This window comes from Zootermopsis nevadensis, unplaced genomic scaffold (genome assembly GCF_977971745.1).
Source record: "Zootermopsis nevadensis isolate Lab colony 2312 unplaced genomic scaffold, Znev_1.0 Znev_ptg000029l, whole genome shotgun sequence".
Classification (NCBI taxonomy): Eukaryota; Metazoa; Arthropoda; class Insecta; order Blattodea; family Termopsidae; genus Zootermopsis; species Zootermopsis nevadensis.
Window position 1 is genome coordinate 15,345,244 of NW_028259161.1, and position 143,623 is coordinate 15,488,866.

A 143,623-nucleotide genomic window follows, 5' to 3' on the forward strand; every position below is an offset into this window, starting at 1 on the left:
TAAGAATTAGTGTGGCCACCGTTTTGTCGTGCTTTCTAAACATAGATGGCTGCGTTCGTGATGACTCGACAGCACAGATACTCTGTATTTTCACCACACATTTGAACAAAGCCCCAAACTGTTTTATTGAAAGTATTTTTTTCGTTTCCTTGCGACAATTTTGCACAAGGTAACCCTAAAGGAAAAATCCATAGGGACTTGTGGCCACATCCATAACGAGCAGGATATCAGTGGCTTTTATTTAAACTTTCAATCTGGTATCATTTTGTATGCCACTTTGTACATTTTTCCTCATTTACTTTTGACACAGTGACTTTACACTACTGTATCTTGTGAGCCAAAGGCACTATAAAACAAAGATATATTCTCATAGCTAATTTTTATTAATTCACCATCTTCATTTCTCAGTATTAATCGTAAAATATAATTTATTTACATTCCATAGATCCCTCTTAGACCTGACGCAAGACTGTAGAACATGTCACAGCACAAGTACAATACTTATTTCTAATACAAATTTAGGTATAAAGTTAATTTACAATTTACTACAGCATTACTGCAAATATAATTACACACGAAAGCATCTCCAATATTACTGGTGCCAACTTTAACTTTTTATATTATGATTCAGACTTTTGCTAATAAATGAAAGATTACTAAATAGCATAATTCAACCATAGTAAATGCAGTTTTCATATTTACTTAGGTTAGTTCTTGATATGAGTTTATTTGAAATTTCTCCATGTTACAAATAATAATAATGTGAAGGAGGCTGAAAAACGGACCAAGTATCAAGACCTTGTGTTTGAGCTAAGACAGCTGTACCCAGGATTCACTGTCAGATTAATCGTCCTTATAATTGGAGTTCTTGGAGGAGTCAAGTTGTCACTGCTGGCTAACATCAAGCTTATTCCGGCATGCCAGCGTAACGCTGAAGCATTACTCAGCCGGATGCAAAAGGCCGTGCTTCTTGGGTCACTCCGACTACTGCATGTGCACGACCCCAACTCACTGTAGCCGCCCATCTCGTGGTTCGAGCCGTGACTACAGTTTCATCTGGGCTGCAAGCATCCGAGTTATGACGGCAACACGCCTGAAGTTTTTGTCTGCTTGTGGACCAATTAAACAATTCATAATAATGAGAGTAAGAATTTGCTGGCTAGTGGAAGAACATTAGTTCTTAAGTAATTTCTTACAAGAACTCTCCATTTAATCCCTGCCATCATTCTAAAATATTTTCTTTTGAGTGTAAAATACCATTTTACTGTCCCCAGAAAATTCTTCCTTATTTCACGATGGATTTCATGAGTGATGTGACAGTCTGCATGCTGGTCTTAGTTTAGAAATAATGTATTGAATGTTTCCCATTTTAATTTATGTAAATTTGTAGGATAGGAAATTGTTCTTTCTACTTCTACAGTTGTTTTACCATCATATCCCTTACTTAGATAAACACAAAATTTTGTTATTAGTATAAAAATTTATAAAATGTTTTGTAAAACTTTAATATGAGTTTACTGGCTTACTCACCAGTCATCTAAATTTGGAAACAGTCAAATTCTGCATGTGAAAAATAGTATTAGTATTGTCTGAAAGAAAATATGGGTTTAGGTGTCAATGGTTGGGTGCAAATCATTGTTATATATGAAAAGGCAGAGGATGCAGTACTGAACCTTGAAAAACTCTGTATTTTTTAATGCCCCAGTTTGAATAGGTGCTAGTATTTCAGTCAGGTCAATTTACTTTTGACAGTAATCTGCACACTACATGAAATATCCATACTACATTGACACCTTGAATAAAGAGGCTTAAAAACCATAAATATGAACTAGAAGAGGTTATATCCAGAAAATTAGAAGCTGGAGTAACTTTGGTCAGAAAACCTCAATGGAAGACTACTAGCAAAATTTCATTGTAAATGACAGGACAATATTAAAGTAGGTCTTTAATAAATATGGATTATCTGGTTCAGGATTGGGTCCAATGACAAGTTTCTTGACCAACTGAGCCACCATAAACTTTCAACAAAAATACATGACATAGTGGTAGTAGTGCTGGTACACTCCACTTAATAATGAAAAATTCAAAGTGACTCTGTCTCTTAAATATCAGCCAGAGACAGTATCACTTAGATAATGAATTTGATATCTGCATCGAAGGAATAAGGAACACATATAGACACAAAAACACGGGCTTTTGAAAACTCATTTCATATGAAAAACTATCATATATTCATTTAAAAAATATATGACCAATGCCACAGTAATATGTACATATCAAAATTCCCAAGACATTTAAACTAAGCTAACCCTTACCATTTCCTCAGCAACTTAATCAACCTTCAGGAGTGTGGCAGATGCTAATGTTCAGACCTGGCCGAACATTTGCAAGAGCCACAAAATAAATCTTACTCATTCTGCTTCCATGACTGGCCAACTAGCATGGCAGCTAGCCAACCCTCATCCTGTTAAGTCTATGTTTAAAATTTCACTAAACATGCTTCATTTGTTGCCTACACTTGGGTCTGAACTAACCTGAAACCTCTCTTCCAATAAGTTTGTGCTTCTAATGAGGGACCAATCAGCAAACGCCCACTATAGAAGCTCAATCAAAACAGGTGGCTTCCACTCAGGGCAGCCATATCCGTTGAACTAATACTTCAGTGAAAAATACAACTCCCTTAATTCCCTTCACAGTAGTGTTTTAACAGTGTAATGTATTTTAAAAAGACTCCAGCATTTGCACTGGGGATTGAACCCAGGTCTTCTTATACAACTGCCATTACTCTAAAACCAAGTCAATACTTGTCATATTAAAGTGCTGCACTTTTCATTGCCTTCAAAGCTGTCCTAAAGAGCTAAGAAAAATCAGTGCAATTACCTCTTCTACATGAGAACTTTTATTAAATGACAACTTTTCACATCCACAGTATATTCTAGAAGTTATAGAACATATATGAAGAGTAATTCTTAAGGATTTATCGAGCAGCTTATGAATGCCCTACAGTGCTGTGAAATCAACACCTTCTATTTAAACTAGTGTAACAGTCAGTTGAATTTCAACAGTGATAAATTGTCAGTTAAATATATACACCATATTTATTGTGAATATATATTTTTTTGATAAATTTGCTTGAGCCTCACTACTGTGGAGTAATGCATTCAAATTATATGGCTACAGAAGTTAATTTATCAAGTACTGTTTATTTGCCATATTATTAATGATTTTATTTAGTTCATTTACTGCCATTATTTGTAGCTTGTCCTCAGATTTTGCTATTATAACTTGATCATCTGTGTACAGTATTGTTTGAATTATTTTTCCAGAGGTCAACTGAATGCCATTTCTAGCAGTTTGTTTCCAATCTTTTATAGCTTTATTAATGTGAATGTTAAAAGAAGTCTGGTGATAATCCAGATTCTTTTCTTACTCCTTTGTTAGTGTTGATTGGTTCTAAGATTTGCCCCTCATATTTTATGCATTTCTTTGAGTTTTTGTACAAACTCTGAATTGCTTTTGAGAATTATGTTGGTATATTATTCTCCCTTAATATCTGCCATAGATTTCCCCAGTTTACATTGTATGCTTTTTCATAATAAAGAAAAAGGATAGATGTTGGTAAATTCTCTTCATTTTCCCAAAATCTGCTGCAATGTGTGGTGTTCCTTGATCGTCTGAAGCCACATTGTTCATCCTCTAAAACAGATTCACTGTATCTGTTTAATTTGTGTTTCAATATATTTGTATATAGCTTTGATGCTGCAGTTATTACAGTTATGTAAGATTTGAGGTTTTCACAGCAGTGAGTATGAAGATTTCGGTCTTCTGGGCTGTTGCGCTGTGTAGTCTGGTCGATGTTTACCAACGTTTCAGAGGTCATACTGCCTCTGTCATCAGGGTGATGAATATGCCAATAGGGTGGGTGGGGCTAGGTTTATAGGAGCCGGACTGTGAATGGCATAGCCTGCCCCGAGCCAATGGGAGCAGGCCTGCTATAAACCTAGCTGCACCCACCCTATTGGCATATTCATCGCCCTGAAGACGGAGGCAGTATGACCTCTGAAACGTTGGTAAACATCGACCAGACTACACAGCACAACAACCCAAAAGACAGAATTCTTCTTATTACAGTTACTTTTAGGGACTCTTTTGTGTACACTAATTACGATTCCTGTTTCCCAGCCCATGGGTATTTGCAGGTTATGCCATACCATGAATAATTTTCATAGCTTCTTTTTTAGTAAAGCATTGTCATATTTAAAGAGTTCTACATTTAAGCTTTTTATGCCAGGGCTCTATTTTTTTAGCACACAATTAAGTTCTTCTATTCTTGTCCTCTTCATAGTCAAGAGTTTTGGTCATTTCTTCATTCTCCTCCTCACGGATGCGAGGATTAAACCACAGTTTACAGAGTAATGTGTCCTCCAATCTTCTTTTGGCATTAAGGTTTGTATATGGTCATTTACTTCCAACTGCAGTTTCTGTTATTTTGAAGCCTGTTGTTTGTGGTCACTCTAATGTTAATTGAACATTTTATTCCACACCACATTTTTGTAAATACTTTACTGTCTTTCAATAAATGTCCTTCAATATTGGTGCCATGGAGAAATATTTTCAAATTATTTTCACATCTTCTTGTTACGGCAACAAACAAGGTCCATGGGGAAGAAACTGGTTCTCCCTCATCATCTTTCTCTTTGATCTAATGTCTCTTCTGCTTTTGACATTTTCATTCAGTGAACATTGCCACCTGAATCATCCATTACCAGAGCATCCTAATGACCACTGCCCTTATCACCAGTGTATAATATGGGTACTTTTTTCCACCAGTAATTTGTCCAGATACAACAGTAAAGAGCATTATCTTCGCACTTCCCAAGAAAGCGACAGCAAACAAATGTGAGAACTACCGCACAATCAGTTTGATATCTCATGCATCAAAATGATTAACTAGAATAATATACAGAAGAATAGAAAGGAAAGTTGAAGAGGCATTAGATAATGATCGTTTTGGAAAAAGTATGGGTACTCGAGAAGCAATTTTGACCTTACGTTTCATAACGGGAGGACAGATTAGGAAAAATAAGGATACAATTATGGCATTTGTAGACTTGGAAAAGGCTTTTGACAACGTAAAGTGGAATAAGATGTTTGAAATCTTGAGGAAGGTAGGGCTGAAGTATAAAGATAGACGAGTTATTTACAGTATTTATAAGCATCAGGTGGCCATAATAAAAGTGGAGAATCAAGAAAGACAGGCATTTATTAAAAAGGGAGTCAGACAAAGATGCAGCCAATCACCCCTGCTGTTTAATTTGTATGTTGAGGAAGCAATGAAGGAAGTGAAAGAAAAGTTCGGGACAGGAATAAAAGTCCAAGGGGAGAGGATAACGATGTTAAGGTTCACTGACGATATTGCCCTTTTGGCTGAAAAGAAGGAATATTATTGAATGGTATGAATAGATTACTCAGTGAGTAGTTGCCTTAAGGATAAACAAAAGTAAGACAAAAGTTATGAGCAGCAGCAGAAATGAGAATAATGACCCACTAAATATCAAAATTAGGAAAGACACAGTAGAAGTGAAAGAATTTTGTTATTTAGGAAGCAAAATCACAAAAGATGGGTGAAGCAAGGAAGACATTAAAAGCAGATTAGCACAAGTGAAAAGAGCTTTCTTCAAAAAGAGAAGTCTACTACTGCCAAACATTGAGCTGGAATTAAGAAAGACTTTTCTGAAGTCATATATTTGGAGCACAGTGCTATATGGAAGTGAAACATGGACAGTGGGAAAGCCAGAAAGAAGAAGGATAGAAGCATTTGAAATGAGGTGCTATGGAAGGATGTTGAAAATTAAGTGGACTGATTAAGTACAAAATGAGCTGGTCTTAGACAGGATAGGCGAAGGAAGAAGTCTATGGAAAAATCTTACAAGAAGAAGAGATAGGATGGTGGGGGACATTCTGAGGCACCCAGGATTGGTTAATTTGGTAATGGAAGGAACAGTTGAAGGGAAGAATTGTAGGGGTAAACAAAGATTGGAACAAGTGATGCAGATTTTTGAGGATGTGTGCTGCAAAAAATATGTGGAAATGAAGAGATTGGTGCAAGATAGGCGAAAATGGAGGACCGCATCAAACCAGTCAAAAGACTGATGACAAAGAGAAAGACAACAGTAAGTGTGTCAGACCATTAATATATGATTACAGTCACTTTATATAACTCACAAAATGCCATTATTTCCACATGACTCTCATATGCCCCATCTTAGCCCATTGTTGACTTATAGCCACGTCTTGTGAATATTACAAATTCATTAAATTTATCCCAATTGTTACAGACATGCATAACAGTGTCTCTCATTGCATCATATTGGTGTTCATCATTTTCAAGTAACTAGAGCAGAACGCTCCTTTCGGAGCTCCTCGGGGGGGGGGGGGGGGTAAATTTTTTAAAACGCAACCAACCTTGTTTAAGAAATTAAATAACCCACCCCCGAATGGAGGCTTAAAACAATTGACCAACCCCCCTTCGGGGGGTTGGTCAGTTGTTTTAACTGTTGTTGTTTTAAACACTTGACAAATCCCCCGAAGGGAAGTTGGTCAAGTGTTTAAAATCTTAAGTAACACACTAAACTAACCCCTCCTTCGGGTTTAGTGTCTCATTCAAATGTTTTAACCCTTGAGTAAGAAACTAAACTAACCACCCCGAATGGGGGGTTAAAACACTTTTGAGTAAGAAACTAAACTACCCCTCCCGCCAACAGTTCTTTTACAGTCAACTTTTTACGTCCAGCCCCACCCTTGCAAATCTTCGTCTTAAAATCGATCATAAAGTCAGTTTTCATAATAGTTTTCGTAATCGTAATATATCGAATGAGTATCAGTTTACCTTGTTGGAGTTGGTACGTCAAATAGTTGATAACGTTTTCTTTCACTTTCCTTCATTTCTTAAATTGTCATATGTCGCTGTCGAAGGCAATGTGCTGCATCTGGAGCAGTGATAATGCGACTGGCTTGGTACTAAGCGTTATTTGTTGATGACGTCATTTGTTGACGACGAAATCACAAATTTTTATAGTAGAAAATTGGTTGACGACGATGAAATCACAAATTTTTATAGTAGATATAGCCAGGCTCTGGAATAAACAGTTCCTGCCACTTGTCACTTTTCTTACAGAAAATGCCTCCTTCTTTAATAAAGGTAATATAAAAAACAAAATTTGGAAGAAAATGTGAAGAAGAAACCTAACTAATAAACTTGAAATATTATTCAGATGTGAAGAAGAAACCCAACAACACAATACTTTTTGCCATCAAACTATTCCAATCCAGCTTATCACCACAAAGAAGCAAATAAAAAAAACACCTAATTTACAAACTGCACCCACTGGCACTCTCAGAATTAAAAAAAGGGAAGATCTAATGCCAGCTAGAACCCTCCAGATAATACTCAACCAAAAGTGACACTGTTATCCCTGAGTCAGTGGAGGTGGTACAGTCATCAGGATTATTGAGGCAAACAGAAAATAACGGCACGTTCAAAAATTACAAACTGTATTGAGTACAGAAATAATAAAGTACATACAGAAAATGACAGGAAACCTGAAACAACCAAACAAATACAAATCAAAACCCACATGGCTAAGGTATCAGCCGGAGTTCTGACTAGCAATCATTTCCAACCCACAACCAAACAGAATTTCAGCCTATCCCCACAGCAGACTTAAATTTAGTCTCTCTCTCTCTACCTAAACATCCACCCTGTACCGAAGGCATACACAGACTAACTGCTGCACTGCCTCTCCGCGGGAGCGAAGACTGCAGTCTGCAAAGACCAAACTGGATCAACGACAGTTGATGGTTCACAGTAAAACTGATTTCAAAGAAGATGATGCTGGTTTATTTCCTTGAGTATGAAGAAGTATCAATTTCGATAATTTATAATTTGATGTTCTAAAATGATCTTCACGTGAACATGACAAGCTGCTTCGACAAAACGAAGTGAGCGCTATGAATGAATCCCTGCCTGCAGATTCAGGAACAAGGATGCATTCATAATTGTAACTTATTCCTAATTGGATTACAAAGTTACAAATTCCAACCCAGGAATAAGTAACAAAGATTCCTATTGGTTTGGGGTCCAGGTTTCCCCCCCCCCCCCCCCCCCCCCAAATTGAGACCTTGTGAAAGTCCAGGACACACCATGATGGTTACAGACCAGAAGAGCAACATCCAACAAGTGTATAGAAAATATATGACTATCAATTGTACTGCACTTTGTAACAATTACTGCAGAAACCAGCTTATTAAAATGAAAACCTGATGAGTATTTTCAATGATTTTTGCAAATTCAAGATAGCACACTAATGCTGAATTTAAAGACAATACATTCCATAATAAGTATTACATGACAAACCTGTTTTACCAGGATTCCTCATAGTTCTTCTCACTCACTATAATGAAGAATATTCTTTGAAAAGTCTATGTTATACATGACTTGCCAAAGAATAACCCACTTTCATCACCATGTTTCACAAAAGCCTGCCACTGGGCTCTTTTCTAAGCTAGCTGCATCCACTTCACTCCATCAGTTCCTATCTCCCTAAGGTCCATATTAACATTACCCTCCCATCTATGCCTAGGCCAAGAGCCAGGGTCACTCAGTTAATATAGTGGCTGGCTATGGACTGGACGACAGGTTCAATTCCCAAAGGGAACAGAGGATTTTTCCTATAGCCTCAGCATCCAGACCAGCTCTGGGGCCCACCCAGCCTCCTACCCAATAGTTACTGGGGGTCCTTTCCCAGGGGTAAAGCACAGCCGGGGTGTGACACTGACCACTCACCCCCATCTTGTGCCAAGGTTGAGAATGAGTAGGAGCTATAAATCTGTTCCCCACCAAGCGCCCACATGGAGTATAGTGGGACAGCTTTAATTTTACCTATGCCTAGGTCTTCCCAATTGTCTCCTCCCTTCATGCCTCCTAACCAATATGTTGTAACATCCCTCCCCCATGTGTGTGGCATGTCCTACCCACCTCATCCTCTTTGATTTAGTCACTCTAACAATGTCAGGTGATGAGTACAGGCCATGAAGCTGATCATTATGCAGTTTTCTTCATGATCTGTCTCCTCCATTTTAGGTCAAAGTGTCTATCTCAACACTATTTTGAAAGACCCTCAAACTATGCTCCTCCCTCAAAGTGACAGACCAAATTTTGCACCAATACAGCACAATTGGCAAAATTACACTACTATATATTTTAATCTTTAGTTTCTTTTATGAGACAGGACAAAAGATTTTGGATGAAATGACAGCATGCATTCCCTAAATTTAATCTGCTCTTTATTTTGTCATGAATGTCATTCTGACTTGATAGTATTACTCACAAGTACTCAAATTCTGTCATATTTTAGGATGATTCATAGTTCTCCTTATATTCTGGTTCCATCATGAATTCTGATGTCGAGACATGATTATATACTTTGTCTTTTCTGCATTTATTTCTAGACCAACATCCCTGCTAGCCTCAAGAATGTTTCTGTGTTCACTTTTATAGTATTTATATTATTGCCCAACAGATTAATGTCATCAGCACAGACATGAAGTTGATGTGTCCCATTCAATTCCTAAAAGCTCTGATTTTCTTGGACTTTGCTGATGGCATATTTTAAGGCAAAACTGAGAAGCAGCAGCGATCGAGCATCTCCCTGTTTCAGACCAATCTGAATAGGAAATGTATCAGACAAATGTTTACATGAATTTTTATAGAGGTTTCACCTCACACACTTTAACTAGACTGACTAGCTTCTTAGGTACTTAAATTCAAGCAAAATATTGTAAAGAGCTTCCCTTTTAACTGAGTCATAGGGTTTCTTGAAGTCTATAAATAGTTGATGTACAGTCCCATTGTAATCCCACTTTTTCTCTAGTAGTTCTTCTAAGGGTCTAAATCCCTGGACACTTTTCTCAGTCTGAGGTCAATGAATCCTAACAAACAGCATGCATGAAGATAGCCTTCTGGATTATCCCCATTCAGTTTGGATAAAACTGTGGCCTTCATCAACCAGAACAGCCAACTCTTCACTGATGCCACCTTTTCCCAGACAAAGAGTTAACATGAAACCTTATACAATTATCAATTTTAATATACTGATTACAATTTGCAATTGTTTCTGGTATTTACCAGAAAACTCCTGTATCTTAAACCCATCATTGGAATGTATTACACCATAACTGTTTCTTCTACTTCCTATTTCCTCTTTATGTGGGTCATCTGACAACAAAGCCTCTCCACCAAACTGTCTTCCCACAGCTCCTACCTGTCACTTGCTTCTCATGTTATTACATCTATGCAACATTATTCCTAACCTGTTAATCCTATCTTTATTTCAGTCTCCCACTTGGGTGTTTCACTTTCATGTTCACAACATAATTTAGAATTTTCTCTTCATTTATTCTTAAAATATGTCCATACAATCCAATTGTTATCTTATAATTTTCATTCCTAAGTATTTAAACTCAGATTCTTTTAAGTTCTTATTGATTTCCTTCTATACTTCCTACAATCTCATCTCAGCTACTGTTAATCTGCTAACACAATACAGTACTGGAAAATCTAAATCCTGGGAACTAATGCTTTTTGTAAAATACTGTTGAGGTGTGTTCTATCTGCTAAATTATACAAAGTAAAGGATCTTCTGTTTTCACATGGTTACCAACATAGTATCATTCACACTTCAAAAAGTACCTCCTAACTTGATCTTGTAATTGTAGGTGATTACATCTTGCTTGAAGACTGGGGAGCATTAAGGATGTTAACACTGTGGGTCAGAATTTTCACTTTTCATAGAACAGTGGTCCACAATATCAACATATGTTGCAAATTTAAATGTTTCATATATTTAGGCTTTTCCTATTTCAAAACTAATGTATTTTATACACCCACTTATGTTACAGAGTTATGAACCTTTATTGTCCCAGTTGACAAATTAGTTTTTCAGTTTGGCTAATGCATTTATCAACTGAAATCTTTTCCCTTCATTTAACTTAATTGTCATAACTATTACTACCTCTATGACGAAGCATTACGATGTCAATTATTTCACTGTCTGTGAGTTAAAGGAAAAGTGGAGCATCATCTACTTCCATAAATTCATGAACAGCTTCTTTATTTAACAATTTTGTCAATTCTTTAGCATATTTCAACCAATCATTCCATCTGTTTTCATGAGAAACAGAAAAACCTCTAAAATCTCAGATAGTATGTGGTAGAACACAGCATCAAAGCATGACACAACTAACTAACTTGATGGCTTACAGAACCTGAATGTTCATCACCGAAATCATCAATGCCCTCTACTGGACTGTCCTGGGCCAACAAAATCCAGTCTCCTTCAACTCCTATCTCCCATAGATCCTGCCTGAGATTATCCTCCCATCTACGTCTAGGTCTCCCCAGCGGCCTCTTCCCCTCAGGCTTCCAAACCAATACCCGGTGCACACTTCTTGCCCCATCCATTCGCACCACCCATCTCATTCTTCTTGACTTAAACACCCTGACAATATTGGGGGAGAAGTACAAATTTTTAAGCTCATCATTATGCAGTTTTCTCCATACCTCATCGTCTTCTCTCCTAGGCCCAAATATCCTCCTTAACACCCTATTGCATGACACAACATTGACTTTATCATCATCACTATTCTAGGTAAAACAATAGGATATACGAGGTGCAATCAAAAGGTTTCCAGACCGTGTTTATAAAAACCCGTACACTTATCTCAGGTATTAAATTCATCCATCATCCTCGAAGTAGTTCCCCTCGGAGTGAACACAACGGTCCCAGCGCCGCTGCCAAGCCTGGAAGCATCCCTGGAAATCTTTCTTTGTCAGCCTGTCAAGCACCATCTGCGATTCTGCCTGAATCTCTTCTATCATCTCAAATCTCCTTCCCTTTAGCTGAATTTTCATCTTTGGGAAGAGGAAGAAGTCACACGGAGCTTAGAAAGGAAGTTGGGGTCGGTTCTTGCAAGATCTTTGAGCTCCTGACAAACGAGAAGTCGATTCTGCTTCTGGTCCTCAGACAGGATGCGTCGCATGTGGAGTTCTTCCTTTAGAATCAGCTGACAGGTCCCATAGCCTATCCCAACAATGTCACACAAGTCGTTGATGGTACGACGTCGATCTTCGTAACATTTTTGGGTGTTGTGCTCGAAGATGGTCGTCCAGAACGCTCGTCATCATCGACAGAGGTTCGGCCATTTTTAAAACGTGAATGCCACACAAAAGTTTGTGAACGACCCATTGCGGACTCCCCAAATGCTTGCTTTAGCATTTCATAGGTTTCCGTAGCCGTTTTGGCGAGTCTTTGGCAAAATTTGATTTGTTCATGAAAATCCGCCATTCCGAAATCGCAGGAGGGTCGGTGTAATGCACTACCAAAACGCCCGTAACTAAGAAACAAATGCTAATTCGATGATGCCGGCTGACACACTGTTTCACTATGAATGTAGGCCGCACCCCCTAGCGGCAGAAGCTCGTACTACATCCGGTTCGCCCTCTATTGACACAGTCTTGAAACTTTCCGATCGCACCTCGTATGGACCACCTGATAAAAGAAGGAATAGAAATCAACCTGCATTCCAATAATTGGGATAGGGATGGAGGCTACACTGTGAGTCAGACCTGGTATCCAGTGACAAAATGCTTAAACAATCTGGCCATAACACCAATAGAAAGCAGGGCCACACAGCACGAGCTCTTGACTCTGCCCACCAGCTGTTTTTGGCAGGTATATATGGAAGATGACCGCACCATCTAGTCACATCAGAACCCTGATGATGGGGACAGAGATGGTCCCTAAAACGTCAGTTTCGTCTTTTAACGATTTTATGTGGCTGATCACCCAAGATTTTATTAGGATGGTATCAACTTCATCACCTACAAAACATGTCAAAGCCCACATCTTATACAATTCACTAACTGAACAAGAACAAACAAGCAAGCTGCCTTCTGCTAGCAGCAAAAAAACCATGAACAGTGACACCTCTCGCAGATAGTGGTGAGTCAATGATCCACAAAGCGCTAGATTTAAACATAATAAGTATAAGTAACACTGATTTTTGGTCTTTACAAATTTTGGGGTGCACTGTGCCTGGCTTTGTCAATGTTCAAATTTCTGCTCAGTACATTAATATGAGCATGCACTAACTTTTTAAGCATTTATATAGTATTTCCATCACAAATTTCTAGAATATTCCTATTTGTTATTACATATTTTCTCCTTTAATACATCCATTACAACATAACTATACACATTTATTATACAAGTCTCAGATTGTTAACATCAAAACAGTGTTCTCCTGAATTGAACCTGTAGCATACAAGAGACATCCGTAATAGGGATCATCATCATGAAGTTGGATGAACAGTTTAATTCATCTTTCATCTGGCTGCATCTCCAGGAGAAGTAGGTTTTTTAGTGATGGTAGCATGTCAACAAATAGTATCAGCTTTAAGATTTTCAGCAACCAAACAAGAATGAAACAAGCCAAATACTGACTTTCAATTATGCTAAACTGTATGGAGACGATGGTCTTCAGAGTTTCTGTGCCAAGTGGTCTCACAGAATCTGACTAATGTTTTAGACGTGCTTGCTGTCTCTGGAATGTTAGTTAGATGAGATGGTGTAATATCCCAGACGACAGTAATCCCTACAAACTTCATCCCTGATACCACAAAGGAACTTATCTACTTTCAAAATGAATGAATGTGAACCAGTTGTAACATATATCACTACACTCTTCTTTCAGAAGTAAAAAATATTTATTTTAAATCAGTCAATCAATCCAGAATTCTCTTGCTGAATTGTATGGGTGATCTTATGAGTAAAGTATTAATATATGTAGTTAGTATCAATAAGCATTTTCAACAGTCGAGTTTGAGTAAACTTGAACATAAAATGTGTTTCCATTACAGACATTTGTATTCAACCTTATAAGTTTAGTTCACAATTTATGACTGAAAGTCACATAAACACTGTTGAAGACCACCACTGCATTTCACACATGCCACACATGAATCTGAAATGCTCACAATCTTCACAGCAAGAAAATCATTAGATGTCACCAACTGCCTCATATCATACACTGTATCAGAACAGTAATAAATGGGCTATCTTTATTCCCTTTCTACCAAACACTTAGTATCATTACCATCATTCACTGTGGATAAATTTCAAAGATATTCAAATACACATATTTTGATAGAATATGCACAATGGAATAAACAGAATATGCACAGACACTGCCACTTTATTCCTATTCTCTAACTTGAAGTAGGTAACCTCATCATTTCCAAAGTAATTTTTACCTATAACTAAACAAAAAATCACGTGTCAATCAAAAAAGTCATTAGTTTCTCACATAATATTCAACTGTAACACAATTTTTAAAGATGAAATTCTGAACACTACTAGACTTTTGACATGTGCATGTAGCTGCAAGACCATGGCTTTTCTGCTCCTGTCATCAAAGTCACTTTCTTCAAGTCATCAAATATCTAATATTGTTCACATGGATGGCTGCCACAGACATTCATCCAGTATTGCAATAACTGGTCTTCATTCTGTTTCGGGGGCCATTATAACAGCATGGTGTTGTCACATGACAGATAACAATTACTTATAGTTACAGTGGACTGCTACTTACTTACATACTTGCTTTAGTCCAGTAACCTACACTGCAACTGTTACCACTACATGGGCAACAAGATGTCTTCCCTAGGTCAATAAACATTCCAACACAAGGACTACTGAAGAGGTTATGAACGTCCTCAAGAAACAACCATTTACAGAAATTGGGAGGGCTTCTTCATATGTTGTATAGTCATACATATATTCTATTTAAAATATAACACCCTATTTTACATAGGGATTATTTTTACAGTATTTTGTACAAGTATCTACAGTCTTTCTTGGGGAAGTATTTGCCATAGAACATAAACCGGATGTAATCTTCTGATTTATGAATTCTATAATTTTAAATACACAGACATTATTTTTTTACACATCCTACATCATGTATGTTCCTCTACAGCAGGTTGGGCCAAGCCAAATGATCTTTCGGGCCACTTTGGAAATGCATCATAACTCCGCGGGCCACATATAAAATTATATATCCCCATATTAGATTTAGATACACTATAGACATTTTTTTGGAGTGAAAAAACATAGTGTAAACATAGATAATATAATAATAATGATACTAAGCGTACATTGTAAAGAAATATATAGCACTAAAAATTAAATATAAATATATTTTGTAAAAGTGTGATGAATCTCGCGGGCCGGAAAAATGTTCAAGGCGGGCCACATGCGGCCCGCGGGTTGGCCACCCCTGCTCTACAGGATTAACAAATAATAAACGATAATGTAATTTTGCTTATAACTTCATTCTGGGGGCACTGACTTGGGAAAATTTGCCTACCTTACTCTCATTAACCACTGCTTAACTGACTGAATCCAGCAAGTGCTTTTCTCATTACCTTTCCTCAGGCACGCTGTAAGAACACTTTCAAAAGGTGACTGCTGCACAAATACTTACTGTGCATCATTCTCCATGTCCATAACATGATATTGCCATAATAAAACATAATGTATTATGACTGAACAGAGTCAACAGTCAACAACAAAACAATCAATTTCAATGGCATCATTCCCTTCATGATGGGGCGGACAGGGTTCCTGTCCAAAGTTGTCATGGCTTGTTGCTTCATCTCTTCAATTACAAACTTGGGAGACGTGTGGAATTTTGAGGTTACGTCCAAGAAATGTAACATGGACAAAACTAAATTAAATTTCACTATACTTTTCAGTATCTAAATGCGATAGTAACAAGAGATTTGTAGAACTGCCAATTTGTAACATGAAAGCATGCTTTATTACGCACAAACCACAACAAATCACAAGTATTAAAAAAACAAACACCATGCATAAAAGTAGACCATCTACAAAACCAAAACTTACCTTCCTTTTAAATTTTTATGAATTACCAGAGTATAACAATATTTTGCACGCCACGGTGGTCTAGCGGTTAGGACGCTGGCCTTGTAATCCTGGGGTCTCGGGTTCGATTCCCGGCGGTGCCCGAATTTATAACTTGTGTTGGGCAAGGCCGTGGTCTAGGCAACACGGAGTTTTCCTCCGGGGCTTCCCTGGTTTCTCCGTGGCATCCCAACAATTACTCCATTCACACACAGAAGAAGGCAATGGCAAACCACTTCTGGATCATCTGCCAAGAACGTATATGAACAGGTCCCAGTCCGAGAAAAGGATGGAAGGATCCTGTTCATATGGACCTGTCGTCAGACAGAACACTAAATAAATAAATAAATAATAAATAACAATATTTTGATCATTTATAAATTAACCGTCTTTCTTCGGCATCACAGTCAATACCCACCTCATATTTAACACATGCAGTTGCTTCGTAATTAGTTCCGACAAATGAGAAAGTATAATGGTCGGAAGATTGACAAGGTCTACTCAACTGACTGTCGTTATAGACAGGATCTGCACAATGACGTCACCTTGTGCTCAACTGCGGGAGGGAAGTTTGAAGTTGTTTAATTATTCGTTTTTCCTTGGATTTGAAATAGTTATATGTTTATATTTTTTAGAAAAGATGAAGTTTAAACAAAATGGCAATGAAACATAAGCTTACGAACCCTTTTTAGCATACTTTTATTTCTTAAAGAGAAAGAAACGCAGATGGATAAGATCCCCATGTCATATTTGTGTTCCTTTTCAACTTTAGATTTTAACAAAATTTGGCATGAACTTTATGCTGTTAGAGGCCACCCCAATACCAAATCTTTTAATTTCTTATAATCAGTAACAACAACATGGCAGGTGTGCGAACTAATAGGGTGGGGCCAACACTAGCACTACTTAAAACAGAGTCATGCAAATGTATATGGTAATAGATCTTCAAACAATATGCAACTTTTTTGAGGCATTTTTCTGGAATGTAAAAACAACATGGCGGCCATGTGAAAATTTCTTTTGATTTTCCGTGTGACAACAGTAATGAACTACTGGAACTAGACATGTGAAATCTGGTATGGAGGAGAATCATAAACTCACTAATATAGCAGGGGCATAACACTTCCAAGTTATTCCTTCCTCCGTGGCTCTATGGTCCTGTGAGGACCTTCGCCTCCCTTATCAGAGTCTTCCAGTCATCCCTTGACTCTGCCTTCCTTCGCCATCTTCTTACTCCAATGGTTCTCAGATCTTCGCCCACATCATCTAGCCATCTCATACGTGGTCGTCCCATCCTCCTCCTTCCACCTGGTTGCCCATTTAGCGCCTTTTTTGGGTACCTTCCACCAGTCTTCCGTTGAACATGTCCCAGCCATCTCAGTCTGCCTATCTTAATAATAGCAACCAGACCTGGTTCTTTGTACATTCGTTCTTATTCTCCATTCGTCTCCTTCCTCCACTGGCCCAAATATCTTTCGCAACACTTTTCTCTCCCATACATTAATACTCCTTTCTGTAGTTTTCGTTAGGACCCATGCTTCACTTCCATACATTATTACAGGTCTCATAATAGTTTTGTACATTCTCAGTTTGGCCTTTCTACTTATATTTTTGCTTTTAAGGAGTGTAAATAGATCCTGTACCATCTATTGGCTGACTTAATTCTATTAGTTATGTCTGTTTCAACATTATTATTATCTGTCATTACTGAGGCCAGATAGTTAAAACTCTCAACTGCTTCAAAAAGTTATCTGCTATAAGGAGATGTTCTTATCCCTTTTGTTTCTTTCCGTTACCATATATTTGGATTTGGCTTGACTGATTTCTAGTCCCAACCTCCTGGCTGTTGTAACAAAGCAGATTTCAGTGCCCCCCTATTTCTGGCTGATATTACATCATCTGCATATGCTAACCACTGCACAAGTCTATCATAAATGTTTCCAGGTACACATATGACTCTCCTAACACTTGTAATGTGAGAAAAAATAAAATAAGTAACTATGTGTTGTCATACAATGAATCATGCAACCTCTCAAACAGGACAAAAAGCAAAAAAACAAACAAAATTACACCTTCACATCCTTCATACATTTACTGTAAACTTGAGAATAGCCTCTCTTTAGTTTTATTTAGTCTCACAGATAATGAAACGGTATTTAAATCTAATTCTACATTACGCCAATTAAGGCAGACATGCAGGTACATCTGCATCTGAAATCCTGTCACATAATATGAAGAGGAATAAACTGTTATATTCACTGTTGCAGAATCCAGAACAATAAATTCTTAAAATCAAGGTTCCCAAGACATTGGAGGATTACAGTTTAACAATTATTGTATGTCTGATGTACAAAGCTGAGGAACAAACTCCACATGTAAGAACATATGACTTACCATTAACCAAATCTCAGTTAGTAGCATGAAGTTCCCAAGACCAACCACTGAAGAGGTTATTTGTCTTGTCTCAATATGAAGCTCCATCACCAGTTCCAGGCCTCTCACTGTCATCTGCTGCAGACTTCTCTATTCTATAAAAAGAAAATTACATTATCAATATATTAACAATAAAACATATCAAACACTGTCAAGCAAATGGATTCTGCTTCCTATTCTCAAGACTGCTCATGGCTTCAACAGTTATTTATCCAAGAGAACATACAAATTGATTCCATTAGCAGTTATCACTCATCTAAGAGGTGCTCAAACAACAGTAGAAGAGAAAAATAATACATTAAATCACACCAGACTTTCACAATTGGGTACCTTAGTAAATATGCATGGGTAATTGCATATGACATGCTAGCAGTTGTCAACACAGTCTCAAAGTATAAATGCAGATGTATCAATTGAAATGAGTTTCATTTTTTAACCTAAATGCCATCAAAAAAGGCAATAGAAAATAAATGGCTGAAAAGTGGCAATCATGCAATCAATAAACAGTCACATATTCTTTATCCATAAAAAACATAGAGCAAATAAAAAAGAAATAAATAAAATACAAAATTATACCTATAAAACATGCATGGACAAATAAAAGGTATATTATATGTCTATATGTCCTTTATTCATGTAACTAAAAAGGTTTAACATTAGTGACAAGGAATCCCACAAACACAACCAATTCTGAGATAGATCAATATGATTCATGCATCAAACACTGCGTTAGTATTAACATAAATTGTATCGATTCGTTACCGGTTCAGATTAAGTATTAGGGACATGGTTCAAAGTAAGGCATGAAAAATACGTTATATTCAATACAGGAGCTGCGTTAGCTCTGTCGCAAAAGTGACTAGGCTACAAGCTGGTACAAATCCTTCAAATATACTATAAATAATGTTTTCTTTCATGTGACAAAGAATAAGTAAATGAAAAGTAAAATATTCCACTCCCATTCAGAAGTCTTTAAGCATTTCTGAAAATAATACGTAAAGGTACCATTAAATTAATACAAATAAAGGTAAATCACAAACAACTGGCAGCATATCCGTCGCTGCTGTCAGAACAGCCATAGCAATTTCAGCCTTATTACAACTAACTAACTAAATGGCTTACAAAATCCGAAGGTTCATCACCAAATTAAACAATGCCCTCCAACAAAATTAAGTTTCCTTCAACTCCTATCTCCGACAGATCCTGCCTAAGATTATCCTCCCATCTACATCTAGGTCTCCCCAGCGGCCTCTTCCCCTCAGGCTTCCCAACCAATACCCACACACATTTTGCCCCACACATGTACACCACATGATCCGCCCATTTCATTCTACTTGACTTAATCACCCTGACAATACTGGAGGAGTAGTACAATTTTTTAAGTCCAAATATCCTCAACACCCCATTCTCAAACACCTGCAATCTATGTTCCTACCTCAGAGTGAGAGATGGTGTTCCGCACCCATACAAAACAACAGGCAGAATTATTGGTTTGTATATTTAAGCTTTCTTACAACTGGTACTTTTAATGTTACAAGTGAAATAAGTTAGTATTCTGGCAATAAAATAATGTTATGGATGGGACTGATTAAATGAGACTATGGTTTAACTGAGTCTTTACTCCTTCAATACCGGATTTTATATACTCCTTTTCTTGGCACTTGGTTACTGTTGTTCAGGGGAAGGCTGAAGTCGTAATTCAGGTGACAGAGCCAGCTGGTGCATACAAAAGATGGTTGCAGTGATAACAAGGTTCTATCTCCCCCTCCCCCCATTCAAGCACAGGGTATATTATTAATAATGATTGGCAGAAGCTGGAAATCTATGGTCATACATGTAAATGAATTAGCCGTGTTTGCCGGACAACAACTTTAGAAGTATCCTACTGTGACACATGGTCAAAATAGTTTAAATTGCAATACAAAGTCAGACTTCATAAACTGCAACCTCTGCACAAAATTCCTATAATTCGATTCAGTTAAAACAAAATGTTTATCCTTACTTCAACATCCATCACATCCTCTATCTAGCAATATACTGTCTTTAACCTTTATCTTACTAGCGTTCCGTCTGGGACATAAGTTTTGTACTAAGCCCTACGAAAGTTCCTTGTGCGGAACGCAAAACTTCTTATGAATAGGAATCATTATGGATTGCTTCCATTGTTTGTGGCATCTCTTCCTTATCCCATATTAACTGAATAAGCTTATGGATCCCCATAAGCAACCCTTTGCCACCTGTTTTAATTAATTCTGCTGGAATCTGATCAATACCTGGAGATCCATGGTCACGCCAAAGAGTCCGTCCTGGTCCGAGGCTTAGTTAGTTTTTTCGTAATGATGTTTTTTTTTACGGTGAAAGGTTGTTGGCCTTACACCCAACCCCCAACCTGGAGGACCAGGGCACCACTTTTAGTCTGGCGCATCGCCTTAGACTTGTCCAGCTTGGGTGACCCTACCATGAGCCGAAGCTCTGGTCGGCATAGCCCTAAGGGTCATTTGAACATGCAAGCCTCCTCACCTGGCAAATTGCCTTTGACAAGGTGGTTATACCTTCGAGAAGGACAAAAATATCTATATATTTAATATATATAATAATTGGAACATATATAAAAATTGGATCATACAGTATATGTGGCCTACTGCCACACAAAATTTCACATGCAATTCCAGTGGTTATTCACTTACCACCATCACTAAGCAACCACAGCAATATGTTTCAAAATTTACATTTTCGTGTAAAATGCAACACCACACAAAATTTCAAGATCCTGTATTGAAGAAAACTAGTGTTTCTCCCACCTCAAAGTTTTCAGTGCCATGTTGTCTAGTGGTATGACAGTCATAAACCTGCTCTTGCTTATTTATGAAAAGTAGGAAAATAAAAGCACTGTAAACAACAGAGCAGATAAGAAAAGTGAACTTAATCTTGTAAATGAAGCAACAACAAATTACATGAATCATGTGACCTTATTCAGACACATTTATGGCATGGCTAACTACCTTATACTAAAAACAAAATTCATTAAAACTTACATCTCAGTCTTCTATAAATGAGAAATGGCCTGATTTGGTTTGTGATGACATAAGTATTGTCCATTGCACAAACGATGCAGTCTTTTTTCTTTGCCCAATCTGTAAAAGAACACAAAAGTTATTACATTACAACACAGAGAGACAACCAATAAACATGAATGTATGCTGCATCAACTGCAACCATACTAATTCCTCATAGCTACATACTTCTTGAGCAGCTAACAATGAGTCAAATGACTACAGTCCACTAAAATCCTATTTCTTTAAGAACCACATCATTGCTGTCCTATCTGCACATTTTTTCTCCCTCCTGCACAGTCTACACGTCCCACCAATATCATCGTCCTAATGGAGTCGAATACAGTCTGCAAATCCTAATCATGTCATTTTGTTGAGCCTTCTGTTATTCCCCTCTCTTAGGTCCAAATATTCTTCCAAGTGCCCAACTCTCAAGAAACCTCTATCTAAATTATTCCCTTGGAATAAGAGACCAAGTTTCATACCCATGAAAAACAGAACATAAAATATGTTTCACACGTTTTAATATTCATGTTTTAGACAGAATACATGAGGCCAAAGGTTTTGAAATCATTGGTAGGTAGCAAGCATTCCCTCAATATAATCCGCCCTTAAATTCTTCTTGCCTGTAATTGTAACTTGTTTCAGTCAATCCAGAGTCTAAATTTTTCCCCAATTCTGAAATTCTTATTAGCTATATTTATATTATAAATTTATCCGGCAATCTGATTACAAGACATGAACACATGCTAAGTTTTCTTTACGTTTTCTTCTATACCATCTATCCAAGTTCTGACCTTTGGAGTTAAGTTTTTTTTTCTCTACAGTATTTATGGTTTAGCCCAACAAATTCACGTCAGCACCATAGACCACACAATTCCATTTCCTCTTTCTTGTCTTAGACCATTGTAATGATGTATTCTAGAATAAACCTGGTAAGCAATGCTAATAAGGCAATTTCTCATTTTAAACCATTCTGAACAGGAAATATGTGAGACAAAATTTTACCTTTTTTGACATTACTACTAATTATATCTGCACACACTTTAATTGGCCTAATTAGTTTTACGAAAACACAAGTAAATCTTATCGCAATGACGTCAACCCACTGTATGGGATAGAATACTCACTGGTAGCTGTGCATGATTTTAGGTGCTGCTTTCACTCTGTAGCCAGTTAACAAATGATGGGACATGGAACAGGGCCTAAAATGAAGCAGAAACAGACAATGAGATAACTGCTAAGTTTGGAATTTAGAAAGCAAATAATTTAAACCAATCAAAAGGCTATATTATATTTTTAACTAATATATAGTGATTATGATGGACAGGTAACCATATCTGGATACACACTGTACTTACTGCACTTACTAGTAGATCACTGAGAAAATGTGACCCCAATCCCAGATGGAATGCACATTTTTATATGAAAGCTGTCATCAGTGAGCAGGAGAAGAGTACATTATTGGAAACCAGTGACTCAAATATTAATTGATGAGATTGACAGTTTATTTCAGTAATCATCAAAGTATTTGAATTTGTTTACAACATAGGTGGCTGCAGATCAATCTGAAAAATAGTGCATTTTTTATAACTTTGAGGTTATGTCTGAAATCAGAAATAATTATAAATAGCAGTTCAACATGAAAAAATTGTACAATTTTTATTTTAAGACTTACCTGCTTCTGTTATACTTGGCCCCCAGATATTTCACTAATTACAGTCTTTTCTAAACTAGATAAATATTTCATGCATTCATTAAGATCCATATTACTTTCAATTGAAGTTGAATTACTTAACCTACTGATTGAGGGGCTTAAACAGCAGTGTACAGACTAAATAAAAGTTCCATATAAAACATATTAACTGCACGCTGCACATGGCAAAAACTTTTATGTCTACGACATTAACAGCATCCATTACGTGCTACAAAATGAAGAAATAAACAATTCCTTAGCCTCATTTGTAGTTTTAAAACAGAATTTGATTTCTGCTTTTAGGTTATTAAACATACCTGCAGTGTTGAATTGATGTAACTAGTGTTTCCATCATTAATCATTCCTGATCCCACAGAATGGATTCCTCTCCAGCCCAATTGCACACATTCTGCTGGGAAAAGTGTCATTTTTGGTGTCAAGATGGAATCAGGTTCAGGTTTTGCACTAACATTCTCATTACTGCCAGTGTTACAAACTAAAATCAAATTACAAAATACATACATATATATATATATATATATATGCAGCAGAAACAAACTGAACATGAACAAGGACTGTGGACCAGTTGAAACTAGAAGGTAGTTTGAATGTTATAACTTTTATAATATGCAAATAGCAGATTTAAATTGGGCTAGTGGCCACATTTTAACTTTGGAGTTAACACTTTAACAGTATCCTAGTACAACTGGCAACTGTAAGCTGTAAAACATGGTCAATAATGGTTAAGAGGCAATGAACTATTATAAAAAATTTACAACTCCAATAAAGCAAAATCACATTTTAATAACAGAGTATTTTGCATGTCGGCAGGTACACTGAACACATAATTTCATTGTTCATTCATTTTCTGACAGTACCTTCTAACTTTTGCAACCACCAGACAGTGGTCAATATCACATTCAGATCCATTTTTTCTGAATGCTGCTTTACAAATACATCATACAAAAGATACATTCAAGTGCATTTTTAATAATGTAATCTCAAAACATTTTACTCGTGGCAACTTTTCTACATTTGCCAAGTTTATTACTCTAATCCCATACTCACATGTAGCTGCATGAAAGCTCACTCTCTACTTCTGAAATTAAACCTACTAATAAAAATTTCACGCAGTTCATGGTTTAAATTGATTGGATACATGCACTACTTCCTCATTAAAGCTCTCCTATGTGTAATCATCGTTCCTTCAATCGGGTATGTGCATTCAGAATATCACACCAGTGGTCTCCTTGTATGTGTTATCAATAATAAACTTTACCCTCTTAATGTCCAATATGATTATATTATGAACAAAACACTGAAACGTTAATACATTCAGAGAGCAAAAGGTGTACATAAAATTTACTTTCTAAAAAGAGTCGCCAGTACTCTTGCTGATATGTTTGAATCCGAAGATGGAGAAACTTTGCTGCACAGATAATACTTATTACAAGTTGTGAGGGCATGGCTTTAAAAATTCTCTGACCAAAGGCAAAATGCTCAGTGATTGTAGGGAGCTGCTTTAAATTCTCTGAACATGGATTCAGATACAAGATATACACAAAAGAATGGTGCGGTTTCAAAAGTTAATAAAAAAATTATTTCTCACCTTACACGGGCACAACATAAACCGTCAGCGGCGGCAACTGTCCACGTTTCTCATGTGTTAATTACAATCCTTCAATGTGTGCACCCTGGGTCACACGACACACATCCACACGGTAATCAAACACATCCCAGACCTGGTGTAGCATGTCCGTTGTAATGGCCTGTAGTGCATACGTTATCCGATCATGAAGTTCATGGATGGACGTGGGTAATAGTGGTATATAAACGCTGTCTTTAACGAACCCCCAAAGAAAGAAATCGCAAGGTGTAAGATCTGACGAACTGGGTGGCCAAGGGAGAAGGTTGTTGTCTTCATTTGCAGCAGCACGTCCGATCCAGTGCTGTGGAAAAACACGATTGAGAAGCACTCGTACATTCCTGTGAAAATGGGGAAGAGCTCCGTCCAGTTGTAGGTGTAAGGTGAGAAATAATTTTTTTATTAACTTTTGAAACCGCACCATTCTTTTGTGTATATTCTCTATATAGGGGACTTTTCATGACGTCATCAGATGCGCATACGCAGACCTGGTGTATTCTTTCGACCATGAGGTTTATACAGTACCTGGTGGTTTTTCGTTTAAGTAACTCTACTCGTCACCGATAGATACCGCGAGCATTGCGTCTGATTTCGAAAGAAACAGCTTGTGTCTCAACAATGGAATTCATGTTTGTTTCTCCAATATAACTGTTGTCAGTCAACAATTTCGTTTTCATAGAAACACTCCATCTACAAAATGGAGGGAGGCAAGAACAACATTCACAAAATAAATGGATTGATGAATCGAGCCAGCATTTATCAGTTTGCATCCAGGATGTGGAATTGTCTGTGTAAATGGTGCAGACGATATTTCTTCACTGGGGTAAATAATAATGGACTAACAGTTTTCCGCGGTACTAGCAAATTTAGAATTCCTAATTCATATAAAGTGCCTGCTACAATATAGCAAAAATCAGGAAAGACAGGTGGGACTTTGCCTACGAAAGCATCATATCCGTGCTGTAATTATTTACAGGGATATACTATTGCAGAATTTATTGGAATGATTATATTCTAAACTTACCATCACAACAAACTCACTCCGAACAGACTTTGTGCAGACACTATTTTTTCTTTAAAAATCTACAAAAGAACATTCCAAACGTTGCGTATTTTTCACAATTTTATCATTTCAGAACCCCATATTAAGTGGTTCTAACGTTTAGAATGAAGGCAGCTGACATAACATTCATACCATATTTCTTGCACATCGGTTGTAAGGGACACGAAGAGTGCTTAATGATCTTGCAGCCCTCAGTTTTCTTCGCAAAGGAAAAAATGTTAAAAACCGGTTTTTAAGATATGCAGCTTGATGTTGGGGTTTGTTAAATTTTGATACTTCCATTCATTTCGGTATACGTGAATTCCCGAGAAGTTGAAAGGTTCAGATTTTTATAACACGTTCGAATGTAATGGTTGATATTCTCTTTACGTCTGCAACAGCTTGCTCCTTAAGCAGGCTGTCCACCGACCAGGAAATAACAATATTGGAGGAATATGATTAACGATGATCTATATAAATTGGGCTGCTTAGCAAATATTGTTAGACTACAAAAATGGATGGAAAGTGTAGCAAATCTGGGAGACCTTGTTGTTCACAAAGGATTCAGAACCCTACTGAAATTACAGCTTAACTGGACTGAGTGTGCGAATGTGCACTGGTTTCTCCTGGTACATAATGGACACCAGTAGCGGGATATTTTAGATAGAACATAGCGTGGATTTAGTTTAGGTTCATATTTATAGTATAGCCTCAATTATGGTCCATCATAAATTGGAAAAAAATAATAAACACCTTATTTTGCACTCTCATAGAACGTTCGGGCAAAAGACGATCTAACAATTCGATATGTATTTATTTCAACTACTCTCTAACAGAGAATGTGTATACATCACAGCGATCCTATTTTCTCACGTTCTTTATACGCTCTGTGTCAGGCTTAAATATCTCTTTTTCGTGGTTTCGAATCCATGACATGTATTCTGGCCATAAAGTCTCTCATAAATTGTATACAACATCAATTGTGCAGTTTAAGTAAGAAACTTCCGAAATCAGTTGCATTAACGTTGTAGCAGTGCAGTGGGCTGTCCATAATTAAAGAGCTCGAGAGAAAAGTGAACGAAGCAGCATTCCCAGATTAACCAATGTTCAAAGAATGTGCTGAAACACGCATTTTCTAACCTGAAACAGCAACAGAAATGACATTAAACCGTGCCCAGTAACAACTTAACTCTCCGGTAGAATTCATAAGACTAAATTAAAAACGCGTCTAAGAACACATTAGTGAGGAGAATATTTGAAGTGCGTGGGGTTGGGGAGCTGAGAGAGTTGTATTATGAGGAGCTGTATCATTTTTACTCTTCGTCAGATAATATTAGAATTATGAATCAAGCAGAATAAGATGGATGGAAAATGTAGCACACATGAGGGAGTTTGGAAATTCTTAGGACAGTCGAGATTATTTGTGAGACGTGGTATATATGAGAGGGTAAGATTAACATAGATCTGACAGAACATGTGGATTTGCATGGGATTTATCTGACAGAAGACAGCAGTGCTGAACGTTTGTTAATGAACGTGCGGATTTAATAAAAGGAGTGGCATTTTTTGAGCTGAACGACTTCTAGCTTTCGAAGGAAGGCTGTAATCGATTGAGTTTGTTACTTCACATTTCTTGTGTACTTGCATTAGGATGTCTATGATGCCCTTGACATAGAAGGACTCAAAGATGGCGGTCGTAATTTGCCTCTTTTCCCTACACGAGAACTTTTACACTACAGCAATTTGGCATACGGTGGTACTTAACAAACCAGTGCTTCTCGCTTTGGTACGCTGTAATCATTCGGTGTTTACATAAATGTTACAGAATACTGGTTATACATGTTTTCTAATATTAGACACCGTAAAATGCTATATAAGAGTCTTCCAACATTGCGAGCGCGATGACTATACATTTCAGTGTCTCATGCGGCTATGATATTCTCTTTTTTGCAGAACTGCTCTTCATATGAGAAACAGAACGACGAAAATAGCGACCTCAGGTATGTGAACTACACTCTTCTAAATGCCAGAGTCATGGTTATAAACAAGAGGTGCATCAACTGATTAGGCTAATGGCTCACATGTACTGAATTTCACAATTACCTAATTGAGTTTTTCTACCAAATGGCAAATAAGAACAAAGTTTCTCTTGGAGACAGAACTCAAGAAAAAATCCATCTTTTTTGGAAGGTCGGTCATAGGTGTGTGTAAGACAATGGCGTGTCATAAAAAATAGTAAGCACTTGAGAGTTGTCCTGAAAAGAAAATCCATATGATATGTCTTAGAAATTTATACTCAGGGTTGTAAAACAAATGTATGTACATCAACTCTTCCCAGAACTCGAAAAAAACAACAACTAAATACGTCTTATATGGAAATACATCTCTAGGAAAATTATTTTCGTTTTAATATCCCGAAATATAGACAAATCGGTGTCCAGAAAGTTATTTGACCAGTAGTGGAAGTGATACATACGTAAAATGTTCTGCTTTTCTAAAGCCAGCACCGAAAAACACGTAGATTCTTCCCTATTTCATAAATTACGCACAGAGTTGTCCATAAAATTGGTACGTCGAAGACGAAAAATGTCGCCCTCGGTGGGCTAGTGGTAGCGTGTTTGCCACTGGATTCAAGGTTTGCGGGTTCAAACCCGGCCCAGTTCGATGGATGGTTAAAGGTGATAAAAATTAACACAACTTCCTTCGGAGGGGAAGTAAAGCCGGCGGTCCCTTGAAGTAGATTTACAGCATGTAGAAAAACCTTATGAGCATGAACGAGATGTTTTGTAGGCAAAATTCAGCGGCCATTTCTCTCCAAGAAGTCCCTATCAAATGTCTAAAAATAGTTCAATAATCTACGAAATGAGGCCGTTATACTCCACGTAGGAGAGAAATGTGTGAAGAAACGGCCTGGGAAGGACTGTTCATTGCCCCTATTTTCCATAGTATGTATTTATAACATACTCGACACTTTAAAATTTTCTTTCACTATATTGAATAATGCTCATGTGTAAAATACTTGACGTTTTAAATTCTGTATCAGTAGCTTATAACTGTTAGTTTAACGACGTCATAATATGTAATTAATTTTGTTATTTTGTTTTTAAATAAAAAACAAATAAAGTAAATGCCTTTTCATGGAATAACGAAATAATCAGTCCATACAAGATAACAGTTTTAGATTTGTAAATGTAAGCATAAATAAGAAATTATACTGGATATGTTTTTGATTCCCTGTTAAATTTCATTGAGTATCGATGCTATTGTAATATTAGAAATTAATGGGATAAAATTTGTTTTAATGCAGGGCTCTCATAACAAAAGCTTCTGTCTCGGAAACTTCGAGGGATATTGGCCCAGAAAAGAGTACCGACGAGTACGACCAAAAGGACCAGTACAGTTTCAGCTCATTATTTGAACAGCATACAACAAAGTTAAGTGACAAACTGGCCGAGGTATCAGCTGAGAGGGATGTCTTGTTAGAACAAATAAATCTTTTGAAAAAATCTATAGACTGGCTGTCAACTGAAAATGAGGGCCAAAAACAAGAGATTGAAAGACTTCATGACGCTAAAGAGGTAGCGGATGCATTAAGAATTAAATATGAAGCAATAACACGTATATTAAATAAATTGAGGATAGAAAATAGCAGATTGAAAGTCAGCTTACGCGATAAATCACGTGTTAGTGCAGAAAATGTGCTTGCGATGTGTAGTGAAATGGCTAAGTTATCAGCAGAGAGGGACGCCTCGAAGACAAGTTATGAAGCAATTGCTGAAGAAAATAGTAGACTGAAGCGACAGTCGTTGGAGACGCTCGAAGCAGATGGTGTGGAGAGCGAGTGAACGTTATGAGCAAAACCGTAGAATCGCTGTTGTCTGAGAACGAGGACTTAAAACGGGAAGTTCAAAGATTTTCTGTCAGAGAAGTTGAAGCTGATATATTAAGAATTGACTGCAATTCAGTAAGAGTTAAAATGTGTGAATTGATAACTGAACGTAACAGAATACAAGCTGAATTATGCGAGGATTTAACTATCGAAGAAAGTTTGCCTGCGATGCGCAAGCAGATAGAAATCTTGTCAGCAGAAAGGGTCGTCTTAAAGACAAAGTGTGCACAAGTTACTGATGTGGATAATAGCAAAGCCAGCCATGGTAAACGAAAATGGGAAGCTCATGGATTATGTAAAGAAGTTGAAACACGATGTTAATCATGCCAAAGAGAGGGAGCTGTAGAAAGATGACATTGTTAGCGACATGGAAAAGTAAATTAAAAAACTGACAGATTACATCACAGCCATACAAGAAGATCGTACTGAATGGATTCGGAACCGTCTCCTGATCAAAAAGTCACTCAAGAAAATAGAGTGCAGATACAATCCAATTCTAGCAATACCAGCATTGACAATATATGTAGCAACAATGGTGGAAGAAGGGCTCCAACAGCAATTTAGTTACCTACGTAGTCTATAAGGTAATTTTTTTAGTTTAGTTTGTCCCACTATACGCCATGTAGGCGTTTGGGGTGAGTGGAGGTATAGCTCCTCTCTTCCTTGACCTCGGCACTAGATGGGGGTGAGTGGTCAGCATCACGCCCCGGCCGGCTTTACCCCCGGGAAATGACCCTGGTACCCATCGTGTAGGAGGCTGGGTGGGCCCCAGAGCAGGTCTGGACGCAGAGGCTAGAGGAAAAAAAAAAATCCTCTGCCCCCGTCGGGGATCGAACCCCGGTCGTCCAGCCCGCAGCTAGTCACTATACTGACTGAGCTATCCCGGTTCATATATAAGGTAATTAATTTATTCTATTTATAGGCATATAGGCTCCAGATACTTCATATTTGTTGTAACTGTCAGTTTCACACATACATTTTTACCACCTCAAGTATATGCAGAGTAATGCATCGGGATGCTGAGTTACAGAATGTACAGGTTATATGCTTTATCCATCTTGACAGGTTATAAGATTTGTGATTATTTAATAAAGTACAACACATCTCTGCTCAGGACTGATAGTATTCTTTGTTCACGAATCGTATTTTAAGTAAATACATTTATGTTCACAATTATGTACATGATGGCTCATGAAATGTTTCCCTTTTGAACATTTCGATAAAAGTTTTGTATTCGTATAATGGTACGTATTTTGTAAACTTGGGTGAGATGCCCCACATTTCTGAAAAAAATATTATTGAAATCCAGAAGTTGAATTTTTATTTTACAACACAGAATTCTGATAACGACTACAATGGTAAAATCGAAAAAAATAATTAATCCGTCATTTGAGAACATCAACATTATTTTTACATTTTTTAGAAAGTCCTTTTTAGCTATCTCTCCCGATAGGAAGGTTGAGATGCCCCACTGAGAGAGGGTGAGTTGCCTCACTCATTTTTCCTTGTAATTTAGAATTGCAACGGTCACCATACATAGCGCACAGCTCGTGGAGCCATTTGTTACAGTCCACACACTTAATCCAGTCACAATTCTGCTTTGTTGTAGCATAGGGTTCTTCACGTTCGGTGTACATATCATTTTTGCTTTCTGATTCCGGCTCAGGTTATCTTGATTTCTTTTTATAAACACGTCCCCTTTGTTTTCCCCTATTATCCGGCTTTTCTTTTTTAATGAACTTCAGACGTTTTTTGGCAAAACAGTCCTCTGATGTTAAAACAGTAGCTGACTGCTTCCGCTTCGAATATTTTCTCTGAGGAATTTCAGATATTGGAGAAATCTTCAGAAGGATTTTACGTGAAGTGCTTACATTTTCATTCGCTTCGCATGAGCCTGATTCGTGTAAAAATGCACGCAGGATGTAGGAAGCGTCCTTCGGCCCTGCAACAGGCTAAAACAGAATTGGTTTCTCCCTTTTCTACAGACGTCAATAAATGAACATCTGTGGAACGATTTTTTTTAGCGAGAACGTATCCTAGCTTTTTTCACTAAATCATTTTCCATCAGCGTCTTTGTCAGGAGATCAAAATATTTGCCGGTTTATTCTTTTTGCATTCCTTGAGCTCTGCTGAGGGATATTCCTTCAGCTTCCCTCACACTTATTTCGAGATGTCGTCTCATAAATGACGCAAACCAGTCCTTCCCGGCCTGTCCTTTTGCATCACAGAATCCATGTTTGATGCCTAACTTTTGAGCTAGTTTAAAGGCCAGAATTTGAACTTCTTATCTGCTTACATCTGCTGAATATGTGACACCATTTTCATTTCTGCATAAGTGCCTAAACACGCAGCTGGACCTAGAGATTCGTCTTTTTAAGGTCCTTGAAGGAATTCCAAAGGCTCTACTGGCAGCATTGACACCCATTGTTTTTCGTTCAACGGTCCATACTGCTCTTTCCAAATCTTCTTACTTCCATCAACCACTTTCATTATTATTCTGCTTTTATGTTGTCGGCATTTCCTTAAAAAACAAAAACATTATTGAATCTTCCATTCACCCCCCCCCCCCTCGTTACTCAAAATGCAGAACACCTGTTCTCAAAATGAAGAAAATGAGGAAGGTACTATAGCCGCTCAGTAATAGGAGCTTCGCTCCTTGGTAATCACTTGACTCTTTTCAGGGGTGTTAACGGCATGTAACTCCCGACAACTAGAAGCTTTCTTTATCTCTGAATATAATACTTTATTTATACACCATTTAATTATTTAAGGATAAATACAGATGTGCAGATGATAATACTTGGCTTTAGCCACAAGACGATGATCTCAGCCTTGTATTGGGTTTGCGTGCGGCTACCTCGAAAGTTTGTTGAAGAGTCCTCTCTCAACCTATTTAATGCGTAAGGTCCAGCAACATTATCTGCTGAGTGACAATGAACCATAAAGTCTAACTAACTTTCTACATATTTCCGCCATAAATGTTGAAGTATGACACTTGGGACTACAACCAATTCACGCCAGTTTATTGCCCTGGTGTAAAATCACAAGACTCATGTGAACCGAAGGTCCTCGGACGTCTTTGTCCTAAACAGTTAGGTATATGCCATGAACTAGAAGTAAACATCCCAGTATTACCCTCCAAACACAACAACAAGTTAGAATTTTGAAACGAAAAGTAAAAAGAAATTCAGCCTAATAAAATAATAAAAGAACTAAATGGTAGGATCAGCAGAAGATGTAATTTGGACCGTTACAGTACGCCATTAAATACCAGAAACTTGAATTCTATCACATTAAATTTTGTTATCTAGAAAAGCATATGTGCTATGTGCGGAAAGTAGAATGTTTTGTCGCTTGTAAGAAAGTAATTACGCAAAAAACTTAGTAGCAGCAAAAGTTACGGTCTTTTATCCGTAAGTATGGAGAAAGAGACTCCATAGTAAAGAAGATGAATAGTGCTACTAGAATCTGCAGCTCTGAATGTAAGGTAATCACATGGTAACGAAGTAGACAGACGGAGGTTACCTCCAGGTAAGGCGTTAATCCTTTTTAACACAGAGGGAAGTTCGGGGCAACTGACCCGCAATAAAGTGGGGCATCTCACTCAAAGTGTCGGCTGAGAAGCCCCAGTTTATATCACGTGACTCGCCAAGAAAATAGTAAATTGTGAGAAAGAAACATGTAACTTATTCCCTTGCTTCCGCAAGAAACACATAACAACAGTTATTATTTCACTTGCCTTCGCTTTCACTAACTATGACTCCGCGAACGGAAAAATGTTCACCCTCGGCAATGGCAGATAACAAATATAAGTGTGTATTCTGCTTAAAGTGCGTAAAAGAAAAATCGGACAAGTAATTCCTTCTTACAAGAGCAAGTAATCCATAAAGGTTTGTCTCCATAATCTGTTCTTTATGTTCAAGGTAGATATGTACCGTTATAAATTTGTAGCGAAATTTGGGTTGATTTATAAAGCGAAACAATGTTGGTGGATGAAATGGAGACGAGAGAGACGTTCGGCTTGTTGAAACCCAGTAGAGATTGGAAGTGCAGAGTTTTAAATAGAATGACTACCTACTCTCTGTGAACAATCCAATACACTTTATGTGACGTTGACATTGTATACAATTCTGTTAAAATTTTGAATCTGCTTTTTTCAAGTTTATCATTTTGCAAAATGCTGTTGTTAGGTAAAGTCAGTCTTATTTACATTATTTTATAGTTCGGCAATGTCAGTTTTATTTCCGAATGATAAGCTATTCTGATTACATGTGTTATTTTTAGTCCTTGAATTTTCTCGGTTCTACACAGATCCATTTCTCACTGACAATTATTCTGTAGCAATGTTCGCCCCAGTATCATGTTTACAGTGTTGGATATCACTGTGGAGATAGTTCAAGATCTGGCAGCACTTGTTTGCCTGACAATAAACTATTCTCACTTGATAACTTCAATGTGATTTCTATTAACTTCCTAACCTCAAAGACTTTCACATTGAGGAAAAAACAGGATACCAGATATGCAACAATAGGACTGTTAGAAACTCATCGTATAGACAAACTAGTGCTGGATGGAAATCCGCTGTGTAGCAAATATAAAGACTTCTTTGTTAATGAATTGGGGAAGAGGCTTCTTTATAATCGTTGAAGCTGGGCGGATTTGACCTACCTCCACCGATCGTGCATGATGTCAAGACTTGCAGATTCTGGCAATTAAGTAGAACTGCTTGTGTTCAGAAGAAGGCTTAAGATTTGTCCGCCGCTTCCTGGAGGAGTAATGTCAACTCTATTACAGTAATAATAGGGAACAACTGGCCAATGCTTTCTTTGATAATTTCGTGTTTTTGTTTACATAAACCTGTCCACTGGGTGAAAGTTCAACTACTACTTCTGAGCTCGTAAAATGCATCACAGCCGGAATATTCTGTATGTGAAAGATGACGGAAGAAGACAGACGTTGTAAATTATTGATTATAATAAGGTAAAATGGATATTATATGGATAAGTAAAAAAATCACTTTTACTTGCGAAACGGTTTCGTTTCTCTATAATGCTCCTGCGTGTCTACTGAGGACGTCTAAGTGAGCGATTTTGGATCCGGGGATGTGCTCAACCCAAAACTAAAAATCTGCTAAGCGTAAACTCCATCGCATTAAGCGGCTGTTATTTTCTGCGAATTTGTGCAGAAATGCTAGGGTGCAAAGCGATCTGTTCTGACAAAAATTTCCTGCCATGTAAATAACAACGATAATACTTTGTCGCCCATACCAGAGCCAGCATTTCCATCTCTGAGGCTGAATACGACCTCACTGCCTTGTTTAGTTGTCGGCTTGCAAAATAAATATGTCTCTCTAATCCTGGGGTCCCGGGTTCGATTCACGGCGGTGCCCGAATTTATAACTTGTGTTGGGAAAGGCAACACGGAGTTTTCCTCCGGGGCTTCTCCGGTTTCTCCGTGGCATTCCAACAATTACTTCCTACTCCATACACACAGAAGAAGGCAATGGGAAACTACTTCTGTATCACGTGCCTAAAGAACACACATATGAACAGGTCCCAGTCCGAGAAAAGGATGAAAGGATCCCGTTCATAATATGTCGCCAACCTCCTGTAAAGGAGACGGCGTAATAAAGAAGAACCTTTCCTGTACTTTGGATAGAACCGAGGCAATGACCACTGATGATGCGTCCGTCGTTCCCGGTGCACTCGGTTTGCGCAAACACCTTGAATGGGTATCTGAGCTGGCTCCACCAACGCAAGACTTGGGGGAACATCACATTTTTTGCCCAGAAGTTGTCCCTTTATGACTTGTCTGGCTCTCGGAAATACAGTCACAGTCTGAAAATTCTTTACTATCAAGAAACTTGACACTTTCATTCGAAATTGTTTTCCCTCAGCAAAGATTTCATAAACGGTTTCCATCTTTAACTCTGAATCTTTTAATTCTGCTGTTTTAGAACACGCCGTATTATCATGACTGTCCTAATGAGAATTTGTGGTCCATTTCCTTCTGCGTGCACATGTTCCAACTGGTGTAAAACTGTTGATTCTTGGCAAAAACAAAACCTGGGATTTCAAATTTAAAATAGCGAGTCTAGGTACCAAAAAGCAATACCTAAAATTCCTGAAGCCGTGGTTTGTAACTGACAGAAGAAAAAGGTGTGACGAAAAATGATGTTATCCACCAGAAAATACATAGCTTGTTCGCCTTTTACATCTATTGCATTCTCTATGACTCCAGAATGTGCACAGTTTGTACTACTCAAGGGGTTGTAAGACTCGCCAGGCTGCAACAAACTCACTGATGAACCAGAATCCACTCTAAAGATCATCTGCACTCTCTGTAAATTTACCTGCGTTTTCAGGGTGTCTTGGTGTAAAAAGTAAAGCGTCCCACTACACGCCTATGGAGGCACTTGTGGGGAGCGGAGGTATAGCTCCTACTCTTTCTTGACCTCGGCACCAGATGGGGGTGAGTGGTCAGCATCACGCCCTGGCCGTTATTTACCCTCCGGGAAGGGATCCCGGTATCCATTGTAGAGGAGGCTGGGTGGGCCCCAGAGCCGGTCTGGAAGCAGCGCCTAGAGGAAAAATCTTCCTCTCCCCCCGTCGGGGATCGAATCCCGATCGCCCAGCCCGTAGCTAGTCACTATACTGACTAAGCTATCCCGTCTCATAGCGAGATATCTACCATGTGAAATTTGCGGACTGCATTTTCTGGAGTGTCAAGACGGAGGGAGCTGTCGTCAATTTCATTCTGTAAAGATTACCCAGAGTTCTACTTTGGCAGTTTTCGCAGTTATATAGCGCCTGTGGCAGATGACACAATGAATTTGTGTACTTATCGAAAACATTTTGACATAGAAATTAAGGGTAATGGTGTATTGACATTTCTATCTCATTGCGCAGGTTATGGTGGCTAAATTATGATGAGATCAGGGGTTGATGTTAGTTCCCCCTCCCTTTGCAGTTTTACTTTCTAAGCTCGGTGTTTGATGCGGAGCCAGTCGGGGGACATTTTCCACAACTTCTCTCGCGAGCAGTCACTGCGCCACTTTGGGCCGCAACCTTGCATCACCTCTCTGGGTCTTCTGATCCATACAAGTACTCATCATCTGTAGCTCTATTGTTATTCATTAAACTTACTCTTCGAAGATTGGTCTTGGGCTTTCATTCTTTAACGACGCCTTACCCACCATCAACTAGCAACATAAATAATATAGCAATGCGCTCGGCTATCTGCATCGTGTCATCTCAACTCCCGGGTCAAAGAGCCCACGGTCCTGGATAAGGGATACTTCAACAGAGTCCAGTTTACACCCTCAAGATGGAGGCAGTATAATCCTACGAAACTTTTGTATTAATCCACAAGTCATCACGGCTTCACAGCCCACAAAACAACCGTGGAAAGAATTCTTAGATATTTTTATTACAGGACAAAAGTTCCTTTCCTGTTTATTAAAATTATTGCATTTTCTTCTCAAATAAGACATTCATCAGTGACTGTTATCTGGGCTGTAACGCAGTGTAGTCCGGTAGAAGTTCACTAACGTTTCAGAGGTCATTACTGCCTCCATCATCAGGACGAGGATTAGAGTCCAAGGACAAAGGCAACAGAAAAGAAAAACTATGGGCAAGAATCATGTTAAAATCAAGACAGAACTTTTAGTGGACCAGGGAGGAATGATGCAAGGAACGGGTGATAGCAAGGAAGCCAATAGGAGAGAGGGGACGTTTCAAATCCTCGCCAAATGATGGAGAAAGGACATGCAAAGAGAAAGGAGTTTTGATAAGGGCCGGTTTCCGTACCGTCTCTCTCTGACCGCCAATTATTCTGGTAAAATTGTGGTAACTCATTAAGACATGAACCACGTATATTTTGTGCATGGGTGAAGATCAACAAGTGGGGGAGTTGTCGATGTTGGTCTTGTCATTAGTAACGTCGTGTGGACTTGTGGGTAGATGCTTCGATCCTGAAGATGGACACAGTATGTTTCTCCGAAACGTTGGTCGTTGCCAGTATGTCTGCTCCTCCTGAGACGCCATGCCCTTGACCTCAAGACACTGTAAAACACGTATAAAGAAGAACAACTGATGTCACTTTTCGACACCAGGCTGCGCTCGCTGCTCGCCAAAAAGAATAGGCGTGGGTGGTTGCGTTTGTTGCAGCTTCTGACGACGGCGACGACCTTCATAATGTTCTTTAGGGTTCTGTCGCCGTGTGGACTGGCCGGTAGATGCCAAAGTTTTGAAAAAGTGTATTTTCTCCGTCTTCAGGGCTTAATTAACAATGCTGGAAATCATTGTGGCAGGAACGGAGGTCCGGTTCAATATCTGCCTATTTCCATCATCACTGGCCCATTTATTCGGACATCACACGATATGTCGATGTGAAGTAGCAACACTGCGCCTTCATCAGTTCAATAAAAGTCAATATGTTACACGAGTAAAGGTCACTATGGTTAGTTTGAAGAATTTTTATTTTTGAAAGCCCAGTAGGAACTGTTTTTACTAACCGCTTAAAAAATCAGCAACTCTGAATTTCATCCTCAAAGTATATTTATGGGTTTCTACGATTCACAGAATAAACAGGGAGTACTTCCGTGAACATGATTAACCATATGGTCGTTGCTATGGAAACGCTTTGTGTTTTCCTTGAGGTTGGAATGTGCGAGCGTCAGCTTCAAAAGGTTTTACACACTGTTCGTACAGACCAATCGAGTTCATGTTCAAAATTCAGCATAATTCCTTCCTCTACAGACAGTCGTACACAATATTAGTTAATACAACTTTAAATATAACAAGAGTTTCGTCTGATGTCTTATCTACAGTATTATTTTCTTTTCTGTATAGAATTAAACCCGTTTAAAATAATATAGATACAGTAAGATGTAATGAACGTATAAAACTGAGGAGTAATATTTTATTCTTAGATTTATTATAGTCTTATACGGAGTAATTGTCGTCGAGATATTGGTTTTCCTGTTGCTCTTATTCTCAGTCGTCTTCATGGTTCCCTTCAACTTTCAGAGCAACAAACATTTTCAAAATTCTCTGCCGTTCTTCCTCCAGTAAACGATCCCCGTGTTTGTAGGTGTAGTCATCTGCATTCGGAAGTCCCTTGAATACACAGGCCGATAGCGCTGTTCTGTGTGAATTCATGTCTGCAGCCTCGTACCTGCAGATTGTAAAAAAATTAAGAGTGAAAACAAATAAACTTATACATCATTTAAAGTTAAAAACCATTATTATCACATATATCAGACAGAACCACAGAAAACTTATAAGCCCTTCATGACGACAAAAAACATATCAAGACCTTTATATTCTGGCTTATTTTTCTTTTAAATTTATGTTACCTGCGTTTAGCGATCGAATATTAATACCACTATGCAAAAAAATTTGACCATTTTTCTTTTCAAAAATGGGTTTTTGTGTTTCTAAGATGTTTGCGACTCTGGTGTGGAATAATTATGACGGTATTATCTTTGGGACTCGTCATCTGTGTTGACCTAAAACGTCTTCGGCGTTTGATGGGGTTGCTCTGTATTCCAGCAGAAGGAAAGTCAAAGCCTGCTACTTAAACATTCTAGTTTTTTCCCAGTCCACCTCCAACTGAAATTCCCACATCGGGACTCTAGTGCTTACTTCCCGTACCATACATCTTGCAGACCCTCCAATTCGTTCGAGAGATGAAACGAGCTGAAGGAACAATGCCCACGTGATTGTTAGTTCACACACACAAATATAGGGGCCGGACCAACAGGTTGTTGAATCGCAACGCATGTCAGTACATCATGATTGGAGGAGTAGGTTAAGACTGTGAAGTGTTGTGTTCTGCCTGGTCTAGTTACGTTCGATATACTTCATCAAGCCGTTACCCTCGGTCATAATAACACTTCTGTCGCTCACGTATTCTGCTGGGGCCAGACGTGGCTCTGCGCTAGATTAAATTCTGTTGCTGACTGACAATCTACTAGTCATGAAATTCCCCGACTTTTGTGGAACCTGAAGGTCTGTTACGGTGTCACAAGAGACCGCCACCGGTCCAGATTCTGATCCAGGCCGTATTTTATGATCTTTCAATAGTATCCTCCCATCCAAATATAGTTTACCACAAACTGTGTTGCTAAGATTTGAGTGCACGTATTTTCATAAACGTTCTTAAAACTTGCCCTCTTTCAACAATTTATTTTCAGAAATAGTTTTTCGTCCAAAAGTAAACTTTTCTGGAGAGGGCTGTCAGCGCAACAACAATAGAAAGAACAAACTAAAAAAATGAACTTTCGTCTGATTTCTGGTTCTTATGAAGACGGCAGTCTTCTGGGCTGCTGCGCCGCGTAGTGCGATAGGTACTGATCAAAGCTTCGGAGGTGCTTACTGCCTCCATCATCAGGTGGCACATTACAGCACGGCGAAACATCACAGAAGACAGCCATTTTCAAACGAACTCCCATCAAATATAAAGAACTCGAGGTGGATACGAAATGTCGTAAAATCGGAGACTGCAAGTGGCCTAATACCGTGATTAATATGGTGGTGTTGATGTGTTGAGCCCCAAGAGGGTATCCTTGATCAAAGAAACTTCGTCTGTGGGCTTCTTATTAGTGCAATTGTTGTTTAAGTCTGCTTAGCATTACTTGGCCATCTGCAGCTTGGATGTAATGACTGAACTGCCCTTTTCACTGTAACACACAACTCTAGCCCAATTTTAGTGTGCGGCTTACTTACAGCCGTGATGTTGGAAGCGACAAGCGCCTCTGAAACGTCGGACAATTTTCTAAGAGCCTACAAGGCCAAAGACTCAATGTGATTGGTCACCTTGATCGAAACGCACTTATTTATGCTTCACAAGTTATAGTTTGTAAAAATATTCTAAACTAACAATAACAAACAAACCATTCATTTGTACTGTCGTCGAAATATTTCACTTGGCAAATGCTGGTTTCGTTATTAAAACCACCGATGGAGAAGATGGTGTCGTCAATTACTTGAAGCGCCAAGTTGCCACGCGAATTAAGCATGTCGGAGACCTTGGTTCACGTGTCTGTTTCAGGGTTGTACCTCTCCCCACTGCTCGAACTGGGTAACATTCCGACAAATCCTCCTGCATATACAAATGCTCTGTGTTAGGTCACAGACTATAAACGTGGGCTGCCGAACGAAACGTTTTCCAAGATCATTTAGCAGGGTCCTTCTCGATAATTTATTACTCCCTCAATTGATCAAGGATTTTCTGGCGTTCAATGGAACCAGAATGTTCATTACCACGTTCACAAGATCCCATAATTCGACCCTTCTCACGTAAATTATTTTTCTAAAGTCACGCTTAATATTATCCTTCTATTTACGTGGTCTCGTACTTTCAGTGTTTAAGATTCAAACTTTGCATTTCTCGTATATTCCCTGCGTATTACATACTCCGCTCATCTAATTTTATGGTTTTATTCTCATAAAATATGCAATTCGGTTCACGTAAGGAATGAATTAAACAAAAAATGTCTTCAGCCAAATGAGAGAGACGAAACAAATTAATCCCTTTATGCAATGGAACAAAATTAATAATAAAATGGCTATGATGGAACACATTTTTTCTTTCTTATGGCCATTACAAAAAGACTGCCCTGAACCACCAGCTCTTCTTGCGCACAGCATCCCTCAAACTCGCTAAAACTTCCTGGTAGAACTGTTTGTTTACCATCTGACCACGTGGTACAAATTCATGATGGACAATGCCTTTCCAATCAAAAAACACAAACAACACCACCTTGACATTTGACCGACTTATCCGTGCTCTTTTTGGTCGAGGAGACCCTTTCCCCACCCACTGCGACGATTGCATCGTGGTTTCAACATCATAGTCATAAACCCACGTCTCATCTCTTGTTATGATGTTCTTAAGAAAGTTTTCATTACCATTTGCATTGGCAAGCAGTTCCTGGCTGATTTCAACACGGTTCTCTTTCTGAGCGTCAGTCAACAAACGCGGCACGAATTTTGCATCAGAAGTTTTTCAGTCAAAATTTGATGGCAAGATCCTATGCTGATGCCCACTTCGTCATTAAATTCTAGGATAGTTAAACGACGATTTCCACGAATCATAGCACGAACTCTGACGACATGGTCGTCGTCTGTTGATGTAGAAGGTCGTCCAGGCCTGAGATCATCACCGACCGATATATTGCCCACTTTAAAACGTTTGAACCACTCATAGCATTGCGTTCGGCTCATACAGTCCCCCTCGTATGCTTGGTTAAGCAATTGAAATGTCTCTGTAAAATGTTTACTAAGTTTGCAGCAAAATTTCACACACATACGCTGTTCTTCAAGCCCTTTCATTGTCACTTTGTCACTAATCCGACGAACAGCTTGTGTACGTGCTCAGTTCAGCTGATGTAGATCGACGACTAATGTTCATAGCGGAACTTGGCAAATGGCAGTTTGTCGTCAAAACCTGCCGCTAGGTGCGCTCAGCAGCCGCAGCACACCATCTGTCCCGGTTGGCACGCTATTTACAAAGTTCGGTCTTTTTTTGAACACACCTCGTAGGAGGCTTGGGTTCGAATTCATCTTATATTGTACCTGAAATTGGCATAACTACTTTCATCCACGCCATTTTCAATCCATAATTCATCGCCATCTATTATTTTCCTCTGTATATTGTAAGGCGGCGTTAGAGTAATGTCAGCTGTATAAATATTTATGCGAATCCTTGATGGATAAGATAGACAACCCTTGTATTTGTTTTGTAAGAGTACGTGCAGTTCATTGCTCATAAAGGACACTTTTTTTCGGTTGTATTTAGTGCTTGGCTTGCCTCGGTAATGCGTTGCATATTCATAATGGAGCTAATTTTCTCAGTAAAAACGTGTACTCAGGAGGTGAATAAAGTATGTGACACTACGGAATGTGTTGATTCCACGTGTATTCCCGCTATGATTAGACGCAGCTAATTATTACACACTACACCCACATTACCGAGATCTGTAATTACGTAATGCTACAACAGATCCAGATAATCACTAGTCACAGACACATAAAAGAAACATGGTCCAATAATCAGTTCACTGGCGATTACTCCAGCCCACATCATAACACAAGGTGGATACTGTGCTACTTAAAAAAACATAGATTTTGTTTAGTCTGTTCAAAATGTATCGGACCTTAATTTTTCCCACGGAATCGAATGAAACAATGGTGGTGTCCTCCGAGTGGGGGGGGGGGGGACCTTCATGCGCATGCGTGAAATTTTTCCGGCGCGCAGAGAGCGTCAGTCGTTGGCAGTCAGCCTGTGAGTGAATGAGTGTAGTGAACGTCCGTCGGATTTTCTCCGAGATGTACCACACATTCATAAGCGACAACATTGCAACATGATGCTAAGGCTGGGAAACTATGAGTGAGGTTGCACAAGCCTCTTGCTGTTCATTCATGTCATGATCGCTTATTTCACCGGTAAATATGGTCTGGTACTTAAGGTATTCTTCATAATCCAATTCACATGGACTTTCTTGAAATATGGAACTCTGCACATTATTTCTTTGTGGACTTTTCAGACAATCGAAGTACTTACTCCTCCAAATTAGCACAGTCATCCGCATTTAAATATCCCTGTGGTATTAAACATCATTTCATCTAATGCAGAACAGGTTAGAAACATTTTTCTCCTAACAGTAAAGTAACGTAAAGCTGTCCCACTATGCTCCGGTACCCATTCGATAGGAGACTGGATAGGCCCCAGAGCCAGTCTGGACGCAGAGTCTAGAGGAAAAAAATCCTCTGCCCTCGTCGGGGATCGAACCCTGGTCGTCCAGTCCGTAGCGAAGCAAATTTTTCTCATATTTTCTTATCCTTATTGTTGGATAATACATGTGTATGGTATCACAGTACTGAAGGAAAAGTCACCCGCAAACCTTGATATCCCAGCCATGCCACGTAACACGTCTCTTTCTTGTACTTCCAGCAATGTCTCACCCGCCCCTCATATTCACCAGAAACTGCACATGTACAATCACATTGGATGATGTCTGTTGTCTTCTTCACTTATGGGGATTCTCTTCTTGTGCCTTACAGACTATCTGATCATGACTTAGGCCTACATCTAACTTGCAACGTACAAGTAATAAAATGCTAAAGTGGAAGTGGTCGCACACCGTTCCCAGTAACTAAATAGCAAATAAATTACTTGCTTAATTTCTTTCTGGGGATCACCATTTAAATGACACAGTAATCATCTGTTACTTACAGAACCCAAAGGTGTATCTTAAAGAGTAGAGATTCCAGGCTCTCTCAACAGATTCAAAAGTATGACTGGTCGGCCATCAGACAGGAAGAGAGTTTCATCCCTCTTAACTCTCTGACGGACAAATCTAAATACAGTTGTTGTTCTTACACTGTACAGTACAGTACATCTAGATTCATATTTTTATGGTTTCTATCATCAAGAATGCTTCAGCTTACTCATTGTGACGTCAGCAGCGTGTGATTTCGACTCTTTTACTCTCGTGGGTTTTGTCATCAGGGGGGACGGAGGCAGTATGGCCTCTGATATGTTGGTGGAAATACACCAGACTACACGGCGCAATATCCCATAAGACAGAAATCTTCAAAAACGTTATTGTATTTATTTTTTCACTTGCTTCAGTTGGCGGATGAAGTAGATCGTTCATATTCATGTATACAACCGACGGTCTGGTGGAACGTAGAGGCCCATATATGTCACAGTTTTGAATGGTACATATTAAGTAATCCACAACCAAATCATGTAAGAATTCGTTCGTTATACCTCTGATGATCAATAGAGGATTTGCGTCAATAAAAGTTAAGTGACTTACGCTCTTCAAACCGCACATTTAAGGTACTACCTACGAAGTATTAAAGAGATCATTAAGAGCCCTTCTTTTGCTGAAGTCAGTTTTTCACATTGCGAGCTCAACACAAATGCAATCATTACAACAGCTGCGTTAATAAAACGCACAAGCATAAAACCAAACAAATCACACGCAATTACTTTCGGCACAAAATCACATAATAATCTATAGATCGCCATTCTTTCGAGTTACTTAACACGAGCAAAGCCACTGACGATACCAACTAAACTATGTTTCGTTCTGTTCAGTTCTTTGAAGTACTTACGATGTAATATAACACCATACAAAATGAATACGGACCTGGAAGACAATGTACAAAAATATAATTTGCTAAATGGATGCATTTACAGATACTTGTGTTTCTATTTATTTCCTCTTTTTTTTACAAGTATTAAGAAAAGAAGGTTCAAAAAGAATAGTAACACAATAATGAGATTTCTGAGATGCATGATGAGGGTTGCACTTCAATATAAAACGAGAAGTGAAGAAGATTGCTGTCTTCCGGGGTGTTACGCCGTGTAGTATAGTTGTTGTCCATCAACCTTTTCAGAGGTCATGCTGCCTCCATCATCAGGGCGATGACCTCTGAAAAGCTGGCGGAATCAACCATACTACACAGCGCAACACCCCCAGAAGAGAGAAATCTTCATACTCACCTCTGTGGAAACCTCAAACCAAACGAGATGTGACGACTTAAGAAAACAGATAGACAAAGAAGAAATTTTGGTATAAATACGAGAATATCAAAAGAAATGACATAATTGTGTAGAAAGGATGACTTGTAAACCCCTTCCGTGGCAAAGGTACTTCCATCAACCTACTGGAATATGTCCAAGAAGGAGAAGGAAACATCAATTCAAGAACATATTTTTTCATTCAAAAGAGAATCATTAGAATAATGGCAGGCACTAAAAGGAGAGAATCTTGCAGGAAATTATTTAAGAAGTTTAATATTCTTCCACTACCCACTGAATTCTTGCCCTTAATATTATCGTTTGTAGTCGATAACATGGAAAAATTTCAAACAAGTAACGGTGTTTGAAGTTTTCACAGTGGTGAGTCTGAAGATGGCTGTCTTCTGGGTTGTTGTGCCATGTAGTCTGGTAGATGTTTACAGCCATCTTCAACTGGATCTGCCCTTGTCTTCAGGTGTAGTGAAAGGGGCACCTCACTCACTGAACCAGTGACTGAGATTAGCTCATTCTAATGGGCCCCAGAGACTCAGAGTCCCCTTCATTACACCTGAAGATGGGGAAAGATCCAGTCCTGGAAATGTTGTGTTTATTACATCAGACATGGTCAAGGACCAAAAACCCAACAATCCAGGCCATATTATACCATCATTAGAATCCAAGAATTCACAGCGTTTCACATTTTTACATATATCTCAAATCACATAAGTTTACAAACATGTGCAACATGATGATGAAATGGAATAACAGAAAATATTTCTTCCCACGATCGTTTTCTTCCTCGTGTAACTGCTGTACAGACTATGGGACCCAGTCTAATGTCAGGGTGGCAGAGTCCCCCACAAAGTTTGTGTGTGCAACTGGCAAATTCCACTGTGTTAGGGTGAACCCTGGCACTAGAAACCAAGAAAGATACAATGAGTTTCATGCCCATCATTCTACCACCATTATAAAATAAAAACAAACCTTTGCATAAGAATTTGTGAACTATCGGTCAGATTGTCAGAAACTGCGAGAAAGTGTTATGTAATAACAACTTAATTCCAGTCATAATATGTTGAGAGACAAGCTGTTATTTCCAAATGTGAACAATGGAAGAAAATTAATTAAATGCAAAGACTTAAAATTAAATTACATTGTCTGGCCTCCATAGCCATGATATACAAGGGTTTAAAAAAACTACTTGAGGATGGATGTCAGTGTAGAAGTGCTGCACCTTATAATAGCATCAAGTACAAGTGAAGAAAGTAGAAAATAAAACTGCATTTTCCAAGGAAATGGTGTACAGTCTAGTCAGAGGAGGGTCCACTGCCATACTGCAAAACCGAAGCCAAATTGCAGTGACTATGATCTTAATGTAGATGGGGCAAAAATACATGCAACATGGTAGTGGTATTGGTGACCGTTTTATTGATTCCTCTGGTTTAAATCTTGGACGAGGAAAAAGAAAGTGTAAGAATTTACCTTACCTCTTCTTTTCAAGTCAGTTGACGTTCTTATTCCTTGCCTTGTTAATTCTCTTCGTCAGTGTCATAAATATCGCGCAATGCGTCATCCTCCACATCGATGACATTTTTCCTAAACACATGATTTTATTGCACATTTTTTAAGGCTAACAATATCATTGGACAAACATGCAAAATAAAGCTAAAGGCTAACATATCAAAAATAAGTTCATGTAAATTTAATTTTAGCAGTGTTCTATAGTGTAATAAAATTTTTAATCAAGAACATTTTTCCCCACTTTAAAATTCTGTCTGAAGAGATAAATAAATATAATTGTAGTAAGTTAATAAATAAACACATAAAATTCTGCACTACATCAGAATTCACTAGACAATAATATTTTCAAACTTACTTTAGTAAAAATTCTATTATTTCTTTGTATGTGTATTTGTCAGAATCTGGATCATTATCTTCCCCTCCATTCTTCCTTTCATATCCAAGTTTTGACATCAATTTTTCCAAATCATTCTTAAAGTGTGACTTTTTAAATGAATCCTTCATTGCTTCTTCACATCTCACGAATGCATATGCATCGGTAACGATTGCCAGGAACATGTTCTGAAAGAGAAATGTACATTTTAATTTAAAGATGTGTTCTAAAACAAATAAACAGTATTGTTACAATTGCCTGAATAAACTTAAGCAAACCATAAAAACTTTAATCAAGTGTGTCACCTCAGAATTGCATCAGAGTATCCACTAAAACAAATGCAGAGTATCAGTGAGTAAACAATTTTAGTATTAATACATCTTGCATATATATACAGGTAGCCCTAGATTTGCGCCGGTCCAATTTGCGCCGATTCAGATTAACGCCGATTTTTAAACCTGAAAGTCAAAAAGTGAAAAAAAATTATTACTATTTTAACGTTTTACAATGTTCCTCGTACTGCATCTTACACTACATCGTAATTCTTACATCGCTGATTTTGAATAAAAATTATAAATACAGTCATCTTTGCAATTACGTATGTTTCGTTAACGCCAATTTGCTCCATTGACGTAAGAAGACTAGCGCAAGAAATGGGCTTGGACGAAGTGACAGATGAAGATGTAACAGAAATTTTGGAAAGCCATGGGCAGCCTCTTTCCAATGAAGACTTAGAAGAATTGGCAGCACAACTGGACCAAAAGAAAGAGGAGGAAAGAGAGGAAGAACTTCCTCTACGAGAAATTAAGACAAGAGATCTTCAGCGCATACTCTCAGACATAGAAAATCTCACTGATAAGCTCTGCGAGGTAGACCACGACTGGGAACGGAGCGTTATCGCATCCATGATGCCTTATCGTGAAATTTCGAAAGGAAGAAAGAAGAAATCACGACATTCTACAATAAATGCCTTCTTTAAAAACATGAAGATCCTCAACCAGGGACTTCGTCAGGGAACTAACGCAGCTTCATCACGCCATCTCCGATTGTAAGTGTATAAAATATATTCTTTAAATTCCCTTTATTTTATTTACGTTATTTGAGAACTTTAAGTGTAATGCCATTATATTACTCGTCAATGTTTGGGTGTCGGGAACGCATGTCATTGACTTCCCATTGATTTACATTATAAAATCCTTCCAATTTAAGCCGATTCCGATTACGCCGGTTCGTACAGGACCACATCCCCGGCGTAAATCGAGGGCTACCTGTATATATGTATATGTATATATATATATATATATATATATATATATATACACATACATACACATATACATATACAGGGTTAGCCAGAAGTATGTTTACAAACTTCGTGTGCGTGTTCTGGGATCAAAAATAAGACAAAATTTTCCTATCAACATGGGGTCGCAAATGTTTCATTTTCTAAATAATAGCCAAAAATAAGTCTCAATCTATGCCTTTATTGCCAAGTATAAGGACAGGGATGTTTCTTTGTAACGGATGCTTAAAGCTTGGTCATCCATTCTCCACACATGCCTAAGCACGACGTACACAAGACTGGCGGATTTGTTCGTACATGCCAGGGTTTCCTCGAATCATCTGGCATTCACTCTGCACACGTTCCCACAGGTCGTCTTCATTGTTTATGGGTGTTGCATAAACGACAGACTTCAAGTGACCCCACAGATGAAAGTCTAAAGGAGTCAGGTCCGGTGACCTAAGTGGCCATGCTACTGGGCCACCACGCCCAATCCATCGCTGAGGGTACTGTTCATTGAGATGATATCTGACGCGATGGGAGAAGTGTGCTGGGGCTCCGTCGTGCATAAACAACATTTGTTTTCTTGTATTCAATAGTACATCTTCAAGGAGACGTGGCAAGTGTCTTCTTAAGAATCACCGATATGAAGGTCCTCTTAGATGCGAAGGAAGCATGTGCGGACCAATAAGCATGTCGCCAACAATTCCTGCCAAACGTTAATTGAAAATCTTTGCTGGAAGCTGGATTCACTTTGATATAAAGTCAATTCATTGAAACTTATTTTTGGCTAATATTGCGAAAAAGAAACTTTTGCGACCCCATTTTCTTAGGAACATTTCTTCTTATTTTTATTCTGGAACACACAAGTTCGTAAACATACTTCTGACTCACCCCGTATATATATATATATATATATATTGTTTTAATAAAAGCTGCAGGTGATATTTTCATTATTTCAAAATATATTGTGCACTGTACTGAAAACTGGAAAATATTATCATTATTATTCTTTACAGTTCTCTCCTCTCTTCCATCTGTAGAATGGCTCGCTGTAATTCTGAGGTCCTCATAACAGCAAGATAAGTAAAGGTCTTTTGATTTCAATTAACTCAATTTTGCACAACATTTAAAAACATGTTTACACTTACCATCATTATAAAGTATACCAAGTAGAGATATGAAATGTAAAATAATTGTGCAAGAATGGGATGGGCTACTACAACTGTGTCAAAGTCAAAATCTCCAATAGTAGCTCTTGCAAGTGTTGAGACAGTTGTCAGAAGCGTTCGGAAATCTTCAACCTGTGATTAAAGAAAAAATCAGTAAATTATTAAGGGTACTAGAATTGTCAATGTTTGTACTACTTGCTCACAACTACACCTCTCATATTTTCTTATTGTTTATTTATTTACTTTTGTTTTGTACAAGCACAAGCTGTTTGTTATTGTAAGAGGGAAATGCTGTGCTGTCAATGTTAAAACTTGGTTTAAATTTTATTTCATATTTTATCCTTGTCAGATACAATAATGAGAATCTGTAATCAACTTGTGCAGGAAGTTGGACTGCTGGTGAAAGTTCTTTGGAGTCGAACCCAAATAAGAAGTTAACAGAGCCTGTGAGATTCGAAGTCTCAAGGGTAAGTAGTCCTGATTACTATTGTCAGGATGTTGAAATCTAGGATGTTATTGTGACCTGAAGATGTAACTTGGAGGAGTCAAATGCATGAAGAATTTTCTTGGTGAAAACGTTAGGAAAGCAACAACTTTGAAGAACGGGAAGATGGAAGCATAACATCAGATTGATCTCAAAGAGATTAGATGTTGAGATGGGAGACCACAAGGAGTTGAATATTTGTAGTCATTTTTGAGAATTCTTCATACTAGTGTAAACTGTCAAAGTTGATCATTTCTGGATGCAATGTTTGTTTAATCAGATAAGTTAACGTCCAAACATTATACACATTTATATACACATGCACATATATGTACAAGCCCATGATTGCTCATATACATATACATACATAGTAACATACCTGTTTTCCAAACAGTAGGTATCCCAGCTGAGCGAATGTGGCAAAAACAATGAAGAACATAATTGAAAATGCAACAATCTGCTTGTAGCACTGTAAAATAAAAATGAAAGGCATAAAATACCATTATGTTTATGGATTTATATCTGTACCAACTTATTAGGATCTAGTAACAACTTTATAAATCAATATCAATTAGAAATCATACCAAAACTGCAGAATAGCAAAATTAGATATACACTTACCTTGGCAAACGTCATGCTGAATTGGGACATGGTTTTGTTGAAACGGGTGTATTTGAAAATTTTTAACCATGTTAGAGCTGCCAGAAAAGCAATTACATTGTTGTACATGAGTTGATAGGAAACAACGGAGTCAAAGTTTGCAGACTTCTCCTCAGCAATAAGCTGAACTATTTGTGGTTCAATAGCCACATAGCTATAGATTCTGAAGCATATAACAACATAGGCCAACTGAGGAAGAAAGAACACAAACACAGAATTACAATCACTGAAAGAATTAAGTGCGTTATACTTCATTCAACCAGAATTGCCCATTGAATAAAAAAATATTCAACACATAGTCCCTAGATTATTTAATTTTTATTTAACTTATTCAAATGCATGAGTTACTGAATAATGAAGAGGATGAGAAGACAATTATGTACAGGTACTGAGAAGAAACTAGAGAGGAAACAGTATATGCCTATTTATTCTAAGTTTAATAACTAACAAACTAACTAGATTGCTTATGGAACCCAAAAGTTCAACACTGAGTTAACCAATGCCCTCCACCTGTCCCTGTCTTAGGCCAACAAAATCCAGTATCCTTCAATTTCTACCTCCAATAGATTAAATTTTCCTCCCATTTACGTCTAGGTCTACCGAGCGGTCTCTTCCCCTCAGGCTTCCCAAACAATACCCGGTGCACATCTCTTGTCCATTCCACATGCACCACCCACCTCATTCCTCTTGACTTACACACACTGACAATATTGGGGGAGGAGTACAAATTTTTAAGCTCATCATTATGCAATTTTCTCCGTACCCCATCGTCTTCTCTCCTAGGCCCAAATATCCTCCTCAACACCCTATTCTCAAACACCTGCAATTTGTGTTCCTCACTCGGAATGAGAAACCGTGTTTTGCAACCATGCAAAAAAGCTGGCAAAAATATTGTTTTGTATATTTTAATTTTCAGGTTCTTAGAAATCAAACGGGAAGACAAAATATTTTGAACTGAGAAGTAGCAAGCATTTCTAGAATTTAGTCTCTGCCAAACTTCCTCATGAGCATCATTTTGATTTGTTATTGTTGTTCCCAATTATTTGAAATTTGTCACATTTTCAAAGGATTTATTGGCCACCCCAAGAAAATTCTGTCTGCCTGTTGGGATACCGACATGCGCTTAGTTTTTTCTGAATTTATTTCTAGCCCCACCTTTCTACTAGCTTCTAGTAAAACCTCTGTGTTCCTCTCTTGTATTTATATCATCACCCAATAAATTAACATCATCAGTAATTGCCAACAGCAGATGTGTCCCATATAACTGCAAACCCTCCTGCCTATCTTGGAATTTACTGATGGCTTATCCCCTCGTTTCAGATTGTTCTTGATGGAAAATGAGTCATTTAAATATTTACCTATTTTGCTACAGGTTTCATTTAAGCACATTTTTATTAGACTCACTAGCTTCTTTAATATAAGTTTGATGCAAAGTTTAATTTAATATTTAACAATAGAATCTACACTTCAAATTGAAGTAGACTGGTGGAAAGGAAGAAGAACTGGCAAGTGCCATTCTCTTTTATATTTTGTATTCAAACGTATAGCAATAAAATGTTTCTGTGAAGAGCATGCTTATTTATGTGTACGGAGATGAAATCATAGCAATTTCCATAGTCCATGAATGGATTCTTGATTCCTTATAAGAACTTAAATCTCTCCTTAAATGTATATCTTAAGCAATAGTATTACACTGCACTATTGTCTTTCCTTACAACACACAAACATTAAAAATCCCTTAGTTTTATTAATTTTACTGATATTTATTATTCACATTCATAAAAGGAATAAGCTGCTTCCAGTATTCTGAAGATGCTAATTTGTTGACTGAAGGATTTGAGAGTGTCTGAATACAAAGAGTTGTCTGTCTAGAATAGGAAAGCTCTACATATTATTTTTTGTTTGTAAAGGTCATATGTGAAAGTGGTGGAGCGATACAGATGAAGTAGTTAGTTAAATAAGTTTCAGTAAGTGCCAGTATGATGAGCCAGGATGGGGCAAAGAGTAAGATGTCCCTGCTTGTCAGTTAGATCACGATCAGCACAGTCCTGTTTCAGGGAGGGGTGTATATTTCTTCTTTACCAATACATTAAAAGTATTCTGGGGTCTACACAGTGTCCTGTCCAATGGTTTCTGGTGTAAAGTGGAGTGAGCATCAGACTAATCAATTACCTCAATTTGGTACTGAAGTTTAGTATGTGCATTATCTGCACCTTCCCTTTATGTTTTGACATGATATTCATGATTACATGCAAATGCCATAAGCATAAAGGGATAGTAAAATTGGAAAGAAAGTTACATTTATAATATCTGTACAGGTGTCTTATGCAGTTTGTAAATCACGTCTTTCAAACACCAATGAGCATCTTAGAAATTTACTTCTTATACCTTAACTATTAATGTCAATATGAAATGGTTTAAGGCAATACGACTTTTACTCAATCTAAACTATCTCAGGTCACAGTAGGGAATCTTACCACAAGAATGGCCAGATCAAAGAAATTCCATATTGAGTGTAGGTATTTGTGCTTTAAGATCACAATTTTCACTATCTCTGCTATGGTGTAGAAAAATATGAATGCTATGAATGTGCATTCAAAGAATGCGACAAAGGAGTCAAATTTGGTCACATAATGATGGAGCTTCAGTATTCTGTAGAAGGAAGATGTAATGATTCCTCCTATTGGTGGTTTCTCAAAAACAAGCCTGTTAAGAAGACATAAAAAAGATCAGTGTTCACCAAGTGATAAGCTGTACTCTAAATTGGCACTATAAAACAAGATATAGCAAGTATAACAAGATATGTTTTAATTATAATACTCATGCACATATTTAGGCCAATATATAATATGGGGCTTAAAATATATTAATGAATCAAAAATACACAGTGTTCCATATATGGCAGAAATTTTCTTCACTAGCTAAGCAAGTATTAGCTTATCAAGAAAGAATTTGCTTCATGGGGCTGATTATTCTTAGTAATACTGTAGTAAATTACTGGTCTTGATGTTCGTTCATTGGAGATTTATTGTACAAAATTTCACACCATCGATGTCACATTATGTAGTCATAATTTGTTTTACCTTGTACTTAATTAAATATTTACTGTATTGAAAAATGTTTCAAATTAAAACAGTAGATCTCAATGATATATATTTTATGTTGTGTACCAATATTTTTCTACAGTGAGCCATTTTTGGAAAACTGGTATAGCATTTTATATGTTTTTCATGTAAAGCAGAAGTTACATCATACTGATGTCAACTTAAATTAAATTATACCAGATATCTGGTGTTAATATGTGGATAGGCATGACCATCCTATTATGCAGTTCATTAAAAGGATGTATAAAATTGTTAATATATTTAAGATATTGAACATAATTAAGACTGTGTTGCACATTATTTATGTGCTCAATTTAAATATGTATTTATATTGACTTGTCCCTCGGTGGACTAGTGGTTAGCGTGCTCGCCACTGGATCCAAGGTTCACAGGTTCAATCCTGGCTGAGGCCGATGAAAATTTAAGGGTGATAGAAATCCATAGCACAACTTCTTTCAGAGGAGAAGAGAAGCCAGTGGTCCCATGTTGGAGATTTAACGCATGTAAACGAACCTTCTGAGCATGATATTAGATGTAAAATAAACAAAATTCAGCAGCCATTTCTCATCCATGTCTCTCCTGAATCACTGCTAGATGGCTCTGGCAGTTAAATCAGGATTGAGTAGAAATTGTGCAGAGGCAATGGGATTGTTACTCACTACTCAAATGCACCTCATAAGACTAATAAGGACAAGTTGCCTTGAGCAAGTGTCCCGGAATGGGCCAAAGCCCCAATTCTTGTAGCAGATAAAGATGATGATGGTGATGATATTGACTTCTAGACTAGTTTCTTTGTTAGCCTATAAACAGCCTATATGTGATTCTTCATGGTGTTTATATTCTCACTCAAATTAACAAAATTACCATTTGTACTGTCTGTGTCATTTAACTTGGATTGTAGCAGAAGTGGGTCCAGGAGGGAGTAAAGTTAGAATGACATGCTTTGTGCATATTCAGATCAGAGTTACTATCCAAAATGGCATTCTTCATTGATGTATGCAGTGTGAGTACCGCACATGGGTATCAATGGAGCAGACCCCAACTTACAAAATGCTTCTTGACTGGTATATTGTTGTCTGATTGCACAGACCAAGCCATATTATTAAGGTGAACCAAAATCACTACTATTAAGAGCTGATGCCAAGTAAAGTGATGCAGACAACATCTGATTTCAGACCATTCATTTCCAGACCTACTTGATTCTCCTGTACTCTCCTGATGGGAAATTACATTACATAGAAAATATAAATATCTATGATAAAGAGAAGAATTTGAAAGTGAGAACTTACTTCATAGTTAAGAATGCATCAATATTTGCATTATAGACAGTTAAGTCAAGGAAAATTGCACGAGTTCCTCTAGTAACCCAAACATTATTCTTCAGTGTAAGCAATTTCTCAATGGTTTTGCCTCGGTTGAGTGACAGTTCTTCATAATATCCTCCACCACCATATGTTGAGAATTTTCCCCAGTGACTGGAACCACGCAGTTCTTCTTCAGAGGAATAAGTCCAGCTGTAGTTAGAAATAGTAAATCAGTCTGCTTGTTTTAATACCAATATACAAACACAGACATATTAGTTCTGTTCCTGTACATCTGTGTTTAGAGGTATTCAAGAAGGTAAGGATGAAAAAAGAATGGTTCATCCTTGCAAATTGATGATCCTGGAATTAGTGTAAACTGTAACATCTGATAAATGCATATGAGGTGGCAGTAAGGCCGAAGGATATTTTTCTTCTGCATAACCAGTTTCCTACTTTAAATGTTTGTCTGCAAGCTTCAGACGTTTAATGTGAATTGACTAAATAATACACACACTATAGTACATTACTCTTTTGAAGAAGAGTCTTAAAGAAAACAGAAAATTTTGTTGTACTACATGGACATTGAAGGACCGTCTTGTAAAATAAACCAAATTTATCTGCTAAAAACAGTTCCAATTCTCCAAGCACTTTTATAGAGGCAACTCTGTGATATTTACCATATCCTTCATATGATTTCCTATAAACATAAAGGGAATATTTTGAATTACATCAATAAAGTGGTGTGCTGAAAATGTTGATTGAAAACTTACGCTGTTCCGATTCTTGGCCCAAATGGTTCTTTATCTTCTTTTGCAGGAGAATAGAAGTCATAACATGCTTGGAATAATTGCTGGAATTCTTTGTGTACTATGCATGAATCATTTCTCACTTTTACCTGTAGACAAGAAGTTTTAATTTCTTTCTAGTTACTACAACACATACAAAAGTCCTATGCTTTAGTAACATGACACCTATTCATTAGATACGATGTATGATGAAACAGTTCATATGAACCTATCTTGTCATTACTGACATTCTCTATTATGTTTTTAATATTCACAATTAGGAAATTCAAATTGACTTATAAATCATAAATCATGTATTATCACAAGTATGATAACTTTATTTAACTGAAAATGTTATGTTATAAAGCACTGCTTTCCAAACTTTTTCCTTCATTACCCAAAACTGCTGATCAGAAAGTCCTTTTTACCCAATGTAGGTAAAACTCTAACTGCACAGAAAACATATATGACAACTGAAGAGAGATCGGTAAAAAATAGGAAGCAATCAATAAGTTTGATGCAATGTCTTTATTTTAAACATCTCTAAGCATTTTAGCAGTCACAAAAAAATTGGTAATTATTTACCATGAATATTTCATCACCTAGGTCCCAGCTAATGAGTACAAAGCCACTGCTCCATCTTATTTACTATTTTCGGCAAAATTGGGAGCAATTGGAGACACAGCACACCTCACATAGTATTCGGGTTTCAGCAAACAATTTCGTTTTGTGCTCTTTATAATAACAATAATAATAATAATAATAATAATAATAATAAAAATAATATGATGATAATAATAATAAGTTCCAGTACTGAGGTACAGTTTTGGAATAATTAACTGGAGACTGGAAGAACTGAAGAAAATTGACAGAAAAACTAGAAAACTGTTGACAATTTATGGGATGCATCACCCGAAGGCAGACGCAGACAGAATTTACGTAAAGTGGAAGGAAGGGGGAAGAGGACTGGCACAAATTGAAGCAGGATACAAAAGTGAAATAGTTAATATTGCAGAGTATTTGCATATAAAGCATCAGAAGGATCCATATATTAATATTATAAAATTACAAGACAGGTCTCAATAAATAATGAACTCAATTACTAGGACAGCATCGAAAATCAAAGAAGAACTAAATTCTGAAGATGAAATCAATGACACAAATGAAGGAAAACAAATTAAGACATTGATTCAAGAAAGAATAAAGAGAAAATGGGAGAACAAAATAATGCATGGACAGTATCTCCGAAGTTTGGACAGACAACTTATAAGCAAAGAAGACACGTTTCTGTGGCTAACAAGTGGGAGATCTGAAAGGGGAAACTGAAAGTCAGATTATAGCAGCACAAGACCAGGCACTAAACACAAAATATTATGTAACAAAAATATTGAAAACAGATACAGACAGCAAATACAGATTATGTCAGCAATTTGACGAACGATAGATCACGTTATGTCCGGATGCCCCGTGCTGAGAAAAGAGCAAAATATACAACGACATGATCATGTCTGTACTCAGTTGCATTTTAACATATGCAGGAACCCTGGGGTAAAGCTAGAAGAGAAGCACTGGTATGAACACATTCCGAAGACAGTGGAGACAAGTCAAGATAGCCAAATAACTATTTTGTGGAACCAACAAGTCAGAACAGATAGAACCATCCCAAAAAATAAACCAGATATTATAATCAGAAACAAAAACGGAACTTTCCTCTTAATTGACATAGCAATACCGACTGACAGGAATGTTATTAAGAAGGAAGCAGAGAAGATCTTGAAATACAAGGACCTTCTCATAGAAATACAGAGAATGTGGAAGGTTCAAGCAAAAGTAATCCCAATTGTTATAGGAGCGACAGGAACTGTCTCCAGGTCACTCAGGAAATATTTGGCAAACATTCCGGGCGAACACGACGTCAGGGAACTTCAGAAAACTGTCATTTTGGGAACTTCATACATCATTCGAATGACGCTGTCGTAAAATAAAATAATATAATACATGTAATACATATTAAAAACAAAATGTATCCCGGAAATAGCTGCTGCCCTATGTACCTTAGGGACAAGGTCTGTCTCGGGTACATAGAAGTACATACCCATTAAAGTGGTGAAGAGATGGGATAATAATAATAAGGGGTTGAGGTAATGGGGAAATGTAGTACCTTTCACCATCATAGTCTGACTATGCTGGACACTGGTCCTCACCCACCCAGGAGTAAGTGAAGCGCAATACAGATGCTAGGCATCCAAGAGCCTCTCCTTGCTCGAGACCGTCCGTGCGTGGTGAAGAGCCACATCCGACTAGAGGTGACCCTGCTATATAACAGAACACGGCGGATCTAGAGGAGTAAACCTCGATAAATAATCCCTTAGTTCAATGTGTGGACAACCGTGCAGCTACTACCGAAGAATGGAAAGACTAAGATCTGGAGTACAGGTAACCTAGGTACTCCAAGCGCTGAGGTTGGTTACGGAAACGAGGCAACTCAACGCAGGCCAACCATGGACACGCACAGCCAACAAGCTCAAGGCTCACAAGAAAATCAATCAAGAAAAACAAGAGTGGCTTGGACAAGAGAAGAAATGAAGGAAGTAGTGTGGTGTCACATGTATTGTAAAACATTTCATAATACATGTGGCACTTGCTAAAAACAATATGGATCCCGGAAATAGCAGCTGCCCTATGTACCTTAGGGACAAGGTCTGTCTCGGGTACATGGGAGTACATACCCCATAAAGTGGTGAATACATGGGATATAATAATAATAATCCGTGGCGTAACAGCCCTCTGAGAGCCAAAGCCTATATAGGGTGACGTGTGGTCAGCACGACAAACCCCCAGCCATTGCTAGTTTTCATGACCGGGCTCTTTATGAAGGCAAGAGTGGAAAATCCTACCACACTCATGTAGGTACTCGGAAACTTCAATAATTATATCACGGCCTCCCCAGCTACCACAGGATATTCATCGTGAATTGTTAACCAGAAAGACTCCAAATGGTACTTTTTTTCTTCAAATAACATTTTGCACTGACTGCTTGACCTAAGCTCCATCATTTGCTCTGCAAAACCATTAACACCATCGGGGATTTCAGTCAAGTCACACAGAAATGGATTTACAATCCACTGATATACAGAACTTTCTATTTCAGGAAAGTTTTCCTTGGAACGCAATGATAGTTTTGTTAAGTGGGTGATCACGGCAAAATGATTTAATGTAATAAGAAGCATATGGCGTATTTATTAAATAGCAAATAAATACTTGTTAGACTGTTTTAGAGTATCGGTGCACAATGACTGATTGCTTTCTTCAGAGTACTTCTACACTTTTACGGTAAATTTTAATGTTTATTCCGAGGTGTGTCGTTACCCAAAGAAAAACCATTTTTACCCCTTTTTTGGGTAATTTACCCAGGTTTGGGAAAAACTGTTATAAAGGAAATGTATAAACCTGTCGTAGGAATGCTACTCCGATCATCTTACTATCTTGCAACGTATATCCAACTGGTTGTTGCGTATCATCTTGGTAGTTCCCGTATATACCGTCAATCATTATAGTCTCTGCAAACTAAAAATGAAATTAGTTAATTGCGTGTGAACATTAAGATTGTAAGTTATATATCGACTGTACAGTGCATTGCATTCTGAAACCATTATTTAAATATGGACTATCAGTCAGTAACTCTACATGATACATATTATTCTTACAGCAGTTGATATGCAGTTACTCAGATCATCAAGTGCTTTTTTAAAGGAAATGTGGTCAAGCTGAGAAAAGCCTGCCTGCTCCCAAGACTCATTTTAATACTCTTCTTTTATATATGCCTATGTTTACCATGTGGTCTCTTCCATTGAGATTTTTCAATCAAAATTATGAACACATTTCTGTTTCTTGAATATTATTTTTCCTATTTATTTCGTCTCTCATGGTTTTCTCCTACAAACAGTGTTGGGGGGGAGGGGGGTTAATAGCACAAATATAATATAATAATGTGAATATTTTTAATAGTAGGCAGTATGACCTCTGAAACGTTGGTTAACATCGACCAGACTACATGGCGCAACAACCCAGAAGACAGAAATCTGCTTAATCAGTTAATTACCAGGAAGCAAATGAGTTTCTTAAATTACTTCATTATCTCTACATTATAGCATTTATGTATGTCCCAACCATATATTTATCTTAAATGCATACCTTCCAGAAATGACTTATGTGTGATAAGTCTTTGAAGTTTGTTTCTCTAATACCATCTTCAAACTGTTTTTTTGCAATCAAATCATCTGCATGTTTTGTGAACCAATAGTTCATGTTGTCTGTCTTCACGTATGTTCCTGAAAAAACAAAGTGATATTTTCAAGATATATAAATAACTGCAATGGGTAGAACTTACTATCACAGGAGATGATAAAATGAATTAAGAAAAGTGTGTTATTTAAACAATTACATACTTTTATCTAAGTTTAAGTAAAACTATAACTTTCTCACTTTTTCATTTGGAATACATGCACTGAATCTTTTTTCATAATTCAGGGCTGTGGCTAATACAGCAGATAGCTTGACGAAATGTTTACCAGGAAATCACATTTCTCAAAAAAGGCTTATAGAAACTGGTGGAAAATAAGGAACTCTTGAAGATTTATAACTTTCATTAAGGAAATTATTTGCCTTATATATAAATAGAAAAAAAATTGTATTGCCTATAGATTTACTACATCTGCACTGTTGATTAGCTTCATAAACAATGGAATTTATGATTCTGTAACATGTAGTATTTGTACCACTGTTTAGCTAAACAAGAGTTGATATCTAGCTATTTGTAGCTTAACCCAGTAATGGGAAGAGTTGACATGTATCTTGATTAAATGAACAATCCAAATCACAGAGAGTTTGTTTGTATTCCAAATTGGACTACAGTTTTCCTTTCCTGTTAAATTCATATTCTGGTAAAGCAGCATTCACAAGGTGCCAATGTTACATAATGAGATGGGTAAATGATCCTATTTGTACATAACAACATAAATATGAAAATAGGACATGGCTATGTAGATAGTACAAGTACTCCATTTTCTTATACCCTCTTGTATGTAGTATCCTGTCTGAGCATCAATTAGACAACTGTACTCTTGGAAACTCTATTGGTATTGCTAATACCATGTAATTCAAAATTTACTTACCTATCATCACCAACACAAGGAAGATTATGTATATGATGAATTCTTTGCGATTAAAAATAAGTCCTTCGTTGTTAGTATTTATATATGCAAGGAACTTCTGCTTCATTCCTAAAAGACAAAGAACTTTGTATCAGTACTGAGAATTATTAAGGGCATATTTTTGGGCCTTGTCTACTGTATTGGATAAAAAAATGTATATGACATGCCTTGATTTCATTTGTCTTTGGCATTTGGTACTAGCAAAAAGTATGTTCTTGAGGTACCACGTTAATTACCTTAATATAACCAGTTAAAGATCATGACCAGATTCTGTTACAAATTTGGTGCATCTTTCTTTTAAGAACGAGTAAGTGGACTGAACTTACAAGTTTTATAGATTGTTGTTATATTTGGTTGATAATATGAACATCAAATTGAGTTCAAGTACCTGATCTAATTCTGATTGAATACAAAGAATTTTCATCAATAAGCAATTGTAAATTTACTTTACCTTGAAAATATTCCATTTGTCTCTTTCCAGAAGATTTTGTTGTGTGTCCTTCTCTATTAACAGAACCAGATGGGTTGCTTCCTTGGTCAACTGGAGATGTGTTATCGCAAATACCCAGTTGAGGATCACGTTCCGTATGGTGATATTGAATGTCAACAGCTGTACTTTCTTGTTTTTACACAGTAAAATACATTCTACTGGAAATTATTTTTTAATAATGTAGACTTTGCATGTTTATGCCTCAGTTCTTTTCAAAAAACAAATTCTTATGATAACAAATCTTTGTTGTTCATTTATTACGCCTAGCAACAGGCCATATTATCAACAATGTGCAAGACCAACAATACGAGTTGTAGTGACGAGAAACAACAAACAACAACAATACGAGTTGGAGCTTGCCTCAGTGATTAGCTGACATTGTCGCTGTGTTCAAATGAACGTGACCATAATAGAACAAATCATATTTTAGAATATCGTACAAGCGGTGATAACAAAATGACATATGAGGAAAGTCAGGAAATAAATACATAGTAGGAATAAATAAGAATATTGTAAGCGATTGAGGTGCTGTGATCTGGTGGCCATAGTTGTAAGTATCTATTTTTCTTACAATGTAATCCACAGATTATAGCTCAAGATTAAATGATGATAACGAAATGACAGGTAAAGAAATTTGTGATGTGGACCGCAGGTTGTGTGGTAGATATAGTCTTTAATCGCCGTTGGCACAGTTAGTACAATGGGGACATTGGTGTAATAACGAAGCAGAAAGTAGTTTGTTGCACTGTTGTGTACCAGACACGGGAAAACCGTGTAAAGTACTGTGTGGGTTCGATAACGTTGGTCGAGCGGATTGTGGTGATTGGTTATTTGTCGCCGAAAGGAATAAGAGCTGCTGAGAGTAGACGTGTACAAAATGCTTTATTACTAATAAATAGTAATAAATACAACAGGTTGCTGCTTAAGGCTTTAGCAGTGGCCGACTCTGGCCGAACAAAGTACCGTTGTCATGACTAAACTTGTAACAGGTCAAAAGCGTTTTATACTACTCTTGCCTAGACCACGGCCTTGCCCAACATTTATAAGTTGTGTTGGGCAAGGCCGTGGTCTAGGCAACACGGAGTTTTCCTCCGGGGGCTTCCCCGGTTTCTCCGTGGCATCCCAACAATTACTCCATTCACACACAGAAGAAGGCAATGGCAAACCACTTCTGGATCATCTGCCAAGAACGTATATGAACAGGTCCGAGTCCGAGAAAAGGATGGAAGGATCCTGTTCATATGGACCTGTCGTCAGACAGAACACTAAAAAAAATGGCGTATCCCGGGTACAATATGTGTACTTTGTACTCTGTATCGATAAGAATGTTCTAGAACAGGGGTGGCCAACCCAAATGATCTTTCGGGCCACTTTGGAAATGCATCATAACTCCGCGGGCCACATATAAAATTATATATCCCCATATTAGATTTAGATACACTATAGACATTTTTTTGGAGTGAAAAATTGAAACATAATGAGTTATTATTATTGTGTTTACTATTATTCTTACATGTAAACATAGATAATATAATAATAATGATACTAAGCGTACATTGTAAAGAAATATATAGCAGTTTTCAACAGCATGGAAAATATTTTTTCCTGTTGTTGTACCTTTTAAACTTATCAAATTTAACATTTCTTCAGTTACTTGAAATGATTCATTTACTCCACGAAGGAACACTACAATCTGAGCTGAGTCTGAAATGTCTGTGCTTTCGTCAAATGCCAAGGAAAAATATTTGAAATCTCGAATTCTGTCGCGCAGTTTTAAGATAATTTCATTTGAAATGTCATTAATTCGAATATTATTTTAAAATCAAAGTTAATTTTTTTTCATAATTTCTACAGATAATTTTTGAATATATGGATGCACAAATAATGTATTTTTTAATACATTGGTTTTCAGTACTTTGGCCATTATAAAATAAATATATTTTGTAAAAGTGTGATGAATCTCGCGGGCCGGAAAAATGTTCAAGCGGGCCACATGCGGCCCACGGGCCGCGGGTTGTTACCCCTGTTCTAGAATGTTCTAAAGTATTTGTGAGTTTGTCCTCTGACACTTGCCTCACTCCCGGACTTTGGCTGATGCTTTTTAATTATTTTGAAATGGTACATTTGTGGGGTGACAGTGTCAAAATGTAACAGAGTCACCGTTCGCTTGAAATACAACCCAATTATCAAACGAGGATAACATCTGTGAAAGTCCGAGTTACAGAATTTGTTAACAGTGTTCACATACAAGACTTAATATTCATATGCTACACTAGCAACTAATATCATACTACCTGATATAACAATATTATATTACCTACAATAATCCTATTAACTAATATGCGTGAATATGCAACACCTCCCCCTTCAAACTAAGGTCAAATTTACACCTTAATTGGGCCTAAATATATGACTTTGCTGCTCGAGCTCTGAGGGACCTTCGAGGTGTAGTTTCTTCATGCAGTGATTGATGTGAATCACGTAGCGGAATTTCTTCCTGTCTTAAGGACAAACTTACATTACTAGTTTTTATATTTATGTTTACAGTATTACCGCTACCACTAGTTTCTGTAGACGTTTGGACTTCTCTTAGAGGTGCTGTCAATGCCTTAAGGACTTGTACATTTTACACCCAAATCTTACACATTTATATATCCTCTATGTCACATAAATAACAATTGTACTCAACAAAATATACACTATTACAAAATACTTTGAGTGTGTGATTAAGTGATGATTTTTCGATTCTTGTTCCTTAATTTCTTTTTCTAATTCTGATATTTTAAAACTTGCATGTTTCAAATGGTCTAAGTGCGATGATACACGTTTAAATTCAATATTAATTGGTGAATTACTTGTATTAAACTTAATTCATAGTTCTTCAAAACAATCAAAATCTATTGGTACTTGAGAAAGCATATCTTCTTGCTTTAAAATATTTACCTTTACTTTAGAACTCATTTGCAAAAGTGCATACATACTGTATCTTTTACATCCTGAATATATGCCTAATTTTCCCACCCCTGTGAGTATAACGTCTGCGGGTTCCTTACCCTGGCATAACACTGTTACACTCTCAGCAGTAGGAGCAAAATATATTCATTCATTATTATCAAGCTGTGTTCATAGAGTATTCTTGACCTGTACCAATCTGGTATCACAGCTATTTGGAATTTCTCTTCTACGTTGCAGTAGTTTAACTGCACATGATTCCTGTAAATGGCTTGATAATAATGGGTGTTTCTGTTTATATATCCTTGTATTCGAATCCACATTCTTCCATTCATCAAATTCCTTATCATTAATTCCAAAATAATATTGTCTTGTTTGGTCTAAACATAAATCTGATTCATCTGTATCAATATATGCAAATTTGTTTTTACCTAAAGTTATCGTTATTGGTATCATTCTAAAGACCTTGAATGAACCTCTGTTAATTAAAGGTAAGGTGATTACATAACCTAATTTACCTTCATTTACATATACATGAATGTCACAAAATTTATAAATTAAATTAATAGAGTTCTTGCTCAGCGGAAAGGGTGAAGTGGTATCTTTAGGAAAGGATGGCATGCTCTGAATCAAGGTATTCATTATCATCTTTGGAGATATAACTTGCGGTTGTAAAATCCCTTTTCGCGCATTTGTAACACTTTGGAGCAAGATATTCAGGTGTCGTTGTAATTCATTACTTGCTTCATTAACTCTAGCAATGTGACCCTCTACTGTGACCTTTGCTGCCATAATACTTATCTTCTCTCGATTTTCAGTAGTCACTGATTCTATATAGTTCTTTATTTCGGTTAACCTATTTTTGACCTTTCTTCGTTATACTCTATATCTGCAAGGGTGTTATTGATAGCTCCTAGTGATGACTTAACCACATATAGTTGCTGTTTTAATAGTTTGGTCATATCATCGGAATTTTCTTCAAAATGTTTTATTTGTTCATTATAATATTGAGCATCGTCATTGTCCATAGTACCGAATAAAATTTTGCTAATTTCTCCAATGAAATAGAATATACCCCTTCTCCTTCGCGATTTTTCTGTCTTGTGATCAGTAATTTCTAATAATAGATCTTCACTTTTCTTAACCTGCAATAACTTATCTTTAGCAATTTAACGAAAATGATAGCAGTCTGTTCAATTTTGGATGTCTATCTTCTGACATAATATGTTTACATTTTTTATGTATTGGTCTATTCCATTAGATTGATTACTTATTTTATTTAAATTCACACATACCACGGTCCTCCATTCCGTGTTGTATAAATTTACCTGACCCTTATTTTCATAGTATATTCCTGGGGATTCGTCATATTTTTCCACCGTGTATCCTATTTCTCCCATGGTCGTTGCTGAACCCTCAAATCATTGTTATCCATAGCAGTATTACCGCGAATTTGATCATCTTTTCTGAAAAGAGAGTTAGACAACATTTCACTTTGTTGTATTTCTGATTTACTTGCTTCTTTTGAGCTAATAGAATGGTTTTACTCTGTTTATGTTTACCTTCTGTATCCTTCGTCCTCTCTTTATCGTGGCATTAACTTTATCTATGTCAACGACCTCCACTGATTGCTGAATTTACGTGACCTACCCCTTCGTATAGTCTCATCGTAAAGTAAAACTTTATCCCATATGTTTAACTGAAATTCTTTTGATTTTTTTTCGAAATACTCCTTACTCTTTTCCTTAGCTTTTATCAATTTTTGTTTTGCTACGTCGTGTGCAGTTTGTAACCTGCTTCGTAGTTCTATGACGTAATCATCGTGATTGTATTGCGTACTCGGTGTTTCTTGTAATGTCGAGGGTAATGTCGACTGAAAACCGTACACTAGCTCGAATGGTGTGTATCCTGTAGCAGCATGTACCGTGGTATTATAAACATTCATGGCATAAGGTACCCACTCATCCCAATTACTTTGGCCTTCGTTTACGTAGTGACGTAAGTACTCTGCTAAAACTCTGTGACTTCTTTCTAGTATTGTATGGATCTGAATGCTGGACTTTAACATCTCTAGCTGAAAGAATGCTTATGTCCTGGGAAAGGAAAATTTTAAGGCAGATTTTTGGTCCAATATGTGACAGTGGCTTATGGAGAATTAGAATGAATATCGAGCTGGAGAAGCTGTTCAAAAGATATTGTAGCTGTAATAAAGGCAAGAAGGGTAGAATTGCTTGGACATATAATCCGAATGAGTGATGATAGAGGATGTAAGATGATAATCAATAGTAAACCTCCTGGCAAATTAAAGAAAGGAAGACCGAAACGCCGGTGGATCGAAGACGTGGAGTCTGATCTTAAACAGATGGGCGTTTGCATTTCTGTTGAGCATTGTTATGTCTCCCGTGAAGTTCTGCCGTGTGATATCATAGAAATTTACCGACATTTCAGTGGTAATCAGCGTCTTGATGATGAAAGCAGTACCACCTCTGAATTATCGGTTAGTTTCCACGAGCCAGAAGACAGTCATCTTCGTACTCGTCGACGTGAGAACCTGATACCACTCTAATAAATCTCTTCGATGATTTAAATACACCACAACAGACTGTTTGAGCACAGTTATTTGATTTCTCCGGACACTTAAATCTCAAGTTGTGTTTGTTTACCTATAAAAGGACATGAAATAGTTCTATTTTCAACTAAATTAACAGGATGTATCTCTTGGCAAATGTCTCAGTTACCACATGAGTTTAGGTAGTTTGTTTACCGGTCACTCAGTAACTTAGCTAGTTTTTGAAAATATATTTCAGAGCCATTATAAGTTTTAGTTCTAATCAAATACAAAATTATGGATATTCAGAGTAGGCGAAAGAACTTCCGGAACTTTAAACACGAATTACTTTATAAATTTCTGGCGTAGGCTTACAAAATTGTTTCTCATCCTCTAAAAGTCGCGTTCCTCCCTCCCATGGAACTTAAAATGTAATAGTTGTGTGTTCTAATGAATAACAAAGTGATACAGGGTGAGCGGGGGGAGGTCCGCGGGACGACTTCACGTCCCTCACTCCTTTAACCTCTTGCGAGGCCCCGGCTTTAGTGGGGAGCGGTGCCGAGGAATCCACCCCAGCAGTCGCCCCTTTAACCGGTCGCCCGGCCACTACCCCGGTGTACGCCGCGCTGACCTCAGCATAACTGCCGAGTTGCCGACCACACGAGGTGGCTTGTTCGCCCGTGGATACATTGGTGGTGGTTGCTGTTGCTGCCGCCGCCGAGTCATCGGGCCGATGAACTTTTGCCGGTGCCGGCAGAGGAGTGGACCCGGCTCCGGACAGTGGCCCGGGCGCCGGGCGCCTAGATGCGGGTTCCATCGAACCGCCCGAGTTGGACAAGTCCAACTCGTTGGCCTTCCTCTTGCCAGCGTTGGCTCGAGTAGGCCCTCCGACCACGGCTGTTGCTGCTGCTGCTGTCGCCCGTTGTCTCTGCTTTTCAGCATCGATGGCGTCCAGAAGCTGCTTCCGCACCTGCTGAAGCAGCTCAGGGAGGTGGGCCTTCAGAAAGGCCAGGTCACCTCCGTCCATACCTCGCCGAGCGCTGAGAGTGTTGAACCAGACAATTCTCTCGACCAGTGCCGAAAAGTGAGATTCAATCCTTCCTCTATCCCCAATCCTATCTGTCCCTATCTATCCTCTGCCAATAGTCCAACCAACCAACCAACCAAAAAGCTAACCGAGGGCGGAGGCCTGCGCAAGCGCAAGCATCGTCCCTACCTAGGTGACACCATTCCTGCACTCAAGGCGCATTGCTGGAAATGGTAAACGGTCTTAATATAATAAAAAAAAAAAAAAAAAAAAAAAACGAAAATTTTGCTGACGCTAACAGGGTTACGCCGTGGCTGGAGCCTCGACCATTCAAACTGGGATCTGTTGCTGCTGATGGGAGGTTATCCCGTCAGGCAAGTTGTCCAAAGGAATTTGGTTGGTTGGATCTCTGGGGTTTGAACCCAGAGAGGGGGGGGCCGTTTCGGCTGAAGGCCTCTGCGGCGTGGGGGGAAGATCATTTCAGCTGATGGCCTCCACGATCGGGGGGGAGGGTGGCGGGCCGTGCCCCTATTAAGTTATACCCTGGCATTCGCCTTACAACTGAGGAAAAGCACGGAAAACCTCAGTCAGGGTAGCCGAGTAGTCTAATCACTCGTTGTGCCGACTTGGCCGTCGTTTGGGGACGGCCTCGGCTGGCCTGCTGGACATCGGTCGCCCTCGGTTGCCCTTGGGCGACCTCTGGCAGCCCTCGTTCGGCACGAGTGCCTCCCGAGTTGCCGAACTAAGGGGTTCCCCACACCAGCTAACCTCGAGTCAAATCTCTCAGTCAGTGCTCTGGTGTGGTCGGCAAAGAAAGGGACCCCCAGATCCTCATGTATTTGCCTGTTACTAACGTACCAGGGCGCGTTAGTAACAATGCGGAGACACTTGGATTGCAGAACTTGCAGCTTCCGGACGTGGGTGCGGGCAGCTGACCTCCAGATCGGGCATGCGTAATCCATCATGGGACGGATGAGCTGCTTATAGAGCAGCACACCGTTCCTGATGGACAGGCCACTTCTCCTATTGATGAGCGGGCCTAGCACACCTAATCGTTGCGCCGCCTTCTTTCCCACCTGGTTGACGTGCGCCGACCAGGTAAGCCCGGCGTCAAGGGTGACCCCCAGATACCGCGCTGTTTTGACCCATTCGATCGGCTGGCCGAGAAACTGCACTGCTCTGGGCTGTTGGATGCGTCTTCTCGACGAGACGAAGAGAACCGCGGTGCTCTTCGAGACGTTGATAGCAATCCTCCAGGCCCTGAGCCAGAGCTCAAGTCTACTCAGGTAGGTTTCCAGATACCTGACGAGAAGCGTTGGGCTACGGGACGTGGCTACTAGAGCCGTGTCGTCCGCGTACTGTGCTAACTCGACGTGGCGGGACGGAGTGGGTATGTCGTTGACATACAGACTGAAGAGCACAGGGAAGAGAAGTCCGCCCTGCACAACTCCAGCCCGCATGGCTCGACGTGTGGACGCGGCCGACTGGAAGGACGTCTGGAATGTCCGGTCAGTGAGGTAGGAAGAGATGGTTTTCACCAAGTACGACGGGAAGTTGAGGACGGTCAGTTTGTATAGGAGGCCTTGGACCCAGACTGTGTCGAAGGCTTTGGCCACGTCCAGGAAGACCGCGCCGGTTAGCCGCTTCTCATCAAGGTTTCTGTTGACCCTTTCGACGAGGCGAGCCAGCTGCATCGACGTGCTGTGTCTGGGTCGAAACCCAAACTGCTCGTCGCGCAGCAGCCCGCGTTCGCTGACCTCGTGTAGGACCCTCGTTAGAAGGATCTTCTCGCAGAGCTTGCCTACCGTGTCGAGAAGACTGATGGGTCTATAGGAAGAAGGTAGCGTGGGGTCCTTCCCCGGTTTCAGTATGGACACCACGCGAGCGTGTTTCCATGCCGAGGGGAAGTGCTGCCTGCGGAGAACCGCGTTGAACACTTTCGTGAGAAAGGTTACCGCGCGTCGTGGGAGATCTGCCAATAGTGTGCGAGGTGCTAGGTTTGTAGGCCGGAAAGTGAAAGGTGTAGCCAGCCCCGAGCCAATGGGAGCAGGCATGGGAGTGGACCAATGATAGCATATGGGCGAGAGTGGGAGAGGGGGAGAAAGTAGAGAGAGAAAGGTTGAGTTTGGTTGTATGGATAAGGGCCCTGAAAAGGGCCATTTTAGTGGTCCGGTTGGTTCTGGCGGCGCCATTTTGCTCGCTCTCGTAGTCCTCGGAGTGTGTAAATAAGATTCTTCCAGGACCGGCTCAGGTGAAGTGCATCTTCAATTTTTTTTAGAATAAATTCTTCGAAAATTAATTGAATTTCCATACAACACATTTTATATAATGTGCCACTGTTGAACTGTAAATTCCTGTCTCTTACTAGACATTAACCCCTTACACAAGATGCCCTGTATTGTGTAGCACACCTTCGTCCCAAGATGAGGTTCTGTCACTTTAAGTGCATAACAGATATTCATTGAGTATTTTTGTGCTGAATAAGGAAGCAGTGGCTTGTTGAAATACAAATTCATTAATCTCAGTGAATAGTATTTATATATTAAACATATCTATTGCATGTCTGCAAGAAGTTGCATAATTGTGATCTTTAATTTTGGCCATGTCTATGCAACAACTTAAGCACCACTGAACATATTTTCATGAAATCTGATATTAAGCAGGTTTATTAGCGGTCGGTCAAGGTCAACTCCTTTTTTACGTAATACATGAGATTGGATGGAATAGCACCAAAATCCATGCAGCATTTGGATGGCGGAAAAAGAAGCTGAATGGACGCCCTGTTTTCTAAGTTGGTGTCTTAGGCAGTTTCACTAATGTTTGTTCATATGTACATTGTACTTATAGTTGAAATAGAGAATGATGCACACATTACATAAATACCAACATGCATTGCAGAACATATCTGTAGCACGAATAATTATGAGAGCTAAATATGTTTCAAGCGAAAGTTGTAATGAAACATTTAACACGTATTAGAGAATCTAGAGTAAATATCCTAGTAAGTGCACTGGAATTGTGACGATTTACAAACATCCGTACTTGTTGTCTTTCATACACTTTCTCCACCTTACACAGTGAAACTGTCTCTGAAATATTGTAAATCTGTTCCGCATTTAATTCCAGCAAAACTACTACAAGCAAGCATAGGACATTGTGTTCCGAGATAATTCCAATTTATAAAAACTGGATGAAACAAAGTTTTGTCTTAGTAGGATTTGAGATTTTCATGGCAGTAAGTCTAAAGTTGCTTGTCTTCTAGGATATTCTACCATGTAGTCTTGTAAAAGTTTACCAACATTTCAGAGGTCTTTGCTGCCTCATCATCACTCACTGCTCTGATGATGGAGGCAGTGAAGACCCCTGAAACATCGAAAAACTTCTACTAGATGACACAGCATAACAATCCAGAAGATTATGTCTTTTTCACATAGTTTTATGTATGTTTTAGTTTTAGTCTATGGAGTACCTGTATAGTTAACACAAATATTAAAATAAAATGTGAAGTACTTAGTTTGATTGTTAAGATTTATTAACAGCAGGATTATGAGAATGTTTACAACCTTTAATACAAAAGAGAGAAAACATCTTTATATGAAGATTAAAAATAACAAAGATATATTTACTGATTAAGATATTTATTAAGTGTATTAATTTTTTTAAATCAATCATTGCAAATCATCTGTTCATTAAGAGAAACTAAATTATGACTGAAAGCAAATTCAGTCAAGCAGATAATAAAAAATAAATGACACATCTAATTTAACAGGTACACATTAAAAACGTATGCTGGTGCTCTGAAGTTTGAGGTGGGCTCTTCAGAAACCACCTCGGAGGCGAAGAACCAAGTGCAGGGTTGATCCTTTCTGGATGTTATAATCTGATAAGGTGCGGCCATCCTCCAATTGCTTGCCAGCAAAGATAAGTCGCTGCTGGTCAGGGGGGATACTTTCCTTGTCCTGCAGCTTTTTCTTTAGATTCTCAATGGTATCAGCTGGCTCTACCTCCAGAGTGATGGTCTTCCCTGTCAAGGTCTTCACGAAAATCTGCATGCCACCACGCAGACGCAGTACCAAGTGGAGCGTGGATTCTTTCTGGATGTTGTAATCTGATAAGGTGCGGCCATCTTCCAATTGCTTGCCAGCAAAGATAAGTCGCTGCTGCTCAGGGGGGATACCTTCCTTGTCCTGCAGCTTTTTCTTTAGATTCTCAATGGTATCAGCTGGCTCTACCTCCAGAGTGATGGTCTTCCCTGTCAGGGTCTTCACGAAAATCTGCATGCCACCACGCAGACGCAGTACCAAGTGGAGCGTGGATTCTTTCTGGATGTTGTAATCTGATAAGGTGCGGCCATCTTCCAATTGCTTGCCAGCAAACATAAGTCGCTGCTGCTCAGGGGGGATACCTTCCTTGTCCTGCAGCATTTTCTTTAGATTCTCAATGGTATCAGCTGGCTCTACCTCCAGAGTGATGGTCTTCCCTGTCAGGGTCTTCACGAAAATCTGCATGCCACCACGCAGACGCAGTACCAAGTGGAGCGTGGATTCTTTCTGGATGTTGTAATCTGATAAGGTGCGGCCATCCTCCAATTGCTTGCCAGCAAATATAAGTCGCTGCTGGTCAGGGGGGATACCGTCTTTGTCCTGCAGCTTTTTCTTTAGATTCTCAATGGTATCAGCTGGCTCTACCTCCAGAGTGATGGTCTTCCCTGTCAGGGTCTTCACGAAAATCTGCATGCCACCACGCACACTGAGTACCAAGTGGAGAGTGGATTCTATATACAAAACAAAACATGTCACTCCAATCCAGATGTGATATTCTATCAGTATAACAGAGATTATAAATGCTTTCACAAAGATACTTCAATAAAAAAGCTATCATACAAGTGGAAGACCTCCCAATCATTTAATATTTCAGAAAGATATGAAGCAGATCATTTGGGCTCATTATTACGAAATTTTCTTCAAGATGTCTACCTGACTTTTAGGTCGATATATATTTCTCAAGTCTTTCTCAAAGACCCTTAATCTATGATCCGCCCTCAAAGTGAAAACCGAGTCTCATAGCTATACAGTACAACTGGCTGAATGTTTATTTTATTTTAATTTTTAGTTTTTATATTTGAGTTGGGAGAATTGTAAGATTTTGGCTAAATGATAGCAAGTATTCTGTGAATTTTATCTGTTCTTAATTTTGTCATAAATGTCATTCTGTTTTGTGTTGCCCTTAAATACGAAACATTTTTCCTTTCCAACAATTGGCCTGACTACTACTGCACAAATGGGTGAATGTGCATGCAGGAATTTTAACACCAACTCTCCGAAGAAAGGAAAAGAACAAATGAGTAAATGGGAATGTGAAAACAATATCATCTGTGCAGTGAACTTAACAATGCCCCTCAACTCTTACCACCTTTGTTCACCAGCACAGTAGTTGATTTTTTACAGAAATTTCATGTTCTTAGTTTCTGTAAATTATAACTGGTGGAAACTTATGTAATGCATACAAATTTCTTATACAGTAACCCTTTTTCACCTTTCTGTATATTGTAGTCAGAGAGTGTACGATCATCTTTCAACTGCTTTCCTGCAAAATTTAATCGTTGTTGATCAGAGGGAATTCCTTCCTTTTCCTCTAGATGTTGTTTCACGTTTTCAATGGTGTCTGAAGGTTCAACTTCAAGAGTACAGGTTTTTCCAGTGAGAGTTTTCACAAAGATTTGCATTCTGTCAATACAAAATTCACTACTTGTACAACTTCTCCAAATATATAAAAGTACAGATGTAAGTACAGTAATCCCTTGTCTAGAACCATCAAGAATGTATCATTATGTAAATCTATTAAGAATAAATTAAACATGCACTTGTAAGTCTCCCATTGTTACCAAGATTTTTAAATTTTTAGAGGTATAAAAAAGTTGACAGTGGAACCACGGTTCCGGAGAATTTGACGCAATTACGTCTCTGTATTTAAATTATTAGAGCAACGCGCAAGTGTTTGAAAAGCAATCGGGGAGGGGTTTGGTTGAGTTTTAAAATATTATATTATAATAATATATCGGGGGAATGTAATGTAATGTAATCTTCAATGTCATTCATCTTGTTACGAAAGCGGATTGTTGGCGGCAGTAATATAACACAACAATGCCGAGTAAAAATATGACGTTTCCTAGGTAATATAACAATGCACGCAAGATGTCCATTGTTGTCGGTCCATATTTACACATTATTGATATTGATCTTACAAGTTTTCCTTTCACTTTTTTGCCGAATGATCCTTCCGTATCGACGTATTTACGTCAAAAGTAAAGCCTTACCTACAATATTCGGAAATTACACACCTACTAAGACCATAATCATGAACTTAACGTGTTAGCAACATAAGCAAGAATGAGGCAAAGGATGATGTGAAAAACAGATGTAGGAATGTCAAAGAGATTAGGAGAGAACACGTGCATTTTCACATGTACAGTTCTATAACATGTTTGCAAGGCTACGTAAATTCAAATTTTCCACTTACAGGAAATGACTTTATGCACTTATTTTTGAATGTATATGAAAATTTTTGTTCGACAGTGGTGTAAGTTTGTACTCTTAACTTACTGCATTTTGCATAAAAATTTACTGAATTTGTCAAGGTGTTAGAATATAGCACAGCAGCAAGAACTGTAATTTGGGAAAGAAAGAGGCCCATGGTAAAAGAATCATACCAGTATAATCAATGTATCTGTAGAACACGACATGAGGGATGAAACTCCGTCTTTAGGAAGATAGTATAGGATTTTTAGGTTATGTAACTAGTCTTGCGCCTCAACTAATTAAGTAAGTGCGGAGATCTCGAAAAGCAATGCTTTGTTACACAAGAAATTTCCAGCCTTTTATGAAACAAAAAAAGCACTACCTGTAATATCTGTGCTCACTGTTGACTTCATAGGAGCGCCCAAGGACCCCTCCCTTGAGCCAGTTTAATCTAGTACGCACCATCCAATCCTATTTCTCTCAAATCTGTTTTGGTTTTTAATACTGACCCATCGACGCCTAGGTCTTTTTGGATCTCCTACACTATTCCTATCCATACCATTTTAACAATGTTACTGTACTTATGTCGTTGGTGCTTGCATGGATAAAATAAATTTAAAAAAAAACAACATAGAACTCTACAAAAGACCACATCATCATACGCTGCTAACACCATACAAAATGTAAGAATTAATTAGTCTTATACATGAGGTCGTACGTCTCCATTCATGATAAACATGTTCCTTAGAGTCGGATACTGCCTAGTTTCAAGTCGCACTATGGTCCGAATAAATTTGACAAAATTACAGCTCATAGTTGGGGTTCCCATTTTTCGCGTTTTCAGAACGTGAAACGCATAAATCTGGAACTTCTTTTATAAGCGTCAAGCGACTTCGTAGTTCGTCGGAGTGCGTCCCTAGCAGCTCATATATGCGTGTAGGCAGCAGACGTATTGATAATGCTTATTCGAAACACTCCGTGTATTTGAAGTACAACAAACTCGTGCCGCAGAAAACGGTCCAATGGCAAATCTACTTCAAAATGTTTAATATTTATGAGAGCACAAACAAAATCAGACAATCAGGCGTTGTCACTAACTTGACATAAATATAACCAGCCGCTATCCTCCCTTAAGGAGGAAGGTGGCTACAGAATTCCTCCGGTAGCCAACATTACAGAAGTAAAGTCCTCTAGATTCAACGAGATCTTACATATGGCGTTGTTGGTATGTGAATGTTTAATTACGCACCAACCCTCACGATACCATAGACAATTAAACATAATAATGATAATAATAATAACAATTATAATATTATTAATAAAGAATATCCCTTACCTCAAACTTTGTTCAATTGTAAGATACCACAACACAAAATTATCTAGTGTACGACGCACTTCCTCTACAAGTGATTCACAGCTCAGCTCTTTCCGCAATAATGATAATAAGCGGATTGTTGACGGCAATATATACAAATACAACAATGCCGTCGAAAACTGTGACGTAACAATTAGTAAAGGAATGGAGTGCAATACGGTTTACTCAGGCAGTTATATTGCGTGTGTTAGAAACGAGAAAAGAGCCTTATGGCACGCCCAACCAACATTGTTGCAGGTGTGGGTTAGAAATGAAAATACATTTCTTACATTGTTGTAGTCTCAGGTGTTCATATAAAAGCTGACCATTGTCGGTTGGTCCATTTTTACACATTATTGGTAGTTAAAAAAAATTCAAAGAAAATTACTCTAACATAATTTGGTTACATTCAATCATAAATGTAAAAAGTGAATAATTAATATTAAATGTTTTCTCTATAAGGAAATTTAATAATAATGAGAAGAGGCATAAGAAAGAATTGAAATTTCATTTGACCTTATTTAAAAATTACGTCGGGTTCTATTATACTTGATTAAATTTTTCAAGTGCCCGGAGCTATTTACTCCATCACTCCTGCGATAGGGAAAGTGTTTCCTGGGACCGCATGTGGCATACAGAACGCATGTTTCGCAGTTCTGGCGTAGACAATTGAAGTGTAATCGCCTCTGAAGTTGGCAGATCTCTTTTCAAGGAGACTGGGATGGAGATCGATTTTATCTACTTTAAATCTGAGAACACTCTATTCCACACGGCGACAACTCGTTGCGTATTTCTTGTTAATGTTTCAAGAGAAAAATAAAATGTCATTCCATTATTGACCCTGTTGGTTTACGTGTGCCGCCGAGGCAAATAAGAGAATTTTCTACTTTTAGTGTGAGCAGTGCGCTAAGACATAGTCCTTCAGCCAGGTGCGTCATCGCTGCAAATTACGTATGTATATCCTTGGACGTATTTAGCATAAACATTGTCTCCCTTGGGGGCACTTTCTCAATAAGGGAGAGATCTAGCTTGGTTATCTGTTTCTTGTATTTCTTTAACGTTTTACAATTATATTATTGCTTCCTAGGAGGATTATTTGCTTTTATTTAATTTCTTCGTTTATTTTTCTTTGTGTATATTATTGTTTCTATTTTTTACTTGCCTGTGTTTGGCTGTTATGTTTAATACTGTACATGTATAAGTTTAGTTAATCTGTTTGTGTAATATTTTTCATTATTATTTCATTATTATTGTATGTATTATAAGTGTTTGCCTGTTATTGGCTTCTTGCTGTTGGTAAACGCTTAAATACAATTATTGAATCACGAAGAATAGAAAGCAACAGAAGAGCAACAACACAGAAGACAGCCATCTTCATTTTGGATGTTTGTCTTATTCCCCTTACTGGGCCAGAAACAAATACCTATAGCTAATCCTGAACTACATCGTGGTCGCCAGGCCTAGCGACGGATGAAACGACAGATTACACAAACATGAGTTGTAACCACTTTCATTTCTCTAAATAGAGTTATGTTCGACAACGCCAGGAGTTGGCTTGAGTTCATCTTGGAAATTGCTCCTTCGATATTCTTACAGACACCAATTTCGAAAACAGGGCGTCCTTTCAGCTTCTTTCTCCGCCGTCCAAATGCTGCATGGATTTTGGTGCTATTCCATCCAATCTCATGCGTTACGTGAAAAAGGAGTGGACACTGACCGACCGCTAATAAAACTGCTTAATATCAGATTCCATGAAAATATGTTCAGTTGTGCTTAAGTTGTTGAAACCAACCCCCAACCTGAAGGACCGAGGTACCTGTCTTAGTCTGACCTCTCGCCCTCGACCAATCATGCTAGGGAGGCCCTACCAGTAGCTATGCTACCACCAGCATAGCTCTTGAGGTCCCTGAGGTACTGAAGCCCTACCACCAACAATACATCGCGAAAAATGGACTAAAAGAAAAGTTAAAATTTTGTGCGAAAGATAGGTTGGCGTATATTTTGCAGGAATAGTTGCCTCAGAAACTAACGGCGGATGGCAAGTCTTACCTCTGGCGTAAAACCTTCGTAAGAAACCTCCGTTATACGCGTTGTGTTGACACTCCTGAGGTGCCCCAAAAGTTCCCGGGGGTCGTCAGTTTTCACACCAATCTTCTCGCCCAATCTAAATGTCATTCGCTTGGAAGAATTCATGAAGGCCCAGAAATTTAAAACGGAATCACTCAGCGCAATTGCACGGTGAAACTACCCCTGGCAATATTAAGCGGAATAAGGCAAGCAATTTGCAGACGTGCGCTCTGCGAGGTTATTCAGCACAACCAAAATATTCAAGTATGTGATATTTGAGGTTCTCCGGAGGTGAAGATGGCCGTTGCTGTGTGAAGGAGTGAAGACGCGTCTCATAATGCACTCATGACGCACTCGGTGTCAAGCTCCGACCATCTTTCCGTTGGCGATGCAGCCACAGTGTTACGACGATGACGTAATAATACGCGAAGAAAATGTCGCTGCAAGATCTGTACTCACCTAGCTTCAATAGGTTTTCGGTTCTGTGTTTCATGCGTTTAATTCCTCCACAGTTGTGAATAATCAGAACACTGTATGATCTGCAGATTTCACGACGACGAAATACAATAAATTCTTCTCTGGCTACCAGCCGCGTTGGGTGATTTAAAAGAATGAGAAAAGACATTGTTTCCATAACTACTGACTTCAGTACCTGAGGACGAGCACGAAGATAGTTCTCGAAATGTTTGTCAATTTACCTTTTAATCCCTTTACGCGGCTGGTAGCCCGGAAAGCATTTACTATAACCAATATTTCTGAATTAAACTCCACATGAATCCCTAAATTCAGAAAGGGTATAACTAGATTATTTATTCGAATTTAACTTTTTTGCTGTTTTCGTATCTTGAAGCCTAAATACACTACCTGGTGCATAATGATATATCTTCTCTGATAGTAACCAGCCAAACAACCCTCTGAAACTTATTGTTAATTACAGAAACGATATATCTGGGGAGTTATACCCTTTCTGCAATTAATCAGCTGTTGTTCAACATAACCTGTATTAGATGAAAGTCGATGCATATTTTCTTCTTCATTTTGCTGTTTGTTAGTTCCTTTAGAGTTGGTTTTAATTAGAGAAGAAGTGGAACAACTGCATCTCTGTTGTGACAACTGTGTAGGCCAAAAAAAAACAATGCTATATTCAGATTCCTTATGGCTCTTGTTGAAATAAAATAATTCAAATGTATTAAATTGTTCTACTCTACACGTGAGCACAGTTTTCTCCCATGCGTTAGAGCTTTTGGCATGATTAAATGCGAATTGCGAAAGACTGAGAGACTCTACACCATTGACGAAAATGTCAATTTTATAGAAACCTGCTACAAGAAACCCGACAAATTCTAAGTAAAATGTATTACTCAGCCCGCAGAAGTGATAAATTTCAAAGACTAGTGGCCAAAATTTTATAAAAAGAAATGCTTCAAAAGTTACTGAAACAAGCAATAAAAGCTCCTCTGCCTATCGCTCTAAGCAAGTTATGGTAAAAGAATTCTTTCATTGCCGAAATATCACTATACAGCATTCGAGAGCAGTCACTTTGACTAAAGAGTTTAATGGGGGTATGACCAAATCCCACTTTAAATTAAGGAATAATAAAAAATCCTTTGAACCTGCCACAACATTCAGCTCGAAAAGAGGGAATTCCAATCAAAAAAACGAAACTAGAAGATATTAAAAAAACTATCAGTTACATCCCACAAGAGGGAAAGGTATCCGATTTTTGGAATGAAATTTTGTCTTGGCCCATCTGTGAGAAAACGAAAGATGATGATTAATATTGAAATTATTATTACTAATTATTAATCTGTCTGTTTCCTAGGAACATTATTATTATTATTATTATTATTATTTGGCCTTTTTGGGTGTTGTCAAGCACTTAAATAAATGAATTGAATTATTATTATTATTATATGATTATTGTATTTACTTTGTTTTGTTGTGCTGCATCTGTAATTGGCCGTCTGGCTGTTTATGCAGCACTCTAATAAAAAGAATTGAATTGAATTAAAATAAATTTAATTTGATTAAAAGAAAATCAATACAAAACATAATTTTTTCTACAATTTGTATTTCTATGTTTTGAAGTATTTTATGTTTGTATTTCTATTTCAAGACAATAAATTCCCATGTTGTATCAGTGAGTTTTCCTTTGTTTTTCGGCCTTTTACCCTGTTAAAACACCGTTAATTGCAGAAAGGGCATAACTCCAATAAATATTGACCGACGTGACGCTTAAACTATATTATAAAAAAATTTGAAATTTGGCAAAAAGATGTAAATTGATTGCAAATAACTCTACTCCAAAGATCAAGTCTCTATCTTGAGTTGTAGTTATCATAGAGAGTTTTTTTGACGTAAATACGTCTATAAGGAAGGGTCATTCGGCAAAAATGTGTTACGAAAAAGTGTTACGAAAAAGGGAATCTGTTGTTGCGTTAGTTCGTTGCGTCATACTATGTACGAGGTGCGATCAGAAAGTTTCAAGACTGCTCCTATAAAAACCCGTACACTTATCTCAGGTATTAAATTCATCCATCACCCTCGAAGTAGTTCCCCTGGGAGTGATCACAACTATCCCAGCGCCGCTGCCAAGCCTGGAAGCATCCCTGGAAACCTTTCTTTGTCAGCCTGTCAAGCACCATCTGCGATTCTGCCTGAATCTCTTCTATCGTCTCAAATCTTCTTCCCTTTAGCTGAATTTTCATCTTTGGGAAGAGGAAACCTTAGAAAGGAAGTTGGGGTCGGTTCTTACAAGATCTTTGAGCTCCTGACAAACGAGAAGTAGATTCTGCTTCTGATCCTCAGACAGGAGCCTTGGCACAAACTTGGCTGCGATGCGTCGCATGTGGAGTTCTTCCTTTAGAATCAACTGACAGGTCCCATAGCCTATCCCAACAATGTCGCACAAGTCGTTGATGGTACGACGTCGATCTTCGTTAATGGCCTGCCGAATCTTCGTAACATTTTCGGGCGTTGTGCTCGAAGATGGTCGTCCAGAACGCTCGTCAATATCGCCAGAGGTTCGGCCATTTTTAAAACGTGAATGCCACACAAAAGTTTGTGCACGACCAATTGCGGACTCCCCAAATGCTTACTTTAGCATTTCATAGGTTTCCGTAGCCGTTTTGGCGAGTCTTTGGCAAAATTTGATTTGTTCATGAAAATCTGCCATTCCGAAATCGCAGGAGGGTCGGTGTAATGCACTACCAAAACGCCCGTAACTAAGAAACAAATGCTAATTCGATGATGCCGGCTGGCACACTGATTCACTATGAATGTAGGCCCAACCAGTTAGCGGCAGAAGCTCGTACTACATCCGGTTCGCCCTCTATTGACACAGTCTTGAAACTTTCTGATCGCACCTCGTACAAGATGGATGACAGTGAAGCTAAAAGACTCCATAAACAGAATATATGAGACAGTACAGAAAACGTAAAAACATAGAAGTATTGAATAATGAGCCTAAACTTTCTAAAAAGATAACAAAAACTAATGTTGAACGTGTAAGGGAGTACAAAAATCGCAAGGAGCAATTATTATCAAATAATGAACCTCAAGTTCCCAAAAAAAATACCAAAAACTAATGCTGAACGTATGACGGAATGTAGAAATCGAATGTAGAAGAATAGAATGATCATCAGTTGGTGTACGTTGCCCTGTCTCGCGTTACATCGTTGGACGGTTTGTACATCACAAGCAGAAACAACGACTTTGTGTTTTATCATGCCAAGGGAACAAATAACCCAAAGGTAGAGGACTTCCGCACTGAGCTGAGGCTGTTAGAAACACATATGTTGCCCACGTTGACTGCTTCGGTAAGAGCATTCATAAGGAGTGCTGGTATTCGTGATCTAAAAATGACCACTCTAAACGCACAGAGTTTAAAAAAATCATGTGCAAGATATAGCAACGGATACAGTGATAACTGATATCGATATCCTGGCGCTCACCGAAACGTGGATGCACAACAACGAAACTGTAAATTTGGAAGGTTATAAATGCATCACGCAATTTATGTGTGATGAACAAAGAGCAGGCGGAGTGGCTATGTACGAGAAACATGGAGCAACTACCATGGCTACCCCACATCTGTTGAAGAAACTACCTAAGGAGGATGGAGAAGATTACAGAATAGCTGCAGCTGAAAACAGAGGTGATATCTGGGCGGCACAATGTATGGTCAATGGTGAAAATGTTTTAATTGTAACCCTGTATATTTGTAACCACACGCCTATTGATGATTGTAAGAGATTTATTTTGAGTCATTTGAGAAATTATACAAAGATGTTTTCAGTTATGGCCACTGAAGATCCTAATACAATGCCGATAATAATGACAGGAGATTTTAACATTGATTTAAAGAAGGAGGAAAATCAAACTTTGTCACATTTATGGAAGAAACGTTTGGCTTAATGTTGATGTCAAATCCTGAATGTAGTACTACTAAATGGAAATCTTGTATAGATATGGTGTTTGCACGATATATTGATACTCTAAAATGTACAAATGTTATAACATATTTCAGCTACCACAGACCAATCTTAAGCGTAACTAATTCAAGTTAAATAAGCAATGTCTTATTCAAAATTTACTCAATTGTAAAGCATGTATAAAGTAAATATTTAGAATAAAGCCAATATATAAACTTTCTTTCCGTATAGATGTATTTACGTCAAATTCAAGAGCTGTATTAGATCTAATAATGGGTTTAGTGTTTCTTCGTTCCTTTTATAGTGAATCTAGCATTTCTAATTAATCATCTCGCGCATTTCTTTTCAACAGCTGTAATCTTGGTTCTGATGTTGCAATTGTTTTTCGTTCAATTAAAGCTGCTTAATTAATTGCGCAGATTATAGATGTCGTTGAAATATGATTACGCATAAATGATCGAATGTGAGCGAATAAATAGGTGGTTGAGCTCAGTCAGAGTAGACGATCTTCGGGTCTACCTATGATATGCTGTGTGGGAAGAGAAATCTTCGCCAATGCACAGCGACGTTCGGTAAGCAAGATGGCTAAAATGGCAGCGTTATGACACTAGGCGAATCCCAATGACGTCAAGAGGGCAAAACCCTATTCGTCGGAATTCATATTATTGTTCATCACAACTTATTTTATCTTGGCGAGATTTCAGGTTGTGAATGCGACGTATGTAAAGATTTCTGTCTTCTGTGTCGTTGCATTTACTTGCCTGATGATGGAGGCAGCAATGACTTCTGAAACGTCGGTGAACGTCTACCAGACTACACCGCGCTACAGCCCAGAAGACAGCCATATTGCACGCACATTGTTATTCAAAGTGTAAGCAACATGAAATCCGTTACTCACACAACGCAGGGTTTTCAAACGTCGAGTATACCCTGGATCGAGACTTGCAATACAACAGCGGCTGCAAGTGACTAAGAATTTTCGTCCACTCTTACCTGATGACGAGACAGGAACAGTTTCCGAAACTTCGGATTTGTAAACACTTCAGACGATCGTCTGAGTTAAAATTATGTTCATGATAACCCAACGTCAATATAAAATCAGATGTACGAGGTGCGATCGGAAAGTTTCAAGACTGCGCCTATAAAAACCCGTACGCTTATCTCAGGTATTAAATTCATCAATCACCCTCGAAGTAGTTCCCCTGGGAGTGAACACAACGATCCCAGCGCCGCTGCCAAGCCTGGAAGCATCCCTGGAAATCTTTCTTTGTCAGCCTGTCAAGCACCATCTGCGATTCTGCCTGAATCTCTTCTATCGTCTCAAATCTCCTTCCCTTTAGCTGAATTTTCATCTTTTGGAAGAGGAAGAAGTCACACGAAGTTTAATCCGGCGAATAAGAAGGGTGCGGGATGACGGCCATAGTGTTTGAGGCCAAAAACTACCGAACTTTGAGGGCGGTGTGCGCTGGCGCGTTGTCATGATGCGTCGCATGTGGAGTTCTTCCTTTAGAATCAGCTGACAGGTCCTATAACCTATCCCAACAATGTCGCACAAGTCGTTGACGGTACGACGTCGATCTACGTGAATGGCCTGCGGAATCTTCGTAACATTTTCGGGCGTTGTGCTTGAAGATGGTCGTCCAGAACACTCGTCATCATCGACAGAGGTTCGGCCATTTTTAAAACGTGAATGCCACACAAAAGTTTGTGCACGACCCATTGCGGACTCCGCAAATGCTTGCTTTAGCATTTCATAGGTTTCCGTAGCTGTTTTGGCGAGTCTTTGGCAAAATTTAATGCATACGCCATTCCGAAATCGCAGCAGGGTCGGTGTAATGCACTACCAAAACGCCAGTAACTAAGAAACAAATGCTAATTCGATGATGCCGGCTGGCACACTGATTCACTATGAATGTAGGCCCAACCAATTAGCGGCAGAAGCTCGTACTACATCCGGTTCGCCCTCTATTGACACAGTGTGTAAACTTTCCGATCGCACCTCGTAAGTTGGAATAACTATAATAATTTATCTAACCTTGTGCTCCCAAGCGATAGTTGATGGTAACCAAGACAACTCCTTCAACTAACAAGTTGTCCGCGCCGTACAAACTAGTGGCTGAAGACCCGAAGTATAAGGCGCCACCGTGAATGTACACCATCACAGGCCTGAGAATTTCGGCTGTATGATGAGGTAACTGGAACAGGAAAAAAGCATTATGAAAAATCCAGAGAACATTTATTGCGTCATTTACTTGCCAATACTCAATTTAATGTCGAACTTATGTATCACACACCGATTGCTTTCTTAGCCAGGACGTGTAACTTCGGCGTCTGTCCGTGCCTCATAAAACCGCATTTCCCACAATCTGACAGCCTGCATCGTGCTTTTACAAACGAGTTAGTGATTCAGTTATAAAGATTGGCCGCGAAGTGTCACGTGCTGCTACCAACAAGTGAGACACTTGTGCTTCGAAACTACTTCAGCTTTCGACTGAATTGTCTGCGAAGAAGAAGCACTAGTTTTATCACAAGCGGAATCGCTATTGAAGCAAGCAAACGAGCGGCATAAAATATTAAGAGGTTAATGTGTTCTCTTTTAGCCACTTTTATGAACGAGAGCAGTGAATTCGATGTCTTTAAACTTCTAATTTAATGTTGCGTTTGTTCATATACTTACTTACTTCGGATACGGGGAACGACCCTTTCTTCAAGTGCCTGAGCACTGCGGGCCCCAACTTTCCGTTGGCTTGATCTATAGACATTCGGTAGGACTCCATGGACGAGGGATCGGCCTGTCGGAAGGCCTCTACCTGTACACAGGACAGCACAACACAGAAAAAACACGGACAAACATCCATGGCTTGAGTGGGATTCGAACCCACGGTCCCAGCGACCAAGAGGCACGCCCACGACTCAGACCGCGCGGCCGCTGTGACGGCGCGTTTATTCATATTAACGAAATAACTTCTGTCTAATAAACTTTAAAGGAAAAAGTTGTTTTGTACGCGATTTAGTTTCATATTTCAAATACTCGATCCAATTTTCTTCAATCATTCTGCGTAGTTTTGTAAGAATAAATTAAAATCGTTAAACAAGCCGTAAATACAACATTCGAAGTTGAAGACCGTAAGTGACAGAGTCGCAACGGCGTAACATTGTCTATTTTCATGATGATCTCCTGGAGTTTAGTACCGTAGAGGCTGAAGATACGGCTATTAAGATTATTATTATTCAGTGTTCTGTCTTACGACAGGTCCATTGCTCTGCCCCAAAAGAGCTCTCCAGTTTTCCCTATTCTCAGCTCCTCGTTTTAATTCCTGAAACTTCTTCTATCCTTGCTTGAGATCGTCAGCTGTATCAGTCTTCTTCCCAGTCCTCGCTTTCCTTCAACCTGGCCTTCGATGATGTCACTCAGTAATCCATTCCTTCTCATAATATGTCCCAGCCAGTTAGCTTTCCTTCCTGCAGAATGTTTCTTTGCTCATTGACTCTCCTCAATACTTCTTCGTTGGTCACTCGATCCGTCCACCTGATCTTCTCTATTCTTCTCCAACACCACATTTCAAAACTCTCCAGGTATTTCTGTTCCTTCTTCCTGAGTGTCCAAGTCTCTGTTCCATACAGCGCGACACTCCATACGTAACACTTCACTAGTTTCTTCTTCATCTCCAAGCCCAACTTGCTAGTGAGAAGTATTCTCTTCTTGACGAAAGCTGCCTTGGCCATGGCTATCCTTGCTTTTACCTCCTTGGTGCATAGAGCGTCCGTCGTGATTATGCTTCCCAAGTACTTGAAATGCTCCACATTCTCCATCTGTTGGTTTCCAATTACAACGTTCAATGGTTCTGCTCTCGGTGCTATCCTCATTACCTTTGATTTTTCAATGTTGATTTCCATTCCATACTCTCTACCTGTTTCCACTAACTTGTCCATCATGTTCTGTAATTCCTCCTCTTCCTTCGCCAATATTACTAAGTCGTCTGCATACTTTACAGTCGTTATCACTCTTCCTCCAATTTTAAAGTCTCCTGTTCCCTCCAGAGCTTCCTTGGCAAGCCATTCCCCGTAGAGGTTAAAAAGAATTGGTGATAAGCAGCATCCCTGTCTTACACCTCTACCTATCTCAACGCTGTTGGTGTCTCCTGAGTCCAGTCTCAATTTGACTTTTTGCTGCATGTACAGGTTTTCGATTAGAATTACCGCGTGTTTATTCGTCTTTTACAGTTCATGCGACACCTATTTCCCAATTAATAACCTCCTTCGAATTCAAGTAATAGCCATTAAAAGGGTATCAGAAATAAGAGCGTACTTTCGCTTAATAAAATTCTGAGTTTGAATTCAATCCTGCTTAAAGTAACTCGCCAGTTGTCATCTGAACCCGTACAAACGGAATCCACATCCTCGCACTATTTGTGCAAAAGACATTGGATTCAATTTATGTAATTTACCGCTGATACATTTCCCCTTTTGATCGGCTTTAAGAAGTCTATTGAAAGTTTCGTAAAAAGTAAGACGTCGATATTTATCATTCAATTCGTCTCCCACGCAATGTTAGCTACTTCATGTATGATGTGACATTTTAGGTTCTAAGGTTTTTCCGTAATTTTGGTCCCAATTTTCCCCTGGACACCGCGATATTTTGCGAATACGACGCTCCGAATGATATGTGCACTTTTCACAAAATGCAGACCGCAATGTGAAACTTACATTGCTACTTATCATCTTCTCATTACCTTGAACTTGAGGTCGCCGACAGGAGGTTTGGCGTACGAAATTCCAAGAAACGCCACGTACTTTTTCCTGTTTCGGATAGATGCTAAAACTTTTCCCTTCAGAAAACCTTGTTGCACTCTAAGTATTAGTTTTCTTGAGATCTGCTCCTCCGACGCGAGGCTGCTACACATGCAGAGCATCACCAGTGCCAACGCGGGGATCCGTCGGCCCGCCATGTCTCCACATCTGTGCGCTGGACTCCAGAGATGCAGATCCATTTTAAGTTACTGCATTTTTAATTAGCAGCATAAAAAGTTACACTGGTTTCAATTATTCAGTTTAATTTAAAAATTTTGAAACACTTTCTTGTGTATATAGTATATTAAGAATGTGTGAGTCTTGTGGAAATGTAGGGGAATCAAATAGTAACCTAACAAGTCAGAACGAAATTACATGGTCAGATTTTGAGCGATATAAGTCTCCATTGTGACATGGATTAGAACCAGAAAGAGATAACAATTATGATTTCCACCTCAGTTTCCTTGAAAGAGAGATCTGCCAACTTCAAAGGCAATTACACTTCCATTGTCTACGTCAGAACTGCGAAACATGCGTTCTGTATGCCGCATGCGGTCCCCGGAAACATTTTCCCTCGCGCAGGGGTGATGGGGTCAATAGTTCCGGGCCCTTGAAAATCATTTTTCAAAATAATCAAGTATAATAAAACCCGACGTTATTTTTAAATAAGGGCAATGAAATTGCAATTCTTTCTTATGCAGCTTCTCATTATTATTAAATTTCCTTATAGAGAAAACATTTAATATTAATTATTCACGCTATATATTTATGATTAAATGTTAGAGTAATTGACTTCGCTGTCTTTTCAACTACCAACAATGTGTAGATATGGAAACCAACCAAAAAAGCCAACTAAGGGTGGAAGCCAGCGCAAGGGCAAGACGTCGTCCCTTGCTAGGTAACACCATTCCTGCGTACGAAACGCATTGCTGAAAATGGTAAACAGATCCTTATAACTAAAACGGGAATTTTGCTAACGCTAACGGGGTTCTATCGTGGCGGGAGCCTCGACCATTCAAACTAGGGTCATTTGCTGCTGTTGGGAGGTTATCCCGTCAGGCAACTTGTTCAAAGAATTTGGTTGGTTGGTTCTCGGAGGTTTGAGCCCAGAGAGGTAGGGGCGCTTCGTCAAACACAGTCTGTAAATTGGGACTGACAATGATCAGCTTTTATATGAACTCCTGGGTATATAACAATACAAGGAAAAGTATTGGCATTTCTAACCCACGACTGCAACAATGTTTGTTCAGCCTGCCATAACGTTCTTTTCTCGTTTCTTATACATGCAGTATAATAGCCTGAATTACAATTTTAAAGGAATAAAACGTGTTTCGTAGCCCAGAATCTTAATAAAAATATATGGATGCTAAGAAGTGGGGTATATATTCTGAACAATAATTCTAACACTTTACATCTCTTGATATATCGACATTATTAAAGCGTTTTAGGGAATTGTAAAGAAAAATATTTTGGTTTTATGAGCCTAATTTTCGACGAATCTCCCTATTATTATCTCCCTACAACAGCAGATTAAATCCGGGAAATACTTGCTATTATTGATTGCAAAGTATTTATGGGTGCAAAACGTGGTCTTTCACTTTGAGGGAGGAACATAGACTGAGGGTCTCAGAGAACAGAGTGGTGAGGAAGATGTTTGGATCCAAAACGGGAGTGGGACAAATAACAAAGAAAAGTGCATGACGAGCACCGATGTTGTTATGGTGAGGTGGGCAGGGGAGAACTGTTTGCAAGTTATTGGTTGGGAGACCAGAAGGGAGGAGACCACTGGCGTAGGTGGGGGGATAACATTAAGATGGACCTTCGGGAGATGAGACTCGATGGAGTGAACTGGATGCAACTGGCTCAGGATAAACCCCGGTGGCGGGCTTTTGTGAACATGGTGATGAAACTTCTAGTTCAGTAAAGAAAGTGGGCTATCCTTTGACAAGTCGAGTACCAATCGACTTTTCATAGAATAATTTGCACATTGCAGTATATGAGTAGCCTGGTGTAGGCCTGAGCTACGCATGCGGTAGAACAACATAGAGCTTTTGTGACTGTTCCCAACTGTAATTCTCGCGTTCATTTGATAAATTTAAATGACGTATTGTGCCTGTAGTGTATATAAATGTGTAACTTAGGCAGGAAATTTCTTAATCAAGTAAGATTTTAAGCACTTTTAGTTCTACAGAGAGAGAAGTACTCGAACAATTTATGCTTATGAAAAGGTGTAGCCTTCTGTTTCCAAAATTTATTTGTTAACTGTCTGGTTCTGCATCAAAGGTCACGCAATTTCTGAGGCATATTTTTGTCGTTAATTTTTTAAATCGGTTCACTAGAGTAGAATCATTTAAGACTTTATAGATTACATCGATATTTTATACTCAACGTCTAGGCACGTAGTTTATTTATAAGAAGATTTAAATTTATAAGAGTAATGACAAACACCCGACATGACTTAATATTGCCTATATCAGTCACATCTTCAGGGTGATTAAGCCAAGGAGGGTGAGATAGGCGGGGCATGTGGAGTGCATGGATTGGGCGAGAGGTGTGCACCGGGTATTTTTGGAAAGCCTGAGAAGAGTTCGCTGGGGAGACCTAGACGTAGATGGGATGATAACCTGAGGCGGGATCTATGGGAGACAGGAATTGAAGGAAACTGGATTTTCTTGGCCCAGGACAGGGTCTGGCGGAGGGCTTTGGTTAATTCGGTGCTGAAACTTCGTGTTCCGTAAACCGTCAAGGTAATTTGTTAGATTAGTCACATTTAGGGATTTTTCATTTTGTTTTGAATCTCAAAAGGCATTTCTATAACAAAGAAACAAACTGAGTCCATGGAGCAGAAGGCCACCTTGAGAATCTAACAGTAGCACAGGTAATCATGTACCTTGCCTTTTATGAAACATAAAGTTTCATGTCGTGTTTACAAGACCCCGCCTGTAAGCCACATCCACAAGCAGATGAAGTCAATCCACACCTTAATTCCCCACCTCTCTAAGACCCATTTTAATATTATCCCAGAAACTCATTGTATTCTCAAGTGACCTTTTCCTTTCAGGTCTGCCGATTATAAAGTTGCACTTCTTATCTCTGTCATGTGTACTACATGCCCCGCCCATCTCATCACACAAGATCTGACAGCCTACAATTTATTAATTAGTGAAGAGGTCTATAAATCTCCATATTATGCAATATTCACCATTCCCTTGTCAGTAACTCTCTCGCAGGACCAGATATTTTCTCAATACCGTGTTCTCTCTCAGTCACTCTCAGTTGATGTGCACACTCGCCAGTATGAAGAAAATTCGAATTTCGAAGGAGCAATTTCCAAGATGACCTCAAGCCAACTCCTGGCGTTGTCGAACATTACTTTATTTAGAGAAATGAAAGTGATTACAACTCATGTTTGTGTAATCTGTCGTTTCATCCGTCGCTAGGCCTGGCGACCACGATGTAGTTCAGGATTAGCTATAGGTATTTGTTTCTGGCCCAGTAAGGGGAATAAGACAAACATCCAAAATGAAGATGGCTGTCTTCTGTGTTGTTGCTCTTCTGTTGCTTTCTATTCTTCGTGATTCAATAAATGTATTTAAGCGTTTACCAACAGCAAGAAGCCAATAACAGGCAAACACTTATAATACATACAATAATAATGAAATAATAATGAAAAATATTACACAAACAGATTAACTAAACTTATACATGTACAGTATTAAACATAACAGCCAAACACAGGCAAGTCCAAAATAGAAACAATAATATACACAAAGAAAAATAAACGAAGAAATTAAATAAAAGCAAATAATCCTCCTAGGAAGCAATAATATAATTGTAAAACGTTAAAGAAATACAAGAAACAGATAACCAAGCTAGATCTCTCCCTTATTGAGAACGTGCCCCCAAGGGAGACAATGTTTATGCTAAATACGTCCAAGGATATACATACGTAATTTGCAGCGATGACGCACCTGGCTGAAGGACTATGTCTTAGCGCACTGCTCACACTAAAAGTAGAAAATTCTCTTATTTGCCTCGGCGGCACACGTAAACCAACAGGGTCAATAATGGAATGACATTTTATTTTTCTCTTGAAACATTAACATGAAATAACGCAACGAGTTGTCGCCATGTGGAATAAAGTGTTCTCAGATTTAAAGTAGATAAAATCGATCTCCAGCCCAGTCTCCTTGAAAAGAGATCTGCCAACTTCAGAGGCGATTACACTTCAATTGTCTACGCCAGAACTGCGATATATGCGTTCTGTATGCCACATGCGGTCCCAGGAAACATTTTCCCTATCGCAGGAGTGATGGAGTAAATAGCTCCGGGCCCTTGAAAAATTTAATCAAGTATAATAGAACCCGACGTAATTTTTAAATAAGGTCAAATGAAATTTCAATTCTTTCTTATGCCTCTTCTCATTATTATTAAATTTCCTTATAGACAAAACATTTAATATTAATTATTCACTTTTTACATTTATGATTGAATGTAACCAAATTATGTTAGAGTAATTTCCTTTGAATTTTTTCCAACTACGAACAATGTGTAAATATGGACCGACAATGGTCAGCTTTCATATGAACATCTGAGACTACAACAATGAAAAAAATGTATTTTAATTTCTAACCCACACCTGCAACAATGTTGGTTGGGCGTGCCATAAGGCTCTTTTCTCGTTTCTAATACACGCAGTATATAACTGCCTGAGTAAACCGTATTGCACTCCATTCCTTTACTAATTGTTACGTCACAGTTTTCGACGGCATTGTTGTATTTGTATATGTTGTCGTCAACAATCCGCTTATTATCATTATTGCGGAAAGAGCTGAGCTGTGAATCACTTGTAGAAGAAGTGCGCCGTACACTAGATAATTTTGTGCTGTGGTATCTTAAAATTGAACAAAGTTTGAGGTAAGGGATATTCTTTATTAATAATATTATAATTGTTATTATTATTATTATCATTATTATGTTTAATTGTCTATGGTATCGTGAGGGTTGGTGCGTAATTAAACATTCACATATCAGCAACGCCATATGTAAGATCTCGTTGAATCTAGAAGACTTTACTTCTGTAATGTTGGCTACCGGAGGAATTATGTAGCCACCTTCCTCCTTAAGGGAGGATAGCGGCTGGTTATATTTATGTCAAGTTAGTGGCAACGCCTGATTGTCTGATTTTATTTGTTCTCTCATAAATATTAAACATTTTGAAGTAGATTTGCCTTTGGACCGTTTTATGCGGCACGAGTTTGTTGTACTTCAAATACACGGAGTGTTTCGAATAAGCATTATCAATACGTCTGCTGCCTACACGCATATATGAGCTGCTAGGGACGCACTCCGACGAACTACGAAGTCGCTTGACGCTTATAAAAGAAGTTCCAGATTTATGCGTTTCACGTTCTGAAAACGCGAAAAATGGGAACCCCAACTATGAGCTGTAACTTTGTGAATTTTATTCGGACCATAGTGCGACTTGAAACTAGGCAGTATCCGACTCTAAGGAACATGTTTATCATGAATGGAGACGTACGACCTCATGTATAAGACTAATTAATTCTTACATTTTGTATGGTGTTAGCAGCGTATGATGATGTGGTCTTTTGTAGAGTTCTATGTTGTTTTTTTTTAAATTTATTTTATCCATGCAAGCACCAACGACATAAGTACAGTAACATTGTTAAAATGGTATGGATAGGAATAGTGTAGGAGATCCAAAAAGACCTAGGCGTCGATGGGTCAGTATTAAAAACCAAAACAGATTTGAGAGAAATAGGATTGGATGGTGCGTACTAGATTAAACTGGCTCAAGGGAGGGGTCCTTGGGCGCTCCTATGAAGTCAACAGTGAGCACAGATATTACAGGTAGTGCTTTTTTTGTTTCATAAAAGGCTGGAAATTTCTTGTGTAACAAAGCATTGCTTTTCGAGATCTCCGCACTTACTTAATTAGTTGAGGCGCAAGACTAGTTACATAACCTAAAAATCCTATACTATCTTCCTAAAGACGGAGTTTCATCCCTCATGTCGTGTTCTACAGATACATTGATTATACTGGTATGATTCTTTTACCATGGGCCTCTTTCTTTCCCAAATTACAGTTCTTGCTGCTGTGCTATATTCTAACACCTTGACAAATTCAGTAAATTTTTATGCAAAATGCAGTAAGTTAGAGTACAAACTTACACCACTGTCCAACAAAAATTTTCATATACATTCAAAAATAAGTGCATAAAGTCATTTCCTGTAAGTGGAAAATTTGAATTTACGTAGCCTTGCAAACATGTTATAGAACTGTACATGTTAAAATGCACGTGTATTCTCTCCTAATCTCTTTGACATTCCTACATCTGTTTTTCACATCATCCTTTGCCTCATTCTTGCTGATGTTGGTACCACGTTTAGTTCATGATTATGGTTTTAGTAGGTGTGTAATTTCCAAACATTGTAGGTAAGGCTTTACTTTTGACGTAAATACGTCGATACGGAAGGATCATTCGGCAAAAAAGTGAAAGGAAAACTTGTAAAATCCATATCAACAATGTGTAAATGTGGACCAACAACAATGGCCAGCTTGCATTGTGTCATATGTTTACTCGGCATTGTTGTGTAACATTATTACCGCCAACAATCCTCTTTCGTTATTTCGGAAGAGCTGAGCTGTGAATCGGTTGTAGAAGAAGTCCGTCGTAGACTATATAATTTTTGCTGGTAAAAACATTTTAGAATATCACAAGTACTTATCTTATATAAGAATTATTATATTACATTACATTTTATTACATTAAGGAGACGTATTTACATCAGATTCTCCGGAACCGTGGTTCCACTCTCAGCTTTTGACGTAAATACGCCTATACGGAAGGGTCATTCGGCAAAAATGGGAAAGGAAAATATGTAAGATGGTTACCTATGAAATATCAACAATTTGTAAATATGGACCGACAACAATGGACATCTTGCGTGCATTGTTATGTTATGTCGGCATTGTTGTGTTATATTACTGCCGCCAACAATCCGTTTTCGTAACACGATGGATAACATTGAAGATAACATTACATTATATTCCCCTGAAGGGGGGGGGGGTTGGTCAAGTGTTTTAACCCCCTATTCGGGGGCGTTAGTTTAGTTTCTTACTCAATATTTTAAAACTCAACCAACATCACCGAAGGAGGTTGTTTGCTTTTCAAACACTTGACTCTAGAGAAAGCGCTCTGAAAGAAGCGCGTTTCTCTAGTAATTTAAATACAGAGACGTATTTACGTCAAATTCTCCGGAACCGTGGTTCCACTGTCAACTTTCTTATACCTCTAAAAATTTAAATATCTTGGTAACAATGGGAGACTTACAAGTGTATGTTTAATTTATCCTTAATAGATTTACATAATATACATTCTTGATGGTTCTGGACAAGGGATTACTGTACTTACATCTGTGCTTTTATATATTTGGAGAAGTTGTACAAGTAGTGAATTTTGTATTGACAGAATGCAAATCTTTGTGAAGACTCTCACTGGAAAAACCATTACCCTTGAAGTTGAACCGTCTGACACCATTGAAAACGTGAAACAATATCTTCAGGAAAAGGAAGGAATTCCTCCTGATCAACAACGATTAAATTTTGCAGGAAAGCAGTTGGAAGATGATCGTACACTCTCTGACTACAATATACAGAAAGGTGAAAAAGGGTTACTGTATAAGAAATTTGTATGCATTACATAAGTTTCCACCAGTTATAATTTACAGAAACTAAGAACATGAAATTTCTGTAAAAAATCAACTACTGTGCTGGTGAACAAAGGTGGTAAGAGTTGAGGGGCATTGTTAAGTTCACTGCACAGATGATATTGTTTTCACATTCCCATTTACTCATTTGTTCTTTGCCTTTCATCGGAGAGTTGGTGTTAAAATTCCTGCATGCACATTCAATCATTTGTGCACTAGCAGTCAGGCCAATTGTTGGATTTCGTGGAGGTTGATCCACATAAAGGAAAAATGTTTCGTACTTAAGGGCGACACAAAACAGAATGACATTTATGACAAAATTAAGAACAGATTAAATTCACAGAATACTTGCTATCATTTAGCCAAAATCTTATTTTCCCCCATCTCAAATATAAAAACTAAAAATTAAAATAAAATAAATATTCTGCCAATTGTACTGTATGGCTGTGAGACTCGGTTTTCACTTTGAGGGCGGATTATAGATTAAGGGTCTTTCAGAAAGACTTGAGAAAGATATTTGGACCTAAAAGGCAGGTAGACATCTTGAAGAAAATTTCGTAATAATAAGCCCAAATGATCTGCTTCATATCTTTCTGAAATATTAAATGATTGGGAGGTCTTCCACTAGAATGATAGCTTTTTTGTTGAAGTATCTTTGTGAAAGTATTTATAATCTCTGTTATACTGATAGAATATCACATCTGGATTAGAGTGACATGTTTTATTTTGTATATAGAATCCACTCTCCACTTGGTACTGAGTGTGCGTGGTGGCATGCAGATTTTCGTGAAGACCCTGACAGGGAAGACCATCACTCTGGAGGTAGAGCCAGCTGATACCATTGAGAATCTAAAGAAAAAGCTGCAGGACAAGGAAGGTATCCCCCCTGACCAGCAGCGACTTATGTTTGCTGGCAAGCAATTGGAAGATGGCCGCACCTTATCAGATTACAACATCCAGAAAGAATCCACGCTCCACTTGGTACTGCGTCTGCGTGGTGGCATGCAGATTTTCGTGAAGACCCTGACAGGGAAGACCATCACTCTGGAGGTAGAGCCAGCTGATACCATTGAGAATCTAAAGAAAAAGCTGCAGGACAAGGAAGGTATCCCCCCTGAGCAGCAGCGACTTATGTTTGCTGGCAAGCAATTGGAAGATGGCCGCACCTTATCAGATTACAACATCCAGAAAGAATCCACCCTCCACTTGGTACTGCGTCTGCGTGGTGGCATGCAGATTTTCGTGAAGACCCTGACAGGGAAGACCATCACTCTGGAGGTAGAGCCAGCTGATACCATTGAGAATCTAAAGAAAAAGCTGCAGGACAAGGAAGGTATCCCCCCTGACCTGCAGCGACTTATTTTTGCTGGCAAGCAATTGGAAGATGGCCGCACCTTATCAGATTACAACATCCAGAAGGAATCCACGCTCCACTTGGTACTGCGTCTGCGTGGTGGCATGCAGATTTTCGTGAAGACCCTGACAGGGAAGACCATCACTCTGGAGGTAGAGCCAGCTGATACCATTGAGAATCTAAAGAAAAAGCTGCAGGACAAGGAAGGTATTCCCCTTGACCAGCAGCGACTTATCTTTGCTGGCAAGCAATTGGAAGATGGCCGCACCTTATCAGATTACAACATCCAGAAGGAATCCACGCTCCACTTGGTACTGCGTCTGCGTGGTGGAATGCAGATTTTCGTGAAGACATTGACAGGGAAGACCATCACTCTGGAGGTAGAGCCATCTGATTCCATTGAGAATCTAAAGAAAAAGCTGCAGGACAAGGAAGGTATCCCCCCTGACCAGCAGCGACTTATTTTTGCTGGCAAGCAATTGGAAGATGGCTGCACCTTATCAGATTACAACATCCAGAAGGAATCCACGCTCCACTTGGTACTGCGTCTGCGTGGTGGCATGCAGATTTTCGTGAAGACATTGACAGGGAAGACCATCACTCTGGAGGTAGAGCCAGCTGATACCATTGAGAATCTAAAGAAAATGCTGCAGGACAAGGAAGGTATCCCCCCTGAGCAGCAGCGACTTATATTTGCTGGCAAGCAATTGGAAGATGGCCGCACCTTATCAGATTACAACATCCAGAAGGAATCCACGCTCCACTTGGTACTGCGTCTGCGTGGTGGCATGCAGATTTTCGTGAAGACATTGACAGGGAAGACCATCACTCTGGAGGTAGAGCCAGCTGATACCATTGAGAATCTAAAAAAAAAGCTGCAGGACAAGGAAAGTATCCCCCCTGACCAGCAGCGACTTATCTTCGCTGGCAAGCAATTGGAAGATGGCCGCACCTTATCAGATTACAACATCCAGAAAGGATCACCCTGCACTTGGTTCTTCGCCTCCGAGGTGGTTTCTAAAGAGCCCACCTCAAACTTCAGAGCACCAGCATACATTTTTAATGTGTACCTGTTAAATAAGATGTGTCATTTCTTTTTATTAGCTTCTTGACAGAATTTGCTTTCAGTCATAATTTAGTTTCTCTTAATGAACAGATGATTTGCAATGATTGATTTAAAAAAATTAATACACTTAATAAATATCTTAATCAGTAAATATATCTTTGTTATTTTTAATCTTCATATAAAGATGTTTTCTCTCTTTTGTATTAAAGGTTGTAAACATTCTCATAATCCTGCTGTTAATAAATCTTAACAATCAAACTAAGTACTTCACATTTTATTTTAATATTTGTGTTAACTATACAGGTACTCCATAGACTAAAACTAAAACATACATAAAACTATGTGAAAAAGACATAATCTTCTGGATTGTTATGCTGTGTCATCTAGTAGAAGTTTTTCGATGTTTCAGGGGTCTTCACTGCCTCCATCATCAGAGCAGTGAGTGATGATGAGGCAGCAAAGACCTCTGAAATGTAGGTAAACTTTTACAAGACTACATGGTAGAATATCCTAGAAGACAAGCAACTTTAGACTTACTGCCATGAAAACCTAAAATCCTACTAAGACAAAACTTTGTTTCAGCCAGTTTTTATAAATTGGAATAATTTCGAAACACAATGTCCTATGCTTGCTTGTAGTAGTTTTGCTTGAATTAAATGCGGCGCAGATTTACAATATTTCAGAGGCAGTTTCACTGTGTAAGATGGAGAAAGTGTATGAAAGACAACAAGTACGGATGTTTGTAAATCGTAACAATTCCAGTGTACTTACTAGGATATTTACTCTAGATTCTCTATTCATGAATGCAAACTTTTGAGATGGTGTAACTATATTTGTGCAAGAATCTCCTATTTATAATTTGGTCAAGGTCCGGCTGTACTAGAGTTATGGGATAACAATATTTTTCATTGAACTTATTCACAAACAGCACAACTTCCAGAAAACGTGTACTGTGCATAATACGTGTTAAATTTTTCATTACAACTTTTGCTTGAAACATATTTGGCTCTCATAATTATTCGTGCTACAGATATGTTCTGCAATGCATGTTGGTATTTATGTAATGTGTCCATCATTGTCTTTTTCAACTATAAGTACGTACAATGTACATATGAACAAACATTAGTAAAACTTCCTAAGACACCAACTTCGAAAACAGGGCGTCCTTTCAGCTTCTTTCTCCGCCGTCCAAATGCTGCATGGATTTTGGTGTTATTCCATGCAATCCCATGCGTTACGTGAAAAAGGAGTGGGCACTGACCGACCGCTAATAAAACTGAGATTAATGAATTTGTATTTCAACAAGTCACTGTTTCCTTATTCAGCACAAAAATACTCAATGATTATCTGTTATGCCCTTAAAGTGTGAGAACCTCATCTTGGGACGGAGTTGTGCTACACAAAACACGGCTGCATCTTGTGTAAGGGTTAATGTCTAGTAAGAGACAGGAATTTGCAGTTCAACAGTGGCACTTTATATAAAATGTGTTGTATCGAAATTCAATTAATTTTCGAAGAATGTATTCTAAAAAAGGTTAACTTTTTCTGTGAACGCTAGATTTGGAGCATGGTGAATAAATAGGATTCAGATTTGTGTATTTGATACCAGCACAGCAGGTCACCACTTGGCAGTATCCCCTTTTGACATTCTCTCTTCTGATACACACGCACATAATTTGAGCCTCTTAAGACAGAAGGGGCACATCTATTCACAAGCTACATTTGTTTCATAGCAATTATAAGGCTAAAATCCAGTTTAAAGGCTAAGTTCTCTACCACTCAAAGTAAGATGTTAATTGGTGCTAATTACAATATTTTCTGCAGCCAAGACTATTATCAAACTTTCCATGCTACTATTTGCAGAGTGTCGAATGATTTTATTTAAATCGTATCTACTCCTGGAGATCATTTATGGCATACAATTTAATTACAGTTGTTAATATAATTCTGAAATTCTAACCTTAAAACCTATCTTTAAATTGATGACTGTCAAATATCTGAACCGACTACCTTCTGATTTGAAAGTTCATGCTTCTTGGTCCTCTATTAATAGATACATTCATTACTATAATTTTTTTAAAAAAATTGGGTTTCTGTTAAACTATTAATTAGTCTTAAGTAACATAACAGAAAACAGCTGGTTAAAACGATTTAATTCAAAGCAATCCATTTTTTCATAATGCGGTATTTTCTATCTTGAGACACCACATCCTTCATAACTGAACTAAATCTGATCTTTAAAAGGAATGTTATAACAAATATTGCAATGCCTCAGGCAATACTGTTAAAAGCAGAGTTTCATATTTAAATAATACTCTCTGGTATTAAGAACAAATAATACGTTACTGAAAAAGTTTCTATTCTGGTTTTGTGCAACCCTTCCAATGTATAAGAGAATTGTGAAAACGAATCTTTTCTTTGCAAATGAAAGTAATCCTCACAAATCTGCGTAGTATATTTTTATCGCATATAATGAAAAGATTTCTAGCTGAAACTGTAATTTATTTTTTGGTAATATTTTACAGAAACACCACACACAGTATCATTCACATATCCTTTGATTCAGATGTACTTAATTTGTAATTTAAGATCTTGTAGAAAATTAACAATGGCATTTACAAGCGAGTGTTCCAAAGCTCATAAAAAATCTTGGGTTGCTAAGAAATTACTGGTTTACTGAATGTCTAATGCACAATGAATTCATTACTATCCAGAGATTCATGCTTGATCTTAATATTTTGCATTAAATACGGTATTTTCTCATAGTCTGGCAGATTCATCCAATGTTGCACAGATACAGGAACCACAGAGTGGCCAAGGACTTCCAAAGTGCGTAGTGTTAGAGATGGCACTGATCGCAGTCTTTGGCCGTTGATAGCACAGCAACTCGCAGGCATTCAAAGTACCAGGATTCTGCAACATAATGTTATTCATAAGACTTCTCAGGAAAGAAAGAAAAAAAGAGTGAAAGCAGACAAGTCATTGCTGGAAATGTGGATGATAAATACAGACTCAGGATCATATAAAGCAATAAAGTGTAGATATAAGAGACTTCTGTGTCCAAAAATGTGATAATAGAACTGCAGAGAGATTGTTTTCCTCTTGGCTAAGCACCATGTCATATGTAGGAGAACTGCAATACAGATCCTCACTAGACAGAGGTAATTGTCAGCTAAATATTCTGTTTGGCCACTTTATTTCGGAAAAAAGAGCACCAGTACTAACTGAAAACACTAATTCCAGCCTTGAATCAAGCTGAAATCTGGCTACAGTAATCTTTGTGTATGGAACAAATGAACTTGGTTAATAATTAATAAACATAAGAATATATCTTTCTAAAATTAAATGACGCTAATAAATTTTGAATAAAATGACTAAACAAAAGGAATTTGGGAATGTAGTTAAACAGTTGAATTAACATGGGAAACTGTGAATCCTGTGAACTATTTCTGTTTTTAAAAATAAATTAGGGCCAAAGAATCAACATAAATTAGAACATGTCAATAGCCAGAAATGAATCTCATATCACAAACAAAGGCCAGTTTCTTAGTAGCCTGGTGTGGTATCTAGACAAATTTACATAAATGATTGATGATGAATTAATATCACTTAGTCATGCAGAATCAAATGACTTTTTAAAGGACAGTCGTATCATAAAGACATGAAAGTGTGGCTGAGTTCATTGTACTGTTCTGGCATTTGACTGGAAAAAAAAAGGAATTTAAGTTTGAAACTTTCCAGACTGAGAATTGAACAAAATAAAACTCAAATGTGCCACAGTGAGCTAACATGCTCAGTACTTAATAAAATAATCTGTAGCATTTATCTCTGAATTTACCAAATGGCAGTCAAGCTTGATCAGCACTCATGGCTGGGTGGTACAAGTTCCAATCGCAGCCTGGGGGCTGACTATTCTGACTGCGGACTTTTCAAGTTTCCCTCAGTATTTCTAAGCATATACTGTGATGGTACCCTTCAACAGGCCATTGCCAATTCCTTACACATCCTTTTCAATTCATTACTCACTAATCTTATAGGCATTCAGTATGACTCCTTGGACGAGGGATCAGCACCTCGCAAGGCCTCTACGTGTACATAGGATAGCACAACACAGAAAAACACGGACAAACTTCCATGGCTTGAGTGGGATTTGAACCCACGGTCCCAGTGACCAAGTGGCACAAGGTCCGCGCCTCAGACATAATATCAGGTTGCTTGCTTTTCTCGGCGCTGATCCAGCGCAACTTGAAAAATATTCCTCCAAGCGAAATTTGTCCCGGACAACGAAGGCAGAGAAGACTGGAGTGTACGAGTCTCGTGGTTTTCGACTCAATTCAGCTAAATTTACTAACTTGCTTTACACTATGCTAACCGAGCGTTCTCTAACGGTGAAGTTTGGTGGATAGTTGGTTCGATATCAAGTGATCTTGGGTAGGAGGTACGAAAATTGCGAATTCCACTGTTTTTAACAGAGTCCTGAGTGACGAGCCATCCCGTTCTTCTTCATGAGTCAGATTTCGTTTTTCAGGTAGGGCAGAAGGGGGCAGTTCAGAGTTTGGACAGACGGACGAACACGAAAATCCATTGTTCTGTCGCTTTGAGAGTTATGCCCTTCTTGCAAGGGAATTCGAAGTCGCACGTCTTCACCAAAAGGCAGAAAGGAAGTGAAGGTCAGGGACAAATGGAAAAAAAAATCACAATAAAGAACTTAATGGATTTTATTGTTCAATATTGTTATATTAGTATGACAAAGTCAATGCCACTTAAATGGTTACGTCATGTATGAGAAGGACGAGATATTTGTACAGCATTTCATTGTGAAGCCTGAAGGGGCGAGGTAACTCGGACGCCTTGGCATAGATGTTAACATAATATTAAAATGGATCTTACACAAATAATATGTGGACTGGATTTATCTGGCTGAAGACAAGGACCAATGCCGAGCTTCTGCTGAAGATTGTGGTACAATTTGGGTGTTTACATATAATATGAGTTATATTTGACTATGTGAGCTTCCACTAGCGTCTCAGGATTCCTGCTCCATGTAGTCAGTCTACATGATCACCATCTTCATCATCATCAGCGTCGCGGATTAAAAATCTTAGTTCGTTTTGTCTGACGTCCTTTGGCGTCTGCCCCCTTCGGCTTGTGCCGACAGAAGATCCTGGGTGTCGCGTTTTCAGGCCTTCTTTGCGAGTACGAACCACTGCTTTTGTGAGGCTTTGAACGTTGTAATTGTACGTGTTATTCTCGTTTCTCCTCTTGCGACTGTAAATACTTGCGTGCAGATAAAGACAAAAGATATAATCGTGTCCATTAACTTTGTCATATTAAACATTAATAATCTTTTTCCTTGAATCATGATATCAGCCTCTTATCTAAGCCTCGAAACTGAGAACTCGTGCAATGAAAACGGATAGAACAGGAAGCGGGAAGAATTGGCTTGCGAAGTATGAGACATAATAGATAATAGAAGACTTAAGCCATGTCTTTTCTTGCCATAAATAAGGCAGTCATGATTTTTAGTGCTGTTTTTTTATTACCATGTATTATTTATCTTGGCCGAACTCCATGGAGCAGAGTCCTTGAGAATCTAACAGTACCCCAACTATGAAAAAGAGTTCCCTGAATTCTAAGGAACGCGACGTTTAGTTACCGTGTTCGCAACAGGCCGCCATTGTTCCTGTTCTGAGCCACGTGGATTTAGTCAACGTACTCACACATTATTTGTGATGCTGTTTAATATTATCCTTTCATTGATTTCTTGGTCTACCGAGTGGTCTCTTTCCACTTCGCTTTTCCTATACAGAGGAGCAAGCGAATAATGAATTAATGTGTTCGGGTGGGCCCAACCGCCCCACTTTTAAAATATTTCAACCAGTTCATCGAGTTAATTGAATCTTACGTGCGTCTGTCTGTGCCTCGGAAGGTTTGCCGCGAGTCCCTACATAGAATGGACAGAGTATAATCCCGCGGATGTTGAAATGCCTCGCATTCTCTTATTTACTTGGCTCATTTCGACTGACGAATTGGAAATTTGTCGGTCGTTTCTGTGAGGAGGTGAGGAGAATTGTAAACCAGAACGTCGCGTCGATCAGCAGTCGAATGGCCGGATGAGCTTCTGCAGGAAACGAACCTCGGCCCTGTACCACGCTCCTAATAACACGCGCGACAATTCATTTCACCCGCATTAAGTTGGCTCGACTCACGACTTGAGGCGATTGGCTCGCGGTGTTATACTCGCAATGAGAACCAGTCGCCTGGTACGGCCAGACGCAGATTACGGGATAATATTAAAAAGGACCGTAAATAAATATAGTCTTCCGTGGAATCATCTGGCGCAGAATTGGGACGTGTGGCGGGATTTAGCAAACACGATAGCGAGTCTTCAGTTCGGTAATAGGCGGGAAATTGTTTTGGCAATAATGGCGAAACAATCGACCTGATTACCCGCTGCAATGCCGATAGAGAATTCGTGGCGCCTTACTGCACTTCCTAAGCTGTCATTGTCCCTTCCATATTCAGTTCATTGAATGACGAGAGGCTCCAGCGGGTGCTGATGTTATGTCGCCGGAACATTACAACTTACTTCGGTCTGTTGTTTCTTCCGTCACAGAGAGCTCCTCCTTCATTAAGCGGTAACCCTCACCTCGGGGCAGAATGACCCAGGAAGTTGGCTTCCACTGCGCCCTTTTTCCCGAAACAAGCCACTCGGTGACATCATCATCAGCTGTGAGGTCAGCGAAAAATGAATGGCGAACATGCCGTTTTTACCGTAGCCTCGGAAGGCAGGCAATAATTTTAGTTTTCCCTCTGTACAGTAACTTCTGTTTCTGTTTCTTTCTCTCATTCTGGCTATCCACGATGTAATTCTAGGGCGCAGAATTGTCTGCAAGTCCGACGCAATGCACTTGTTGATGTCAGCGCAAACATGAAATCCTCGAGGTAGGAATAGAACAATTTCAGGAAACGACGGATAAAATTTACACCTTCTTTTGAACACGAGTTGTTTCCCGTAATTGTTGGCATCTGTAAGTCATCATGAATGTCATCCAGGATCGTAGGATTTAGGGCTTCATAAATTTCTGGAACCTCTTCTTCACATCACTGACGTGACAAATTCATTAAGAAATTGATAATTGCCTGTCAGAGGGTTTTTATGTACGAGGCGCGTCCTCAAAGTAAGTTTCCCTGGGGCCGTTTACAGAAACAAAACACAATTTCATGGAAATATTTATTGCAACAGATACAGCAAGTGTCCAGCTATTTTTCAACATATTCGCCACCGGAATTGAGACATTGGTCATACCGTGGGACCAACTTTTGAATACCTGTGTCGTAGAAGTCTGCCGCCTGGGATTGGAACCACTGTGTGACAACCATCTCCGCCTCTCTGTCATTCTCAAAACGCTGACGCTGACCGGACAAGAATTTCTTGAGGTGTAGGAAAAGATGGAAATCACTGGGAGCGAGGTGCGGGCTGTAGGGTGAATGATTAAACACCTCCCAGCTGAACTCCTGCAGGAGACTTGCTGTCCGTCGAGCCGTGTGCGGCCTAGCGTTATCACTGACCGCACTTCACAGTCGGCGGGAGCTGGAATAAGAACATCCATCTTCAACAGCTGCAACGATGCTACTGTGAGATTGCGGGAAGTACCGTTAGTGCATGCGCCATGCTACGTCATTGCTCTATCACGTACGCACAGTCGCTTCGCGCAATATAAGGTTTGCTAGCTGTGGGACGAGTGGGAAACTTACTTTTGGGACGCGCCTCGTAATATTTAATTCAGTACAGTACAATTATCAAAAAATATTTTAGTGGATTCTGTTGTCTTAATCTTCATTTTGATTTGTGTTAATACTTTCATAAGTGGTTATTGTATTTATTCCTGTCTTTTTAAAGTTACAATCTCTACAACAGATTTCCTAATCCGATTTTTAATTTTCCTTTAAAGCAGAGAGACCACGGAAAATCATTAACCTACTGTAGTTTAGAATCTCCTTCGAAGAAGAAAATACTTGGTCGGTTTTGTGTGGGTGTGCAGAATTTGTCAGCTTTCGCCGGAATCTCTCTTCGGCATTATATTTTTTCTTGGTCGTGGTTCGTATTTTCAAGAAAGTCAAGAAGTGTTATGCATTGTTTCCAGAATTCATGCTGCCTGATTTACGGAATCTTATTTTTATCGTTTGCTCGTTGATATTTCACTGAAATGACGAAATTGTGAAATTTGATTGCTCACTCATTTCCCGGGGTATCGTTAAATTTCACGAAGAACAAAATGGACTGTCCGTCACGAAATAAGAAATGTCTCGGAGACTACAAATTTCTAAAAACGGAGGGACACGAGAGGCGAGAGAGAGAAGTTGTTGTTTGTTTCTTTATCGTTAGGCAGTACGTAATTTCGTTATTTGATATAGTTAGTTGAGTACATTTTAATCGATTTAATGAAAGATGCTGAAAATTCGGGTTCTCACGAATACGACGTCTTGTGGGACGTTGCGCCGTGTAGCCGACGTTTCAGAAATGCGTATACTGCATAAATCATCAGTGACTAAGCACCTCTGAGAAGTCGGTCAGTATCTACGGCGAAGTACCTTGAAGATTGTCGTATTCTTGATTAAAACGGTTTTAGGATTTGCGTGTTCAAGTTTGCCATCTTTTTTCTGCTGTAGTATCGAGGTAAGGCTACTTGGGCTGGAGTGCTGATGTCTTCCTGTTAAGTGGAATTTATCTCACAACTGCGTGGTTCTGCATTGAGCGTGGCATCCGGTTGGTGTTTTATTTCAGCAAGTTTGTTCTGCCCCGTTTTGATATCTTGTTTCGGAGGTGCTATAAATAAAATATTTCCTAAGAGAAAAGTGGGTGGTCCAGTTTCATGATCTCCGCTATCGCCGAATTTAACGCCCCTGAACTTACTTTTCAGGCGATACGTAAAAAGTGCTTTTGGACTTGAATACACTGTCGAAGCAGGATTACGGCAGCTGATGGACCATAAGACTGGAGACATTCTCGACATTGTGTTTGGGTTGAGATGGAATGTCGTCTGGATATTTGCCGCTTTAAATAACGTGCGCATGTGGAACTTACTGAAGCAAGTTCTGAATTCGTGTTATTATTTTATTATTTGTTAATTCGAGTATAATGTATAATAAACTCTGAATTATCCTGATTGGTTGAGAAATATATGTTTGTAGATTATGAAACGCCCAGATAATCCGCAGAATGAAAGATAAACACGCGAATACAACAGATGCGTAATTTTAGTTAGTCACTTTACTTAGATTTGTGAATGTCTGCAGAGAGCAGAAAGGATTTCGTATAAAATTTAATACAGTACATACCAAGTATTTTTTTAAACAAGGACTTCAACGGACATTAATAACTTTCCTATTGTCGCGAGCTCTAGTGTTAGTAACTATTTAATCATATCGATAGATTTATGTTTTCCTTCCTGTATTTATTTCTTTCTTTTTAAACGATCATACTATTACCACAGATTGTACAGACTGCTGTGTTTTGAGCTTGTCTGATTCGAACAGAAAAGTTTTGCCCTATTTGAAGTTAGTATCTCAAGATTTGTCTGCGCAGACAGTTGAAAGAGACAAGGCTTTCCAGTAAGGGCGACAGCATGCTCTACATTGATAGGCCTAGAGATGAGCTGTGTACGGTACAAATTATCCAAAAATTTTCCTACTGAGATTGTGGAGAAACAAGGAAATCCTATCCGGGATTGTCGCTTTCTTGGTCCAAGATGTGAGAAAGGGTTCCTTTGGTACGAGTCTCACACCTGTAATTTATGAATGGTATTTGCTCTTTTCCTTATACGGTAGCCGTAGTTTGTGTCTTTCACGTTCTTTTATCTGAGACCAACAATGAAGAAGGAACGGAATTTTTTGATAAAAGCCTGTGGAGAATCTATTTATTTACCTATCTATCTATCTATCTACTTCTTTTTTATTATATAAATTGTGATTTGTCGTCGTCGCCAACCTTTTTGTAGTCAAAAAATGACGTCATCAAACAAACATTTGTTTACTCGCCATTGTTGTATTTCTATTTATAAAAGCTACAATGACTTGTGGGAAGTCCAGTCCATGTTACTAGATGTTTCTATTACTTCACGGATAATTTGTAATCGTCTTTGTACCGTATGTATTCCGAGATATGTCTTGGCAGAAACGGAGACTGTAAGTGAAATTGCAAATCTCTGGAACGAGCCTCTTCAAGAGGGCGATTTGGCACGGATAGTGTTCTTCGCGTGGTTCTCTTCGTGTTGTGTTTTGTCAAGGGGATTGCAGGGAAACAACCACTTTGGAATGGAGCCAGTCCATCGATGACCAACCGATACATCTCTTTCACTACCCATTCGCTCATTAGATCTGATTAAACAAGTAAATCTTTTTGTTGTGATAATTTAGAATTCACAGGCCCATATCAACACAAATTACACGTATGCAGTTATTAATTACCCTTTAAAACTATAAGAGAGAGAGAGAAAAAAAGGAGAAAGTGGGGGGAGTAGCAATAAGCATTACTGTTATAAATCGGGGGGAGTATAAAGTTGGTTTGGGGCTACGAAGTTTCTTTTGAAAGCGAATAGATAGGAGGATAATTTATTTGTGCACTTTTGGAAAGTCATTGATTATAGATTCATCATGCGGATTTCCGTGAAAACAAGATCATTACTTTGGAAGTGGAAGCATCAGATACGATTAAGAATGTAAAAGCAAAGATTCAGGATAAGGAAGGAATTCCACCGGACCAACAGCGACTGATCTTTGCTGGCAAGCATCTAGATGGTCGAACTTTGTCAGATTACAAAAACCAGAAAGAATCAACACTCCATCTGGTCTCAGAGGGGGCGTGCAGATTTTCGTAAATACCTTAACTGACAAAACCATTACTCTTGAGGTGGAAGCGTCAGATATAATAGAAAATGTAAAGGCAAAAATCCAGAATCAAACTATACAGACGCAGAGATCGTCTGTATAGTCTTATCCTGAATTTTGGCTTTACATTTTGAACTTTACGCTCGATGTAAATAGTATTTAAGAAATCAGTCTGTACCGCGAAGAAAACACAACACTTTACGATTACAAAGATCAACTAGTTAACGCTGCTCAAGTAAATAATCGCTGTTTACGCAGAGAATCATGAGGAACACAAATGTACTCTGCAGCCAGAATTGGGGCTCGTTTAATGCTAAACCGAAGACCTGCGTAGCTGTGCACCAAGTGCGTCACCCTGACAACCAGGCCAGTGTATTGTTCCTATTCGGCGTTATCCTTGATCTGAAAGCGTGGTCATCACTGCAATAATAATGCAATCGAGTGGGTTTATAAAAGGCTCATTAATAACGCAAACTGCTTGATTTCTAAACGTTGCTCTCTCGCCTGCTATTTTGAGCCTGTCCGTCTGTCTGGGTATACGCATCTAAAAGAATAGCGTTCTGTTGTAGTCCATGGTTGTCAGTGTGAAATATTAAACATGAATCGTGACATTTGTGAGAGTGATATTTGTGGGTGTAGAGTTGACCTTGACAGTTGTACAGCTTTTGCGTTCATTATTATTATGGAAGGCTGAGGTTCGTTGCCGTGACCACAAAAACCTATCCCTAGAATCTATTACGAACTAAATCATACGAAACTATTATTCAGTAGCGTACGCTGTACGTCGTCAAATCCGGGCGATGTGAACTCATCGTAAGTTAGTTACCAACTCCCCCCATTCTCTGAACTAAATGTAACATTCCTCCACTTGATGATCATTTCGACTCCATCCAGCCCACACAATCACGTTATGTCGAGTCAACACCAGAAACTAAACGGAGACAAATGAATTGACAGCCAAAAGATCATTGATTTGTGATGAGACTGTTTTACCTTGTCACAGTTTCCTTCGAGAAGGGAGTTATTACAAACCATGAGATGGTAGTATGTTTAGCGCTTTGCCTTTCTTTAGAGCAGAATATGGTTGCTAGGTTCTTCACTGAAGCTTCTTAAACAGGCGACGTGTCTTTTATAGGCAACATGGAATTGTTTTGATTTCTTGAAACTGTAGTCTTGTTGCTAAGTTACTCGGAATGTTTTAATGAGCATCCCTATAAGCTGTTTTATTCACAGACATCCGTTCGAGACGACTTGAAAACAAAAGGGATTTGCTATAAATTCCACCATTTGTACGCTCTGGAAGCGAACAAACTTTTATTGAAGCCACAACCCCAAATTTATATCTTCATGTTTTGGGCGAGCTTTAGTTGTAATTGGTTAATATATTAGTTGAATAGTGATTTAGGTTTTAAATTATTCAGTTTTAATAATTAAATTTTACAACCTAATATAATACTGTTCTCTTGTGAGTATATTAATTATTCTTCAGCTTCGAGAACCTTCTGAGAATTTCTTTACTTAGGAAACTATCGGATTTTCAAGAACGATTCTGCTGTACGATGTTACCTCAATTTAATATAATTTTACAATTCGTCAATCTCTTTGAGAAACTATGTTGTTCATTCCCTTGAGCTTTCATAAAATGTTGCCCACAATGTGACTCATTTACGAACGAAACTTCATCACAAAAACGCCTTACAGAGTTGTTTTTAAGCGAAGAGTAAATAATAACATAGTTTTCACTATCACATTCATAAAGAAAGAGTCGAAGAAACAAAATCAGTCTTCAAGAAGTAATGGACTCCGCTGGGGTCCGTGCCTTAAAGATGACAAATGAAATACATCTGCACCGAAGGTTTAAATGAATAATTACCTGAGATAATTCAATAAAAATTCCAGCAACAAGGAGTAAACTAGTAATAATTAAGATAATTGTGTCAAATCGAGTATTAATCCTCAAATTATTTTGACTGAGATACAGATCAGAAAAGTTACCAGCAAGATTTATTATACAATGAGCTAAATAGAACATCTGTATTTATCTACTGTTAACTACCTTAAGAATAAAACTCGGGTTTATATAAAATGTCCATTTCATTGTTACGCCCAAAATGTAAGTTTAAAATTCCGTCCGTTTCTTCTATCTTCGGACTCTCTCTCTCCCTCGCTCAATTTTTTCAACAGTTTATGGGTGTGGTTCTTTTGGGCCGTGACGTCACAATGGAAGTTGCATGTGAGCTGTTTTACTTCCTGTATTCTTTGGTAACTTCACGCCATATTTAAATACTGCCCGGATAACTTGATTTTGTGGAAAAAGGGAAAAAGCCTATTTAAGGATTTATTTGTCAGTGATTGTTGAAATGTGAATTGAAGTTCTGAATTCGTGTATTGAACTATGTCAACGTAGTCCAGAAAATAGAAAAGTTATATTTAAAAAAAAAAAGGAGTTCTGGAAATAATTTATACTACGTACCTTCCTTTACGTTCTTAAATATGTATAAAAATGCTTAGCAGGAACATTGAAATAATAATTATGTAGTCTGGGGTTATTATCGCAAACTAGAAAGCTTACTCCATGTCGATTATCAGCGATTAATTTGCCTTCACATGCAAGTCCCCAGCTGTGCAACCCTACGCTTTGAAGAGAAAGGAGAAGAAGAACAAGATGAAGAAGCAGGGGATAATAAAGGAGTGGAAGAAAATTGAAGAATACGAGGAATAAGAGAGATATCAAAATTACTGTCCAGTTGTATCGCTTGGAATTCGTCAATTCTTACACTACACTCAATCTGACTTCTTGTTGGTGACAGATGTAAAGGTGGTTATGCACAGTCCAAAAACTGCGATTCGACGAGGAAGCGGCGTGACGTTTTAATAACGTGAGCCATCTGATGCTACTTCGTTCACTTTGGCATTTAAATTTCAGACTCACGTGGTATAATTTAATATTAATTTTTTTGGTGGATGTAATACAGTGGAATCACTTTATATAAGTTTAAATTAAAAAATGATATAATCCGTGATAAAATTGCAAAATCTCTCTTCACACGACAGAATTTGCGAGTTCCAGATGATGCAGAAGGCACAAATAGTTGCTGAAGTTTGCTTTGACACAACATTGCTCCGGCTTCGTATATTTGAAGCCTCTATGTCGAATCTCTTTCCAGACTGTTTTTTATTTGATTTTAAATAGGCTTGGCTTGGCTTAGATTTTGAGCATTTAGAATGAACCGCATTTTTTAATTTCCAAAAACCGATAATAGTAAATGGCGTTCATCCGAACTTCTGAGATGAAAGCGACTCAATTTTAATTAATATCTTTTTGTGACAAATAAAAGAATGTGATTTTCCTGGGATGTGCAAATACTTTTCAATTTTATGACAGTAACTGATAAATCAATGCCGCTAAAAATTTGATACTTTCTATAAATATTCACCATAAACTTTGACAGAAATCCCACATGAGATATTTTTTACCCTATAGATAAGAATTTTAAAAGACTCAGATTAGGGTCCTTTTACCGACTTGTGTGGTAACGGTAATGAATCTTCGCGTTAGACCCTTCTTCTGTCAAGGGGCTCGTGTTTGGAAATCACCGTATACAAGAAGCGCGCATACTGACTCGGTCCACTGAAATGTCGGAGGTTTTGCCGGTATGGCACGGGGCTGGCACACGTAAGTATGATGAGGGCTAAACAAATTAAAAGTTTGACTCTTAAAACAAAACTGCTTCAGAATACAGATGAAGGATGCTAATAGAACAAGCTGCCGTGGAAATAAGGAGCGCATATCTATACGTATCAAATATTGATTAGTTACGCCAGTTCCCACGTGGCCTTCTTCTCGCGTTGCGACAAAATTACACTCAGGTGGATCACACCTTAATAATTAGGCCTGTGGTAGGTAAGACCGCTCAGAAACATTATGTGTGCAATTGTTGTTTCTTTGCGACATTAACATTCAATATTCTTAAAACGACTTTTTAAAAGACGTCAATAAAAAATCATTTATTGGAATCCAAAATCTAATTATAATCCATCATTATTCTTTGTTGCTTAGTGCTACAGCTGCAGAAAGAGCTCTTTCCGGGACATGAACGCACGACAATTTTCCGGAATATTTTGACCTGTCTAAAATCTCTTACTCTTCTGTTGGAATAAACATACCAAGTTTGGTACAGAATCGGTTTAATCGAGCTACAAGCAAACATACACACATAATCTCAGTTTTGTATGCGATAACACAGGAAAATATAATATTAACAATTGTGGCCATGTATTTTTACGTGGTTACCGACGTTTTCGGCAAACGTATCTTAACCATTTTGGATTTCCACCCTTAAGATGGAAACGAAACTTCTCTCCGAAACGTTGATAACCACTCACATTGAACACCTTTATCACCACCAAGAGTTTAAGTAACCTCGCCATAATTTGTGGGCCTGTCATGGTCTAGCAAACTTGCGCATAGCACAAACTGTTGACTGGGTAAGGACTAATCTTTTTATATCGGATAGTAGGTAAGTCAGGGTTGAGGGACTAGACAACGATTCCCGGCAGGGGAATATCTGTCTCAAATTCATCAATTTCTTGAGCTTAAGCCCTGGCTCAAAGCGACATCGCTTCTTACATGTCGTCGTCATACGGGCACAATTGAAGCGCAACACTGAAAATAGAGTGACAGAAGGTCCCCCTGAAAATCCCGAGGTTGTTCCTTTTACATTTCCTTTTACTTCACGTTTTAGCCATACAGAACTACGCTGATTCTTATGTAAACTTGGCGTTTCGTGTCAAATTGTGTGCATTGAATTCTTTACTTTACACGAAAAACTATGCCTGTAGTATTTATAGCAGTCGGATTCTGTAATAAAAATGGTTTTCCCAGGATAAAACTTCGTTGTGTTTGTGCACGAATTAATGTAACGTCGAGGCTGTAAACGAGAAATTTCGGCGGGCATAAAGTTGTTTCAGGCATTTCACCTTTAAAATTCTTCTAGATCTTGGAAAATCAAAGACGCAGATTTATCAAGACCTAAAATGAAATGTCAGAGCTATATACTAACTAAAGAATCCGTTCTTAAGCAGATTTGTCATAAAATGCATTATTTCGAAATAATGAAATAACATTGAACTTTCTATTTATGCAGAATAGTATGAAATGCAAGATTAAATTTAAGCTCTTTTCGCTTTATTCGTTGTTTTTCAGCAACGACCGAGTATTTTTTTTCGAATCTGTATACAATGTAGTTAAAAATCCAAATTGGAAAGTAATTGTCACCGCTGCACCGACATGCCGGGCCAAATTTGAAAAGAATTCTGAAGCAGACATAAATCTAGAAGCCAGACTGAAAGAGAATCACGAAACAGCAAACCCAGTAAGTTCTTCTCTAAATGTCTTTGTCTACGGTCGTATGTTACTCCTTTTCTGTCTACAGATTGGGAATAGCTCCGTCTGCTTGATCGAATGGAATAGATGTCTCCTCCCTTTTTGCTTGAAGATGAATATCTATGATTTGAAAAATATTACGTATTCATTATGTTGTTCAGGTTTTAAGACTTCTTGAAAGAGAAGAAAAATATGTAATTGATAAAGACTGACTGTAGAATGCACATAAACTTAATTTAAATTATTATGATATAAATGGTACCTCAAGATGCAAAAACATTTTCTTAACTTCTTAGGTTAGTCTTACTTTTTCAGGTCTTTAACTTCCTCTATGAACACTTAATGTACTGAATTTTTTCCAAATGTCGTAAACTCTCATAATAATGGACTCCATCTGCACTTCCACCTGACATTTATCCTCCTTCCCTATCCCCTGCAATATATTTCTCATTAGATCATGATGTTCTTTTAGAGGCGTGAAGGCAGGGCACTTCTTGACCGGCAGAGATTCACGGACTATGCTTATTATTTATAACCATACACAAAATTTAAAATGCAAACTTACATATGTTGGAAGCAGTGCATTAAAGAAGGGCTCTTACAAGACACCATCATAAAACACGATTTCTAATCTTTTCTACTTATTTTTTCTACAGGCAAAGAAAATGGAACTACAACAAAGTTTTCACGAGGAACTGAGAAGGATACGAATGAAATCAGTAGGAAGCATCAGGTAACTTACATTTTTCTTTGTGATTATGAAGCTCTACATTTGATTCATCGGTGTGAATTGGGACAAGACACTGAGAGGAAATTTGAAATGTTAATGGGTTCTTGCCCTCCAGTATGTAAGTGTTCCACAACGTGCCAAAATCCGGGACTAATTTCTAAATGTGTTTCATAATGCTGCTGCTTACATGATCACACACTTCCTCGGTATTTCTTCTTCTTGATATTTGCGTCCTGTCAGGGCACTGGTGGTTTACCTCTGTATACAATCAAATGTAAATTACATTGATATTCAAATTACAGGAAAATAATTATTTAATTTGAAGTTTTCAATATTCTGTCTCAGCTGTTTTAAATTTATGAACAGATACAGATTTTTACACGACCACGTACAGAAATATTATATTTAACCTCGAAAATATAAATCACACACAAGACACTAATTAAATTCCATCTCTTTAAACAAAAGTTCTCATTATTTTAAGGCACAAATATTTCTGTAACTTGTAGAGGCAAAGAACCTCGTTTCTCTTCTGTTCTTTGGACTTTTACTATTGTCTTAACTCAACCCAAGTGATATATTCTTCACTATGTTACAGGTTTATTGGCGAGCTGTATAAAGTAGAAATGCTTGCAACAAGCATTATGCAGCGATGCATTAAGCATCTCCTTTCCAAAGAAGACGTGCATTCTTTGGAGTGCCTCTGCACACTGCTGATGATGGTCGGAAAGAATTTGAGAGAAAGAACCAATTATGTATGTGTTCATTTGAGGATACTTTTAGTTTTAATTTGCAGTTTTTCTACTGTGTAATTTATTGCCCTCCGTTGGGCTCTATGAAGACCACAGGTTTATACGGAAGGTACAATGCAAAAAGCAGTAAGTGTCCCTTTGATCTCACTGACTTTCTGGCTTCCATCTTGTAATATGTTATACATTCTTTGCACAAAATCGTAGTTAGAAGGCATTGGCTGGTCGCGCCTTCTCGTCCATCTCTCTGTCCAGTACAGTCAATTCGAGAACCAATGGACAGACTAGGATGAAATTTGATATGGAGTTTATGCTATTCTGCATGACCTCGCATAATCTGCAATCTGGTGGCCAAATTGGGAACTGTCACAGAAGGTGGATTCGATGCTTGAAAGTGCACATTGTAATGAACGCGTGAGGATGTTGCATCTATTCTGATATGAAACACCTTTCTGAGCTTGCTGACAATATTCTGAATAGCGTTTCTGTGTGATCAATAATCACCGTGACATGTTCTTATGAATTTCTTCATACTCTTCTACACTCTTACATGTTTCATATAAAGACGCCTCATGCCGTGGCTTCAACGGAAATCTTGCTCAGTATTGGGTTAGACTTTTATGTTTCCTCTCATCACCTCTGATGAATCATGTCAGAATTCACTCAGTCACGACAGGACAAAGCAGGAATCTGATTGAAGGGTCATGTCTAGGCTCAGCCACCAAAAATCTCGGTTTATGCCTTTGTTTACGTTTTGTTAGTGACAGCAACCTTCAGCTCTCAATTTAAATTTACACGCGCCATCCCACACACCAAGTTCCATGTGAACTACATGAGTAGTGGTAGAATTTTCTAGTTTTATGTGTAATGTGAAATACACGAAGCTCAAATTCTGATCCACATCCTTACACTGCTCACACACAGGGCGTTCATCTTATAAGGTAAGATAATAAAACCATCTTTTAAGAGGATTTCAGTGAAATGTTTTTAATTATATCTCATATAGTTCCAAAGTTATGATAAATATAGTATTTTAGAGCAAAATTTAAAGGGACACTAAGAACTTATTACCCCAAGCTCGGACTTTAAATCTCCGCGGCAAAGGGTTAAGCGTAAGAAGTCAATTTTGCCCATGAAATGTGACTTGAATTTTTTGTGTTCTTGCAGGATCTGTCTGAGTTTCTTCAAAGAATGAAAGAACTACCAAATAAGAAGGGGCTACTCTCAAATAGAATGGGGTTTATGATCAAAGATGTCATCGACCTCCGGCAAAGCAAGTGGGCACCAAGGAATGGATATTAGATGAGATTGGTTACTGACACATGGTTTTAAATACTTAGACTGTTCGGTTTTTCTGTTAAATATCTAAATTGTTTACATTTTGTTAAATAGTTAAATTATTTAATTTTTTGTTAAATAGTTCAGTTTTCTAAATAGTGAAATTGTTTAGTTTTTGTTATATAATTTAGTATTTAAATATGTAAATTGAATATTTTTTGTAAAATAATTCAGTTTTTTAAATACTTAAATTGTTTAGTTCTTTGTCAGATAGTTCAGTTTTTTTAAATAGTTAAATTGATTACTTTTTTGTCAAATAGCTAAATTGTTTATATTTTGTTAGATAGTTAAATTGTTTAGTCTTTTGTAAAATAATTTGTTTTTTAAATAGTTAAATTATTTAGTTTTTTGTTAAATAGTTGTTTTTGAATGGTTAATTTTTTAGTTCTTTATTAAATATTTCAGTTTTTTAAATATTTAAAATGTTTAGATTTTGTTAAATAACTAAATTGTTTAGTTTTTTGTTAAATAACTAAATTGTTTAGATTTTGTTAAATATTTAAATTGTTTAGTTTTTTGTTAAATAGTTAAATTGTTTGGTTTTATGTTAAATTGTTTATTAAATACATATTACATATTTAAGGATATTAATTAAAAAACATGTTCATAAACTTTCCTCTTGTTATTTTGGCAAAGTAATATTTGAATGAGTCCCGCGCCGTAGCCGCACGGTCTGAGGCATCATCAGTAGCGTAATCCGGTCAGGAAAACTAGCAATGGCTGGGAGTTCGTCGTGCTGACCACACGTCACCCTATATCTGGTTGGATGATCGTTCACCTCTGCTTTAGGCATGTGAACGTGAGGCCAGCATTCAAGCTAGTCGACTTTGGCTCTCTGGAGCTGTTACGCCACGGATTTTTAATTGTGTTCTGTGAAGTGTGTTCATTGTTATAAGTAGCACTGAACAGATTATGAATGACTTGGAAAGGAAGCAGTATTTTAAAGTATTATCCCAGCATTGGATTGGAGAGTCAGAAGAAAACCTACCTGAATGTCTGGTTTGTGGAATAGGATCTGACACCTGTACACTAGACAAAAGTGATAACCACTACAGTGATACAGCTGAGGCTGTCCTAATGAGGTACAATACGCGCATGCACCTAAGTTCCCTTTGTATTACTGGGGAATGAGAAATGTACTTACGTATGCTTATGTTCTGACACATTCTGGTACTTAAGCCTACTCGAACATAATATTCAGAACTCTCAGATAAAGATGGGGCCTAAAATTGCAGTATTTTCAACTGAACTACTAATCCAGTAATTACAATGTATTTTTCAGACATTGCTTGCTTATGGAATGAAATCCTAAACTTAAAATACTGATTAAGAATTATATTAAGGTATAAAATAATGAGTAAGCACGGGAAAGATTACATTTACTATGCTCTACAACAGTGGGTATAAGAAGGGTAGGTGCAGAATAAATCTAAATTGCCAATGGAAGAAAAAATAGATAAATAGGTAAGCAGACAGAATTAAACAGATAGGGAAACAAATATAGAACAGATAGATACACATGAATGGGCCATTCCATATCAACTCAGCACAGTTAAGAGCAAACGCCTTATGGCCATGTCTAAACCTAATAAAATTTTGAAAACTTGTTAGATTAGATAAAAGATGAAATGTTGAATTAAATTAACTTCACACATGCAGCATTTCGAAAACTGAAATTTTCTTAACCCTCCAGCGCTTGCGTCTACCCTTAGAACGTTCCGACTCGCCTGTGAGCGCCGCGCCGCAACCCATCAATTGAGCAAATACTTAATCAGACTATTACTGACTTTTAATTTATTTATGAAGTTACGATTAAGAGACTAATCAAATGTTAAAACATTGTATAAAAGTCCAATTGAAGCTTTGATTTCATCGACTGAAGTTTCTAAGCAGTCTCTTTGCCTGGAATAATTTTCTCTAATTTTTTCCAGTTTTTTATTTGTGAATTTTGTGATATCACCCAGTAAATTATCTGGAAAAAATAGCTGCGAGCACTCGATCTCAGTTTTGCAGTTTTTTGCGTATCTTTGACCCCAGGAAGGTGAGAGATAAAGTTTTTCATTGGCGCCTTTTTACTTCTTCGAAGGGGAACGTTTCGAAATTTAGTCATTTTATCTATGCCAAGATAAAATTTACTTACTCCTGCATTGGAATCTTCATCTAAACGTTCAGACGAGTTTTCGGATTGACTATTGTGATTCTCCTCTCGTGGTTCCTCATCAGAATCCTGAGTATCGTCGAATTCACAATCTGTAATTTCTTCTGCACTCACTTGTTCTCTTTCACGTTCTTTTTGTTCTAATAACCACTTCAACCAAACATTTGGATCAGATGAACTTGTTTTAGAAGCCATTATTGGTAAACGTGAACAATAAAGAAGAAATTAACCCAAACTTAAAAAAAGTCACTTTGGAACACAAACACTCGCGTGTGAGCGGGCCGCCGCACTATCAGAATTCTAAAAGTAAACTGAACAAAGTGGGTCTATAATCGTAGCTAGAAATTTTTCCTTTGAAATTTCCATGGAAAGTGGTTTCCTCTTAACATAGATGGAGCGACAGGAAAGAAAACAATTCCTAGAAAGAGTTATCAGACTTTTACTGAAAATGCGGCGCTGCGCTCACAACGTGAGTCCTGGAGGGTTAATGTCTGGAATTTTAAAAAAGTAAAACTCCAGCATTATTCAAGAAACGAAGCTCATTCTAGTTCCAATTTCAAGCTTTATAGTCGAATTTTATTCAATATGTCATTTTACACCTGATGTAATTGGCCTCGGTCACTGTTTAACCTCAACATACAAAGAAACACGATCAGAATCATTTTCCATATTTTGTGAATATTTAAGTTACTTTATGGAAAATGGCATGCTGGAATATAATCAGGCACAAAGAAAAAAGTTTGAGTATGTTACATACATGATATCCTGATTTATGACCCAACAAGAAATTTTCCAACAATGTATTTACAGACTTGCATATTGTTTATGAAAAAAAATCTGATCATATTTTTTCACAATTAAGGTCAAAGTCAGGTAGTTATGTGCCTTGAAATATTGAAAGTGCACACCAAATGATAGTCCCACTCGCAAGTTTTCAATTGATAAAAGAATGAGCTGTGTTAAACAGGACTTTAGCTCTTATATGAATCAGAATTCGAGGAAATTTATTAATGACTCAGAAATTAATTCAACAAATGAAGGAAAAGTCTCTTACTCATCACACTCCGTAGGCTTATAATATATCATTGAAATCTAAGACAGTCATGCCAACTGCTGTGTTGATTTTGCATGGAATGAACCCATGTTATCAATCTTGACATATCATACACAACAAGGGCACAAGGTATTTCACGGTTAAATAATGGCTGTAAAAGTAAATCCAGAAACATCTGGAACATTTTAAACTTCATCAACAAAATCACATACATAGCTCATGGAACGCAAAACACGTAATAGCAAATTCATAATTACATTAATTTGAACATTTTCAGAGTTACTAAATGCTACTGTCTGCATGACTGGCTACACTCATTTAAAAATTCGATTGCCACTTTGTAAACGTAACCAAAATTTACTAAAATATCTATGGTACGATTTACAATAACCTGTTTGTACACAAGAATTTAATGTAGTTGTATGCAGAGTTGGTCGATAAAACATTATAAATACGATGTGCGATCAGAAAGTTTCAAGACTGTGTCAATATAGGGCGAACCGGATGTAGTACGAGCTTCTGCCTTTAAGGGGTTGGGCCTACATTCATAGTGAATCAGTGTGCCAACTGACATCATCGAATTAGCATTTGTTTCTTAGTTACGGGCTTTCTGGTAGTGTATTACACCGACCCTACTGCGATTGCGGATTTTCATGAACAAAGAGTGTGCATCAAATTTTGCCAAAGACTCGCCAAAACGGCTACGGAAACCTATGGAATGCTAAAGCAAGCATTTGGGGAGTCCGCAATGGGTCGTGCACAAACTTTTGTGTGGCATTCACGTTTTAAAAATGGCCGAACCTCTGTCGATGATGACGAGCGTTCTGGACGACCATCTTCGAGCACAACGCCCGAAAATGTTACGAAGATTCGGCAGGCCATTCACGAAGATTGACATCGTACCATCAACGACTTGTGCGACATTGTTGGGATAGGCTATGGGACCTGTCAGCTGATTCTAAAGGAAGAACTCCACATGCGACGCATCGCAGCCAAGTTTATGCCAAGGCTCCTGTCTGAGGACCAGAAGCAGAATCGACTTCTCGTTTGTCAGGAGCTCAAAGATCTTGCAAGAATCGACCCCAACTTCCTTTCTAAGGTTTCCTCTTCCCAAAGATGAAAATTCAGCTAAAGGGAAGAAGATTTGAGACGATAGAAGAGATTCAGGCAGAATCGCATATGGTGCTTGACAGGCTGACAAAGAAAGATTTCCAGGGATACTTCCAGGTTTGGCAGAGGCGCTGGGATCGTTGTGTTCACTTCCAGGGGAACTACTTCGAGGGTGATGGATGAATTTAATACCTGAGATAAGTGTACGGGTTTTTATAGGCACAGTCTTGATACTTTCTGATCGCACCTCGTACTCGAATGGAGTAATTGTTAGATATTTAACACGCATAGCAGTAATGCTACCATTTAAATAAAACTGCTGGAATATACAGACTCCTATATAGATGGAAAAAGAATGTGGATATCGGTTCATTAAATAATTACTATATTAACATTCGCTGAACATAAGTGCACAGACTGGACTGGTGGGGCACATTACATACACTCATTAACGGGACCGATTTATGCTGCGATACAATAGCAGCTTTCATTACGTGCCTTATGTCACAATTCCACGGACCTCAGAACTAAACCTCACACATACACTTCGTTACGAGCGACAGTGGCATAAACGGTCTGATCAAATCTGCAACAAACTACCTTCAGCTTCCTAAGATTTGAGGTTTTCACAGCGGTGAGTTTGAAGATTTCTGTTTTCTGGGTTGTTGCGCTGTGTAGCCTGGTCGATGTTAACCAACGTTTCAGTCGCCCTGATGACGGAGGCAGTATGACCTCTGAAACGTTGGTAAACATCGACCAGACTACACAGCGCAACAACCCAGAAGACAGAAATCTTCATACTAAGAATCGCCCTGATGACGGAGGCAGTATGACCTCTGAAACGTTGGTAAACATCGACCAGACTATACAGCGCGACAGCCCAGAAGACAGATATCTTCATACCTTCAGCTTCGTTATTACACCAAAATCCCCGTTGTTCTATCTGTGCCAACGACTATTTAAGACTTTAGCTACCACACAAACTGCCGGTCCACATCACAAATTTCCTTATCGGCCATTTCGATATCTTCAGTTATTCTTGAGATATTATCTGTGGATACATTGTGTATTTATCATAGAACAAGAACAACCTTCATACTTGCAACTATTGCCACCAGATCACAGCACCTCAATCGATTACAATATTCTTATTTATTCCTACTATATATTTATTTCCTGACATTCCTCATATGTCATTTTGTTATCACAGCTTGTAGGATATTCTAAAATATGATTTGTTCTATTATGGTCACGTGCATTTCAACACAGCGACAATGTCGGCTACTCACTGAGGGAAGCTCCAACTCATATTGTTGTTGTTTGTTGTTTCTCGTCACTACAACTCGTATTGTTGGTCTTGCACATTGTTAATAATATGGCCCGTTGCTAGGCATAATAATGAATAACAAAGATTTGGTGTCATAATAATTTGTGTTTTGATAGGAACTGTGGCATAAATCTCCAAATCTAGATTAATAGAAAAATAATTTCCAGTGCAATGGATTGTTTTCAAGGTAAAGTAATTTTCCAATTACTTATTGTTGAAAATTCTTTGTATTCAATTAGAATTAGATCAGGTACTTGAACTCAATTTGATGTTCATACTATCAACCAAATATAACAACAATCTATAAAACTTGTAAGTTCAGTCCACTTACTCGTTCTTAAAAGAAAGATGCACCAAATTTGTAACAGAATCTGGTCATGATCTTTAACCGGTTATATTAAGGTAATTAACGTGGTACCTCAAGAACATACATTTTGCTAGTACCAAATGCCAAAGACAAATGAAATCAAGGCATGTCATATACATTTTTTTATCCAATACAGTAGACAAGGCCCAAAAATATGCCCTTAATAATTCTCAGTACTGATACAAAGTTCTTTGTCTTTTAGGAATGAAGCAGAAGTTCCTTGCATGTATAAATACTAACAACGAAGGACTTCTTTTTAATCGCAAAGAATTCATCATATACATAATCTTTCTTGTGACGGTAATGATAGGTAAGTAAATATTTATATAGGATTTGAGTCTTTCGCGGCGAGTACAATCAATAAAATCTTCTCCGGCAATCACCCGCGTTAACTAGTTACCATAGTAAACCGACGTTTCGGGAACAATATTTGTCCCCATCTTCAGGGTTCTGATGTCACAGTAGCCTTCCGAGGATCCAGTCACATCAGAACCTTAGAGATGGGATCAAAGATTGTTCCTGAAATGTCGACTTCCGAGGATCCAGTCACATCAGAACCCTGAAGATTGTTCCCGAAACGTCGGTTTACTATGGTAACCAGTTAACGCTGCTGATTACACGAGAAGATTTTATTAAAGTAAATTTTGTCTTACATGATATTACCAATGACAATAACGTTGCCAGGAGTACAGCTGTCTAATTCAGTGGTATTCTACCTGGGGTATGCATACCCTCGGGGGTACGCGAAGACATCTTAGGGAGTACGTTAAATTAAATATATATATATATATATATTATATCATGATAAACACTGAATAATCAGGGCCAGATTTAGTTATCCACAGGAGAACGGGACATAAGGACATTCGATTTGGGAGATTATGTACCATGTATAACTTGAATTATACGAAAACAACTTTGGGGGAAATAAAATTGAAGAGAAATTGTATCTGGGGGTATGCGAACAAAAAAAATTGAATTTCACTGGTCTAATTGAAACTCAGACAGGATACTACATACAAGAGGGTATAAGAAAATGGAGTACTTGTACTATCTATATAGCCATGTCCTATTTTCATATTTATGTTATTATGTACAAATAGGATCATTTACCCACACTTGTTATGTAACATAAGACAATCACAAGACTAGCTGTGTATGGCTACCACCACAAACTCTGCAAAAAGACATCACCACGAACCAGATCAATTTTGCGTGTGCAAATTATGTGGGGAAGTGTATAAAGATACCTTATAAAATAATGTGATAAACTAGAAAAAACAGTGGCAAAATACAGCAAAGACTGATTCCTATTAAAATTTGCACATTTCTCCATATATGCATAATGTAACATTATCACCTTGTGAATGCTGCTTTACCAGAATATGAATTTAAAAAGAAAGAAAACTGTAGTCCAATTTGGAATACAAACAAACTCTCTGTGATTTGGATTGTTCATTTAATCAAGATACATGTCAATTCTTCCCATCACTGGGTTAAGCTACAAATAGCTAGATATCAACTCTTGTTTAGCTAAACAGTGGTACAAATACTACATGTTACAGAATCATAAATTCCATTGTTTATGAAGCTAATCAACAGTGCAGATGTAGTAAATCTATAGGGAATACAATTTTTTTTCTATTTATATAAGGCAAATAATTTCCTTAATGAAAGTTATAAATCTTCAAGAGTTCCTTATTTTCCACCAGTTTCAATAAGCCTTTTTGAGAAATGTGATTTCCTGGTAAACATTTCGTCATGCTATCTGCTGTATTAGCCACAGCCCTGAAATACGAAAAAAAAGATTCCAAATGAAAAAGTAAGAAAGTTATAGTTTTACTTAAACTTAGATAAAAGTATGTAATTGTTTAAATAACACACTTTTCTTAATTCATTTATCATCTCCTGTGATCGTAAGTTCTACCCATTGCAGTTGGTTATATTTCTTGAAAATATCACTTTATTTTTTCAGGAACATACGTGAAGACAGACAACATGAACTATTGGAACACAAAACATGCAGATGATTTGATTGCGAAAAAACAGTTTGAAGATGTTATTAAAGAAACAAACTTCAAAGACTTATCAAGTATAACTCATTTCTGGAAGGTAGGAATTTAAGATAAATATATGGTTGGGACATACATAAATGCTATAATGTAGAGATAATGAAGTAATTTGAGAAACTCATTTGCCTCCTGGTTATTAACTGATTAAGCAGTCGACAACTTTACTATAAAAAAGTTAACCAACTGTACAAGAAATTTTGTATTATGGCACCAGAAGGTTAATTATCAACACTGTCAAGTCAGCATCCATACAACTAAATGCAACCTGGTGCTCCCGGATGGTCTCTTTCCATCAAAGCTTCAAAATAAAATTCCATCTTTCTGCATACTTTTCTATGGCCTGTCAATCTCAGTCTTCTAGATTTAGTCACCCTGACAGCATTATGTACAAGTTATGAAGCTCCTCATTATGTAACACGTCCCATTTTCGTAATACTTCTTCCATCTTGCTGCAAAAAAATGTTTCTATAAATTTTAATCTTCAGTTTTGTAAAGACGACATGAAGGTGACCCCCTTGTTAACTGTTTGTTGCTTACTATTAAAAATATTCACATTATTATATTATATTTGTGCTATTAACCCCCCTCCCCCCCAACACTGTTTGCAGGAGAAAACCATGAGAGACGAAATAAATAGGAAAAATAATATTCAAGAAACAGAAATGTGTTCATAATTTTGATTGAAGAACCTCAAGGGAAGAGACCACGTGGAAAACATAGATGTATATGAAAAAAACAGTAGGCATACCTCGTTTTATTGTGCTTCGCTTTATTGCGCTTTGCAGATATTGCGTTTTTTACAAATTGAAGATTTGTGGCAACCCTGTGTCGAGCAAGTCTATCGGTGCCATTTTTTCAACAGCATGTGTTCACTTCGTGTCTCTGTGTCACTTTTTGGTAATTCTCACAATATTTGAAACTTTTTCATTATTATATCTGTTATTGTGATCTGTGATCAGTAATTTTTGATGTTACTATTGTAATTGTTTTGGGGCGCCACGAACCGCACCCATATAAGACGGCGAAATTAATCGAAAAATGTTGTGTGTGTTCTGACTGCGGCCTTTCCCCCGTCTCTCTCCCTCTCATCGGGTCTCCCTCTTCCCTTAGACAAAACAATATTGAAATTAGGCCAATTAATAACCCTACAATGGCCTCTAAATGTTCAAGTGAAAGAAGGAGTCGCACGTCTCTCACTTTAAATCAAAAGGTAGAAATGATTAAGCTTAGTGAGGAAGGGATGTCAAAACCCGAAAGCTAGGCCCCTTACGCCAAACAGTTAGCCAAGTTGTGAATGCAAAGGAAAAGTTGTTGAAGGAAATTAAAAGTTTTACTCCAGTGAACACACAAATGATAAGAAAGCGAAACAACAGATTTACGACGTAGATGAAACAGCCTTATATCGGAAGAAGATGCCATCTAGGAATTTCATAGCTTCAAAGCTTCAAAGGACAGGCTGACTCTCTTGTTAGGGGCTAATGAAGCTGGCGACTTTAAGTTGAAGCCAATGCTCATTACCATTCCAAAAATCGTAGGGCCCTTAAGAACTATGCTAAATCTACTCTGCCTGTGCTCTATAAATTGAACAACAAAGCCTGTATGACAGCACATCTGTTTAAAACATGGTTTTAAGCCCACTGTTGAGACCTACTGCTCAGAAAAAAAGATTCCTTTCAAAATATTACTACTCATTGACAATGCACCTGGTCACCCAAGAGCTCTGATGGAGATGTACGAGGTGCGATCGGAAAGTTTCTAGACTGCGCCTATAAAAACCCGTACACTTATCTCAGGTATTAAATTCATCCATCACCCTCGAAGTAGTTCCCCTGGGAGTGAACACAACGATCCCAGCGCCGCTGCCAAGCCTGGAAGCATCCCTGGAAATCTTTCTTTGTCAGCCTGTCAAGCACCATCTGCGATTCTGCCTGAATCTCTTCTATCGTCTCAAATCTCCTTCCCTTTAGCTGAATTTTCATCTTTGGGAAGAGGAAGAAGTCACACGGCGAATAAGGAGGGTGCGGGATGACGGCCATGATGTTTGAGGCCAAAAACTGCCGAACTTTGAGGGCGGTGTGCGCTGGCGCGTTGTCATGATGCGTCGCATGTGGAGTTCTTCCTTTAGAATCAGATGACAGGTCCCATAGCCTATCCCAACAATGTCGCATAAGTCGTTGATGGTACGACGTCGATCTTCGTGAATGGCCTGCCGATTCTTCGTAACATTTTCGGGCGTTGTGCTCGAAGATGGTCGTCCAGAACACTCGTCATCATCGACAGAGGTTCGGCCATTTTTAAAACGTGAATGCCACACAAAAGTTTGTGCACGACCCATTGCGGACTCCCCAAATGCTTGCGTTAGCATTTCATAGGTTTCCGTAGCCGTTTTGGCGAGTCTTTGGCAAAATTTAATGCACACGCCATTCCGAAATCGCAGGAGGGTCGGTGTAATGCACTACCAAAACGCCCGTAACTAAGAAACAAATGCTAATTCGATGATGCCGGCTGGCACACTGATTCACTATGAATGTAGGCCGCACCCCTTAAAGGCAGAAGCTCGTACTACAACCGATTCGCCCTCTATTGACACAGTCTTTAAACTTTCCGATCGCACCTCGTACACCGAGATTAATGTTGTTTTCATGCCTGCTAACACAACATCCATTCTGCAGCCAATAATTTCGACTTTCAAGTCTTATTATTTAAGGAATACATTTCATAAGGCTATAGTTGCCATATATAGTGATTCCTCTGATGAATCTGGGCAAAATAAATTGAAAACCTTCTGGAAAAGATTCACCATTCTAGATGTCATTAAGAATATTCATGATTCATGGGAGGAGGTTAAAATATCAATATTAACAGGAGTTTGGAAGAAGTTGATTCCATCCCTCATGGATGACTTTGAGGGGTTCAAGACTTCAGTGGAGGAAGTAACTGCAGAAATAGCAAGAGAATTAGAATTAGAAGTGTTGCCTGAAGATATGACTGAATGGCTGCAAACTTATGATAAAACTTTAACGGTTGAGGAGTTGCTTCTTATGGATGAGCAAAGAAAGTGGTTTATTGAGATGGAATCAACTCTTGGTGAAGATGCTGTGAACATTGTTGAAATGACAACAAAGGATTTAGAATATTACATAAACTTAGTTGATAAAGCAGCGGCAGGGTTTGAGAGGATTGACTCCAATTTTGAAAGAAGTTCTACTGTGGGTAAAATGCTATCAAACAGCATTGCATGCTACAGAGAAATCTTTCATGAAAGGAAGAGTCAATCGGTGTGGCAAACTTCATTGTTGTCTTATTTTGAGAAATTGCCATAGCCACCCCAACCTTCAGCAACCACCACCCTGATCAGTCAGCAGCCATCAACATGGAGGCAACACCCTCCACCAGCAAAAGATTATGACTCACTGAAGGCTCAGAAGATGGTTAGCATCTTTTATCAATAAAGTATTTTTTTAATTAAGGTAAGTACATTGTTTTTTTAGATATAATGCTGTTGCACACTTAATAGACTACAGTATAATGTAAACATTAGTTTTGTATGCTCTGGGAAACCAAAAAGTTCTTGTGGCTCGCTTTATTGCAGTGGACTGGAACCGAACCCGCAATATCTCCGAGGTATGCCTCTATTAAAATGAATCTTGGGAGCAGGCAGACTTTTCTCAGCTTGACCACATTTCCTTTAAAAAAGCACTTGATGATCTGAGTAACTGCATATCAACTGCTGTAAGAATAATATGTATCATGTAGAGTTACTGACTGATAGTCCATATTTAAATAATGGTTTCAGAATGCAATGCACTGTACAGTCGATATATAACTTACAATCTTAGTGTTTACACGCAATTAACTAATTTCATTTTTAGTTTGCAGAGACTATAATGATTGACGGTATATACGGGAACTACAAAGATGATACGCAACAAACAGTTGGATATATGTTGCAAGATAGTAAGCTGATTGGAGTACCACGCCTACGACAGGTTTATACATTTCCTTTTCAACATAACATTTTCAGTGAAATAAAGTTAGCATTCTTGTGATAATACATGATTTATGATTTATAAGTCTATCTCAATTTCCTAATTGTGAATATTAATAACATAATAGAGAATGTCAGTAATGACAAGATAGGTTCATATGAACTGTTTCATCATACAGTGTGTCTAATGAATAGGTGTCATGTTACTAAAGCATATGACTTTTGTATGTGTTGTAGTAACTAGAAAGAAATTAAAACTTTATTGTCTACAGGTAAAAGTGAGAAATGATTCATGCATAGTACAAGAAGTATTCCGGCGATTATTCCCCGCATGTTATGACTTATATTCACCTGCAAAAGAAGATAAAGAACCATTTGGGCCAGGAATCGGAACAGCGTAAGTTTTCAGTCAACATTTTCAGCACACTACTTTATTGATGTAATTCAAAATATTCCCTTTATGTTTATAGGAAATCATATGAAGGATATGGTAAATACCACAGAGTTGCCTCTATAAAAGTGCTTGGAGAATTGGAACTGTTTTTAGCAGATAAATTTGGTTTATTTTACAAGACGGTCCTTCAATGTCCATGTAGTACAACAAAATTTTCTGTTTTCTTTAAGACTCTTCTTCAAAAGAGTAATGTACTATAGTGTGTGTATTATTTAGTCAATTCACATTAAACGTCTGAAGCTTGCAGACAAACATTTAAAGTAGAAAACTGGTTATGAACAAGAAAAATATCCTTCGGCCTTACCGCCACCTCATATGCATTTATCAGATGTTACAGTTTACACTAATTCCAGGATCATCAATTTGCATGATTGAACCATTTTTTTTTCTTCCTTACCTTCTTGAATACCTCTAAACACAGATGTACAGGAACATAACTAATATTTCTGTGTTTGTATATTGGAATTAAAACAAGCAGACTGATTTACTATTTCTGACAACAGCTGGACTTATTCCACTGAAGAAGAACTGCGTGGTTCCAGTCACTGGGGAAAATTCTCAACATATGGTGGTGGAGGATATTATGAAGAACTGTCACTCCACCGTAGCAAAACCATTGAGAAATTGCTTATACTGAAGAATAATCTTTGGCTTACAAGAGGAACTCGAGCCATTTTCCTTGACTTAACTGTCTATAATGCAAATATTGATGCATTCTTAACTATGAAGTAAGTTCTCACTTTCAAATTCTTCTCTTTATCATAGATATTTATATATTCTCTGTAATGTACTTTGCCATCAGGAGAGTCCAGGAGAATCAGGTAGGTCTGGAAATAAATGGTCTGAAATCAGATGTTGTCTGCATCACTTTACTTGGCATCTGCTCTTAATAGTAGTGATTTTGGTTCACCTTAATAATATGGCTTGGTCTGTGCAATCAGACAACAATATACCAGTCAAGAAGCATTTTGTAAGTTGGGGTCTGCTCCATTGATACCCATGTGTGGTACTCACACTGCATACATCAATGAAGAATGCCATTTTGGATAGTAACACTGATCACAATATGCACAAAGGATGTCATTCTAACTTTACTCCCTCCTGGACCCACTTGTGCTACAAGCCAAGTTAAATGACACAGACAGTACAAATGGTAATTTTGTTAATTTGAGTGAGAATATAAACACCATGAAGAATCACATATAGGCTGTTTATAGGCTAACAAAGAAACTAGTCTAGAAGTCAATATCATCACCATCATCATCTTCATCTGCTACAAGGTTTGGGGCTTTGGCCCATTCCGGGACACTTGCTCAAGGCAACTTGTCCTTATTAGTCTTATGAGGTGCATTTGAGTAGTGAGTGACAATCCCATTGCCTCTGCACAATTTCTACTCAATCCTGATTTAACTGCCAGAGCCATCTAGCAGTGATTCAGGAGAGACATGGATGAGAAATGGCTGCTGAATTTTGCATATTTTACATCTAATATCATGCTCAGAAGGTTCGTTTACATGCTGTAAATCTCCAACATGGGACCACTGGCTTCTCTTCTCCTCTGAAAGAAGTTGTGCTATGGATTTCTATCACCCTTAAATTTCCATAGACCTCAGCCAGGATTGAACCTGTAAAACTTGGGTCCAGTGGCGAGCATGCTAACCACTAGTCCACCGAGGGAAAAGTCAATATGAATACATATTTAAATTGAGCACATAAATAATGTGCAACACAGTCTTAATTATGTTCAATATCTTAAATATATTAACAATTTTATACGTCCTTTTGATGAACTGCATAATAGGATGGTCATGACTATCCACATATTAACAACAGATATCTGGTATAATTTAATTTAAGTCGACATCAGTATGATGTAACTTCTGTTTTACATGAAGATCATATAAAATGCTATACCAGTTTTCCAAAAATGGCTCACTGTACAAAAATAATGATGCACAATGTAAAATACGTCATTCATATCTACTGTTTGCTGGCACAGTAGCCATTTGGTCTGAGGCATGGACATTTTGTGCCTGGCTACTGCAAAAATGGGTTCTAGTCCCACTTAAGGCATTAATGTTTGTCCGCATCTTTCTGTGTTTGTATATGTAGAAGCCTTGCAGATAGGTCTGATCACTCATGTAAGGAATTATACCAATGTCCAAAAAATAGATCGATCATAAATCCACCAAGAGAGGTAGAAACGCAGACCCTGCAAATGCGAGACAAATGCGAATAAAAAAGAGAACATTCAGTTCTACTGTTTTAATTTGAAACATTTTTCAATGCAGTAAATATTTAATTAAATAAGGTAAAACAAATTATGACTACATAATGTGACATCGGTGGTGTGAAGTTTTGTACAATAGATCTCCAATGAACGAACATCAAGACCAGTGATTTACTACAGTATTACTAAGAATAATCAGCCCCATGAAGCAAAGTCTTTCTTGATAAGCCAAAAGTTGCTTAACTAGTGAAGAGAATCTCTGCCATTTATAAAACACTGCATATTTTTTAATATTAATTTATTTTAAGCCCCATATTATATATGGGCCTAAATATGTGCATGAGCATTATAACTAAAACATATATTGTTAGTGCCACTTGAAGGTACAGCTTAATCACTTGGTGATTACTGAACATTTTTATGTCTTCTTCACAGGCTTGTTTTTGAGATACCACCAACAGGAGGAATCATTACATCCTCCTTCTACAGTATAGTGAAGCTCCATCATTATGTGACCAAATTTGACTCCATGGTCGCATTCTTTGAATGCACGTTCATAGCATTCATATTTTTCTACACCATAGCAGAGACAGTGAAAATTGTGGTCTTAAAGCGCAAATACCGACACTCAATATGGAATTTCTTTGATCTGGCCATTCTTGTGGTAAGATTCTCTACTGTGACCTGAGATAGTTTAGATTGAGTAAAAGTCATATTGCCTTAAACCATTTCATATTGACATTAATAGTTAAGGTATAAGAAGTAAATTTCTAAGATGCTCATTGGTGTTTAAAAGACGTGATTTACAAACTGCATAAGACACCTGTACAGATATTATAAATGTAACTTTCTTTCCAAATTTACTATCCCTTTATGCTTATGGCATTTGCATGTAATCATGAATATCATGTCAAAACATAAAGGGAAGGTGCAGTTAATGCACATACTAAACTTCAGTACCAAATTGAGGTAATTGATTAGTCTGATGCTCACTCCACTTTACCCCAGAAACTACTGGACAGGACACTGTGTAGACCCCAGAATACTTTTAATGTATTGGTAAAGAAGAAATATACACCCCTCCCTGAAACAGGACTGTGCTGATCGTGATCTAACTGACAAGCAGGGACATCTTACTCTTTGCCCCATCCTGGCTCATCATACTGGCACTTACTGAAACTTATTTAACTAACTACTTCATCTGTATCGCTCCACCACTTTCACATATGACCTTTACAAACAAAAAATAATATGTAGAGCTTTCCTATTCTAGACAGACAACTCTTTGTATTCAGACACTCTCAAATCCTTCAGTCAACAAATTAGCATCTTCAGAATACTGGAAGCAGCTTATTCCTTTTATGAATGTGAATAATAAATATCAGTAAAATTAATAAAACTAAGGGATTTTTAATGTTTGTGTGTTGTAAGGAAAGACAATAGTGCAGTGTAATACTATTGCTTAAGATATACATTTAAGGAGAGATTTAAGTTCTTATAAGGAATCAAGAATCCATTCATGGACTATGGAAATTGCTATGATTTCATCTCCGTACACATAAATAAGCATGCTCTTCACAGAAACATTTTATTGCTATACGTTTGAATACAAAATATAAAAGAGAATGGCACTTGCCAGTTCTTCTTCCTTTCCACCAGTCTACTTCAATTTGAAGTGTAGATTCTATTGTTAAATATTAAATTAAACTTTGCATCAAACTTATATTAAAGAAGCTAGTGAGTCTAATAAAAATGTGCTTAAATGAAACCTGTAGCAAAATAGGTAAATATTTAAATGACTCATTTTCCATCAAGAACAATCTGAAACGAGGGGATAAGCCATCAGTAAATTCCAAGATAGGCAGGAGGGTTTGCAGTTATATGGGACACATCTGCTGTTGGCAATTACTGATGATGTTAATTTATTGGGTGATGATATAAATACAAGAGAGGAACACAGAGGTTTTACTAGAAGCTAGTAGAAAGGTGGGGCTAGAAATAAATTCAGAAAAAACTAAGCGCATGTCGGTATCCCAACAGGCAGACAGAATTTTCTTAGGGTGGCCAATAAATCCTTTGAAAGTGTGACAAATTTCAAATAATTGGGAACAACAATAACAAATCAAAATGATGCTCATGAGGAAGTTTGGCAGAGACTAAATTCTAGAAATGCTTGCTACTTCTCAGTTCAAAATATTTTGTCTTCCCGTTTGATTTCTAAGAACCTGAAAATTAAAATATACAAAACAATATTTTTGCCAGCTTTTCTGTATGGTTGCAAAACACGGTTTCTCATTGCGAGTGAGGAACACATATTGCAGGTGTTTGAGAATAGGGTGTTGAGGAGGATATTTGGGCCTAGGAGAGAAGACGATGGGGTACGGAGAAAATTGCATAATGATGAGCTTAAAAATTTGTACTCCTCCCCCAATATTGTCAGTGTGTGTAAGTCAAGAGAAATGAGGTGGGTGGTGCATGTGGAATGGACAAGAGGTGTGCACCGGGTATTGGTTGGGAAGCCTGAGGGGAAGAGACCGCTCGGTAGACCTAGACATAGATGGGAGGATAATCTAATCTATGGGAGGTAGAAATTGAAGGATACTGGATTTTGTTGGCCCAAGACAGGGACAGGTGGAGGGCTTTGTTCAATTCGGTGGTGAACTTTTGGGTTCCCTAAGCCATCTAGTTAGTTACTTAGTTAGTAAACTTAGAATACATAGGCATATACTGTTTCCTCTCTAGTTTCTTCTCAGTACCTGTACATAATTGTCTTCTCATCCTCTTCATTATTCAGTAACTCATGCATTTGAATAAGTTAAATAAAAATTAAATAATCTAGGGACTATGTGTTGAATATTTTTTTATTCAATGGGCAATTCTGGTTGAATGAAGTATAATGCACTTAATTCTTTCAGTGATTGTAATTCTGTGTTTGTGTTCTTTCTTCCTCAGTTGGCCTATGTTGTTATATGCTTCAGAATATATAATTTGATGGTTATTGAACCACAAATAATTCAACTTATTGCTGAGGAGAAGTTTGCAAACTTTGACTCCGTTGGTTTCCATCAACTCATGTACAACAATGTAATTGCTTTCCTGGTAGCTCTAACATGGTTAAAAATTTTCAAATACACCCGTTTCAACAAAACCATGTTGGAATTCAGCATGACGTTTGCCAGGGTAAGAGTATATCTAATTTTGCTATTCTGCAGTTTTGGTATGATATCTAATTGATACTGATTTATAAAGTTGTTACTAGATCCTAATAAGTTGGTACTGATGTAAATCCATAAACATAATGGTATTTTATGCCTTTCATTTTTATTTTACAGTGCTACAAGCAGATTGTTGCATTTTCAATTATGTTCTTCATTGTTTTTGCCACATTCGCTCAGCTGGGATACCTACTGTTTGGAACACAGGTATGTTACTATGTATGTATATGTATATGAGCAATCATGGGCTTGTACATATATGTGCATGTGTATATAAATGTGTATAATGTTTGGATGTTATCTTACCTGATTAAACAAACAACGCATCGAGAAATGATCAACTTTGACAGTTTACACTAGTGTGATGATGTGTATGAGAAATATCAACCTTCAATTATTTAACCCGAAGAAATCTCAAAAATGAGTACAAATGTTCAACTCCTTGTGGTCTCCCATCACAGCATCCTATCTCTTCGAGATCAATCTGATGTTATGCTTCCATCTTCCCATTCTTCAAAGTTGTTGCTTTCCAAAAGTTTTCACCAAGAAAATTCTTCATGCATTTGACTCCTCCAAGTTACATCTTCAGGTCACAATAACATCCTAGATTTCAACATCCTGACAATAGTAATCAGGACTACTTACCCTTGAGACTTCGAATCTCACAAGCTCTGCTGATCACTTATTTGGGTTCGACTCTAAAGCACTTTCACCAGCAGTCCAACTTCCTGCACAAGTTGACTACAGATTCTCATTATTGTATCTGACAAGGATAAAATATGAAATAAAATTTAAACCAAGTTTTAACATTGACAGCACAGAATTTCCCTCTTACAATATCAAACAGCTTGTGCTTGTACAAAACAAAAGTAAATAAATAAACAATAAGAAAATATGAGAGGTGTAGTTGTGAGCAAGTAGTACAAACATTGACAATTCTAGTACCCTTAATAATTTACTGATTTTTTTCTTAATCACAGGTTGAAGATTTCCGAGCACTTCTGACAACTGTCTCAACACTTGCAAGAGCTACTATTGGAGATTTTGACTTAAACGCAGTTGAAGTAGACCATCCCATTCTTGCACGATTATTTTACATTTCATATCTCTTCGTGGTATTCTTTATAATGATGGTAAGTGTAAACGTGTTTTTAAATGTTGTGCAAAAATGAGTTAATTTAAATCAAAAGACCTTTACTTATCTTGCTGTTATGAGGACCTCAGAATTACAGCGAGCCATTCTACAGATGGAAGAGAGGAGAGAACTGTAAAGAATAATAAAGAAAATATTTTTCAGTTTATAGTACAGTCTACAATATATTTTTAAATAATCAAACTATTACCTGCAGCCTTTATTAAAATAATATATATATATACTCTGATAAAATTCTGAGGCGACACACTTGATTAAAGTTTTTATGGTTTACTTAAGTTTATTCAGGCAATTGTAACAATACTGTTTATTTGTTTTAGAACACATCTTTAAAGTAAAATGCACATTTCTCTTTCAGAACATGTTCCTGGCAATCGTTACAGATACATATGCATTCGTGAGATCTGAATCATTAACGAAGGATTCTTGTACAAATTCAAACATAAAGCATAATTTAGAACAATTGATATCAATTCTAGGATATGAAAGGAAGAACGGAGGGGAAGATAATGATCCAGATTCTGACAAATACACATACAAAGAAATAATAGAATTTTTACAAAAGTAAGTTTAAAAATATTATTGTCTAGTGAATTCTGATATAGTGCAGACTTTTATATGTATTAATTTATTAACTTACTACAATTATATTCATTTATCTCTTCAGACAGAATTTTAATGTGAAGAAAAATATTCTTGATTAAAAATTTTATTACACTATAGAACACTGCTAAAATTAAATTTACATGAACTTATTTTTGATATGTTAGTCTTTAGCTTTATTTTGCATGTTGGTTCAATGATATTGTTAGCCTTAAAAAATGTGCAATAAAATCATGTGTTTAGGAAAAATGTCATCGATGTGGAGGATGACGCATTGCGCGATATTTATGACACTGACAAAGAGAATTAACAAGGCAAGGAATAAGAACGTCAACTGACTTGAAAAGAGGTAAGGTCAATTCTTACACTTTCTTTTTCCTCATCCAAGATTTAAACCAGAGGAATGAATAAGACGGTCACCAATACCACTACCATGTTGCATGTATTTTTGCCCCATCTACATTAAGATCATAGTCACTGCAATTTGGCTTCGGTTTTGCAGTATGGCAGTGGACCCTCCTCTGACTAGGCTGTACACCATTTCCTTGGAAAATGCAGTTTTATTTTATACTTTCTTCACTTGTACTTGATGCTATTATAAGGTGCAGCACTTCCACACTGGCATCCATCCTGAAGTAGTTTTTTTAAACCCTTGTATATCATGGCTATGGAGGCCAGACAATGTAATTTAATTCTAAGTATTTGCATTTAATTAATTTTCTTCCATTGTTCATATTTGGAAATAACAGCTTGTCTCTCAACATATTATGACTGGAATTAAGTTGTTATTACATAACACTTTCTCGTAGTTTCTGACAATCTGACTGATAGTTCACAAATTCTTATGCAAAGGTTTCTTTATTTTTTAATGGTGGTAGAATGATGGGCATGAAACTCATTGTATCTTTCTTGGTTTCTAGTGCCAGGGTTTACCCTAACACAGTGGAATTTGCCAGTTGCACACACAAACTTTGTGGGGGACTCTGCCACCCTGACATTAGACTGTGTCCCATAGTCTGTACAGCAGTTACACGAGGAAGAGAACGATCGTGGGATGAAATATTTTCTGTTGTTCCATTTCATCATCATGTTCCACATGTTTGTAAACTTATGTGATTTGAGGTATATGTAAAAATGTGAAACACTGTGAATTCTTGGATTCTAATGATGGTGTAATATGGCCTGGATTGTTGGGTTTTTGGTCCTTGACCATGTCTGATGTAATAAACACAACATTTCCAGGACTGGATCTTTCCCCATCTTCAGGTGTAATGAAGGGGACTCTGAGTCTCTGGGGCCCATTAGAATGAGCTAATCTCAGTCACTGGTTCAGTGAGTGAGGTGCCCCTTTCACTACACCTGAAGACAAGGGCAGATCCAGTTGAAGATGACTGTAAACATCTACCAGACTACATGGCACAACAACCCAGAAGACAGCCATCTTCAGACTCACCACTGTGAAAACTTCAAACACCGGTACTTGTTTGAAATTTTTCCATGTTATCGACTACAAACGATAATATTAAGGGCAAGAATTCACTGGGTAGTGGAAGAATATTAAACTTCTTAAATAATTTCCTGCAAGATTCTCTCCTTTTAGTGCCTGCCATTATTCTAATGATTCTCTTTTGAATGAAAAAATATGTTCTTGAATTGATGTTTCCTTCTCCTTCTTGGACATATTCCAGTAGGTTGATGGAAGTACCTTTGCCACGGAAGGGGTTTACAAGTCATCCTTTCTACACAATTATGTCATTTCTTTTGATATTCTCGTATTTATACCAAAATTTCTTCTTTGTCTAGCTGTTTTCTTAAGTCTTCACTTCTCGTACCGGAAATCGAACTCCGACCGTCCTGTATTTTCTTACTGGCCTCAGAAGAAAAGAAAGTTAGGTTAGGGGCAAATCGGCATATTTATTTTCGAACTGTAATATAATAAGCAAGTAAACTCCTCAAACCCCAATTTCAAACTTACGTAAGACTACCCGAGTGACCTCCTCGACAGGCTATAACAATATTTGACAATGTTTATTGCCCGAAAACTTTTCATAGGCCCGTCTAGTGTCAGGAACAAGACTCTGGACTCGGGGTCCTTGAAATGTTATTTTCCATGTCACGCACCTCCTTTAACTACACGGAACAGCCATCCTCAGCTGTAAACACAATTGCGTTAGTAGGTTTGTAAAGTCGTGTTTCGTGGCGTTCTTTGCTGGCCTTAATTGTCATATTAAAGTGTTATATATTTACTGTAAAGATAATAAATGACTAATTTAATCTTTTAGACTAATACTATTAATGCGATAACTTATGGGATGGTGTAACGGACTGGACATGTAGCACGTATGTGATAAATTAAATGCACACAGAATTTTAGTCTCAAAGACTGGGAGACCCAGAGCTAGATCTTAGGACGCATATGTGTGAATGGAAAGGAAGTGTGATACAAGAATTTGGGCTTGGTTCAAATGACCCTGTGCAGGGACCAGTAACGGACGCTTCAGAAATTGTAGTTCTGCGTTTCAAGTCGCTTGCAGTAACCATTAACTTCTATTAAGTTCTAAAACGACAAAGTCATATAATCGTCGAAATCATCGTGTTTGTTCTTCTTCATTGTTAAAGGTATAAAATAAACGGCTAGATGAAACGGGAGCTCAGATCGCAGACAGGCGTAATGTTATTTGTTGCAGCTGTGAAAATGTAAAAGTCTGGAAATTGAGGGAAGCCCGGTGAAGGAGCAGACGTTGCGTTGTGTTCTATCATGGCAGGGCTGGTTGGGATAAGGATTTATGATGCAGTGTGTGTAGTTGGTAACTGTACAGACGTCGTTCCACAAAACATCAGTTATTTATAGGACGACCTCGACCAGACTTATTTTTGTCCCTTTTGATTTCAAATAATTGTAACAAAGGTGTCCAGCAACGGTTAGAATCTGCATGAGAGACGTGACCTTCATTGATATCTCAAAGAAGAATCAAAGAATTACATAGATCTCGGTCCAGCGGCTGGAAGATGGCAGTCCCATCACTGGAGTGCTCATCGGGACGCCGACTAATACTTGCAAGCCTCAAAATAAACAGCCGGGAATATCTACTGTTGACGACTTGAGCAAAGAAATGAAATACGCGACATGCAATGTGAGAGGAATTTATTCTAAAGAGGAAGAACTGGGCCACTTATTAAAGGAAAGTAAAATCGAAATCGCGGTGATAACAGAAAGCAAGAAAAAGTTAAAAGGAATTAAAGATACCAACAATTATTCTGTCATATTCATTGGAGTAAGGGAAAATGCACGCTCCCAACCGGGAGTCATGATTTGGATCCATAAATCATTGTCAAAATCAATGGACTTTTACAAATTCTGGAATGATAAAATTATAGAAACAAGATTAAAAATAAAAAGAGGTTGTCTCAAAATTTTTAGGACCGCATGCACTGGAAGAGGGAATAAATGAACTGAATGATGAATTTTATGAAGAACTACAATCCATTTTATACCAAATAAAAGAAATGGCCATGTGTTGTTCACGGGTGATCCAAATGTAAGGATTGGAAACATGAAAGTAAGTAACATTTTTGGGACGAATGGGGAAGTTAAGTCAATAAAAATGGAAGAAAACTAACAGACTTTTGTCAATTTAATGACAAATTTACGTGGAGCTCAAGAGGAACAAAATCAATATTTGAGTGCACCATTGCAAATCAGAAAACTGTAAATTTAATTACAGATTTGAGGGTCTGTTCAGGAGTGGTTTAGTGCCACGACGTGAACCACGGACTCCGTGATCAGGTCTAGAGGAGACGGTGCTTCTGAACTGGACCGAGCTGTCAGTAAGACCCGTCTGTTGCAGACCAAAAACACAGCTTGCGTTGATTTTCTGAGCACGTATCGTGTGCACAGAATTTACCCAGTTCTGGAATGTTCCTCAGTTTAACAAACAAAGTTTTATAGTTATTCTCGGGGCACTTCCGTCTTCCCTGCAGCATTCGACGCTAGTCGCGCACAGGACTTTGAATTCTCGACCTCGATTGGTCTCGTTAACCATTGTCAGAGCTAACACAGAGAATGATGCCAAGTTACAAATATGTAAACATCATTATTCGTTACATAGCTTCAATCCATTTCCTATGGTTTACTAATGCTTAAACTTGCTCTTGTTGGTTAACACTTAACAGTAATCCAATGTATCTTAATTAGAGCTGCATGGTTAATACAAACGTTATCCATATATAATGCTACTTCTCTAGAATCTGGCGAATGCAGAAAACTTGATCAATTGTGGATCTATTACCCACTCTGATAATCTCCAGTAATTTCACCGGCGTATGGAATCAGCCCCGTCGGAAGAATGTTGGATAAAATTTTTAAACAGGCAAGAGAGATTCCCGGACACTGTTGCGGTATTTATAGCGTTATTTTTGTTTCATTGCGTCTTATTCTAAAGTACCAAATACCAGGATGTGAAGAAACACAGATTTGTCCTGTTTTGTGTCGATGTCGAAGACGTAACTTTTCACTGACTTTTAACGCAAGATGCAGAAAATATTTAAAATTAAACTGAATGACATGCTTGTTGTGGACTGTCATCATTCTACCTGAATGTAGTGATCTGAAAAGACTACGTCCATTACTACTGACGGCTCAGTTTACTTATTTTTATTTACAATGATCACATCAAGTATGATTCAGTACCTTTTAGTAATTCTTGTTGCAAGGACTACGGTGTTGACCAGATTGTGTAATAGAAGTAAATCTCTTAGCTAATTTGACTTTAGGCACTCTTGAGAAAAATTTATATTCCAGTCACCACTTAGGATCATGGTTGTTCCTTTAACAGTTCACTTCTGGATCAGTGAGTCTAACTTACATAAGTATTAAAATTTCCACCCTGTGTTTTATTTCAGCAAATAATAATATTATAATCAGATAATTCTGTTTACTGGCTTTTCAAAGTTTTTTCTTCGTAATTTATTTCTTGAAGATAGTGTATCGGGTTTTTTTCTGTAAAGTACTCTTTTTGGCGAGCCGGATAGTTCAGTCAGTATAGTGGCTGACTACGGACGCGACGTCCGGGGGTTCGACCCCCAAGGGGAGCAGAGGATTTTTCCTGTAGCCTCTGAGGCTTGATTCGTGTACATATGTTCTTATGTTAAATTCTTCTGTTCTTGTTATGTATATCATTATTATTATGATTATTGTTGTTATTGATATTTTTGTTGAGATAGATATTATTTAGTTTGATGTTAGTCTTGTTATGTAAATAAATAGGACGAGGGTTCTTTTCGGGGGGGTAAAGCGCGGCCAGGGAGTGAAGCAGACCACTCACCTCTGTCTAGACCTGAGGCTAAGAATGAGTAGGAACTATACCTCCATTCCCCCAAGCTCCTACATGGCGTATGGTGGGGCAGCTTCTTGCTTTTACTTAACTTTTAAACGCTCTTTTTACGTAAATACATACCCCTCCTTTTTTCTCGTCCTTCTGCAAAATGAGCTTGCTAATTTGTTTCGACTGCCAGTCTTCTGTAAAACGTCGTACATCAACATATTTTAATCAGACTGCAATAGCACTTCCGGTTCTAACACTTTATTCTTTGAACTTTGAACATTTTGGTGGAGAACAGACATTGCACAGGGTCATTGCCCCATTCTGTTACATGCCTCAGGTTTTATCACACTATTTTGCAAGACTTATTGTCCATTGAAATCACTTCTTTTCTTGTTACTGGTTGTATGTGCATGTACATTTACATTATATCATCCGTGTTGTTATAGCCACGTGAAAATTAATATGCTATATGAATTAAAGTGCAGTAAAAGGCCTAGGATACTGTACTAGAATGACATTACTATGATCTGTTGAGAGGCGTCGTATGGTCAGATGTAGATGGGCTGTCTTAGCTGTTGTGTAGCAAAGCGTGAGGCTGAAGTGTTTGTTAGTGTTGTCTTGATAGTTTCTGCGCGTCTCATGTTCTTGTTTGATTGCGCCTGCAGTCCTTCGGAGTGCAAGGAACCGAGTCATGTGACTTCCCCGATGGGGCACAGTTTGAGGACCTATGCGGTTTCTTCTGGGTTTGACCCCAACGGAGAATGAACTATGTTGCTGACCCCGCGGTTTTTATGGCTTTGTGCCGCATGGCCGTTTATGCTACGGACGAAGTGGTGCTTGCGGCTTAGCTGTGAAGTCATCTGCACACGTGAGTACGATCAGTGGTTTAAACTGGTTTCTCTTAATTATGTATTTCCTCCTAGTGTAAGCATCTCGTCTAAATTCAGGGTGGAATGTCCTTCGTATCCTGATCCCTGTAGAACCTGTTAGTGCTTTTAGCCCCTTCGTTGTTTTGCCCAGTGTTTGTTTCCTGTCCCTTACACAAGTCTCATTAACTTTCCTCTCCCATCCTTGATACCTTATTCGTCTCACAAGGTGACTTCGGAGCGTGTGAACTGGCCGATATTTATAGCTTGTAAATTTAGCCTATATATATGGAAATGTTTAAACACATTGTCCTTGAGTCGTACGGTCAGGAACTCGGCAGGTCGCCAAGGAGAAGGCCATTTGAGGTGTAGGCGCGTTCTTGATTGTAATAAACACTGTGTTTATTGGGCGAATTGTATGGTTTAGTGTTTTATTTGTTGTAATTGTGCCTGTGCATTAAAGATACATTCGGACATGCCTGTGATTATAATGCCTGATACAGGGCCTCGTCATTTCACCGTAGAAGAATCATGCCGCCTGAGGCAATGTCGCCACCATAATTAATTATCAAACGATTTGAATTGAGCGCGCTCTGTTCGCACTGATATCAGTAGTTGCGCCACACAAACAGCCTAGAGCTGTTAAGGCTTGTTCACACACAGCCAGTAATTTAGTCGAGTAGCAAGTAGTTTAGTTACTTACCATGTGCGGACATTAAAATTTAGTCGAGTAGTTTAGTGAAACGATTTAGTCGAGTAGATTCATTTCATTATATTTTCTTGGTCGAGTAGGCTTCCCCCACCCCTATACAACTGAGCTCGGGACATGTCTGAACACGTTTGTTTAGTCAAGTTCATTAGTAGCCAAAATGACGCGCTGGAATGAAGAGATGACAATTCGCTTTATTACTGAATATTTAAACCATGAATCGCTGTGGAATGTGGAAAGTGAACTGTATAAAAACAGACAAACAAAACAAGCTGCGTACCTGAGTTTGGAGAAAACTATGAATATACCTGGATTTACAGAAAAGGAT

General features: G+C 38.1%; 9 protein-coding genes across 19 annotated transcripts; 4 read left to right on the plus strand and 5 right to left on the minus strand.

Annotated features, from left to right (window-relative positions):
• Positions 1 to 8,157: 8,157 nt before the first annotated feature.
• LOC110835488 (ubiquitin carboxyl-terminal hydrolase 36-like) lies at positions 8,158 to 25,358 on the minus strand. 7 transcript variants are annotated; one of them, XR_015537673.1, is made up of 8 exons: positions 24,294 to 25,358; positions 23,543 to 23,721; positions 22,891 to 23,097; positions 22,660 to 22,734; positions 21,512 to 21,610; positions 18,438 to 18,571; positions 16,026 to 16,357; positions 8,158 to 12,608 (listed from the first exon to the last, which is right to left on the minus strand). XR_015537673.1 is itself a non-coding variant. In XM_087358161.1 (7 exons), exons 1-3 carry the CDS (start codon positions 24,689 to 24,691, stop codon positions 23,071 to 23,073), a joined length of 306 nt encoding a protein of 101 aa, XP_087214287.1. In that variant the 5' UTR covers positions 24,692 to 25,357; the 3' UTR covers positions 13,208 to 16,357; positions 18,438 to 18,571; positions 21,512 to 21,610; positions 22,660 to 22,734; positions 22,891 to 23,070. The 7 variants fall into 7 exon arrangements, 1 of the variants encoding a protein (XP_087214287.1); XR_015537675.1 differs by lacking the exon at positions 8,158 to 12,608 and adding an exon at positions 20,750 to 21,028 and having other exon boundaries at positions 13,208 to 16,357; XR_002544930.2 differs by lacking the exon at positions 8,158 to 12,608 and having other exon boundaries at positions 13,208 to 16,357; positions 24,294 to 25,354.
• Positions 25,359 to 25,538: 180 nt separating this feature from the next.
• Positions 25,539 to 31,112, plus strand: LOC110835480 (uncharacterized). The gene is made up of 3 exons (XM_022075715.2): positions 25,539 to 25,693; positions 27,866 to 27,912; positions 29,220 to 31,112. The coding sequence occupies exons 1-3, from the start codon at positions 25,568 to 25,570 to the stop codon at positions 29,755 to 29,757; spliced, it is 711 nt and encodes a 236-aa protein (XP_021931407.1). The 5' UTR covers positions 25,539 to 25,567; the 3' UTR covers positions 29,758 to 31,112.
• A 7,229-nt stretch (positions 31,113 to 38,341) lies between these two features.
• On the minus strand, positions 38,342 to 42,248 carry LOC147872276 (uncharacterized). 2 transcript variants are annotated; one of them, XR_015537677.1, is made up of 2 exons: positions 41,717 to 42,248; positions 38,342 to 38,978 (listed from the first exon to the last, which is right to left on the minus strand). XR_015537677.1 is itself a non-coding variant. In XM_087358162.1 (2 exons), the coding sequence occupies exons 1-2, from the start codon at positions 40,822 to 40,824 to the stop codon at positions 38,798 to 38,800; spliced, it is 306 nt and encodes a 101-aa protein (XP_087214288.1). In that variant the 5' UTR covers positions 40,825 to 41,692; the 3' UTR covers positions 38,342 to 38,797. The 2 variants fall into 2 exon arrangements, 1 of the variants encoding a protein (XP_087214288.1); XM_087358162.1 differs by lacking the exon at positions 41,717 to 42,248 and adding an exon at positions 40,700 to 41,692.
• A 2,821-nt stretch (positions 42,249 to 45,069) lies between these two features.
• Positions 45,070 to 61,994, minus strand: LOC110839399 (polycystin-2-like protein 1). 3 transcript variants are annotated; one of them, XM_087358154.1, is made up of 13 exons: positions 61,691 to 61,993; positions 61,201 to 61,308; positions 60,221 to 60,357; positions 59,477 to 59,593; positions 56,012 to 56,136; positions 55,227 to 55,451; positions 53,311 to 53,539; positions 50,795 to 51,022; positions 50,553 to 50,642; positions 49,669 to 49,821; positions 47,218 to 47,423; positions 46,824 to 46,937; positions 45,070 to 46,255 (listed from the first exon to the last, which is right to left on the minus strand). In XM_087358154.1, exons 1-12 carry the CDS (start codon positions 61,704 to 61,706, stop codon positions 46,871 to 46,873), a joined length of 1,701 nt encoding a protein of 566 aa, XP_087214280.1. In that variant the 5' UTR covers positions 61,707 to 61,993; the 3' UTR covers positions 45,070 to 46,255; positions 46,824 to 46,870. The 3 variants fall into 3 exon arrangements, 2 of the variants coding, with proteins under 2 accessions (XP_087214280.1, XP_087214279.1); XM_087358153.1 differs by having other exon boundaries at positions 45,071 to 46,255; positions 46,829 to 46,937; XR_015537667.1 differs by lacking the exons at positions 45,070 to 46,255; positions 46,824 to 46,937 and adding an exon at positions 47,541 to 47,693 and having other exon boundaries at positions 47,309 to 47,423; positions 61,691 to 61,994.
• A 9,790-nt stretch (positions 61,995 to 71,784) lies between these two features.
• On the minus strand, positions 71,785 to 76,222 carry LOC147872277 (polyubiquitin-B). 2 transcript variants are annotated; one of them, XM_087358157.1, is made up of 3 exons: positions 76,111 to 76,222; positions 73,792 to 73,982; positions 71,786 to 73,030 (listed from the first exon to the last, which is right to left on the minus strand). In XM_087358157.1, exons 2-3 carry the CDS (start codon positions 73,979 to 73,981, stop codon positions 72,075 to 72,077), a joined length of 1,146 nt encoding a protein of 381 aa, XP_087214283.1. In that variant the 5' UTR covers position 73,982; positions 76,111 to 76,222; the 3' UTR covers positions 71,786 to 72,074. The 2 variants fall into 2 exon arrangements, with proteins under 2 accessions (XP_087214282.1, XP_087214283.1); XM_087358156.1 differs by lacking the exon at positions 73,792 to 73,982 and having other exon boundaries at positions 71,785 to 73,030; positions 76,111 to 76,200.
• Positions 76,223 to 84,658: 8,436 nt separating this feature from the next.
• Positions 84,659 to 87,577, minus strand: LOC147872278 (juvenile hormone esterase-like). The gene is made up of 2 exons (XM_087357896.1): positions 87,362 to 87,577; positions 84,659 to 84,823 (listed from the first exon to the last, which is right to left on the minus strand). The coding sequence occupies exons 1-2, from the start codon at positions 87,575 to 87,577 to the stop codon at positions 84,659 to 84,661; spliced, it is 381 nt and encodes a 126-aa protein (XP_087214022.1).
• A 4,672-nt stretch (positions 87,578 to 92,249) lies between these two features.
• LOC110835200 (polyubiquitin-C) lies at positions 92,250 to 97,564 on the plus strand. Its single transcript, XM_087358151.1, is given in 4 exon segments — positions 92,250 to 92,336; positions 94,915 to 95,105; positions 95,889 to 97,481; positions 97,484 to 97,564. Coding segments are annotated over 3 exon segments (1,827 nt in total). The 5' UTR covers positions 92,250 to 92,336; position 94,915; the 3' UTR covers positions 97,528 to 97,564.
• A 17,519-nt stretch (positions 97,565 to 115,083) lies between these two features.
• On the plus strand, positions 115,084 to 116,655 carry LOC147872279 (eukaryotic translation initiation factor 4 gamma 1-like). Its single transcript, XM_087358163.1, has 2 exons — positions 115,084 to 115,333; positions 116,495 to 116,655. Exons 1-2 carry the CDS (start codon positions 115,205 to 115,207, stop codon positions 116,627 to 116,629), a joined length of 264 nt encoding a protein of 87 aa, XP_087214289.1. The 5' UTR covers positions 115,084 to 115,204; the 3' UTR covers positions 116,630 to 116,655.
• A 5,706-nt stretch (positions 116,656 to 122,361) lies between these two features.
• Positions 122,362 to 137,798, plus strand: LOC110840933 (polycystin-2-like protein 1). The gene is made up of 13 exons (XM_087358152.1): positions 122,362 to 122,501; positions 122,884 to 122,991; positions 124,657 to 124,793; positions 128,626 to 128,742; positions 129,014 to 129,138; positions 129,699 to 129,923; positions 131,861 to 132,089; positions 134,378 to 134,605; positions 134,758 to 134,847; positions 135,621 to 135,773; positions 136,152 to 136,357; positions 136,640 to 136,745; positions 137,317 to 137,798. The coding sequence occupies exons 1-12, from the start codon at positions 122,486 to 122,488 to the stop codon at positions 136,704 to 136,706; spliced, it is 1,701 nt and encodes a 566-aa protein (XP_087214278.1). The 5' UTR covers positions 122,362 to 122,485; the 3' UTR covers positions 136,707 to 136,745; positions 137,317 to 137,798.
• The last annotated feature ends 5,825 nt before the right edge of the window (positions 137,799 to 143,623 follow it).

Excerpts from the sequence above, each read along its gene's own strand:
- LOC110835488 (XM_087358161.1), bottom strand. The coding sequence starts at position 24,691 with ATGCCCTCACAACTTGTAATAAGTATTATCTGTGCAGCAAAGTTTCTC. Across the intron at positions 23,722-24,591 it reads CTGGCGACTCTTTTTAGAAA|TTTGTAACACTGGCAGTAAT; the intron begins GTAAATTTTATG and ends ATTTGATTTTAG. Across the intron at positions 23,098-23,542 it reads ACATCAATTCAACACTGCAG|ATTGATCTGCAGCCACCTAT; the intron begins GTATGTTTAATA and ends ACTATTTTTCAG.
- LOC110835480 (XM_022075715.2), top strand. The coding sequence starts at position 25,568 with ATGGAGGGAGGCAAGAACAACATTCACAAAATAAATGGATTGATGAAT. Across the intron at positions 25,694-27,865 it reads GACGATATTTCTTCACTGGG|AACTGCTCTTCATATGAGAA; the intron begins GTAAATAATAAT and ends TCTTTTTTGCAG. Across the intron at positions 27,913-29,219 it reads GACGAAAATAGCGACCTCAG|GGCTCTCATAACAAAAGCTT; the intron begins GTATGTGAACTA and ends GTTTTAATGCAG.
- LOC147872276 (XM_087358162.1), bottom strand. The coding sequence starts at position 40,824 with ATGCTTAATTCGCGTGGCAACTTGGCGCTTCAAGTAATTGACGACACC. Across the intron at positions 38,979-40,699 it reads GACGACAGTACAAATGAATG|GTACGAGGCTGCAGACATGA; the intron begins GTTTGTTTGTTA and ends TACAATCTGCAG.
- LOC110839399 (XM_087358154.1), bottom strand. Across the intron at positions 51,023-53,310 it reads TTGATCTGGCCATTCTTGTG|TTGGCCTATGTTGTTATATG; the intron begins GTAAGATTCCCT and ends TTTCTTCCTCAG. Across the intron at positions 50,643-50,794 it reads TCAGCATGACGTTTGCCAAG|TGCTACAAGCAGATTGTTGC; the intron begins GTAAGTGTATAT and ends TTTATTTTACAG.
- LOC147872277 (XM_087358157.1), bottom strand. The coding sequence starts at position 73,981 with ATGCAAATCTTTGTGAAAACTCTCACTGGAAAAACCTGTACTCTTGAA. Across the intron at positions 73,031-73,791 it reads TGACTACAATATACAGAAAG|AATCCACTCTCCACTTGGTA; the intron begins GTGAAAAAGGGT and ends TTTTGTATATAG.
- LOC147872278 (XM_087357896.1), bottom strand. The coding sequence starts at position 87,577 with ATGGCGGGCCGACGGATCCCCGCGTTGGCACTGGTGATGCTCTGCATG. Across the intron at positions 84,824-87,361 it reads TCGGCGACCTCAAGTTCAAG|TTACCTCATCATACAGCCGA; the intron begins GTAATGAGAAGA and ends TTCCTGTTCCAG.
- LOC147872279 (XM_087358163.1), top strand. The coding sequence starts at position 115,205 with ATGCTTGCAACAAGCATTATGCAGCGATGCATTAAGCATCTCCTTTCC. Across the intron at positions 115,334-116,494 it reads TGAGAGAAAGAACCAATTAT|GATCTGTCTGAGTTTCTTCA; the intron begins GTATGTGTTCAT and ends GTGTTCTTGCAG.
- LOC110840933 (XM_087358152.1), top strand. Across the intron at positions 129,924-131,860 it reads GATGCATTCTTAACTATGAA|GCTTGTTTTTGAGATACCAC; the intron begins GTAAGTTCTCAC and ends TCTTCTTCACAG. Across the intron at positions 134,848-135,620 it reads ACCTACTGTTTGGAACACAG|GTTGAAGATTTCCGAGCACT; the intron begins GTATGTTACTAT and ends TCTTAATCACAG.